Source organism: Bidens hawaiensis, unplaced genomic scaffold (genome assembly GCF_021521415.1).
Source record: "Bidens hawaiensis isolate Kalapana, Puna unplaced genomic scaffold, B.hawaiensis_p1.1 tig00019793_1, whole genome shotgun sequence".
In the NCBI taxonomy this organism is placed as follows: domain Eukaryota; kingdom Viridiplantae; phylum Streptophyta; class Magnoliopsida; order Asterales; family Asteraceae; genus Bidens; species Bidens hawaiensis.
Window position 1 is genome coordinate 241,521 of NW_027493003.1, and position 144,179 is coordinate 385,699.

At 37.4% G+C, this 144,179-nt stretch overlaps 2 protein-coding genes and 1 pseudogene across 2 annotated transcripts; 2 read left to right on the forward strand and 1 right to left on the reverse strand.

The window, feature by feature from the left end:
• The first annotated feature begins 39,302 nt into the window (after positions 1–39,302).
• On the forward strand, positions 39,303–40,859 carry LOC143559233 (disease resistance protein Roq1-like). The gene is made up of 3 exons (XM_077047878.1): positions 39,303–39,556; positions 39,670–39,750; positions 40,178–40,859. The coding sequence occupies exons 1-3, from the start codon at positions 39,303–39,305 to the stop codon at positions 40,857–40,859; spliced, it is 1,017 nt and encodes a 338-aa protein (XP_076903993.1).
• Positions 40,205–42,931, forward strand: LOC143559229 (TMV resistance protein N-like). Its single transcript, XM_077047876.1, has 3 exons — positions 40,205–41,278; positions 41,372–41,662; positions 41,752–42,931. Exons 1-2 carry the CDS (start codon positions 40,937–40,939, stop codon positions 41,642–41,644), a joined length of 615 nt encoding a protein of 204 aa, XP_076903991.1. The 5' UTR covers positions 40,205–40,936; the 3' UTR covers positions 41,645–41,662; positions 41,752–42,931.
• Positions 42,932–46,989: 4,058 nt separating this feature from the next.
• LOC143559234 (zinc finger BED domain-containing protein RICESLEEPER 3-like) lies at positions 46,990–91,359 on the reverse strand (annotated as a pseudogene).
• Between the last annotated feature and the right edge of the window lie 52,820 nt (positions 91,360–144,179).

A 144,179-nucleotide genomic window follows, 5' to 3' on the forward strand; every position in this document is an offset into this window, starting at 1 on the left:
TAGAGAAGACGATGGTTAGGGTTTAGGAGAATAGAGAAGACGATGGAGATGGCGGGTTTTGAAAGATTTGGACGATGGATAATAGTTTCACCGATGGCAGTTGGAGAATAGAGATGGTTAGGGTTTTGAAAGATTTGGGAATAAATCGCGGGTTACAAAGATATGGTAGGGAATGAAATTAGAAGATAATGAATTTTTTTTATTTTTATGTTATGTAATGAAATTCGATAATAAAATTATATCATATATATTTTTTATTTTATGTTATGTAACGAAATTATATAATAAAATTAGATAAAACTCATATCGTTTAGTGTTTCTTGATCCAAGCTTATAATAAAAAACGATCACATCGGTAACTGAAAAAAATAAAGTGCATGGATTAATAAAAGAGAAGTACAATCATATCGCTAACCAACTGAAAATGGTGGTAGTTCATCAAACTGTGTCAACATGTATGTCGTCATGGTGGTCTAATCTTAGGTATGTAGTAGTGTCATCAGTTACATGATTTACCGATTCAATACCGACTGAAAATGGTGGCAGTTCATCAAAGTTGTTGTATTCTTCCTCGTCTATAGCGTTATCAACCCCAACAATACGTCGTTTGCCTTGCAATACGATGTGGTATCTTGGTTTGCTCATGTCATTGACAAAGAACACTTGCAAGACTTGTTTTGTAAGAATGAATGGTTTGGATACATAGTCATTTGATTTAAGGTTGACTTGTGTAAAACCATATTTGTCAACTTTAACACCTATCTGTTATTCACCCACTTACATTTGAAAACATGTATTATGAACGAACAATATTTCAATTCCTAAATTTCTTGTATAACACTGTAATAAGAATTCTTGGCGATTCTTAACCTTGTATCATGATCAGTCCTGTCGAATTCGGTCGTTGAAGCTATCTGTCACACTAAAACCTAAGGCGGAAATGCCGGGATGTGAGCTGATTGCTCACATTTAGAAGATACTATCATAAGTAAAATGTGAGAATATCTATTAAGTTAATTATTTCCAATTACAGTGCACAAATATTAAAATTACAAAACCAATAATATAATACATGTAATCCAATCAAAATTTGATTAATATTTGTCTCCATCAAAATCCAAAGGTCTTTCTAAGTGTTCATACTTCAACTTCAATTCAATGATAACCTGCATATGTGTAACCACTCGGATTTTTCACATACAAATTTAAATCCGTAACCGGACTCGTTTTATATTAGGGAAATTTTGTCACTAAAAATGGCACGTTTATCGAGGAAATTCTAAACAATTTATATTTATTTATTATATTTATTTAATATATATATAACTTTGGAAAATATTCATTTTTAACCCAAAACATAAACTTTAACCCCCTTTTGTATCCACATCAAAGCTTCAGGGACTAAACTGCAATTATCCTTATAATCCTTTTACCTGACCCGAATCCATATCCATATGACCCGAATACCAGTATCCATGACCTGTTTAATTACTTGGTGCACAATTTTCATTCTAAACATGGAATTGAATCGTGATTTTGATTCCCCATATCAATATCGGCCTAAACTAACTTGTTAATTAAGAAACAAGATCCATTGAGATACGAATTTGATTATAAACCCAAACCGCCGTGACCTAAAATTGAATATATAACCTAGACTTAACCATAATTCAATTAATTGCGTCTGCATGGCTCTAAGATCAACTCCAACATAACCCCTATGGTTAATTAGATTATCGAAGGCTGCATATACCCCGTTCATCATAGTTCGTCGTCAGATCTGTTTGATTCAAACTGGATTGTGTTCAAACATCTATCAGGTAATCAATAGTACGGTTGAGTTCGTTTTTATCTGCTCTGCAATAGCCCTAACAATAATTAAACAAACGGTTAACGGATTGATCGATTTCAGGATTTAGGGTTCTTATATCACAATTTGGTTTTATTACTTTCTTTATATAAATATCAGTTTCCAGATATTAACCAACTGACACCCTAGCCCAACTGGTTAGGGTGTGTGTGTTCATCCATGGATCCGGTCAGGTCACGGGTTCGAGTCCCAGAAGGCCCCTGTTTTTGTTATTATTATTTTTTACCTATTTAAATGATTTACTCCTCATTGCCCCAATCTTCCCTGTAGGCTCCCTGCTCCGCCAGCGCGACAACTGTCCGAATCATTTGACGCGTCTTCTTACTTAGAAATTAATATAAAATATACCATAAACAATATTTTCTTTAAAACTGAAAATTATAAAAGTTAAACTTTTCGTGTCAAATAAGCTCATTACTAGAGTTTTCGTATATGTATATGTATATATATGTGTGTGTGTGTGTATGTATGTATCTTATTATTAATAATGAACCAATATCATTTTATTAAAACCCGACATTAAAGATTAATGTTTCTCGTTGCAAAAGACGTTTTTATAGATTTGCTCATATTTACTAGATATGTATTATTTGTTTTAAACAAAGTTATAATAAACATATTAAATACGTTACTATATTTTTTACCATTAAGTTTCGTTAACGATTTTAGGATATAAATTTTATTATAATTATATATTTAAAACGATTATTATTATAATAGCTCTCAACTTATATTTATTCAAATTAATTATTTGTAAGTTTGATTATACGTTAAACAACGATTTTATAATTAAATGATAAAAAAATTTGTAGAGATCAATCGTTCAATCCATAACATACCAAACAAAATTGTAACTCAAATCACCTCGAAATCTTAAGTTCATTATATGTATTATATCATTTATAATTCACTTATATCATTATTTAATTAGGATTCTTGTCGATAATTCTCAAAAAGCGTGATTATTGTTCTTGTCGTGTTCATTTCCGTTTGGCTTAATCGATCAGGTGAGTTTGATCATTCTCCTTTTTATACACTGTTTTCTAACATTTTGGGGACATATGCGTACTTACTCATATTTTCTATTCTATATATATACTCAAAGTCACAAACATAATTATTGTGTGAATATCAGTTGAATGCTATTTGCTAATTGCTACATGTTTAATTGTTTACTTGCTAACGTTTCGGAGAGGTCCAGCATATCCCCTTGTATAGGGTTCTCATTAGTATGATCATACGGCCGTCTTAGTAACCGGAGCCCGATTCGCTTGGCGAAGGTAAACCGACAATTTAGTCATTGTAATCAATGCCCGATTTACTTGACAAAGATTCATTGGCACATGAGTACAACTTGATTTTGGTTTGTTAAGGTTTGATTGATTATTACCACATAGATTGGTTTGCGTATTTATCATTTATCATTTCTTAATTATTTATATATATATATATATTATTTGTTGTTTCAAAATTGGTGATCATCTCACTCAACATATGTTGTTGATTAAACTCCATTTTTTACGCATATGCAGGTTGCTTAAATTGAAGTATGGATATTTAGTCAAGACCATAGGTTATATTGAAGACAAACTTAAATTTAATTGATTGTATTTATTTATTTGAATTGTTTAGTTGTATTTGATTATTGTGTGTACATTTGAATTAAAATAATTAATTAGATATTGTCATTTATAATTATGATAGTATCTTCGAGTTGTGAGTCATCGAATCACGCCCCGGTATTTCCGCCTTAGGTTAGGTATGACAGATTGGTATCAGAGCCGAAGGTTATAAGATAGGTCGTTAGAGATGGTCCTAGACATATCTTAGGAACCCTATATGTACTTATCTAAACTGCCTTATGTGCTATTTAAATTGTTTACAGCTTAATTAGATTAATTATTTTATTATGCTTTGTCTTATCTACTTGTTGCACACATACACAAATTCTGAGGTCATGCCTCAACTTTCAAAATATTTTTAAATCCTCTTAATTTTTGGTAGATTATATTTTATTGTGGGAAATTCCTTAGGAATTCTCATGTTTTTCTCTTTCACCTTGAAGCGTGGGGGTATGACAAATCTCGTACAACCAGATAACTTTAAGTGGTACCCGTAATCGGCTAAACGGTTACGTGGTAAACATAACCGGCTAAACGGTTATACTTCCAAAATTGTGTTTTCAAATTATTTTAGATGCTTAGTTAGGTGAAAAATCCATGGAAATCCATGGGCACTCCAACTATTCATTTCTTAAACCATTTTCGATTTGATTTTTGGGTTGGAACATATCATCCGAGGTGGTTACCGAGATACACCAACTACTTATATTTGATTCGTTGATTCGATATTTAGATGAGTCGGTTAAATGCCATGTAACGCTCATGGTCCGAACAACTCCGTTGATTTTCGGTAATTCATTAATTAGTTGTGTCAGTTAAATGCCATGTACACGCTCATGGGCTGAACAAATCAATTGTTTATTACACGTTATTTGAATTGGGCCAACAAATTGCCATGGAACGCTCATGGGAGGCCAATTCACAAACTTTATGTTGTTTTATTTAGTTGGGCCATTCAAATTGCCATAGAAAGCTTATGGGAGGTCAACTCATTGAACATGTTTTGGTATTTTATTTGGGATCTCGAGCTACCATGGGAAGCCCATGGAAAGCCCAGCCTAATAATATTTTGCTTTTGATTTTTTGTAAACATTAGTTATTAAATTAGATATCTAAAGAAAATTATTCACATTATTTTAAATCCCGACTCGACCTCGAGTCTTCACTAGTACTATATACATACGCATCCCCATTATTTCATATCAACTCATTCCTACAACTCACCTGTCGTCTTACACATTTTCATCTTTGGTCCTCGTAGAATGTCTTCCTTAGGAAATCATAGTCGTAATCAACGTCGTCCGTCGGCTGCCCGTGATCACCGTTTGACTACTAGGATCACTAAGTAAATTACTACTGCCATGCTTGGGATTGCTACGAGTATGCCATGGGAGGAATTCAAGGAAGCTATTGCTCTTGCTGCCTCATGTCCCGATGATCCTGTTGAAGATGGAACCCTACCTCGCGTGAACTCTAACACTACCTCTGAAAACTCCAAAACCAAATCTTCAACTGATGCTAAGGCTGAACCCAAACCCACTTCGCGCAATGACAGCTCTTCTCGTCACAAACGTAAGTTCAACTCTGCTAACCACACCAACCCTTCAACCTCCAACCAAAATGCTCCTAACAAGTAAACCTATACCGGACTTTTCCCGTTATGCTCTACTTGTAACTATCACAATCCGACTCAATCCATGTGCCGTCTATGCACCCAATGCAACCGTTATGGCCACCTTGCAAATACTTGTCGTGCACCGTCTACTTCTAAACCCTCTGCTACCCGTGCTTGCTATAATTGTGGAGATCCTAGTCATCTTCGCAATGCGTGCCCCTCAACTTATCCATGCACGTCAAGCTCAAGCTATGCCTGCCCCTTGCAACATCCCTATTGCTTCTCAAGTCCCGACCCATCAACCATATCCACTAAAAACTCCTAACACCAATATGACCCACCCTTATCCAACTCCATACCCGCAAGTTCAAGTTTACCAAGTCTACACCACCTAAACCTCACTAGTGTCGTCTTTCCAAGTTCAACCTACTCCATATCCACCTGCATCGACTGCTCAAGTTATTATGGATTCAACAACCTCAAGTGCTCAAAGTCAAGTGAATCACATCTACCGTAAATGAAGATGCTTGAAGACTTGAAGATTTTTGTCATTTTCCTATCTTAAGTTATCTTATCTTTTCATTATTGCATTATATCGACTCTTTAATTATTCACGACATTTGATGATTTCAATTTGAACTATTTAAGTATTTCATTACATGAATAAAGTTTCCTTTATCAAAAATTAAACAATTAGGATCTTGTATTTCTACCTCATTACTTTATTCTCGATTATCTTAATAACACCTAAATCACCAAATCTATTTTCTTCAATTTACAAAAATTATACTTTTAAAAGCAAAAGAGTTTTTCGAAATCTCACGGTTTTACTAATTCCACTAAATATTTATTAATTATGATTTGAAATTATATTTAGAATTGTCAAAAAAATTGTTTTAATTTCAAAATTTTATTTTAAATGTGTTACAACCCACATGATGGAACGGATTATGCGGACCATCCGACGATAAGAGTAATTATGGATGCATACGTAATTATTCAAGTCCTCTCATGGAAATCATAATACGTACAATTATGTGTCAAGATTTGGAACCTAAGGTAGTTTGGGTAACGGTACGAATGATGAGATGGTAAGGACATGGTGGATACGCTGCGGTACATCCTATATATAAGGTCATTTGAAGCGTTGCTTAGGTTATTATAAGTTCTATGTCATGATATTTTCTTTAAAAGTTTAAATTTTTTTCAAAACGATGATGTTGTGGTTTTCCTTAATTTCGGGACGAAATTCCCTAAAGTTGGGGAGACTGTAACCACTCGGATTTTTCACATACAAATTTAAATCCGTAACCCGACTCGTTTTATATTCGGGAAATTTTGTCACTAAAAATGGCATGTTTATCGAAGAAATTCTATACAGTTTATATTTATTTATAATATTTATTTAATATATATAAAACTTTGGAAAATATTCATTTTTAACCCTAAACATAAACTTTAACCCCCTTCTGTATCCACATCAAAGCTTCAGGGACTAAACTGCAATTATCCTTATAACCCTTTTTCCCAGACCCTAATCCATATCCATATAACCCGAATACCCGTCCATGACCTGTTTAATTACTTGGTGTAACGTTCGTTAATTTCCAATAAAATGTTTAACCTTTTAGTGTTGTGTACACCTTTCGGGCTTGACCAGGCATTCTCCCGAGAGCTCCTTGCCACCCTCGTAAACTTATCATACATAAATTTTCTTACAAGTTCAACCATTAGTAAAGTGGAGGGTCCAGAATGGTATATTATTTATAAAAAAAATATATAACCTAAACCCTACACCCAAATCCCGATCGGCGCCCTAGACCCCCCCCCTCTCTCGTTTTTTGTGTAATCAGCCACCGTCCAGCCATCCAAAATTCAATTCCAGGTCGGTATTAGGTGTCTACAACTCTTTTTCACCTTAATTCATCCTTATGACTCGTTTATTCGTCGTTAAACCGCTTGTTTAGGCTTACCGGGTGGCTGTCCAATTGGGCAGTTTCGGGGCTGTTTCTGCTGAAGTTTTTGCACCACAATCTTCCTAGGTATGTCTAGTATACCATACCTAAAAACCATGTTCATTGGTGTTCGTTAGATTGGCCAACTAGTTGTAGTTTGAATGTTGGTGTTCGGTTGACTAGAATTGTAGTTTGATGCGTTTAACGCGAGGGTTGAAGTGATTAACGACCAATTCAGCTCGGGGGAACTTGGTTTGATGTACGGGCTGTTGAAAAATCATTTTTAAAAGTTATGGGGCTGAATTGGTTGTCGGTTACTCAAACGGGTCGGTACAACGCGCAATTACGTTTATTGAATAGTTGGTGCGTTGTACTTGTGATTTACCGACCCATTGGACTCGTGTAGCGTCGTGTGGACATGTTGGTTGTGAAATTATCATATTGGGTCCACACGAGGCTGAGTTGGATGTTAATTGCCTAAACGACCCTTAAATGCGCGTGTTAGTGTCACCTAGTGCTTCCGGGGGTAAATTGGGAATTCTTTATTCCCGGGAGTATCTAAGGGTCGTTTTGGTGAATGTAAGGCCTCGGGGGCTGTTGTGATTGAGTTTGATGAGGTCGAGGCTTTAGGTAACTCGAACCATGTTTGAACGTCTCGTAGGATAAACGAGTCATCTCGATGTCAATAGTATTGATTGTATGTAAACCGACAGGAGTTTGAGTTGTGAGGCTACGTAGGGATCCTCTATCTTGTGGTGAAATCATACCTTGTGTCAGGTGAGTTCATGATTCCCCTTTTTAACTCTTTTTATGTTTTGGGCTGGCATACACACTCAATTACAGTTTTACCCGATTTTACTCGTTAAAACAATTTGAAGATAATTGTATTGTTTTGATAATTTTGTGCAATTATGAAAACCCAGTATGAGTTAAATTCTGTGCCTTAGGATATTTTAGACTCGTTTGGTCATAAACTCCTTAAGGTTATATACCTGGTTATGGTCTAGACTCGAGGATGTTAATAGGCTGGGTAGTAATTGAAATACGAGTAGACCTATTTTAGTTCATGTATTGAACTGATTATTATATATTACCTTATGGCCTAGAGGCTTACTTGTAATATGGTATACTTTGGGATTATATATATATATATATATATATATATATATATATATGTATGTATGTATGTGCATGTGTTACCCTATGGCTTACTTACGATGTGGTATATTTTGGGATCATATATATTTATGAGTATGTGTTACCTTATAGCCTACGGTTGTGTAATGACATTTAGTTCCTTGTGACTAAGAATGGTGTGAGTAGGCTTATTGATGTGTGTATGCATGGTGATTACGGCCGGGTCAAATATATTACTCTGGTTTTCAAATCTCGTGGTGGAGAGGCCCGTGTGGCGTGATCATCATTTTGGCAGGTCAAATATATTACTCGGGTTATAAAATCCCGTGGTGAAGAGGCCCGTTATATGTTAAACCGTGATCGGGTTAAATATATCACTCGGGTTGTACTCGTGGTGGAGAGGCCCGTATCACGTGTTTGGATGTGTAAGTTGTGACCGAGTCAAATATATTACTCGGGTTTGACTCGTGGTGGAGAGGCTTGGGTCACGTGCTTAGGTCTTACCGCGTCCGGGTCAAATATATTACTCGAGTCTTGACTCGTGGTGGAGAGGCCCGTGTACGTGTGTTCGACGATGAATGTATTATTTGGTGAACTATATTTATTTATTTTATTATTATCCTCTCTGCTGTTTAGAACTATAACTTTGAAATAAAGTATGAATTATTGTTTATGAAAAACTTGAACTCACTCATCTCTAGCTGACTTTGTGTGTATGTTAGATTGACTTTCAGGTTAAGGAGTGGATGTTACCGCTTGGACGTGCTGGATGCTACTCGGAGTTGAAGGCATTTCTGGATGAGGAGTTTAAAATAAAACAAACACTTCACTTTATATTCAGTTTTGGGATTTTAGATACTTAACTTTTTCACACTGTTTATCATTTGGTATTTTTCCGGTTTTGGGAATTTTTGATGCTTATGAATTTCCGCTGTTAAATTACTCTGAACTGGTTTTAAATAAAATGAAACGTTTGGTTTTAAATTTTGGTAAAATTGTGGATGTGATTACCAACTGTACGATTCCCGGGATTCGGGGTCTTACAAGTTGGTATAAGAGCCATGGTTCGAGGGATCCGAGCATTCTCGAATGCTTGGACTCGAACTGTAAAAGAAGAAACTAGAAATGCCAACCGTGAGTAGCTGCACGCCAAGAGGTAAATTTTTAATTATTTAGTCATTCTTACAAGTTTAAGATTTCATTTCGTGAATAACTGCTTAAGTGTTGGATGGAATACTAATATGGTTAGGGGCAGGGGGTGCTTAGGATGGGCGGGTAAAGTAAACAATTAATAACACTTGATCAACGTTATTAGCAGTTTACCGGTACCTACCATGTTCTAAATACTACTTGTGTCTGACCGTGTCAGGGTTCTGTCCTTGTAGGAATAGGATATGGCCAATACCCGTACGACGAAGAGTGGTCGTCCTAGTGGTCGTGGTCGGAGGCCACGTGCCGAGACTGAGAGAGAGAGAGCCCGACTACGCAGCAAGAAGGGACCCCGATTCAGGGAGAGGGGGATAACCCCGCCTTAGGCCCCGCTATACACGCGGACATCGCATATGAGGTTTATCAGGTTCTTCAGAGCGTTATTCCTGAGATTGTTGCTAAAGCGGTTAGGGTTGCAAAAGAGTCAATGGTTGGTAAGAGTGCGGATAAGCATGGAAAGGGTTAAGAGACTCAGGTTGAAGACTAGGTGGTGGTGTCAAGTGAGAAGGAGAAAGAAGTTCGTGCGTTTAGTGTATCTTCTAGAGGTTGTTCGTATGGGGATTTCAAGAAGTGCGACCCTCCCGCTTTCGATGGTACTAAAGATGCGTTGGCAGCTCATCAGTGGGTTAGAGAGATGGAAGCCGTATTGAAGGTTAGTAAGTGCAAAGAGGAGGACATGGTGACTTATGCTACTGCCTCGTTTCGTTCCGAGGCGCTGTGTTGGTGGGATAATCTAGCTCAGGCTATGGGTAATCGTTCTATTAGGAGGATGGCATGGGAAGAGTTGAAGCAGTTGGTTATCGATCATTTTTGCCCTCCGCATGAATTAGATAAGATGGAGCAGGAGTTCTTAGTTTTAGAAGCGGGTGATATGTCACATCAAGAATATACTACAAAATTCAACCAAATGGCTCGCTTATGTCCCGATCTACTTACACCTGAAGATAAAAGAATCAAAAAGTACGTGAAGGGTCTTCCGGTAGATGTTCGTAGGGGTGTGGTGACCACCGGCATGAGCTCTTTCCATTCGTTGATTACCCTAGCAGGTACGTTGTATGAACAGAGAGAGATGGTGAGCCCGACTGAATTTGGAAAGATTTGGAACCCGAGCTCTAACTCCAATGGCAAACATTATGGGGGCAATGTTTCTGTGTCAATTGGGAAGAAAGCGAGGACGGAGACGTCGGATCATAAGAGTAAGGGGTATAGCGATGGATGCAGGAAGTGCGAGAAGCCGCATAGGGGGGAATGCAGGCCTGGGGCTATGCCCTGTTTTAGTTGTGGGAAGACTGGACACTCCAGCTATGAGTGCCCGACTTTGATTTGTTTCTGATGTAGGGGGTCTGGACATTTAGCGTCAAATTGCCATACCAATAGGGCGGGGGAATCCGAGTAGGGGACTTCCTCGAGGGGGAAAATGGAAGAAAGACCGAAGGTTAAGACGAGTGCCTTCAATATCACTGCGAAGGAGGCAAAGGAGGATGCGGACACCATTTCAGGTAACCCCTTGTAATCGTTTGTAAGGCCCCGAACCCCGGGAACCCCACAGTTGGTATTCATACAAAACACTTACAAAAATATTTAAACTTGAAAATAGTTCATTCCATTAAAACATCCAATTCAGAGTATAATTCAGCAGAAAACATAAATAATAAAATAAGTTCCCAAAACCCGGGAATTATGCCCAAAATCAATTTAAATGTATTTAAATAAATGTTAAAAAGGAAAACGTTTATTATTATTGAAACATCCAACTAAGCATGCTCTCCACCGTCCAAGTAGCTTCGTGCACGTCGAAGCGGTAATGCATCCACCTCCTATCCTGAAACTCACACTAACATGCACACAAAGTCAGCTTGAGCTGAATGAGTTCAAGTTTTAATAAATAACATCAATAATAATAATCATAATAGTCATTCCTAAAGGTTTTAAAACTATAAAAGGGATACATCAGTTAGGCCATCATCTTCGATAAATAATCATCCTTATGTATATATACATATACAAACCTACATATAAACATCTTTATAAGTGCATCCCTATATATACAAATATATATATATATATATGTATATGTATATAACATCCAAGTAATAACATCAGGGTCGAGCAAACGTACAACCCAAACACGTAACATCTCATCAACGTATGCAAACACAAAGTAGGCATACGTAACATCCGTAGTCGATAACGACTACTAACATCGCCAAATATTGGCCATACAATAATATATATACATACATACTATAACATCCCAAGGCCTTCCATATACGAGCAAGCCTATATAAAATAGTTTAAATGTTTCATCAAGAAAAATCGTTTAGGTGTGCATGCTAGCCCAAAACTTAAAAGAGTTGACAGGGGCATCATGAACTCACCTGACACGAGACACGGATTCACCACGAGCTAGAGAATCCCTAAGTAATCCCAAGACTCAAACACCTGCCAATTTACATTCAATCAATAATAATGACATCAAGATTACTCATTTATCCTACGGGACGTTCTAACGGGGTTCAGGCCACCTAAATCCTCGACCTCATCAAACTAAATCACAACAGCCCTCGAGGCCTCACATTCACCAAACAACCCTTAGACACTCCCGGCAATAAAGAATTCTCAAATTACCCCCGGAAGCACTAGGTGATACCAATACGCGCGTTTAAGAGTCCTTTAGGCCATTAACATCCAACTCAGCCCCGTGTGGACCAAAAATGATAAATCACAGCCAACAAGTCCACACGACGCTACACGAGTCAAATGGGTCAGTAACTCGCAAGTACAATGCACCAACTATTCAATAAACATAATTGCGCGTTGTACCGACCCGTTGGAGTAACCGACAACCAATTCAGCCCCATAACTTATAAAAATGATTTTTCAACAGCCCGTACATCAAACCAAGTGTCCCCGAGCTGAATTGGTCAATAATCACTTCAACACTCGCGTTAAACGCATCAAACTATAATTCTAGTCAACCGAACACTAACAATCTAACTACAACTTGTTGACCGATCTAACGAACACCAATGAACATGATTTTTAAGTATGTTATACTAGACATACCTAGGAGGATTTTGGTGCAAAAACCCCACTCAAAACAGTCCCGGAAATGCTTGTTTGGACAGCCACCCAGTTATCCTACAACACGCAATTTAACGACTAATGCGCGTGATATAACGAACAATTATGGTGTAAAAGACTTGGGGAATCATAGTACTAACCTTTAATTGATGTTTTACGCTCACAACTTGGCCGGAAAAATGAAAAATCGCAAGGGGGGGGGGGGCTGGAGCTGCCGATCAGGATTTAGGAATGGGTTAGGGTTAGGTTTGTTTATGTAATAAACATTTTTCACATCTAGTCCCTCCAATTATAAAGAGTTAACATTTTGGTTGAAAAGTTAAATGTTATAACGTACCGGGATGGCGAGAGGGCTTCTGAGAACGGTCAGTTAAACTCCAAGAATTATACATACTTTACAGGCTTTAATTCTTTTAAGCCGGAAATTAATGGGTGTTACAAGTCAACCTCCCTTACAATGGGATTCGTCCCCGAATCCCGATGCGATAAGAACAACTGCGGATAGAGTTTCATCATCTCGTCTTCGGACTCCCAAGTAGCCTCGGAACCCCTACGGTGCCTCCACTGCACCTTCACCTTCCTAACCACTTTATTTCTCAGACGCCTTTCCTGACGGTCAAATATCGCAATAGGTTCCTCAATGTAGTTCAACTTGCTATCGAGCTCAATATCATCAAGAGGCACATGGGCCTCCTTGTCAGCTAAACATTTCCTCAAATGGGACACGTGGAAAGTAGGATGAATCCTCGCGAGTTCATCGGGCAACTCTAGTCTATACGCTACCTCACCAACACAGGACAATATACGGAACGGACCAATGAACCTCGGGCTAAGCTTCCTCCTCTTACGAAAACGAATAATACCCTTCCAAGGGGAAACTTTCAACATAACCCGGTCCCCAGCCTCAAACACAATAGGTCTTCGCCTTTTATCCGCATAGGACTTTTGACGATCCTGAGCGACCTTCATAAAAGCCTTTATCTTATCAAGCTTCTCAGTCGTAGCCTCAACCACCTCCAAACTACCCAAGTGCTTCTGACCAATGGAACCCCAACAGACTGGAGTCCTACACCTCCTACCATACAACATCTCAAACGGTGGCATCCCAATCATGGCGTGATAACTGTTATTATAAGAGAACTCGACTAACGGTAAATGACGATCCCAACTACCACCAAAATTGATAACACAAGCCCGCAACATATCCTCAAGAGTTTGAATGGTCCTCTCGGACTGACCATCCGTCTGCAGGTTATAAGCGGTACTGATGAGAAGTTTGGTACCCATCTCCTCATGAAACTTCTTCCAAAACCTAGAGGTAAATCGCGTGTCCCTATCCGAAACAATAGATATCGGCACCCCATGCCTAGAAACGATCTCACGAATAAACACATCGGCCAGCTGCTCAGAATTAAATGTGTCTCGAATCGGCAAGAAATGAGCGCTCTTCGTCAATCTATCAATGATTACCCAAATGATGTCATAACTACCCCTATGAGTACGAGGCAGTTTAGTCACAAAATCCATCTTAAGATGCTCCCATTTCCACTCAGGTATTTCCAATGGTTGAAGTTTCCTGAACGGCTTCTGGTGCTCGGCCTTAACTTGTAGACATGTCAAACACTTACTCACATACTGAGCCACCTCAAACTTCATCGCAGGCCACCAATAATTCTTTTTCAGGTCTTGGTACATCTTGGTCACGCCCGGATGAATGGAATAGCGCGACTTGTGTGCTTCATCCTAAATTTTACCTCTGAATCCCCCATACCTCGGTGCCCATAAACGCCCATCCTTATACTTCACCCCATCACCGACATCTTCCAACAACTTTTCCTGACCCCAAATACGTTCTGACATAATCCATTCCACCTAAAAGGCTTCATTCTGGACGTTGGCTATTTGTTTCAAATTATCAGGTTTAAGAATAAGCTGATAAGATTTCACACGAATAGGTTTCGGTCTCTCCTTCCAACGATACGCTTCGGCTACCACGTTAGCCTTACCGGGATGGTACATAATCTCCAGATCATAATCCTTAATCAACTCCAACCATCGACGCTGACGCATATTCAGTTCCTTTTGTTCGAAGAAATACTTTAAGCTCTTATGATCGTTATAGATAACGCAAGGAACACCGTACAAATAATTCCGCCACAACTTAAGCGCAAACACAATCGCCGCCAGCTCCAAATCGTGAGTAGGATAATTCACCTCATGGGGCTTCAACTGCCGTGAGGCTTAAGCGATGACTCGACCTCGCTGCATCAGAACACACCCAAGCCCCTGGTAAAAGGCATCAGAATAAACCGCTGAATCATCGGTGCCATCGGGTAAAGCTAGAATCACGGCATACGTCAACCTGTTCTTCAACTCGAGGAAAGCCTCCTCCTGCTTAGAACCCGAAACAAACTTAACACTCTTCTTGGTCAACCTGGTCAATGATGAAGCGATTTTCGAAAAATCGGGAATGAAGCGGTGGTAACACCCCGCTAAGCCCAGAAAACTATGAATTTCGGACGGGGACTTAGGAGATTCCCATTCGTTTACGGCTTCTACCTTTACAGGGTCAACCAAAATACCACTCGGGTTAATAGCATGACCCAAGAACGGAACCTCACGTAACCAAAAGGAACACTTCAAAAATTTCGCATACAACTTGTTCTTTCGCAGAGCTTCCAAAACTTCCGAGATATGACCGGCGTGTTTGGATTCGGTTTTGGAATATACAAGAATGTCGTTGATGAACACAATAACCAAACGATCGAGCATTGGTCTACACACTCGGTTCATAAGATCCATGAACGCAGCCGGTGTGTTGGTCAAACCGAAAGACATCACGAGGAATTCATAATGCCCATAACGAGTGTGGAAGGCAGTCTTAGGAATATCTTCCTCCTGAATCTTCAACTGATGATACCCGGACCTAAGGTCAATCTTCAAGAACCAACTAGCTCCTTGAAGCTAATCAAATAAGTCGTCGATCCTTGGGAGAGGGTACCGATTTTTAACAGTGAGTTTATTCAATTCACGGTAGTCAATGCACATCCACATGCTACCATCCTTCTTCTTAACGAACAGGACCGGGGCACCCCAAGGTGAGATGCTCGGTCGAATGAAGCCCTTGTCGAGCAAGTCTTCCAACTGAGCCATAAGTTCTTTCACCTCATTCGGTGCTAGACGGTAAGGGGCTCGAGCAACGGGTTTTGCGCCCAGCACAAGGTCTATCTTGAACTCGACCTCGCGGTCCGGCGGCACATCAGACAAATCATCAGGAAATACATCCGGGAAATCCCGAACAATAGGAACATCACCGACGGTAGACACCTCGGTTTTCATATTTATAGCATACGCCAGATACGCCCTGCAACCCCGCTGCATCAACCTTCCCGCCTTAAGCATAGATATGATATGTCGTCGCACCATTCCGATCACCGAAGACCGTAATCTGGGTCCCATCCGGGGCCCTCAGACGAACAAGTTTCTGACCACAAATGATCTGAGCATCAACACTTGCGAGCCAATCCATCCCGAGCACCACATCAAAACAACCAAGCGGCATCAAATACAATCGCACCGGAAATTTATACCCAAACAACTCGATGGAACAACCCTGAATAGCCCTAGACACGGGAACGGATTTTCCTACGGCTACCTCAACCTCAAACACATCGACTACGAGCTCGGGTGATTTATTCAACGAGGAACAGAAAGCGGTAGACACAAAACTTCTACTTGCGCCCGAATCAAATAAGACTGATGCCTGTAATTCAAGTAAATAGGTACCTGGGATAATATTATACTAATGCTTAGCTACATGATCATCACATACGATTCCAAAGGAATAAGAAATTATAACGATGGAATAAAAGGTAAATAAGGAAAAGTACCTGAAACAACATCCGCATCATCCTTCGCCTCCCTCTTGGAGATGTTGAAGGCCCTCGCCCTGGCCTTCGGCTTCTCTTCCATCTTCCCCCTCGAGGAAGTCCCCTGACCGGACCTCCCTCCCCCCCCCCCCCCGCCTTACTGGTAGGACAGTTTGATGCCAAGTGACCGGAACCCTTACAGCGGAAATAAGTCAACGTCGGACATTCGAAATGGGGGTGTCCCACCTTATCACAATGAAAACAAGAGCCAGACCCACTCTTACATTCCCCCTTGTGCGGTTTCCCGCACTTCTTGCAATTACCAAACGCCGCATCCCTCTTAAACTCAGAAGTCTTAGTCTTCACCCTTTTCTCAGACGAATTAAAATTGCTTCCCCCGGGCCACTTACCATACGAATTAGTGTTCCAAGTCTTCCTATTCTCGGTCGGCGGTAACTTCTCCCTCTGATCATACAATGTACCTGCTGGGGTAACCACTGAGTGAAAAGATTTCATGTCGGTGGTCACCACACCCCTACGAATATCTGCCGGAAGCCCCTTCACATACTTTTTAATTCTCTTGGCTTCGGGAGTAACCAAATCATTACATAAGCGAGCCATCTGGTTAAACTTTGTGGTATACTCCCGATTCGTCAAACTACCCGCCTCCAAGGTCAAGAATTCCTGTTCCATCTTATCCAATTCATGCGGAGGACAAAACGGATCGAGAACCAACTTCTTCAGCTCATCCCATGTCATCCTCTTGATCAAACAATCACCCATAGCCTGTGCCAAGTTGTCCCACCAACACAGAGCCTCAAAACGAAAAGAGGCAGTAGCATAAGTCACCATGTCATCCCCCTTACATTTACTGAGTCTCAGAACGGCCTCCATCTCCCTCACCCACTGATGTGCTGCCAACGCATCCTTAGTGCTCACCATATGAGCAACCCCGAGTAGACACACTAACAGTCCGCATTTCGTCTTCATCCCCACTCTGCATATATACCTCTTCCTCCTTATCAACCTGCATCTCCCTACCCTTCCTTTCTTTACCCGAACTCTTACCAACTATAGACTCCTCCATGGCCCTAACGGCCTCAGCAACAATCTCGGGAATGGCGCTATGGAGCACCTAGTAAACCTCGTCCGCGATAGCCGCGCGCATAGCAGGATCTAAGGCGGGGTTATCCCCCTCCTCATGAATCGGGGCTTCCTGCTGGGAAGTAGGAATCTCATTCTCGGTTTGGGCACGTGGCTTACGACCACGACCACGACCACGTACATCGGGACGGCCTCTCTTAGCTACTCGAGTATTAACCATGACTTATCCCTACAAAAACATAATTATAACACGGTCAAGTACAAGTGGCATTTAGAACATGTAAGGTAAGGGTAAACTGCTAATGACGTTGATCAAGTGTAATTAGTTGTTTACTTTACCCGCCCGTCCTAATCACCCCCTGCCCCTGACCACATTAGCCTTCTATCCAACACTTAAACAGTTAATCACATACTGGAAACTTTTAAATTCGAAGGAATGACTAAATAATTTAAAGTTACCTCTTGACGTGCAGCTACTCGCGGTGGGCATACTAGTCTCTTTTCTTACAGTTCGAGTCCAAGCATTCGGGGATGCTCGGATCCCTCGAACCATGGCTCTGATACCAACTTGTAAGGCCCCGAACCCCGGGAACCCCACAGTTGGTATTCATACAAAACACTTATAAAAATATTTAAACTTGAAAATAGTTCATTCCATTAAAACATCCAATTCAGAGTATAATTCAGCAGAAAACATAAATAACAAAATAAGTTCCCAAAACCCGGGAATTATGCCCAAAATCAATTTAAATGTATTTAAATAAATGTTAAAAAGTAAAACGTTTATTATTATTGAAACATCCAACTAAGCATGCTCTCCACCGTCCAAGTAGCTTCGTGCACGTCGAAGCGGTAATGCATCCACCTCCTATCCTGAAACTCACACTAACATGCACACAAAGTCAGCTTGAGCTGAGTGAGTTCAAGTTTTAATAAATAACATCAATAATAATAATCATAATAGTCATTCCCAAAGGTTTTAAAACTATAAAAGGGATACATCAGTTAGGCCATCATCTTCGATAAATAATCATCCTTATGTATATATACATATACAAACCTACATATAAACATCTTTATAAGTGCATCCCTATATATACAAATATATATATATATATAAGTGTGTATATAACATCCAAGTAATAACATCAGGGTCGAGCAAACGTACAACCCAAACACGTAACATCTCATCAACGTATGCAAACACAAAGTAGGCATACGTAACATCCGTAGTCGATAACGACTATTAACATCGCCGATCGGGCTTTAGGAATGGGTTAGGGTTAGGTTTGTTTATGTTATAAACATTTTTCACATCTAGTCCCTCCAATTATAAAGAATTAACATTTTTGTTGAAAAGTTAAATGTTATAACATACCGGGATGGCGAGAGGGCTTCTAAGAACGGTTGGTTAAACCCCAAGAATTATACATACTTTACAGGCTTTAATTCTTTTAAACAAGAAATTAACAGGTGTTACATCGTTTTATTTGTTAAAATTGCGCTGTCTATTTATCTCCCTTTCGAAAGCTTTCGTGTGTAATTGTTTGGCTAGGATTCAGGGACGAATCCCATTTCCGATAAAATGTTTAACCTTGTAGTGTTGTGTACATCTTTCGAGCTTGACCCGGAATTCTCCCGAGAGCTCCTTGCCACCCTCGTAAGCTTATCATACATAACTTTTCTTTAGATGTGCTATTTATACCCGTTATGTGTATGATGTGATGTTTTGAATTGTCTCAACCCCCGCTTGTTCCTGTGTAGCAGGATTCGGGGACGAATCCCATTCTTAGGGGAGTAGCCTTGTAACGTCCGTTAATTTCCGATAAAATGTTTAACCTTGTAGTGTTGTGTACACCTTTCGGGCTTGACCCGGCATTCTCCCGAGAGGTCCTTGCCACCCTCATAAGCTTATCATACATAACTTTTCTTACAAGTTCAACCATTAGTAAAGTGGAGGGGCCAGAATGTATATTGTTGATATATTATTTATAAAAAAAATATAACCTAAACCCTACACCCAAATCCCGATCGACTCCCTAGACCCCCCCCCCTCTCATTTTTCGTGCAATTAGCCACAGTCCAGCCATCCAACGTTCAATTCCAGGTCGGTATTAGGTGTCTACAACTCTTTTTCACCTTAATTAATCCTTATGACTCGTTTATTCGTTATTAAACCGCTTGTTTAGGCTTACCGGGTGGCTGTCCAATTGGGCAGTTTTGGGGCTGTTTCGGCTAAAGGTTTTGCACCACAATCTTTCTAGGTATGTTTAGCATATCATACTTAAAAACCATGCTCATTGGTGTTCGTTAGATTGGCCAACTAGTTGTAGTTTGAATGTTGGTGTTCGGTTGACTAGAATTGTAGTTTGATGCGTTTAACGCGAGGGTTGAAGTGATTAACGACCAATTCAGCTCAGGGTAACTTGGTTTGATGTACGGGCTGTTGAAAAATCATTTTTATAAGTTATGGGGCTGAATTGGTTGTCGGTTACTCAAACGGGTCGGTACAATGCGCAATTGCGTTTATTGAATAGTTGGTGCATTGTACTTGCGATTTACCTAGTGCTTCCGGGGGTAAATTGGGAATTCTTTATTCCCGGGAGTATCTAAGGGTCGTTTTGGTGAATATAAGGCCTAGGGGGCTGTTGTGATTGAGTTTGATGAGGTCGAGGCTTTAGGTAACTCGAACCATGTTAGAACGTCTCGTAGGATAAACGAGTCATCTCGATGTCAATAGTATTGATTGTATGTAAACCGACAGGAGTTTGAGTTGTGGGGCTACGTAGAGATCCTCTATCTTGTGGTGAAATCATACCTTGTGTCAGGTGAGTTCATGATTCCCCTTTTTAACTCTTTTTATGTTTTGGGCTGGCATACACACTCAATTACAGTTTTACCCGATTTTACTCGTTAAAACAATTTGAAGATCATTATATTGTTTTGATAATGTTTGTGCAATTATGAAAACCCAGTGTGAGTTACATTCTGTGCCTTAGGATATTTTAGACTCGTTTGGTTATACGCTCCTTAAGGTTATATACCTGGTTATGGTCTAGACTCGAGGATGTTAATAGGCTGGGTAGTAATTGAAATACAAGTAGACCTATTTTAGTTCATGTACTGAACTGATTATTATATATTACCTTATGGCCCATAGGCTTACTTGTAATATGGTATATTTTGGGATGATATATATACATATATATATATATATATGAATGTATGTATGTGCATTTGTTACCCTATGGCTTACTTCCGATGTGGTATATTTTGGGATCATATATATGTATGAGTATGTGTTACCTTATAGCCTACGGTTGTGTAATGACATTTAGTTCCTTGTGACTAAGAATGATGTGAGTTGGCTTATTGATGTGTGTGTGCATGGTGATTACAGCCGGTTCAAATATATTACTCGGGTTTTCAAATCCCGTGGTGGAGAGGCCCGTGTGGCGTGATCATCATTTTGACGGGTCAAATATATTATTCAGGTTTTAAAATCCCGTGGTGAAGAGGCCCGTTGTATGTTAACCCGTGATCGGGTCAAATATATTACTCGAGTTGTACTCGTGGTGGAGAGGCCCGTATCTCGTGTTTGGATGTGTAAGCTGTGACCGAGTCAAATATATTACTCGGGTTTGACTCGTGGTGGAGAGGCTAGTGTCACGTGCTTAGGTCTTACCGTGTCCGGGTCAAATATATTACTCGAGTCTTGACTCGTGGTGGAGAGGCCCGTGTACGTGTGTTCGACGATAAATGTATTATTTGGTGAACTATATTTATTTATTTTATTATTATCCTCTCTGCTGTTTAGAACTATAACTTTGAAATAAAGTATGAATTATTGTTTATGAAAAACTTGAACTCACTCAGCTCTAGCTGACTTTGTGTGTATGTTAGATTGACTTTCAGGTTAAGGAGTGGATGTTACCGCTTGGATGTGCTGGATGCTACTCGGAGTTGAAGGCATTTCTAGATGAGGACTTTAAAATAAAACAAACACTTCACTTTATATTCAGTTTTGGGATTTTAGATACTTAACTTTTTCCCAATGTTTATCATTTGGTATTTTTCCGGTTTTGGGAATTTTTGATGCTTATGAATTTCCGATGTTAAATTACTCTGAACTGGTTTTAAATAAAATGAAACGTTTGGTTTTAAATTTTGGTGAAATCGTGGATGTGATTACCAACTGTAGGATTCCCGGGATCCAGGGTCTTACACTTGGTGCACAATTTTCGTTCTAAACATGGAATTGAATTGTGATTTTGATTCCCCGTATCAATATCGGCCTAAACTAACTGGTTAATTAAGAAACACGATCTATTGAGAAACGAATTTGATTATAAACCCAAACCGCCGTGACCTAAAATTGAATATATAACCTAGACTTAACCATAATTCAATTAATCGCGTCTGCACGGCTCTAAGATCAACGCCAACGTAACCCCTTTGGTTAATTAGATTATAAAAGGCCGCAATAACCCCGTTCATCATAGTTCATCGTCGGATCTGTTTGATTCAAATTGGATTGTGTTCAAACATCTAATCAGGTAATCAATAATACCATTGAGTTCTTTTTATCTACTCTGCAATAGCCCTAACAATAATTAAACAAATGGTTAACGGATTGATCGATTTCAGGATTTAGGGTTCTTATATCACAATTCGGTTTTATTACTTTCTTTATATAAATATCAGTTTCCAGATATTAACCAACTGACACCCTAGCCCAACTGGTTAGGGTGTGTGTGTTCATCCATGGATCCGGTCAGGTCACAGGTTCGAGTCCCAGAAGGCCCCTGTTTTTGTTATTATTATTATTAACCTATTTTAATGATTTATACATTATAATTAATATAAAATATTCCATAAATAATATTTTCTTTAAAACCGACAATTATAAAAGTTAAACTTTTCGTGTCAAACAATCTCGTTACTAGTTTTCGTATATGTGTGTGTATATATATATATATATATATATCTTACTATTAATAATCAACCAATATCATTTTATTAAAACCCGACATTAAAGATTGATATTTCTCGTTGCAAAAGACGTTTTTATAGATTTGCTCATATTTACTAGATATGTAGTATTTGTTTTAAACAAAGTTATAATAAGCATATTAAATACGTTAATATATTTTTTACCATCAAGTTTCGTTAACGATTTTAGGATATCAATTTTATTATAATTATATATTTAAAACGATTATTATTACAATAGCTCTCAACTTATATTTATTCAAATTAATTATTTGTAAGTTCGATTATACGTTAAACAATGATTTTATAATTAAATGATAACAATAATCCGTAGAGATCAGTCGTTCAATCCATAACATACCAAACAAAATTGTAACTCAAATCACCTCGAAATCTTAAGTTCGTTATATGTATTATATCATTTATAATTCACTTATATCATTATTTAATTAGGATTCTTGTCGATAATTCTCGAAGAGCGTGATTATCGTTCTTGTCGTGTTCATTCTCGTTTGGCTTAATCGATCAGGTGAGTTTGATCATTCTCGTTTTTACACATTGTTTTCTAACGTTTTGGAGACATATGCGTACTTACTCATATTTTCTATTATATATATATATACTCAAAATCGTAAACATAATTATTGTGTGAATATCAGTTGAATGCTATTTGCTAATTGCTACATGTTTAATTGTTTACTTGATAACGTTCAGAGAGATCCAGCATATCCCCTTATATAGGGTTCTCATTAGTATGATCATACGACCGTCTTAGTAACCGGAGACCGATTCGCTTGGCGAAGGTAAACCGACAATTTAGTTATTGTAATCAATGCCCGATTCACTTGGCAACGATTCCTTGGCACACGAGTACAACTTGATTTTGGTTTGTTAAGGTTTGATTGATTATTACCACATAGATTGGTTTGTGCATTTATCATTTATCATTTCTCAATTATTTATATATATATATGTGTATATATATGTATATATATATGTGTATATATATATATTATTTGTTGTTTCAAAATTGATGATCATCTCACTCAACATGTGTTGTTGATCAAACTCCATTTTCTACGCATATGCAGGTTACTTAGATTAAAGTATGGATATTTAGTCAAGACCATAAGTTATATTGAAGACAAACTTAAATTTAATTGATTGTATTTATTTATTTGAATTGTTTTGTTGTATTTGATTATTGTGTGTACATTTGAATTAAAATAATTAATTAGATATTGTCATTTATAATTATGATAGTATCTTCGAGTTGTGAGAAACCGGATCACGCCCCGGTATTTCCGCCTTAGGTTGGGGTGTGACAATATGCGTAGAAAACAGAGTTTGTCAACAACACATGTTGAGTGAGTTTATCACTAGTTTATAACACTAAAAATAATGTTAATATAATAAATAAAACAAATAAGCAAAACGTAATAAATGCGGTAAGTAAATCAAACCTTGAACAAGTAAGATGTCAATTAACCATTCCCAAGCGAATCGGCCCTTGGTAATCAACCATGAGCAAGTAATAATAAGACCGTTGCTAAGGGAATCGGGTGAGGGTAAATAGTAATGAGAACCCTATACAAGGGGATATTCTGGACCTCTCACAAGCAAACACATAACAAGTATATTTGATCAATCACACACAATTATACGTTTGCTATTGTGGGAGATATATATATATATATACACACATATATATATATAATATGAAATACGCATATGTCCCCAAAACGTTTAGAAAAACTAGTAAAATATGGGAATGATAAAACTTACTTTAGATGGAAGGCAAGTGATTAATAAATATGTTAAACGAACTACGTTTTAAACGAGTCATCCACTAACGCGTCGAACGAGATAACAATCAGAACCTAAAACTTTGGGATATGATAAAATAAGTAAAAACGAACATAATTCCGCTGAAATCGATCAAAACGGATGTTTAGAACTCCGGTTATGTTAAATTTAATATTTAAGTGAGGCGGTATTGACCAGAATACGAACAACGAGTAGGAAGTCGGATTTTGGTCAGTAGCCTTAGAATCTCGTTATGAAAATAAAAGTCTTTTGGACCGAACGTTGGTTCTGACCAGAAGCATGAGAAATTGATTGGTCAAAGTTGTTGACTATTATGCCCTTAAACGGGTTTGAGTCCAATTGACCACCGAGACTCCCTGAATCGGAAAAATTAATTTAGGGCTTTTTTTCTATAGATAATAATCTACAATATTGAATAAGACAACTTACCCAAAATATGAATGAAACAAGAGATAATCGAGGTCAAAGTTTATTGAAGCGTGAAAGTCAACGAAGTAATACGAACTTGATAAATTCATGAAGGAACCGACAATGGGGAAAGGAATTTCATGGATTATAGATATGGGGGATGGTATTGAAGTAATAATTTAAGGTTTTATGATATGCCCTGTTTAAATAATAAGGGTTAAGACTTGTTTGTTAGGAAATAGCTATTTAGGAAACCGAATAATCAATTAATGACAAAATCAGGTATAATAACTTAAAGATTTTGATTTGGACAGCAATAAAACGAAATTGGAATATTTTATAAAATTAGTTGACATATCTTGAAGCTTAGTTTCGTTAATTTAATCGGAAATAGAAAATAATTGGCAAAGCTAGTCCCTGTAGTTCCCGAAAATGCGATTTTTAGTTATTTGAAGCGATTTTAAAGGTTTCTAAGAGCTATTTGGCATAATTGAAAGTAATGAAATTATAAAATAGATTTAAATACCAATAAATACAAGTTTTAAATAGTTCGAAAGATCCGAATTACGTTCCCGAATTGGTTTAAACAAATACGAAAAATCCGAGATGTTACACTATCACTGTGACTCCACTATTCTGCATTGTACTTTTTGCATCCTGATCTTCGGTGTAGAAAATGTAACCATTAATTTCGCCCTTGGTAAGATTTTACTTTAAGGTCTGGACCTCGCCCCAAGTCTTCCACAACCTTATCAACAGAAGTTGTCGCTACCTTAGTTTTCATCCAACTAGCAAACTCTTCATTATGCTTCTTTTCAAACCACATTTCGGTCTTCTTTTCACCTTGGTGTGTTGACCGTAGTGTAGCCTTTTGTTCTTTAATGTATGGAGCAATACTTGCCATGTGATTTAAGACCTCAAAATGTGCAAGTTGTAAAAGATCATAACTTGGTTTGATTATCTTCATACCAACACCTCCAACCCTTCAAGTTTACCTGAGTGACAAGATTGAGGAACACCTATGCTTTTGACGCCGTCCAAATAACTTGTGCAAAACTCAGTCGCCTCTTCAGACGTATATCCTTAAACAATACAAGCATCAGGTCGATAACGGTTTCTAACATAACATTTTAAGATACTCATATATCTTTCAAAAGTACATGTAGCGTAGAAATACAAGACCACAAGCTTTAATTTCTCCTATGAATCTATGATATGGATTAATAGGTGAACCATCACATCAAAAAAAGACGGCGGAAAGTACATCTCAAGATCACATATGGTGACGGTAATTTCTTCTTGCAATGCATCCAGTGACTCGGGGTCAATCATTTTCGAGTGAATCTTGTTAAAAAACATACAAAGTTTTGTGATGGTATGTGGGATGTTATATGGTAAAAATCCACAGATTGCAATAGTAATCATACGTGTCATTAAAACATAACAATCGTGAGACTTCATACCAAGCAACTTGCAGTCTTTCATCGACACCAGCCTTTTAATGTTTGCAGATGAACTAGATGGAAATTTAATGTCATGTAAACATCGACAAAACTTTTTTTTTATCTTTCGACATAGTATAGCATGCGGGAGGGAGATAAAAACCATTGCCCGTCTCAACAAGAGCAAGATCTTTACGTATTCCCATTTGTACCATGTCTTGATGAACTTTAAACTCGTCTTTAGTTTTCCCTGGAAGGTTTAACAATAAGCCAAGCAGGCTGTCACATACATTTTTCTCATTATGCATAACATCTAGGCAATGTCTAACTTATAATTCCTTCCAATATGGTAAATCCCAAAATACTAACTTTTTTTCCAACTTCCTTCGGTGGAAATGGTTGTTTTTTCACCGCCAGTTCTTTTCCCCAGCACGGTATTTATATTTTTAAGTCGGTCAAATGCATCAAAATGTTGCCTTATTTTTTCATGTTCTGAATTTCCGTCAAACTCCTTCTTATCTCAATAAATGTGATCACAAGGAAGGAATCTTTGATGTCGCATGTAGATGATTTTTTTCAATTTTTCAAATGCTTTGAACTTGTCTCATTTTCACAAACAGGACATGCAAGGTAACCTTTAGTACTGTATCCTGACAAATTACCGTATACTGGAAAATCACTTATGGTGCAAAAAATCATGGCTCTCAAATTAAATCTCTACTTTTTATAAGCATATATCATACACTTCCACACCAGTACCCCATAGAGTTTTTAAGTCATCAATCAACGGAGACAAGTAAACGTCAATGTCATTACCAGGTTTTTTCGGCCCCTGAATCAACAACGACATCATTATGTATTTTTGTTTCATGCATAACCACGGTGGAAGATTGTAGATGCATAGAAGAACCGGCCACGTACTATGAAGACTACTCATGGTTCCGAAAGGGTTGATTCCATCTGAACTAAGTCCAAACCGTATGTTTCTAACCTCGTTGCCAATTTCAGGATACATACTATCAATATTTTTCCATTGAGGTGAATCTGCCACATGTCTTAATTTTCCATCATTTATACAGTCATCTAAATTCCAACGCAATAAATTTTTCTTCGTTTTCGTTTGAAAATAATTGTTTTAGTCTGGATATAATTGGTAAAACTCCACAACAGTTTAGCCGGTAGTACATTTTTCTTCACATCATTGCCAACTTCACCCATTTTGATTTTATGCTTATACCTCGACACACCACAGTTAAAACACTTGTGATGATTTTTGAACTTTTTCTGTACGGCAGACAATCATTTGGACATGCATGTATTCTTTTAACTTTCAATCCCATCGGACACATAATAATTTTTTTTTTTTTGCATTGTATATCGAAACTGGTAACTCGTTATCTTCCGGAAGCATTTCATGCACAGCCTCTAATAGATCTGTGAAATTTGTCACTCCATCCGTGCATAGTCTTTACGTTAAAAAATCTCAACACAGCACTAAGTTTGGAAATTTTCAAACAACCGGTATATAATGGTTTTTCTAAATCATCAACAAGATGCTTTAATTTGCCTAGTTCATCATCACCAACATCAGTCTCTAAATTGTTAAGCATGTCGATAAATGTCGTTGGTGTCATTTAAATCCCCATCATCATCATTTATTGAATTACGTTTATTGTCATTCCCTAAATTATTTGACGGCGTGCCACGATCACCAAGTTACTCACCATGCATTGACCAACAAGTGTATCTACGCTTAAAACCATGAGTCATCAAATGAAACTCTATTTCATTGATATTATCAAATCTTTTATAGTTTTAACAATCCCTACAAGGGCACCAAATCATTTCCTCTCTAACTTTCACTTGATTATTTTGGGCAGCCTTAAGAAAACCTTGAACGCCATTTATATATGTTTTGCTAATACTTGGAATACCATACATCCGGTCTTTACTATCTATCTGAAAATAAAATAACAAATAAATATATGTATATTGTGTAAATTGGTGCTCTAAGGCGGTGGATCCTAACCCACTTTTTGAAAATTATATCTCGTATGTAAACATTTTAACAAGTTGATTATTTAAGAAAAAATTGGCAGCATTTCCCCTCAACTTCCTAAGTATGCGTATAAAACGCAAATTCGAAAGAGTATAAGGAAATAACTCTGATTTTTTTCTTAAATAGTCAACCTATAAAAATGTATACATATCCTAAACGAGATATAATATCCAAAAAGCATTCCCAAAAGGAAACAATCCAAAATTTATCTCTATTAGGTAAATTTTGGATGGGTACATACTCTAAAGGGTTATCTATCCTATACGAATGCATACAATATATATAACTAATACATATAAAACACATACATAGGTACATATGTGTATATATATATATATATATATATATATATATTTGTGTGTGTGTCTGTGTGTTATATAGATATATTTTAAGGGTGTGTACAAAATCAAAAAAATCAAACCGGAATTAAAAAAAACCAAAAATACTAAATCGAACCTAACTGTTTTAAAAAAATATCCCGAGAAAACCGCCTCAACGTTAACCATAATAACCGAACGGTTTTGAAAAAAATTTTAAAAAAAAACCGCATGTGCACTTAATATATATGTATATATATACACATACATAATATACATAGATATATAAAAACACTTAAAATAACTAAAAAAGAAACAAAAACACCATTTTTAGACAAGATAAACAATTTTAAATAAAAATAATGAGTAAAAGCTATGGATATTAAGACAAATTCAAAATTTTTGGTACCTCATAAATATGCTTTGAGAGCTTTTGAAAGAGTTGGATGAGAGTAATAATGGAAAACTAGGTTAGATCTCGTGATACACACTGAAATAACCGTAACTTTATAAATGAATACATGCTTAATTATGCGGAAAAAAAAACAACAATGATCAATAATAATAAAAAGAACAAGAAACACAAAATTCTTATAATAAACAAATTAATACGTAACAAAAAAAAAAAGAGAAAAGGACATGAATAATCAGTGGATAATAATAATAATAAAATATATAAGTTTTAACATATAAATAATAAAAGAAATAGTCTAATAATAATAATAATAATACAAGACACCACATGTAATTGGACAATACACCTTTTTTATAAAACCTACTCATATCTTCTTTACTTTTCTTCTAAGACTAAAATGGCAGCACCTCTGCAACTCGTTTTCTTTCATTAAACATGATAATCATTCATTTCTTACATCTTTCCTCCATGTTTCTATTCTTCAACAGTTTCAATTTTCTTTCCCATTCCCTTAAGTAAACAATGATAACTAGTCCAACCATACTATTAATAATTATACATGCCTTACTCTCTTTAGATATTTAGGTGTCCTACAACACCAACTATAAAAGGGGATCTTACCCCACTCTAAACCTCTGAAAAACCAACCAAATTCGATTGTTATAAACCCCGTTGATATTATATACCTTTGGAACTCCTAACGTCTTTGACACCTCGATTCATTTGGCCGTCCGTTCGATTCATGTTCAGATTATGATTTGTTATTTGACTTGTTAGCTTGCGATATATTTATTATTAAATTGTACTCATTATTGCATGTTCCGTAATGTGTTAAGATATGAACTGCTATTGTATAACTCAGATTATTTGTACTCTGTTACCCTGAGCACTCGCTTCCCGTGGAGTGTCCCACGGGCATAACATTGTGGCATCGATGTTATGTGCTCCTTCGGTGACGGAGAGATTAGTTCACAGCGTCTCTTAAGTACAGGTGTGGTACATAGCTATTAGGAGGCGTATGGATATATCCTAGTTCAGTTTCAGTTTTCAGTCTCAGGAAATGGTTGTGGGTATTCCAGCTTACGCCATTTCGAGTGATTGGTATACAGGAGTGGCCCCCTGTATGTCGTCACATATTATAAGACTCAGTTATGTTTATGGGCACATCTGTATAATATGTTTCAGTTTAGTTATTTTAGTTATATAATTTTAAATCAGTTATGTGTTAACATATATTGTGATATTGTATTCAGTTCATTATTAATTTTTTTAGATGCCGCCTCGTCGACAAACCCGCAAGACCACTCGCGCAACCAATGACTCGTCTCGAATGAAACTCCAGTTGATCAAACCATCGTTTCTGCTATCAATCAAGCTTTTGTTGGATTACTTCCTAACCTTGTTGCACAAACCGTAGAGGCAGTTTTGCAAGAAACTCGTTCTGAAGGACGCGCTAATGCTCCTCCTAATTATGGAGTTGTGATTGACGAGAATGCCACTGCTGAAGGCATCCATGTGTGGATTAAGAGATTCCAAAAATAGAAGCCCAGATCCTTTAGTCACGCTGCTACTCCTCTGGAAGCACGAAACTGGATAGCACACATTGAGAAGATCTTTGAAGTTTTAGGAGTTGCAGATCAGTATAAAGTTAGATTAGCCACTTACAAACTAGAAGATGATGCACAAACTAGGTGGGAAGGATATAAGCAAGTCAAAGGAGGAGATGCCTATGCTGCTACTCTTTCATGGGCTGACTTTTGCACCCTCTTTTATGAGAAGTATTTCTCTACCACTGATAGAGAAGCCTACGTAAGGGAATATGCTGCTATACGACAGAGGGACAATGAACCAGCTTCGGAGTTTATGACTCGATTCTCAAGATTGGCTGGTATTATTGGGAGAGCAGCAGGCTCAGCTCAAGAGCAGGCAGAAAAGTGTAAGTGGGCAGTTTGTGATCGAATTCGAAAGTCAATTATGTTTATGAAGTTTAAAGACCTTACTGAAGTAGGTGATGCCATCAAGACCTTTGAGGAAAGAATTCCTATCTCTAATTGGTGAAAATAAGAAAAGAGACCGAGACGGGCTGCCCAAGCAGGCTTTGGTTCAATCATCCTCAGCCACTACACAACATCAGGAACGTAGGGTTTAAGCAAATCGAAACCTTAGCAATCAAGCACGTCCATGGCAGGCTAAAATCTTAAATCAGAAACCCGCTCAGAATCAGATTCAGCCATATATGGGACCGATCACAGCTCAACCACTGAATCAATATGGAAACCCGAACCAGACCGCAAGCTCTCCATGTAACGTTTGTTGCAAGAAACAAGGGGGCGTCTGTCATAGAGCTATGGGAGCATGTTTCAGGTGTGGCCAAACAGGGCATATATTTTAAAGATTATCCTAAACTAGATACTAAGAAGATTGCTGGAGGAAAACTTGCACCACCAAACACTGGGGGAAGAGTGTTCGCACTTTCTGCTACTGATGCTGCTAACGCTCAAGGTACTGTATCGGCACCCTTCAACTCGGTGAACGTAGTATCTATGTGTTATTTGACATGGGCGCAACACATTCTATAGTTTCTCAGTATTTTACCAAGTACCTTCCAATTAGGCCAACTCTGTTAGATCCCACTCTGACTATTTCCACTCCGATAGAGAATTCGATCGTAATCACTCACGTATATAGAGATTGTCTGATACATATTGAATCCATTGTGTGTAAAGCGGATCTATTTTCGATGCCTATGTCTGACTTTGATGCAATCCTTGGAATGGATTGGTTAACCCGTCACCATGTGACTATTGATTGTTTTTCTAAACGTGTCATATTTTGTGATCTTAGTCGTCCCAAGCTTGTGTATCAGGGTATTGTACCCCATAAGAATCTTAAGATTATTTCTGCGCTCAAGGCTCGTAAGCTTTTATCGCATGGTTATGCTGGATTCTTAGCCTCGATTAAGGATACCTCTGTTATTCAAAAAGGCATTGATAACCATCCTGTTGTTCGCGAGTACCATGATGTATTTCCAGAAGAATTACCAGGACTACCACGTGACCGTGAAATAGAATTCACTATCGATTTGATTCCTGGTGCCGAGCCGATTTCTAAAGCACCATACCGTATGGCTCTGTTAGAATTAAAGGAACTAAAGGAGCAATTTCAAGAGTTGCTTGAATTGGGATTTATACGACCAAGTGTCTCACCATGGGGTGCACCAGTCTTGTTCGTAAAGAAGAAGGACGGTAGCATGCGTCTATTCATTGACTACCGAGAGTTGAATAAGATTACCATTCGAAATCAGTGTCCTCTGCCTCGTATAGATGACCTCTTCGACCAACTTCAGGGCGCTCAATTCTTCTCAAAAATTGATCTGAGGTCAGGTTATCATCAGCTAAGGATCAAGAACGAGGATGTTCCTAAAACTGCTTTTCGTACTCGCTATGGTCATTATGAGTTTTTGGTTATGCCTTTTGGACTAACCAATGCCCCTACAGTCTTCATGGATTTGATGAACCGAGTATTTCATGGGTTCTTAGATAAATTCGTTATCATTTTCATAGACGATATCCTGGTATATTCTAAAAGCAAGGAAGAACACGAGGAACACCTACATAAAGTGCTTGAGACGTTGCGATAGAAAAATTTGTATGCAAAATTTTCAAAATGCGACTTTTGGCTCAACCAAGTTGCATTCCTTGGTCATATAGTATCGGCAGAAGGAATCAAGATGGACACTGCAAGATTGAGGCAATTACAAATTGTCCTAGACCCACTTCTGCTACAGAAGTTAGAAGTTTCTTAGTCCTAGCTGGCTACTATCGAAGATTTGTGGGAGGATTTTTCGTCATTGCCTCACCACTTACGCAGTTGTTAAGGAAGGGAGTAAATTATTCTTGGAACGAGGAGCGTGAAAAGAGTTTTGAAGAATTGAAGAAACGACTCGTATCTGCTCTGATACTTACTCTTCCTTCTGGATCAGGAGGTTTCCAGATCTATAGTGATGCTTCAAAGAAAGGCCTTGGTTATGTGCTAATGCAACATGGTAAAGTCATTGCTTATGCCTCGCGCCAATTAAAGCCTTATGAAGTTAATTATCCGACGCATGACTTGGAGTTAGCTGTTGTAGTCTTCGCGTTAAAAATTTGTCGTCACTATCTCTACGGCGAGACTTGCGACATATTCACTGACCATAAAAGCCTCAAGTATATATTTACGCAAAAAGAGCTAAATAGGAGGCAAAGAAGGTGGTTAGAACTCTTGAAAGATTATGATGCAAATATTCAGTAGCATCCAGGCAAAGCTAATGTAGTAGCTGACGCGTTGAGTAGAAAGAACTTCGGAACTGTGTCTTGTCTTCAAATTCACCCTCGTATAATCTATGATCTGGATAGGATGGGTATCGGTATTCAGGCTGGTGACTCTGTCGGTTACTTAGCTAGAATGAAAACCTAATCTCACGGATTAAAGAGGCGCGGAGGTATGATGGCGAATTATGGGCAATAGTGCAAAACCTTGAGGTAGGTAAACAGTCAGAATTACAAATGGATGAGCATGGTGTGATTTGGTGTGGCAAAAGATTGTGTGTGCCAGATGACTCCGCTCTCCGAGAGTCGTTACTAGCTGAGGCACATAGCTCACCATTCTCTATTCACCCAAGATCCACAAAGATGTATCGAGACTTACGTCAGAACTTTTGGTGGAGTGGCATGAAGGAAGACGTTGCCAGATACGTAAGTAGATGCCTCACTTGTCAACAAGTAAATATTGACCACCAGCGTTCCAGTGGTTTATTACAGCCGTTGGAAATTCCTGTATGGAAATGGGATGAGATTTCAATGGATTTTGTTACGGGTTTGCCAAAGACCTTTAAGAAATACTAAGAAGGTAATGATGCTCCCACTAGCTTTCTTATACACACAAGCTTCATCACCATTTTTGATGAATCCCGATTTCTTTTCTTCTTCATCAAAACGGTGATTCCAACTTCTAGATGCTTGTTTCAATCCATAGATTGATTTCTTTAACTTGCATACTTTGTTAGGATGTTGTGGATCGACAAAACCTTCGGGTTGAACCATATAGACATCTTCCTCAATATGCCCATTTAGAAAAGCGGTTTTGACATCCATTTTTCATATCTCATAGTCATAATGTGCGGCTATGGCAAACAATATCCTAATAGACTTTAGCATTGCTACGGGAGAAAAAGTTTCATCGTAGTCAACCCCTTGAGTTTGAGTGAAACCTTTTGCTACAAGTCTTGCTTTATAAGTATCCAAGTTTCCATGCATATCGGTTTTCTTCTTAAAAACCCATTTACTTCCAACCGGTTTGGAATTAAGAGGTGGTACAACCAAATCCCATACTTGGTTGTCATGCATGGATTGCATCTCAACGTTCATGGCTTCAAGCCATTTGTCACAATCGGATTGTGACATTGCATCACGGTATGTGGTGGGTTCATCCAAATCTACCACATAGCATCCATCCATGAAAAATCCATATCTTTCGGGTGGATGACTAATTCTACCGGATTTGCGAACGTTTTGTGTGTTTTGATCAACCATTTGATCATTCTCAACAACCTCTTGATGATTGTTAGTATCAACCAAACGTGTATCGGCTTGTGGTTCTCGATCCTCCTCGAGTTCCACCGTTCTACTAGTACCTTCCATAAGGAACTTAGTTTCCAAGAACTCGGCCTTTCGAGCAACGAACACCTTTTGCTCAGTTGGGTTGTAGAAATAATATCCCATAGAATCTTTGGGATATCCTACAAAGATACACTTAGTGGATCGACTTTCAAGTTTGTTTTGGGTGTTGTTCTTGACATAAGCCTCACAACCCCATACCTTTAAATATGATAATGATGGAGCCCTTCCATTCCATATTTCAAAAGGTGTCTTGTCCACTTTCTTGGTTGGGGCCATATTTAGAATACGGGCCGCAGAGAGCAAAGCGAAACCCCAAAATGATAGAGGCAATGTGCTTCTAGCCATCATAGATCGAACCATATCCAATAGAGTTCGATTCCTCCTTTCGGATACACCATTGTGTTGTGGTGTTCCGGGTGGAGTAAGTTGTGAGATGATCCCACAACTCCTAAGATAATCTTGGAAAGCATCACTTAGGTATTCTCCTCCTCTATCCGAACGAAGTAATTTGATGGTTTTATCGAGTTTATTTTGTACTTCATTTTGGAAGATTTTGAACATTTCAAAAGCTTCATCTTTGTGTCTTAACAAGTACACATACCCATAACAACTATAGTCGTCAATAAAGGTAATGAAGTATCTTTCACCATTCCTTGTCATTGCCTTAAAAGGACCACATACATCCGAGTGTATGATACTTAATAAGTCTTTTGCCCCTTCGTTTGTCCCACTAAAGGGGTCCTCGGTCATCTTTCCTAACATACAAGACTCGCATTTATCAAATGAATCACCTTCACTTGATTCCAAAAGACCATTCTTTTGAAGTGTATGTATGCGATCTTTGTTTATATGACCAAGGCGACAATGCCAATGATAAGTTTTACTCAAATCCATTTTGAGTCTTTTGGTGCTTGATTGGTATAACATGTTATCATAAGATGTGTTATTATGAACCAATTCATAAATTCCATTAGATGGCATTGCTTTAAATTAAAATACATCATTCATTAAAACATAAATACAATCATCCATAAACTTAAAATCATAACCATATTGTCTTAACAAGGAAACGAAGATAATATTCCTAGTCAAACTAGGAGCATACAAAATATTATTTAAAATAACTTCCAAACCATTTGGAAGCTTCAAAATGTAGTCCCCTCGGGCTTCGACAACAACCTTTGCTCCGTTGCCCATGAAGACACTAATATCTCCCTTCTTGAATCCTTCATTTCCTTTGAACCCCTGCAACAAATTGCAAATATGAGTTCCACATCCGGTATCCAATACCCATGTGTTAGAGGAAATAATATTAAGATCAACATGAATCATGAAAGTTATACCCGAGGTTTGCCCTCTTAGCTTTCAACTCTTTGAGATAGGTTGGACAATTCCTCATCCAATGCCCTATCTCCCCACATCCTAAACAAGGATCCTCCGCGCAAACCTTTGGCTTCTTTTCCTTCGGTTTGGGTGGTCCCGCTTTCGCCTTTCCCTTGAACTTAACCATGACTTGTCCCTTACCTTTGGCAACCTTTGCCTTAGGTTCCGGGTGATGCCTCTTCCTATTGCCTCCCTCATTGATCGTGAGAACGGGTAAAACCTTTTTACCCGTTCCCGTCTCGGCCGTCATGAGCATTGCATGAAGCCCACCAATGCTCTTGTCCCACCCATTCATGTTATAATTCATAACAAAAGTCTCAAATTTCTTGGTTAGCCCATTTAGGATCAAATCTGTGGCTAACTCGTTTGAGACACGACAATTAAGGCACTCGAGACGATCAATGTGGCTTTTCATCTTAAGCACATAGGAGGAAACAGATTGGGTTTCTTCCATACGACATGCATGAAGCGCTCGAACCGTTTCGAAGCGCTCCACCCTAGCTTGTGTAAGGAACATTTCCTTAAGTTGGGTAATCATGTCATATGCCCCATAAAGTTCAAAATCCTTTTGAATTTCGGGAATCATAGTTCCCAACATGTGGCAAGAAACTTGCACCGAATCCTCATTGTGCTTTACCCAATTGTTATAGTTTTCGGCATCGTCAACACTAGGTTCATCAGGAATAGGTTCATCTATTACGTAGTATTTCTTTTCTTGCTTGAGAACGATTCTCGAGTTACGATACCAATCCATAAAGTTGGTATAGTTTAGACGATCCTTATCGAGAATAGATCTTAGTGATAGGTTATTTACGGGTGGAATAATAACGTTAGGTGGATTGTTGATTACGGCCATCTACAAACATAACAAAGCTCAATTTTAATATTTTCTATATCAATTATTTTAATCTTTAATACCCTTTATGTCTCCAAGACAATTAATGATTAAAATCTAGAACCCAACGTTACATTCAAATAGTATTTAAGTGACCTTTATCCTACTATTTAAATTAACAAGGTAGTCAACGCTTAACGATTGCAACCCTTTGCAACTTCTAGTTTTATGGGATCGGTTAAACATCTTATGTTTAGTTGGAATGTTTAATCCCATCAACACCATTGTACACCATGCTTCGGTGACCCTATTCACATGGTTTCCAATTTAAGTCATCCTACTTATACACACATGTGAGTTTACATATACAAGTGGTTAGGTGACCTTTATCCCACTTATATAGTAAACCCACCTCAAACTCCCAAGTTTCCTCCAACATGGTTAGGTGACCTTTATACCATATCGAGTTCCTAAATGATTCGAGTGTCGTATAAAAGGATGGTGTTAGACTTATTTTATAAAAGGGATTTTCGTTTTCTAAATTCTAGATTGGAAAAAAATTTATGTATCTTTCATTTGCATGCATTCAAATGTATGGTACTTAGTTGAAAACCCATTTACAAAGTTCCTATTAATAAAACCCATTTTATTAAGAAATCAATAGACTTTAATAAAACCAATTTTTATTACCTAACGATTTCTAAGGAACCAATTTTATGCGAGTTGTTGATTTTAAGTAGTTAGCAAACCATATTGCAATAACACAAACAAAAGAAAATCAACCATGCAAGCACAAAACATACAACCACAAGTTCATAGCCATAGCCTCCTAATGTTGACAACAGTTGTTGACCGAAGACAAGTGTGTCAAAAAGGTCTCTCCTAAGGGACCCATAAGAACATGAACTTGTGTCGGTGAACTCCCACTTGATCCCGCATCCAAATGCTCCAAGTGTTCACTCCGTGTTGTGGTCTCCATCTTTTATTTGGGTTTCCTTCCATGCATTTTCTTTTACAAAATATATCCTAATACATTTTTCTAGTAAAAGAAATACATCTAACCTATTTATTATTACAAACCAAATGAATGAATAAATAGATTACATAACCCAAATAATATTACAACCATATCAAATAAATTATCAATCACAACACAATCATACAACCAAACACAAGGCCATGTCTAGGTTATGAACATCTATTACACATCCAAATATGCAATAATCCAAGACCAAAAAATGGTTCCCCTTTCCCTCAAAACTTTCGGCCCAACCTTAACCAAACCGAAAGTTTCGGGTTTTGTCCAAACAAAGTAAACAATCATCCAAATGACCTAGTTTTTCAAGATTACCACATGCATGTAAAGTATAACCTTGAAAAACCATGGGGAAACCAAAACCCCAAAAACTTTCGGCCATATGGTAAACCTACCATAAACCCGAAAATTTTTAGGTCTAATGAAGCATGCATTCGTATAAGCGGCTCTTGATGCCATTGTTGGGTTTTAACAAGATTATCAAAGTGATAAAAACTTACTTTTACCAAAAACGCAGCGGATAAATGTTTTAAATCTTTTTAGTTCATAGTGTATAAAACCAATTTTATACATGCAAAACCCAAACCCAGATCCAAATATGAAATACTATCAAACACATGCATGTCACTATAAGTCCATGCATGTTAAAGACTACCTTTCAAAACCAAGGAAATGTAAAAGGGATGATGAATGGTAGGCTAGAACTTCAAGATAGAAGTTCCTCAAGCTTGTATACCCTTAAAGCCTTCAAGCAAACACCTTGTAGCTAGGATTTGCACTCAAAAATTTTCTTCCTCCCTTGGCTCCTCCTCTTTGCCGAAAATTAGAAAGAAAAGAGAGAGAGTAAAAAACTTTTTTGTTACTTGCAAAAAAATGAGAGTGAAAGAGGAAGTAAGTGTAAACTTTATTTAATTATGTGTACTCTAATTTTATGTTTGGGTTGAAAAAATAAAAGAAAGTATAAATTAGGTAATAAGTAAATATTTTTAAAGTACATCGAATAGATAAATATTTTTTTATCTACATGGTCCAAGTTTTTGTGTGTGTATTGTTTTCTTTTTTTTTTTTTTTTTCTGTAAGATCGGGAGAAATGGGTTAGCTAGCTTTGCTACAATATGGAGGCTGCTCATTGTAATTTATTATTTTTAATAAAATCATTAGACTTACACCCATAAAGTCGACTACAATGCTGAAAGCCGACAAGTCAATAATTTTGAGCCAGCCTCAAACAGCAGTCTTGTCACCGGCCCATTATAAGGGTTTTCCAAACAAGTAATCTCTTATCAGTTCATACAAGATTTCATCTCAATTAATCCTTCAAGCAATGACATCTACTTCAGCTTCATCAGTTCAAAAGAGATTCAAGTACGATGTCTTTTTAAGTTTCCGGGGTGAAGACACCCGTAAGACCTTTGTTGATCATTTCTATCATGCTCTTCAACATAAAGGCATTATAACTTACAAAGATGATGAAAAAATCGAAAAGGATCGGTGAGCAACTCATCAGATCCATTGAAGAGTCAAGATTTTACATAATTGTTTTCTCGAAGAACTATGCATCTTCATCGTGGTGCTTAGAGGAGCTCGTAAAGATGATGGAGCACACTGCTTACCCGGTCTTCTTTGATGTGGAACCCTCCGAAGTCCGCCACGCAGTTGGAGAAGCCATTGCAAAACTTGTTGTAAAGGGAAAGGGGAAGAGGAAGAGGATGTGGATTTGGTAACATCTTTTATCATTGCATTAATATTTGTTCACTGGAAAATGATTTGTGTTTTAAAGTAGAAGTTTCTTGATTTGCTAATGCTAAGAAAGTTTTGCACTTTGGCAAACAGGATAATGGAGATGATGTGGCAAAATGCTCTTAAAGAAGCAGCCGGTCTAGCTGGGTGGGAGTTGAAGAACACCGTTGATGGGTAATTCCGTCATCTCATTTTTTTTGACATATTCTAACTTAAACTTGAACCTAAAACATGAATATATCACTATGCTACTGCTTCGTATATGATTGTACAGGGCAGCAGGGGTGGATACATTACTTTTTATTACGGGGTAAAATATGGGCCTTGTTAAAAGGGGTCGGGTAAAAAATAGGTTGGTTTAAAATAGCAAATTATATAAAACAAGATTAAAATTTCAATATTAACCACAAAAAAGAAAAAATAATGAAAAGATACTTATACTTCTGTAACGATAGTTAATGTATACTAAAATTTTAGTACCTAGGAAATCCCAAGATTGTCAGATTTTGATTTAGCAGCTAATGATTTTATATTACAGATTTGAACTAACTGTTCATGTGAAATTTTTGACTAATCTAATTGAATCTTCTTTAAAACGCAGCCATGAATCAAAATTCATCCAAAATATTGTAAAAGTAATTTCACTAAAGCTACATTCCGTTAGCTTACGCGTTGACCCGAACTTAGTAGGCATGGAGACCCGAGTAAAGAATGTAATTTCGTCCTTAAAAATGGATATTAAAGATGTTCGCGTGATAGGAATCAAGGGAATGGGAGGTGGTGGGAAAACCACTTTGGCAAGAGCTGTTTTTGATGATATATCCGTATCGTTTGATGGTAAAAGCTTTGTTGATAATGTCAGAGAGGTTTCAAAAGGCTCTACAACTGGTCTGGCGAAATTGCAAAAGCAAGTCCTTAAAGATATCCTAAATAATCAAAACATTGATGTCACAAGTATTTATGAAGGGAAATATTTGATGAAAGAGAAGATGTGTGATCAAACGGCTCTTATTGTTCTCGATGATGTGGACGATACAGAGCAACTTGAGGCGTTAGTAGGTGAGCTTAGTTGGTTTAAGAAAGGAAGTAGAATCATCGTCACAACAAGAGATCAACAAGTGCTGGTGGCACAAGGAGTGAACTCTATTCACGATATTAGTTTGTTATCACATGAGGAAGCAATTTGTCTCTTTAGTAGGTACGCATTTAAGAGAGAGATTCCAAATCAACGGATGATGATCTCTCTGAAAAAGTTGTACATTATGCTGCTGGTCTTCCCTTAACAATCAAAGTTTTGGGTTTACATCTTTGTGGTAGAAGTGAGTGTGAATGGGTAGATGCCATTGAAAGAATAAAAATAATGCCATTAGAGAAAACTTTAAGAAGATTGGAACTAAGTTATAATGGTCTAGAGAGTGATCAGAAAGAACTATTTCTAGATGTTGCATGCCTACTAAAAGGTGAAACGAAAGACTACGCAATCAGAGTACTTGAAAGCTGTGGATTTAACGCTCAAATTGGTTTAAGTGTTCTTGAGCAGAAATCTTTGATAAATATTTCTAATGATGGCCGGTTAGGCTTCCATGACCATATAGAAGAAATGGGCAGGAATATTGTTCGACGTTTGCACCTTAATGAGCCTAGAAGGCATAGTCGATTATGGATTAAGGAGGAAATTGAAGATATACTGGTTAATGAATCGGTAAGTTTTAAGTTTATATGCATCGTAGAAACCTAGAACATTTTACTTGTTATGAAAAATTTTCATGTGTTTTTTTTATTTATTTATTTACAGGGCACTAAAGCAACAAGAAGTATAAAACTGATGTTGACGGATGTCGATCCAGGAATTATTATGAAAGGACTTAGAAAGATGAAGGAACTTAAATTTCTTTATGTGGATAACGGATATGGAAAATGGGAAGTTGATGAAGTTAGCCCGTACTTACCGGATGCTTTACGACATCTACGTTGGAATAGATACCCTTTTCACTCTTTACCTAAAACATTTAGAGCAAATAAGCTTGTTAACCTGGAAATGGGTAAGAGCAATATATCTCAGCTTTGAGAAGTGGGAGAAAGAAAGGTAGAATAATGGTTGTTTATTTGTGTTGCATGATGCTTTATTCTTGTGTTTACATTGATATTCATCTTTCTTGTTTCTTCTTATGATAGGTTCTTAATAAGCTTAGATATCTTGATCTCCATATGTCAAAGTTGAAAACCTTTGACCTTGGGATGACCCCACATCTTGAAACATTAGATCTTGGAGAATGTTCTGACTTTGCAGAACTCCACATGCATGTTAAATGTCTAAAGCTCAAATACATCAACCTTAGTGGCTCTAAGGTGAGTAACATTAACCTCGGAATGACTCCACATCTTGAGGAGTTAAATCTTCAAGCATGTAATCACTTAGTAGAAGTCCACATGACTGTTGAATGTCCAAAGCTCAAAGACAACAACCTTAGCCGTTCTAAGGTCAGTAACCTTGACCTCAAGTTGACTCCAAATCTCAATGAGTTAGATCTTAGAGGATGTGCATATCTTCAAGAAATCCGCGCTCCGATGGGATGTTTAAAAAAGCTTGTCAACTTAAACTTAAGTGGTTTCTCGAGGTTTAAGTACGCTTTTGTCGACAAACAGGTTGAATCAGCTGGTCTTATTTCTTTGGCGACATTAAAACTAATAGCAATGTCCACAGATGTATGTCTGTTGCATCCTAATAGTAATTGGCCAAAGTTGAAGTTTGAATGTGAATATGTTGAACATGGATTCTCATGGAGTGGAAATCTTGAAAAGCTTCTTTCTTTTGGTCTATGTGCTTGCACAAACCTTGAGTCTTTTTCGGCAAGCATTTCTGGTCTACATCATTTAAGAGAGTTTACACTTAAAGGAAGTATTCCAGAGGTGCCCAAGGATTTGGGCCGGATACAAAGTCTAGAGAAGCTGTGTTTTTTGTCGATGGAGATTAAGCATCTTCCGGATAGCATCTGTATGTTGCATCATCTTAAATATCTTAAGCTCGAATCTTGTTGGCTTCTCGAGCAATTACCCAATGATTTTGGTAGATTAGAGAGTTTAGAGGAGTTGCACCTAACGGATTGTAGATCCCTACGAGAGATCCCCAACAGTTTATGTGAGATAAAGTGTTTGAAATATTTAGATCTACGCCTTTGTACTCTGGTGGAGAAATTGCCGATGGAGTTTGGGCGTTTAGAATGTTTGGAAGTGTTAGATATAGCAGGTGCAGGCATAAGTTCCTTTCCGCAGAGCATTGATCAATTGGAAGGTCTGGATATTTATGGGTCCATGGGGCAACTTGAGTCGTATGGTTTTACATCCGTGACAGTAATCTTAGGGCGTTTCTACTATGTACGTACACCTGTGAAGAATAAGATAGCCACTTACAACACCAGTATAAGAGATGATTTGGATTCGAAAGGAAGTATTCAAAGCGAAGTCTTTGAATATTTAAGCTTGTGAGTTTTATAATATATAAAATGTAATTATCTTCTGTTATTAATTTTACATTCATTTGAAATTTTTAATTGTTTATTCAACCAAAAATTCTGGACGTTGTGTTCAGCCAAAAATTCAAGTTAAGCCAACTTTGGCTTTGACATTGTGTTCTTCTTAAATAGTTGGGTCTATTTTGGATAAGGTTTTGCCTAATTGGGTTTATCAATGGCCAGTGATATCTAAGAGTTAGATAAGTGGTATGTAAGAGCTAGATAGGTTTTGCTTTGCTAATGGGTGAGGGTTTAAACTTCAAATCCTATTGGAGACAAATAAAAAAAAGCATGGTTCAAAATAGAGGTGTACAAAAAAATCGGTTTGGGACCGGTTTTAGGTAAATCGAACCAAACCGGTTCCCAAACCAACCTAAACCGTCAGTTTCAGCACCTGTTCCCCTTAAGATCTATAAAACCGGTTTTAAAATCGAACCGGTTTGAGGAAAACAGGTTTAAAACCGGCATAAACCGGTTTATAAAACCGAACCGACCGACAGGCCATCCTATCTTGCTTCTAAACCGGTTTAGAAACCGAACTGGTTTAAGTCAAACCGGTTTTGACCAGCCGTTGACCAAACCGGTTCGGTTTGAATTAAAAACCGGTTTTGTACACCTCTAGTTCAAAACCTACCACCCCACCCCGTAAATAGTTATGTTTACTTGTTTTTAGTGTTTGGCTAGGAGTATTGGTTAGCAATATTTTTTGCAACCGGTTGCCTTCTTATGGCTTGGTTTGTAACTTGAGGGGAAAGGATATCATCTCTACTAGTATTACTTTATTATTTTAGTACAAGTGTTTTGGTTTTCTAATATGGATTTCTCAAAGCTTGTTTTGGGTGTCCTTTGGTAGCTTGCTTGGGGGTGTGCTTGTTAAATCGTGCAACATTTTCATTTATAATATTTCGTCATGCAATGCTAATTTACAAAAAACAAAACAAACCTTGTTCAAAACTAGTTTTAGACTTTTAGTCCCCAATTTCAGCTTGGTTCAAAATTGGTCAAAACCAGTTTAAGTTGGAAGTTGGAACCGATTCAGGTTACAGCCAGTTCTAGTTAATATCAAACTTGGTCAAAAAAAAACTATTTTTCCAGGTTACTAGCCATCTTCGGTTCAACTGGATATTTTTGCACCTCTAAACTGAAAACCATTCTAAAGGGGTGTTTGGGATTCCTTATTTTACCTCCTTATAACTTTTCATTAAGTTAATAAGTTACAAAAGTGTAACTTATAGAACTTTTCCTCTCACAATATAAGTAATCCCAAACACCTTATTACTTTTTAAAAAGTTAATAAGTTATAAATTGGTGAAAATAAGCATTCCCAAACACCCCCTAAGCCTATGATTATATCATAAAAAAAACACACACACAAACAAACATAAACCAGTGTTGACGGATACACAAATCGAATTACACAAAGTTACCAATGCCGGAGATGAACACAAGCAAGTAACATTGTAGAGTTGTTGTAGAGAATATTAACAGATATACAACCGGTATTTACCGAAGTTTTGGTACTAATTTCTTGGCAAGTAATAATCACCGAAAAAGTTTTGATACATGGTTCTACCATGTATCACGTGTATCACTTATATGAATTTTCAAGAATAAAATTCGTTACAAAAATGCTCGAAGATGTTGAAGTCAAAAGAAGAAATTAATCAATCGCTAAAGTGTTTGAAGAACAATTAGACATTTTTCAGAACAATGTCTTTTTAAGCTAATTCTGTATCATGCCTCTCTCATAAACCTATTTTTTTTTTCTTTAAAAGCAACCTTCTCTTCTCTTCTCTCAATTTTAGTCGTTCTTTACTAAGAGTTTCTTCAGTAAAGAGTGTTTGGTCAATTTCTTAGTGTTATGAAGGAGATAGAAGATTAGTTCTAAGCTAAGAACATCAAAATCGGCATTGCCAGAGAAGTGAGGAGAGAAACAAAAATTGGGGTTTTTGAAATGTGTGAGTGAGTCAATGAGACAGGTCACAGGATAGATATAGTATTATATTTCGCAAGTGCCACATAGCAAACCCACAAAAACCTACAAACACATATCTATTGGCCATGCTCTCAAGGACGACTTTGAAGGAGGGCAGGGTAGTCGACAGTTCCCAGCCCGATCATCTATGTAGGCTCAAAAAAATAATTATATATATTTTTTGAAAAAAAAATATATGTATTATAATTGTTGAAACCCAATTACTCAATTAATTTATGCACACTTTTATTTTTAAAAAATTATACAACTAAAATCATAACCAAGTATACCCAAATAAAAATCTAGTGTTTAAACCCAATAAAAAAAACTCAGTTACTTAAGGCCCAAAAGTTGTTTTGTCTTTGACTCAAAATTTTTTAACGATTCTCAAATACGACGTTGCAGGCTTAAAAACTTCTACACCCTCAATCTATCTCACCCGCCCTTTACTCACCTCACTTCAAAAGAATACCCAAAATCTAACCACTAAAGATAATCTAAGAGCATTCCCAACATGTCTTCCATATTATCATCAATGAGTTTTCTATATTATATAGAGTAGTTGTAAGTGGTCATGAGTGGAAAAGATAGAGAAACTTTTGTTTAAATAAATTTGGAGAAATACTGTTAACCCTTCACAATTTTTTTAATGTTTTTTAAAAGTTGTGAGTGTAGGAGAAAACAAATATAATGATAAAGTATAAAAAAAATAATATATAATTAAAAAATATAGAGAAAATGTAGTGTTTTTAGTGTAATTATAGAAATAATTATGCCATTAGAAATGCTTTAAGTTAGAGGTGCACACAGAAACCGGTTAACCAGTTCCTAACCGAAAAGCTAACCGGTTACTAACCGGTCGGATCCTAACCGGTTACTAACCGATCCTAACAACCAGTTAGTAACCGGTTTATATTCTTGATTTCAAAACCGGTTATCAATCCTAACCGGTTACTAACCGATCCTAACAACCAGTTAATAGCCGGTTTATATTCTTGATTTCAAAACCGGTTGATAACCGGTTAACCGATTTTTTTTATTGTTTTATTAAAACCGGTTTTTAACCGGTTAACCGATTTTCTTTTTTAATTAATTTTTCAAAACCGGTTAGTACCCGACCCGATTAACCGGTCTAATCGGTTATTCCCGTAAAAAAAAAAAAAAAAAAAAAAAAAAAAACGATTTTCGGTTAACCAGAATGTGCACCTCTACTCTAAGTAAAAGAACCGGCCAAGCTTAAATGGGGTACTCAATCCACCTAAAATTTAACCACTAAAGATGACCTAAGTAATTGGCCATGTCCAAAAGGAGTACTGATTAACTTATTAAGACTTATTTATTCTGGTAATGGAATACATAGCCCATACGCCGCTCGCCCTGCAGCCAATACATAGCCCACACGCCGCTCGCCCTGCAGCCCCATGGATGGGCATGATGTCCCCGCAACCCAAGTAGTGGCCTTGGACAACAAACCAAATATGTTTCGGATCATTTGATTCCGGTCAAGACTTGATGCAGGTCTGTCACTCTCGCGGGCCGGTAAAGTGTGACCATATATATACTCATTCAGTATGATCCAATTAAACGGAAAAAAAAACATAGGTCATACAGAAAAATAACAACCAAAAAAATAATTAAAAATCAGCCGTTAATTAAGTAGAAATCTAACATTACTTGATAGATTTAATACGGTAAACAGAAGAACATGAAAACTACACAGTCCCAATATTCAACCAAGTCGCATGAACAAAACGGAAACAGTTTACGAAATTACATAAAGAAACGGCAATTCAACAAAAAAAACGCATTTCATCACTGTTGAAACCTTGATCCGCATTCAGGTTGCTCAGAAACATCTACAAAAGAAGATACAGATTAAATAAATTAAAACATTTATAAATCACATAACAAAATGAAATTACCTTTTCAAAAATCTGAATCAGAAAAATCATCTTCATCATCAAAATCTTCGATAATGACGTCTTTCCTTGACTTTCGAACCCAATCCCTTGTACAGATTAATGCTTCAATGACAGTAACAGGTAACACACTTCTATACGAATCTAATACTTGTTTTTCTGTATAGAAAGCAGACTCCGTAGCAACGCTTGAAAGCGGAATTGCCAAAAGTTCGAAAACAAAAAATATTAAAAAATTAGTGTCTTATAACTAACTAAAAATAAAATACTTATAATGAAAGTATAATACCTTTTGCCATTTTTGATAAAGTTGGATACTTTGAAGTATTTAGTTTCCACCATTGCAGTATATCAAAGTCCTCTGTATTCTGTATAGTGGCATCTTGAAGGTACTTTTGTAATTCAGTTATATCATCATTTGAATTTGTTGCTTGATACATCAACTCATATTCACTGAACAATAACCCGAAATCACCCGTGACGTCTTTAACCATACTTTCAACAATCTTATCCACGACTTCTTGTTTGGTATTTGGCTCTTTTTTCAAGTTACAAATTGTTGTAAAACCATATTTGATAACCTCAACCTTCATGCATGGATCCAATATAACAGCAAAATACAGCACATATTCTTTTTCTTTCGATCACCCCAATTCTTACCAAACATTTTCGCCATTGTATTCGCCAGAAGCTTAAAGCGTGGGTCGTGCTCACCCTTCAGTTCATGTAAATGAGTATCGATATCCATATCTTCACTGAAAAATTGATTAGCTACCACATACGTCGTACTAGACATTTCCATAGTTTTACCTTTAAAGAATTCTAACAATGACGCCAATTTTCTTGCATAAACCCAATCAGCACGACCCGGAACTTTATTTTCACAAACTCCTTTGAAATCCGGATCTTTAATTTCACATAAATTAAACGCTTCCTCAAATTCGGGCGCCATTTTCAACATATCATATGTAGTGTCCCATCTAAAAGGGAAATCAACAAATACTCTTTTCGGCTCTAACTTTTTCTCAACAACGCAAGATTTGAACCTGTCGGGATAGTATCTGGCATATCTAACTGCACTACGAACACGCTCAATTGAATTATTTAGCGATTTGAATCCCGCTTTCACAACCGAATTTATAGCACTCGTCATACACCTAATATGAAGATATTTACCATTAGATATCAAGTTCGGCAACTTACTCTTCAAATACGAAATTGCATCGTCACTATACGATGCATTATCCATAGTAATCGTCACGACGTTCTCAATTCCCCATTCTTCCAAACATTCAACAATTGTGCTTCCGATATCCTCACCGTCGCCACTAAAAAGAGACCTGAAGTTGATTATTTTATTGTGCAAAGTCCAATCATCGTCAATATACTGCGCGCTTAAACACATGTAATCGACCTCTTCCTCAGAAGTTCATACATTAGTGGTAAGACAAACTCTTTGTTTATTGTTCTTAAACAGCTTTCTTAACTTCATCTTCTTTTTCAAAAAGTAATCACAACAATCCTTTGCTAATGCAGACGGTGAAGGCATGCTAAAATCACGGAATGCAGCTCCCACTAACTCTTTAAATCCCGCGTTTTTAACAAACGAGAAACGAAGCTCGTTGATTATTATCATTTTCACTAAGGCTTTTTTTACTTTTGCTTTATCCGGTTTCAAACTACCATCCCCTGCACCAGTAACAGCTTTCATAAGCTCTTGAAATCCCCCACTTTCAGTAAACGAGAAAGGAAGACCGTCGCATATAATCATTTTCGCTAACGATGTCCTTATAAGTTGAGTAATGTCTTCCTCATCATGATTAACATCTTCTGAATTGTTCGGGTTTTGCATACATGCCGACAAGTGTTGGTTCGTTGATGTTCCACCAACACACGGGTCTGTGGCATGCGCTTGAGAGCAGTGGTTGCACTTGCCTTTTATGTTCCCCTCGTCGTCGTTGGACCGTTCAAAGTAGTCACAAACAGTTTCTGTTTCCTTTTCTTTGTTTCAGTATTTTGTGACTCCATCTGCTATTACAAGAAAAAACAAACACAAATTTAACTTTAATTTGCCTACAGAAAATTGATTAAACTAAACTTAACAAACACAAATTAAACTTTAATTTGCATAATGAGAACTAGCGGTACAGTAACCGAGTTTTTGTGTAAACCGGTTCGGGTTGAAACCTATTTGGATTTGGGTCAAACTTGGCCAAAACAAAGTTTAGGCCAAAACAAATTTTAGTTAGAACCGATTCCGGCTTGGGTTAAACTTGGCCAAAAACAGTTTTAATTGGAAGTCGGAACCGGTTCTGGCTTGGGTCAAACTTGGTCAACAACAGTTTTACTTGGAACCGGTTCCAGCTCGGGTCAAACTTAGTCAAAACCAGTTTTAGTTGGAACCAGTTCCGGCTTGAGTTAAACTCGGTCAAATACACTTACAGTTGAAATCGGTTCCGTTTTTGTTCAAACTCGGTCAAAATTACTTTTAGTTAAAAACTGTTCCGGCTTGAGTCAAACTCTGTTAAAGACACTTTTAGTCAAACTCTGTTAAAGACACTTTTAGTTGAAACCTGTTCCGATTTTGGTCAAAGCTAGGTTTAGTTGGAGCCAGTTCCGGCTTGGGTCAAACTTGGTCAAAACCAAATTAGCTGGAACCAGTTTTGACAAAGAAAGCAACGGTTCAGTTGCGGTTTGGGTTTGAAACCAAGCCTTAACCTGTTCGGTTAGGGTTTAACCGGTTTCAAAGTATAGGTTTACAAACCCGATCCCAAACCGGCACGTAACAGTTTCAGTACCGGTTTCATTTCCGGGTTCTAAGCGATCTCCGGTTCAACTGGTTCTTTGTGCACCTTTAAAATAAAATAAAAACCACTACAAACCTATGAATACTGAAGAAACACTAATTGACCCCGGGCAGATTACGGATAATCTGGGGGTTAAATAGATGTTTCCCACGAGGGGTTAGGTCCGGCAAAGATGGTTCTTCTGATGACCTGCAAAACAGACACCGTGAGCTCGTCACTGAGAAGGGGGGGTACCTCCTTGTGACCACCCTCCGGCGTGAGAATCAGACTAGATTGCTCTTGAATATAAGTGTATATTAAGAGATTGCTAGAGAAGATAAGATAATAAGATATCAGATAATGTAAGATAATGTAATGTCCATACCATTCCAAGGTGTTGGAGTATTTATAGCCGAAGGTAGGTTTCCAAGAAGGTACAGCCGGCTGAATAGTATTCCTGTTCTGCCAACTGTGGGCTACGCACATGCCATGCTGGTAGTTGGTGGGTAGGCAGCGGCTGATAGTGACCAGGCCGGCTGTGTACTATTCCTTTCCACCAACTGCAGGCTATGCACGTGCTACGACAGGTTGGTGAGTAGGCAGCGGCTAATAGTGACAGGGGTTGGTGAGTAGGCAGCGGCTGATAGTGACCAGGCCGGCTGTGTACTATTCCTTTGTCACAGTGAGCTGTCGCTGCTTTGGTCAGACCTTTTGTCCATACCTCGTCAGGTACAGTACAAAAGGTCCTCCAGTAGCGTACGGACTGGCTCATTTGGGCGGGAGTATTCCCGGCTTTGGGCGGGAGTGTTCCCGGCTTGCTCACTCCTTCTTCAGGTGACATTACTGAATTATTTAAGAGTTAAGTGCCTTGTGCGTGTAGCCTTGCTGCGCGGGTAGCCTTCCCTGATGGCTAGTATCCGTTACTGCGGGAACAGGCGGAGTACGTCGACCATTGGGAGGCTTTTCCTGCGGGAACAGCTTGCGTACTGCGCGTAAGGACGTCACGTCTCTGAGCATGGTGGGTCCTGCGGATCCAGTTGGTTTCTGCGCAGACGTCTCTCTTCAAGTTGAGTCTTGCGAGTTTAGCCTTTGCGCAGACGTCCCTGTTGAAGGTGAGTCTTGCGGTTTCAACTGCGCAGACGTCCCTCTTTGAGGTGAGTCTTGCGGGTCCAACTGGGCTCTGCTGGGACCTACCTCTTCAAGTCCCCCCAGTCCAATGTTCTTCTCATGAATTGTTAATAAGTGAGGTGAACTTTTGGACTTAAGCAAAGGGTTTTGAAAAGGGTTTAGTTTTAAGGTTTTCCATGGGGATTCTTCCCGCGGAAGTCCTAATGTCACATGCAGAAATTCCCGACTTTTCTGCTTGATCTTTGGGTATGATGCGGGTAGGTCTGTAACCTCCTCGCAAGTCAGGAGCGTTGAGTTCCACTTGTGTAGATTCTCCATGAGGTTTTGGTAGTTTTGAACATAGTGATCAATTATGTTTAAACAACCAATTCCATCTTAGAGCTTCAAACAATCTAGTTCTCGACGTTCCCGCTATGCAGGGATGTTATTCCCGTTTCCGCAAGCATGGCCCAGAAGATCCTTCTTGGTTTCAATTCCCTGCGGAGTGCTAGGTATGTGAAGGGTTTCGCCTTGACACTGTACCCGCACTCGTCTTATAGTTACTTTACTTCCAAGGTATTCCTGGCTTCAATTCCCTGCGGGTGCTAAGTATGTGAAGGGTTTTGCCTTGACACTGTACCCGCACCCGTCTTATAGTTACTTGGTTGCCGAGGTATTCTTGGCTTCAATTCCCTACATGTGCTAAGTATGTGAAGGGTTTTGCCTTAACACTGTACTCGCACCTGTCTTATAGTTACTTGGTTGCCAAGGTAAGGGGTATAGTCCCGCTTACTTTTGAATCTTTTTTGAATCTTTTTGAATCTTTTTGAAATTTGAAGAGTTGGTGAAAGGATAAGAACAGTCCAGACTGTTGAAACGTCGTCCGACGGTTTCTTCTAACAGTTTCAGGACGTGCAGGAAGTTATGGCGACGTGACAGTATATGGTCATTCCAGACGCTTTTTCAGGCGCGTGGGCGCGAGTTTTCGGGCGCGTGGCCGCGAAGTTTACGGCACGCGTCCTGTCAACAGTTGTTGCCAGCTTGCATATTCCACGTGTCATAGTTTCATTGCACCTGCGTTTTCCTCTCTCTTCCGCATTAAATTCATCGCATTCATTGCGATGAGTATATAAAGGGAGGAGAGGTTGCATCTCAACTCACAGTTTCACCTATCTTCTTCTTCTAAACGATTTCCGGCGAATACTCTAACTTTTCTGTCGAGCATTCTCCTGAAATCGTTCTTCTTTACATTCAAAACATGTCTTCCGTTCATGATCTTGAGGCTACCGCCGAGGAGTCTGACGTGTATGCCGAGAATCCGTCGTCTACTTCTGATAAGGATGATAAGAGTACTGCTGGTGAGTGCCAGTGTGCTCTTACCGTCGACCTGTACCAGTACATTGTTAGGAAGTTCATGCTCGAGCCTTTCGAGCCTGAGTTTCCTAAGCCTCATCAGACGGTGTACGATGCCCCCAAGGGCAAGATAGGGGTGTATGCCGCATTCTTCGTTTATGGGAATCTCAGGTTCTCATTGACGAAGTTTGTGTACCGTGTTTTGGAGAGACACAGTGTACATCTGACGGAGGTACACCCAATGGCAATCACCAAGATTCGCCATTTTGAATGGGTGTGCCTCATTCTGGGCGTGGAGCCCCATGTCGACCGCCTGATGACCTTCTATTCCTGGAGGTGCATCCAGGGGTGGTATACCTTGGTCACTCGGATCAAGGGTTTGAAGATATGCGCTACCGAGCGCAGTCTTCGGTCTTGGAAGCGGGAGTTCTTCTATATCTCCGCTCGCGTCGTCCCCATAGCGATGACGTTCAAGAACGGGAGAGCTCTCCCGAACCTTCACGCCTTCAACTATGAGGAGGCGGAATGGTTCTCCAAGATTTTCCGGGTCCAGTCTCCGGTTTACCGCTTTGCGGAGTCCGGGATGGTGATGCTCGGGATGAGCCGGGTGTTGAAAGATGCTGGGGCGGAGGCGCCACAGGTTCCCATCGTCCTTGAATACGGTTTGAACTCTATTCCTTACGGTATGCTTCATATTCTTTGCTGATTTAAAGTTTTCTTCTAACTGTTTCTTTTGTTTTCAGAGGGAAACGACCTACAATCGCTCCTGCATCCGCGGGAGGCTGGTGGTCCCGCTCGGATGGGTACCCGTGCTCTTGATGAGAATGAGTTGCCCATCTTGGAGCAAACGGCGGATCGGTTTGTGGAGGTCTACCCGCCGGGCCACCCGATTCTGAGCGCCACGCGGCCAGGTAAGGAGTTATTTAACCCTCGCCCTGTCAATGCTCAAACCTCTGCTGGAATTCCTCTAATTTTGTCATCTTCTGATGAGGAATCCGCAGATGGTCCTTTCTTCACGCAGAAAAAGAAGGCTGCTGGCGGGAAGGGTAAGGCGAAGGTTGCCTCTACTGCCGATCAGGGGAATCGGTCAGAGTCAGAGACCGAGAGTGAAGAGGTGGCGGGGAACCCTGGTGGTGATGAGACCACTGTTCCGGAGGTTGCGACAGCTGTCACCTCCGGGCCGCCTAGGATGACGACGGTGAGCGGCGTGAAGAGGCCGGCTCCATCGGGTTCGTCCCCGCCTATCAGAACCTTCAAGCTGAAGAGAACTCGTAAGTGTAAACTTTAACTTTAACTTCATATCTTTCCGCCATTATATTTAAATATGTTTTCATGCAGGCGTGGATGCAACTGCATTCCAGGGTGGAGCGGGGAGGAGCACCTCTGGACCCATGACGGTAGGTTTGGTCAACCTACCCGAGGCGACGACCCAGGCGGCTGCGCCTGTTTGCAGTATTGGTTCAGTTGCTCATCCTGTTGAGGCAACTGTTCCAACTATAACGTCATCTCCGCCGGCTGTCAGTGCCATATTCACGGCGTCCTTCACTGAGCCGGCGGTGAGTTTTTCTGCGGGTTCTTCCGAAGCGGCGGCCACGGTTGTGAGTTCACCTCCAGTGAGTTCACCACCGATGGTCTCTACCGCGGCAGCTTCAACCGTGCCTCCGGCACCGGCGACTACCTTGCCCCCGACCGGTTCAGCAGGTATGTTTAGGGCTTCTAGCCAATCTCTGCCTCCTTCACATCTGCCTGACCTCTTGGATGGATATCCGTTAGGTTCGGGTGATGGGTTCGGCGGCTACCGGCCTGTTGTCGACCCTACAGGTGCGTAGGGTTATTTTGGCCTATTCTTTTTTTTTTATATATCATCTTTTCCTAACTGCTTTTTGTTTTTACAGTGTCGGATTCCAATGAAGTGTATGTTCCACGTTGGAACATCCGCCGAGGAACAACCCTTCGGACGGCTGTGGACTGCGTCGAGTGGACGCGCCACGCCGCTCCAAGTGGGGCGCTGGGGGAAGCTATGTCGAGCTACCAGGAGGGTAGGCTGACAAACGAGCTTCGAATTCTCCTTGCCCGGATGCAGCCGCGCGTCGAGCTGCTTTGTCGTGAAAACGACAAGTTAAAGGCGGCTCGTATCCAAGAAGTAGCTCAGGCGCGGGCTATCCGGGAGGAGAACAGGAGACTCTCCGCCGTCGCTGCGGAGAAGGAGAAGGCCTTCAAGGCCCTTGAGGTTGAAGTTCAGGCCCGTCTCGAGGCCCGTTCCAAGGCTACCCAAGCTGTTAATGAACAGCTTCGGTTGGCTAAGGAAACTGCACGGAACGCAACTGAGAGGGCCACCAAGGCTGAAGCTGTTGCTGAGCCTCTACGCACTGAGAATGAGGAGCTCAAAGCCAAATTAGAGAGGCTCCAGCAGGCTCATGATGCCTTGGCCATGGAAGATGCCAAGAAGCTCCAAGAGATCTTGGACCAGAGGGGGGTGCTTGACCACACTGAGCGTAAGCTAAAGGGCGTCGAAGAGGCTGCAGCCAAAGATGTGTTGCTTGCCAACCTTACAAAGAACGAAGCCGAACGCCCCCGTAATGAAGCTCAAGCTGCCCTCCAGGAGGCTCTGGTTACCAAGGAATGGCTTCTATGAGAAGCGTTGTCGCAGGTACGCATAGCTTCATAATATCTTTACGCTTTTCTTTGTACTTAGAAAAGGTTTTGATACATGTATTTTTGTTTTGTAGGTTGTGCATCGGGTCTTCACGGACACATCATATGACGATGCCATGAGCGCAGCCCTCAACGCTTCTCATGAGGATGGGGAAAAGGCTGGCTTCCTGCTTGGTCTAGGGTTCGTTGAGAAGGGCATCCCGCCTTCCAACTTCCCTTTATATGATGTGGATACTGAAGCTGTATATGACCAAGCAGTGAACCAGTATGCCGCCTTCCCGCACCCGGTGGTGGAGAAGGTGAACGAAGTTGCTGCTGCTGATGATGGGCTAACCATTCTCAAGACCTTCCTTGAACCGCCACAGCCAAATGATGGTGCGGGTACAAGTGGGTTTGGAGGGAGTGGCCCTAAAGCTTGATCTTTTAAATCCTTTCCCACTGTTAGGATAGATTTACGTCTTTGTATAGATTTATATTCTTGTAGGCGGGTAGATACCCGGCCATTCTTGTAACAGTTGAATTTTTATGGAATATAAATCTTTTGTGCGGGTAGGACCGTCACTCTTGCTTTATAAACGTTATACGACTTGCTCATGCATATTATAGTTTAATTTGGCACTTGTTTTGCCGCATAAACAATATATGATTCGCTTGTGCATACTTTAGTTTAACTTAGCAATTTCTTAAGTACTTTGGATAAGTTAACCTTTCAACGTGGCAGATAATAGGTTAAAGTTTTGCTTCCTCTTTCGTGATTGTGCGGGTAAGACCGTCACTTTCACTTAGTAGGATGGCTAAACTTTACCTATATCTGACCTGCGTGGAGGTTTTCCTCATTTTTTCCTTAAGAGATTTTCTAAGTGTTCTGAATAAGTTAACCTTTCGACGCGCGGTTGTCAATAGGTTAATGTTCAGTTTCCTCTATCATGATTGTGCGGGTAAGACCGTCACTTGCATTTAGTAGGATGACCAAACTTTACCTATGACTGACCTGCGTGAAGGTTTTCCTCATCTTTTCCTTAGAAATTCTTGCCGTTTTTTGTGTTTATGCGGGTTTTGCCGCCTTCCACACGCAACGACTTCTTTTCACACTTATTTATGCGGTGAATACCGGCATATCAGTGTTTTGGATAAGTTAACCGTTCGACGCGCGGTTGTCAATAGGTTAACGTTCAGTTTCCTCTATGATGATTGTGCGGGTAGGACCGGCACTTTCATTTAGTGGGATGACCGAACTTCACCTATGACTGACCTGCGTGAAGGTTTGCCGGTTTTTGTGTTTATGCGGGTTTTGCCGCCTTTCACACGCAACGACTTCTTCACACTTATTTATGCGGTGAAGACCGGCATATCAGTGTTTTGAATAAATTAACCTTTCGACGCGCGGTTGTCAATAGGTTAGTTCGGTTTCCTCTATCATGATTTGTGCGGGTAGGACCGGCACTTTCATTTAGTGGGATGACCCAACTTTACCTATAACTGACCTGCGTGAAGGTTGGCCGTTTTTTGTGTTTATGCGGGTTTTGCCGCCTTCCACACGCAACGACTTACTTCCCCACTTATGTATGCGGTGAAGACAGGCATATCAGTGTGGAAAGTTCATAAGTATAAATGTAAGATTATCAGCGTCAATGTGATAAGGAGAATCATTTCCATTAGAAGTGGCTCTGGGCCTTTTCTTTTACAAGTTTGGAATTGATCTACATGCACTGTGTAATTGAGCTCCCTTCCATGTTGTTTGGATGGGAGTGTCATCGAGCCGATATGCGCTTGGTTCGGAATCTCGTTGTTTACGCAGTATGTAGTCTCCAACATTGTAGCTGTAGTTTCGTGTTTTTCCCAACTGGGGTTCTACACGAGTTGGCCTGCTCAGCATCCTTTACGCCACGAGGTGTGCGAGTTCTCCATCTCTGACAAATGTCTCGATGATGTCTTTCAAGTCTATGCATTCGTCGGTGTTGTGGCCTTTTGTCCTGTGGAAGTCACAGAATTTGCTCTGATCAGCGTTGTGACGCTCTCGGATTATTGGAGCCTTTGGCCATGGGAGCCTCTCGGTGTCGAAAATCTCAGTGACGCTTTTGGTGAGCGGCGTCCACCGGGGGTTCCGGTTCGACGACTGCCTGTTGTCCTTTCCGCCTAACCGAGGGTGCGAGCCGGATGAGGTGTCGAAGTTTACCCTTGACTGCCAAATACCTAGCTTCCTCTTTTTGTTTAGTCGGGCGGTAAGGACATTATTTTCTCTTGTTTTCTAGGTGTAGAGGTTTGTGCTTTGGGGAAGATCTCTACCAAGTTGCTTTTCCGTTTTCGCGAAGCGTTTAGCTGCTGTCATGATGGCATCCCATGTGGATGGCATGCCATCTTTACCCGTTAAGGTGCGGATGAGCTCTGGGTCTTTCGCGCCCTGGATGAAAGCAGCGCGAACAAGATCTTCGCTAATACTGCCCAGACTTAGCTTCTTTGAATTGAAGCGCGTGATGAAGTCTAGTAAAGACTCATCTTCCTCTCGGATGCAGTTGAGGATTGTCCATTGCTCTTCAGTGTACTTTCTTTGTTGACTGAAGTGTTGGCTGAACTTCTGTTGGAAGTCTGCCCAATCGTAGATGTGGTGGACCGGTAGACGGTCGAACCACGCTCTGGCTGCTCCGACCAACGTCATCTGGAACATATAACACCACGTGGGTTCCGTCCAGTTGCTGACGGTTGCCCCCGCTATGAATCTGTTCAAATGATCGTCTGGGTCGGATATACCATCATAGGTGCCGATGTTGGACATCTGTTTGGCACTTCTTGGGGCGATTGCTTCCGCAATGTCCCTTGCAAACTTGGAGGTTCCCGCATTTGCAGCGGTTGGTCTGAAGGTTTTAGAGAAGTCACGTGGGTTTCCACCCGCGTTTTTTGGTTTGAAGGTTTCTCCAAAATTCCTTCTTGGTTGGAAGTCCGTTTCCTTACGCTTCCCTTTCGCCTTATGGCGAGGGTTTACGTCGGTGTCGGATTCCTCCGAATCATCGTCCAAGTACTCGCACTCATTGCTCATGTTGAGTTGTTGTCGAGTGCTTCCGAATTCGTCAGCCTGTTGGAGTGAACGTAAGCGTTCATTCAACTCAGCTTGGAATTCCCTTTGACGTTTTTCCGCCCACGCTTTAACTTGTTCAAGTGTTTGGCGGGGGGGCCTCGTCTGTTGTCTTTCCACCTGGGTATCAATGAATCCCAGGGGAGGATTGTTTACTGCACTTGCCCCGGCTCGGGTAACCGGGGTAGTGTTCGTAAAATTTACTGCACTTGCCCCGGCTTGGGTAACCAGGGTAGTGTTCGTAAAATGTGTGTATTCGCCGGTTTTCCCCCCAGTAGCTGGGGTTGTGGTTACCGGGGTTTCTTGGTTACTCCCTGGCCTGGGGACCGGAGTAACGTTAACCATCTTTTCGGAGGTTTTGAAAAAACTGAGAGAATTAGTTCTAGCTTTTATGCACGGATGGCGCCAATGAAGAAACACTAATTGACCCCGGGCAGATTACGGATAATCTGGGGGTTAAATAGATGTTTCCCACGAGGGGTTAGGTCCGGCAAAGATGGTTCTTCTGATGACCTGCAAAACAGACACCGTGAGCTCGTCACTGAGAAGGGGGGGTACCTCCTTGTGACCACCCTCCGGCATGAGAATCGGACTAGATTGCTCTTGAATATAAGTGTATATTAAGAGATTGCTAGAGAAGATAAGATAATGAGATATCAGATAATGTAAGATAATGTAATGTCCATACCATTCCAATGTGTTGGAGTATTTATAGCCGAAGGTAGGTTTCCAAGAAGGTACAGCCGGCTGAATAGTATTCCTGTTCTGCCAACTGTGGGCTACGCACATGCCATGCTGGTAGTTGGTGGGTAGGCAGCGGCTGATAGTGACCAGGCCGGCTGTGTACTATTCCTTTCCACCAACTGCAGGCTATGCACGTGCTACGACAGGTTGGTGAGTAGGCAGCGGCTAATAGTGACAGGGGTTGGTGAGTAGGCAGCGGCTGATAGTGACCAGGCCGGCTGTGTACTATTCCTTTGTCACAGTGAGCTGTCGCTGCTTTGGTCAGACCTTTTGTCCATACCTCGTCAGGTACAGTACAAAAGGTCCTCCAGTAGCGTACGGACTGGCTCATTTGGGCGGGAGTATTCCCGGCTTTGGGCGGGAGTGTTCCCGGCTTGCTCACTCCTTCTTCAGGTGACATTACTGAATTATTTAAGAGTTAAGTGCCTTGTGCGTGTAGCCTTGCTGCGCGGGTAGCCTTCCCTGATGGCTAGTATCCGTTACTGCGGGAACAGGCAGAGTACGTCGACCATTGGGAGGCTTTTCCTGCGGGAACAGCTTGCGTACTGCGCGTAAGGACGTCACGTCTCTGAGCATGGTGGGTCCTGCGGATCCAGTTGGTTTCTGCGCAGACGTCTCTCTTCAAGGTGAGTCTTGCGAGTTTAGCCTTTGCGCAGACGTCCCTCTTTGAGGTGAGTCTTGCGGGTCCAACTGGGCTCTGCTGGAACCTACCTCTTCAAATACGTTAAGATTTCAACAAAGAAATGAAAGGCTTGACCATTAATATTAATATTAATATAAAGAAATGCAGATGAAAAAAGAAGAGAAACAAGCGCAGACCATATTAACACAGATACATCACACCTTAAAGTTAGGGTTCCGGCCGATTAAGTTCACTTGTGTTCTGGTGATACAAAAGCAGCAAATGGGGTATAAATATAAATAGTGTCTATCGAAAGTATAACACCTTTAGGGTTTTAATCTAACTATAACAGTCCTTGGTGTTTCAAAGCATATACGACGTCGTCAATGGTGGTGACGGTTGGTTATCCGGCCAGCATGTATACGTGACACAAGTGAAATCAAGCACGTAAAAAGTAGGTTGGGCTCGACTACAAATTATTAATTGTTTTTTAACACGAGTTTATTTGATATATTTGATACATTAAACTTACTAAAAGACGAGACAATTTAATAGGCCAAAAAACCCAACAAGTTAAAAGGCATCAACGATGCAAAATATGTTAAAACTAGTGTTTTATCTGGCGCGTTGCGTCAGACAGGCCGGTAAAACACAAGCGTTGTCAGTCCTGACTATTGAGGTGTTAACTTTACGTGAATTCGATCAGTTTCAGTCACGTGTGTTATGATAGTAGAACTAAAACCAAAAAAAATATGAAAATTGAGATGAACCAGCAGGGTGGTTTCGGTTGGTAAAACTCAGACGTTGGTAAAACCCGAGCGCTGTCGATCCCGGATGTTGAGGCGGTGAGTCTAGGCAGATCCGGTCGGTTTCCGTCACGTTCGTTATGGTACCGGAACTAAAACAAAAATAAATAAATACAAAACTGGCATTCGGTCGATTTTCGTTATGTTCGTTACGGTACAAAAACTAAAACAAAAGGCGGTGAGTCAACAAGATTTCGATTGGTTTCCGTCACATTGTTACACTACTGGAACTAAAACAAAACAAAATTGACATTCGGTCGAGCTTGTTATGGCACCAAAAAAAACCAAAAAAATACCACTTGACCAATGTGGTGCCGCCAAGTGGCCTAGTGGGCACTTAGCGGCACCAAAGTTTACAATTGTATTATATAAATAAATATAATATCACATCATCTCTTATACCCATTATCTTTCCTTTCACTCATTATCTTTTATCATTTTCTCTCTTATTCCCCTCACAACATCTCAAAATCATACATTTAGTCAAAGATTTTCCTACACTCTTTTTTCTCCAACTCATCATCCATGTCACAAATGCAATATAAATGCATTGTATTGGGTTTGATCTAATAATGGGGTTGTTTGGTAGCCTTTTAACAGTCAATAAGAGGCTACCTCTTAATGGCGCATAACCTCTTAATGGTTAACAAGTACCCTTAAGTCTGAATGGTTAAAAGACTACGGGGCTGTTTGGCAAGTGCTGAACCATTAAGTGTTGAATCAGTAATAGGTCTGAATGATTAAGTGACTCTGATCCAGTAAGTGCTGAACCAGCAAGTGTTGTTTGGTTGGACATCTGAATAACTGTGTAGAATAACAATTTTTTCCTCTGAATTATTTCATGATGAATGAAATACATACGAAAACAAACTTTTATTATAACCAACCAAAATACATCTTAAAACAAACTTTCATTATAACTAACCAAAATTTATCTTAAAAGAAACTTTCATTATAATAAACGAAAAAAAATTACAAATTTTGTCCTTTTGAATTACATAAATTATGGAATGGGTCATTTTTCAAAATGAGTTTCATTCTTAGTCCTTTATTTGCATGTTTGTCATGGTTTTCGTCCTTTACACTAACGGAAATTAAATTTTTCAGTTAAGTAAGCCCATGTGCAATGCACATGAGGGCATTTTCGTCCTTTTACCCATTAAGGACTATTTGTGTAATTAACTAAATTTGTAATTTAGTCAAACCAATTAACATGAGGGTTGTTTATGTAATTTCTTTAAAGAAACTTTACAATTAAATTAACTATATATATATATATATATATATATAATCCCTATTTATCTCTCTCTCTCTCTCTCTCTTTATGTATCTCTCACTCTCCATCACCATCTCCTCTAATCACCCACATCCACCACCACCATCACGTCGCCGCCAACACCACCATACCGGAAACACCATCATCTCCACCTCTCCAGCTAATCCCCATCTTCAGATCTAGGGTTTCCTCTTCTCTCTCAAAACCATTCAACCCTTTTAATATGCCGTCATGAATACCACCATCACCATGGTCTGGGGCGAAGAGTATGAGAGAGAGAGGAAATAGAGAAAGCCGAGCAGACCGGTGGCATGTAGGATCACGTTATAAGGGTCGTGTCGGAGCGGCCTTCATGACCAATAATTACCTGTGTTTCAGATTGGGTGAAAACGATTTCAAATATCAATAATTATAGAGGGAGAAAAAGATAGATCGAGAGTCAGAGGGAGAGGGAGTATAGGGGTTATGGTTGGAAGTCAAAGTCAGAGTCGTCGTCGTAAAAAAAATGATCTAACCCTCTGTGATGCTCTCTCTCTCTCAATCTGCAATTTAGAACACCCCATTCAGATTTGAATTGATGGTGGTCATCGGCCACCGCTGGAAATTCGTAGGGTGGCGGTGGTGATAAATTGTTGCCGGTAGGAGACAATGGTGCATGGGGGAGGAGATTGGCCAGGAAGACGGAGTTTTGGTGGGGAATAAAGTGGTGGGTGGTTCATTGAATTTCGGTTACACGTTATTAATTTAGTATTTATATGTATTTTGTATTTATGTAAATATATTTAGTATTTAGGATATATCATATTTATGTATTTTTTTAATTACAAATTTAGTTTATTGTAATAGTCCTTAATGGGTAAAAGACGAAAATGCTCTCATGTGCACTGCACATGGGCTTACTTAACTGAAAAACTTAACGCCCGTTAGTGTAAAGGACAAAAACCATGACAAACATGCAAATAAAGGACTAAGAGTGAAACTCATTTGAAAAAGGACTCATTCCATAATTTACGTAATTCAAAAGGACAAATTTTGTATTTTTTTCTAAACGAAAATACATCTTAAAATAGTTCACCAAGACATCGACAGAAATAACTTAACAATGCACCCATAAGTAGATGACTCGTATCCATGCAGTCCATCACTCCCTCCATGGCCTGAAAATATAGACAAATTTATAATTTTTGTTAAAGATGAGATTACGTAACAAAGATCAAAACATGCTATAACACCCTAAATTTAGAAACAACTTTTTAACAAATTTTATTACGGAAAAAGACATTCCCAAAAATTTCCTTTTAACATCCACGACATACTTAGGATTTCATTAACTTAATAACAACATTTTCGTTTAAGTAATTAAGTTATTGTAAAAACAACTACATTTGATCAAATGAAATAGACACTTTACATGTGAGGCCAACCCAACTTAAGTATAAATCATCAAACTTGACTTAAACTTGTAGATGTGCGTGCTCATCCTCTGTTCCGAGCACTTTATCTCCTAATATGTGAGTTCACGATTAGGATCTCACTATAATAAGTATGTTAAACTTATCATTTGGGTCTTCAACATCCTATCAGCGTTCCTTTTCGTTTTCCTACATCTCAAACCTACAACCAATCCTTCTTTTATGACTTTACCATTGTCGTGAAAGCTTGCTCTTCAATCCTCAAACCCGTTTCCTGTGGCATATCCAAGTCACACATTATTAGTAGAAGTGTATAATATCATTAGTAATCATCTCATCTGAAATAATTTCATGCTAAATGAAACCAATTTGTCTTTTGACAAAAAGCCAACCCTCAAATAGATAAGCAAAATACATTAAAAACATCAATTATTGTTTTAGTCCGAGCATGTTTAAGCATCCACTTTTAGCTCGTTTTAAGAAGAGTAAATCATGTTAGGCACTTTCTGTGCCGTTGTTTTAACAAGCTTATTTGACCAACTAAATGACCGTATCTTCTTAAAATCTAAATTTCTACAAAAATTAGACTCTACAAGGTTTCCATGCATATAAAGAACACCCAAAACGGACACTTGATAGATTTTTTAAGATTTTTGCAAAACAACCCATAACTAGTGTGAAAGTTATGAAAATCAGCTTTATGCTTCTTCTCCAACTCGACCCAACCCTCCATTTTCAACCCATTTTCACAGCTCTAAACCAAATTCAACCCTTATAATATGTTGGTGTCACACCCCGACTTAGGGCTTGGGTGCGACGCCCGTTAGTTGGTATCTTGTTTGAAAATATATCAGAGTTGCGGGTTATTAGCGGAAGTCTTTGATTATAATAAAATATTAATTTATTTTGAAAATCTCTTGGATATAAATATCCAAGTATTTGGTTTACAAACCTCTGTTTATTCTTGTTTATCATATTTTATTTATTTAAAACTAAGCCATCTCTACCTGCGAACATCTAACTTCAAGAGTGACTCTTATTCCCTTGCTACCTGTGCTATTCTTGCTTTCCTGTAATGAGGGGGAAAAATACGCCAGCGATATCCTGGTGAATCGTTGACTCTGAAAACGTTTGACTGACAAGATAGTTTTGGAACAAACTCAGCAGAAACGTCTCTTATTTCTGGGAAATTATGGTTCTCCAAGAACTTATGCCCATTGGAGAACTTTCGTTATGTCTGTTAGCCTGCGACCACGTAGCCTTGATTGATAGGTTAACAGATATGTTTGGATCCAGACACATGTGTACTCGGTCTTAGTTGCTTTTATTGTCTACCTTGTGACTTAGGGATCACGTAATCCTTTAAAATTTAGAGATCACGTAATCTCATATTTGACTGACTGTTTTAAGATAAACAACCCATTTATCTGACTGACTGAAAAAGGTTTAACGTATTCACCTGTGATTGTGATTGTCTTTTCTGAATGATGTGGTGATCTCGTTTGAAAACCCTTGTGAATGAATGATGATTGATCTATAATAAAATAAGTTTATTTAAATACCCGGATCGTCTCTTGATCCAACTACAGACCTTTAGTTTAGTTTTGATAGCTATAAACCTTGACTGATCATTTGCTTGAATAAAATATTTAGACCCGTAGTCTTTTCATTTGTTTACAAATCATGAGTTAAGTTTCTTCTTCATGAAGAAACATTTATTAATAGGTTTCTTTGTTAAGAAGAAACATTGAATTGACTATAACCTTGGTATGTAAAATCTTACGTTTCTTAATTATGAAGAAACTACTATATCTGCTTGTATGTAAAAGCTTATGTTTCTTAATCATAAAGAAACATTATTTTAACTATAACCTTTGCATGTACAAAGCTATTATAAACATAATCATGATCAAGGTTTTGGGCTATACCCCTGACTATGGTCTAAGCCATATAATATAAAATAATATTTAGGCAGAACCCCTACCTTATGCAGTATTTGGAGTTTGTTGCCTATGATTGGTTGGGCGGCACTTCTATTCTATATAGTGTGACAGGGATTACACTGTCAGAGCTTCAGGGCTTGGCACGTACTACGAGATTGGCACGCTTCTCGAGATTGACACGCAAAACGATGCAAACGTGTGAAAAGTGAAGTGGTTGGTGTGAGTTGGAATGTGCCGAACACCCCTCTATTTATAGCCGTAATTCTGCAACTTCACGTATCGCGAAACTGCTTCGCGTATCACGAAGATGCATTAGCTTTGTTGAGTCAGCAGTAGGGTTGCCACGTGTCACCAGGCGCTGCTGTCTCGTGTCTCCACGTGTCACGCATGCAGAAGTGCAGCTTCGCGTATCGCGAAGATGCTCCAAAGTTGGTTCAAGTCTTTTTTCTTTCGCGTATCGCGAAGATGCTAAAGCCTGATCTTTCGCGATGCGCGAAGATGTAAAATTTCAGATTTTCATTTTAGTCCTTGCACTATCCAAAAGTACTAAAGCGGCCCTTATGCGGCTCGCGGCAATGCGAGCGTGCGAAGTGCCAAGTGCGCCATCAAAACGCCACATTACGCCCATCGCCCGAGTCCGTGTCCGTGCGCGTCGGGTGCTTCGCACCCTCCGCTAGGACTATGGAGAGTGATTAGCCACATTAAAACATTTCTAGGGAAACTTGCTTCCATATAAAGAGTTTCCATTTCTTTGTTTGTTTCCATGTGGGATGGAATTTCCTTATTTTCTTAACATGAGATAACTTGATTTTTTTCTTATCCCATTTATTCCATTACTTGACTTGTGAATATTTTTAATCCTTCAACTTTCAAAGTTGACATTTTAAGTCCAAAATAATTATGGAATTTTCTAGGATGTTACAATTGGAAGCATCAAACCGAGTAATCACGAATCAAAAGGTATATAAAAACCCATTCAGAATTTAAAAAAAAAATAAAAAAAGCTTTCTAGCATGTATAGCAAACGCAACACGACACCCGACAGAAGAAAGGTTCCAAAGGTAATAACTCCCAAATGCAACAGGCAGCCTAAACCACCTTCAATACAATGAGATTTAAGGTAATTCAATAGGTACCAATTAGAATTCACATAACTTATTGGCATGAACAAAAAGCATAAGCTACAAATACAGCAAACAAAGCGAATATATTAGGCATGAGCATATAACACCAGGTATCGGCAACGAACCGGCACAGTACAGATACGTTACAGCTACCAAGTTGATCTGCGCGTTTTAGTAAATTCAATTAAATTCATATCCTAGCGTTTTCATTGGATTAGTTTATAACTCCATCACTTCTTATGCAAATAATAGTCATTTGATCCGAATAAAAATTCTTTTCTGTTTTTCCTGTTTCGATGTAATCGGCTTAACCAATAGCTCGGTTACTATTACAAACACAAAGCGAATAACCTATTAAAAATCAGGATATGTTTTTTTCTCTGTTTTAACATTATCTTCTTATAACCAAATAACAAACACACCCACCTTATACAATCATTTAATCTTAAAATCCAAATCATAATGGCGATGTTTATCGGTTTGGTTATCGGTTTATTCAATTTATACAGTAGGCCTATTCGTTTTTATTTAATTTCAAGTTATTAAACCAAATTAACTGAGTCGAATAACCAAAGCCCAATCTGAATAAACAAATAGCTGACTAACGATTCGGTTCTTTTTTCTCGGCTTCGGTTTAATTGGTTTATAATCGAATAATGATCACTCATACATCATAATGCAAATATTCATTAAATGAAATAAAACCAACACAACTTTATACATTCATAAAAGAATTTCAGGGCAACAGCTGCTATTATTGATTTAGGGCACCAAAAAACTCAAATTTCAATTGGATCAAAACCCTGATGAGATTCCTGTAATCGACAAGAGTAGGAAGATGAAGGACGCCAGAGGACTTTAATCGAAGGAAGACAACGAAGAGTTGTAGAGGCAGTGCCGTTAATGGCAAGTGGTGGTTATGCGCAGTGGTGGTCGACGTTGTGCGACGGTGGTGGATACACTGTGGTGGTTGACGGTGTGGAGGTGAAGAACGGGTGGAAGAAAGGAACTAGATTGAAGAGGAGGATAGGAAGGTTAGGGTACTTTGGTCTCCTTTCTCATTCAGACTTGTTTTATGTCAGAACTAATAAGTGTTAAAAAATTCATTCAGAGTTATTTGCTGGAGGAGCCAAACACACTGAATCACACCTAATCTGACCGATTCAGATATTGGCATCTGAATGGTCCCATTAAGAGGCCAAACAAACACCCCTACCTCTTAATGATTACCTCTTAACCATTCAGATTTTTATGAATCATTAAGTGGTAGCCTCTTAATGTCCATTAAGATGCTACCAAATAGCCCCTAAGCCAAGTAGACTCAAATAACAGTAAATGCAAACCACGGTGTGTTCGTATTGGCTCTACACGTCCTATAAGCCGTATTGGTTCTGTACGTCCTAAAGTCGTATACAGATCCATATTTGAAACAACGGCACCAAATAACCCGTCATCTTACCTAATGAACGCCACAATTACCCTAAAGCATGAACAAGATTAAAAACTTTTATTTTTTGTGTTCATAACTATAATTAGTAATTATCTTGAACTCAACAATACTAATTTAAGACGTGTTTGGAGGACGTTGATTATAACTCATTTGAAACATAAAATACTGATTGAAATTCATGTTTGTACAAGTGGTTGATCATTTAACTCATGACTTCGAGAAGGAAAGCGCATTTGTGTTTGTAATAGATGAGTCGTTTGCCTCATCATCAAGTCTTCAAATCTAGGTTTGGAATAGAAGAACATCAATCAAGTGGTAATTTGAGAGCTTTGTTGTTGGTGAAAAGTCTCTCAAATCCCTTCAAAATCGACTGGGGAGTATCCGTGTGCTAGTAGAAAGGTAGCAGCTCATGGTCTAACTATGGTAACATATATGATTCCATATATCTTAACTAGGCGGGTGCCTACGTGATGCGGGGGGTATTTGAAAACACGTCGTGGTAATCACGTAAAAATTATGGGTGTTCATGGTTTCGTTTAAAATCTTGAAGCCGTGGTCGTATTTTGGTTTCACGGTTGGTTTTTATTATTTACTTTCAGTCGGTTGGTCGATTCCAAAATTTTCAAAATGTAGTGAACTAGCATTGTTACCCGCGCGTTGCGACGGTATATTTTTTTCTTGGTTATAAATATCATTTAGGTTTGGTTTTGCGTAGCTTTTACATTTAAATTTATATAAATCCAATATGAAGATTTAAGTAAATTCGTTATCAAAAAATAAAATAAAAGGTTTCATAATTACATTAAAAGAATGCAAATGCAAAAAATCTAAATATATAATTTATAACATTTAAACTTTTGTTATTAATATTTTACTAACCTACTATACAATTAGGGTTCTATATAAATTTAGTTTGATGCGAAGTGGAAGAAAGCATAAGACGCGAAGTGGAAGATGGTATAAGACGCAGAACATACCAAAACCGTGAAATCAAAGAGGGTGTTAAATAGTTCATGACAAATATATTTTACAATCACCCAGAGTAATTTATTATCTATTTTGATTATCTAATATCTCATCACCCTTTTTAGTAAAAATAATGTGCAATAGATAATTTATCGCAATGTCCCTTCAATTATTATTATTTAATACATATGGTTTTTTTGTTTTAAAAACATTTGCCTTTATAAAGTCCCATAATGCCTCGGGGTGCAAAACTAATTTTGTTGTAACCAATCAATTGCATTCGCAACATGTAGAAAATCACAATTCACATATTATTTACTAAATCAGGTTGCATACGTGTCACTTTTCTAATTAAAACCTTTGTATAATAATATGAACAATAGAAATTGGATTGCCAATACAACACGAAAAATAAAAATAATTGATGTGAAATTCATCTGACCCATATGATAAAAATAAGGGTGAGGGGAGAAATAGTCAAATAAACCATTCACAATGATAGATCAACTACAACAAATACACAAACCATGCAACCGAGATATCGTAAACGCAACGACAAATTCGCAACCCTAGCATCAAACTGAAGCCTGAAAACAGTTAAGAAAGGTGCGCAAGTTGGAGGCAGGGGAAGATTTGTCGACAAACAAATTCTTGTATATGGGATGGCGAAAACAAATTCTTGTATATGTATCCAAATTCGCACGTTCCTGTCAATGAAACGATCAATGGGTGGCCGGAAACCGTTATACCCCTAACACTATTACTCATGTTGTTTTCTAAATGAACAGCGTCAACGTTTGGTTTGCATTTCTAAATGAAGCATTGTTTCTCTTCATGAACACTGATTCAAATTTGCATTTGTTCAAATTTTTATTTAAGAGTAACACACAAATCCACAAACTTTCAACGTAATTGTTCAAATTTAAGAGTAACACACAAATCCACAAACTTTCAACGTAATCTGAACACGGATCAATCATCCATAATCATGCACGTTGATACAGTCCTATTATATGAATAAGTTTATTATTATTGTTTAAGTTTATCTTTTATTTAGTTTCCTTATTATAGTAAAATTATGTTTCCTTAGTGTTTATATATTTTTCTATTTTTATGTCTTTGTTTTCCTATATATTGTAATCTCGTTTAATAAAAAGAATAAGAAAGAATTATTATTTTTGGTCTATTTTCTCTTCTTCTCTTGTGTTCTTGAGAGATTGACGGTTGTCTCGAATAAACCGTAACAATTGATGCTTTCATTGAGCCTTAGCCTAGATGGCTTTGGAAGAACTCTTGTGGGAGCATCCGCAATTACCTCATTTCACTGGATCCAATCCTGCCCTATGGATCTCTTAAGCTGAATGATATTTCCTCTTTTACGCAATCTATGGCGACGAGCGATTTCCCTGTGTCATTGAATCCTTCAATGATGAACCATTCTGGTGGTTTAATGGTTGGCTTCGGAGTTCAGACTTCCTCACTTGGGATGATTTCACTACGACAATGCTTACTCAATTCCACGCTAGTTCCATCAATGCAGTTGCCATGTATGATCATGAAACCATTGTTAATGAGGAAGTTACTCAAGGATTGGGAGATGTGACCTTATATCACACCCCGACCAAAGGCGGCGGAACATGCCGAGGTGTAACGATTGTCCATAAGCACATGACACTAATTAAAGTGACAGTATTTAATAAACTCATTTCATTTCACAACATCGAAAATGTCACATAACAATTATCCATAAAATAACCATAAACAAGATATCACAAAATATGGCAAATTTGATATTGTTCATTTTTACTAATATCCTAAGGTCTTTGATGTCGTTTTCTTCACAATCATAAATCAACCAAGATGCAAATCTGCAACATTTCATAAAATAAAGTTTGTCAACACAAAGGTTGGTGAGCAATTCATAAGTTTAATCATATTAGTATATAATAAAGATAGCCACAAAACTTGCATACGAAACGATAAATAAAAGTGGTAATTTGGATAGATAGATATCGCTAAACACATTAGCGACACCTAGCTATAAGGGGATGCCAAATAGTCTAGGATTTTATAGTTATCGTTAATTGCATTACGTTAACGACACCTTGCTATAAGGGGATGCCAAATAGTCTAGGATTTTAGAGTTCCACCAACCAAAAGCGATAAACACATAGGCATATAAGCATAGAACACCAAATCGAGCAATTATTTAGGTAAAGTATACAACTACGTTTGTGGTTTAAGATTCAAATATAAAGCATTTTGTTGAATAAGTATGAAATGTCACCCCCAAAATAAAAGATGGAAAATGGGGTATGAAGTAATCACCTTCAAGTAGTAAACTTGAAAGATGATAATTTGGAGATTTGTCGGAACGACAAATTTAACGCACAATGCCTAAAAAGAAAATAAGTCTTGAATTTAGAAAGGTTGTCTTGAAGGTCTTTAAACAAAATAAATATTGAGAAATGTAAATAATTAAAGTTCAAGGTTTAAAATGTAACTATTTAAGAATTTATAATAATAACCCTTTAAAAATGTAAGTTTGCTCGAAACCGGGTTAAAGTATCTAACCTTAATATTTACTCAACCTATGTTAAGTAATAAGGTGGGTAAAATGCAAGAATGCAAATCCCTTTGGAATAAAGATACTAAAACGGGTTTTTTTTATCGAGTGTTCGGGTTGTCGGTTCGGGTCTTGATAATTGGTCAAACCCAAAGTTAACTTTCCAAAATATTGAATATTATGAGATAACTCAATAAAATTTAATAAGACTTAACCAAGTATGTAGTTCCATTGTTTTAGAACTAACAACGCACGTTAAGCGAGTGTTCGGTTTTGTCGGTCCAAACTTTGTTATGAGATCAAGTTGGATCCAACATTTCCAAGTACTTAAGAAAATATTTAAAAATCAATTTGTAACTATTTTTAAAGAAATATACAAGTCGTGATGGCTAAAAAAAAACACACTTGTGTGTCTTAAGCGAGTAAGAATCGGTTTGGTTTCCACATGTCTAAACACTAAAGAACTTGTATAATAATGTACAAATAAAAAAAATACTTTAAGTTTTACAACCAAAAGTTAACAATAACGTCTTTAAACAAAAGTTCGGTTTTCGGTTCGGATCGTGTTTCGGGTTAAGACCGAGGTAAGATTCTACAAACCCATAACCATAGAATTTGTAAAAATGATTTTAGAAACTTAGATCTAACAATAAGTATGTTTAAACAATTATTTAACAAAACTAGTAACAAATTTCGGTTTACAGTTTAGAGCTATTTACGGTTAAACCGAAGCATAGACTCTTAAAAACCCATAACCATGGAACTTGTAAACATGACCAACAAACTAAAATAAGCAAGATTAATATGTATGAACAAGTTATATAGATGTATATATATCAAGGATACGAAGTCCTCCATGAAGCCTTGCCTTATGAGGTCTAAAACCTCACCGACCGGAATCGGAGAAGTAACTACCAAAGGTAAACAAGGGGTGTATATTATATATATGTTGCACAACTATAAACAAGTATTAATAAGGCTACATAAACTAATTAAGATGAAAGACTAAAAACCTTCAAGAACACTTAAGAAGATAACCTTGAATCTTTGATGTTTGAGAGAGTTTTTTTTTTTGGAGTTGTAGCAAGGGAAAATGAAGAAGAAAGGTGGTGTATATATAGGGTAATGTTAGTGGTCAAATATGGGTGTGAGACACAAGAGTTTTCATGTAATGGATCAAGACAAAAACACAAAACAACAAAAAAAATAAATAAATAAATAAAAATAAAAATAAAAATAAAGGTAGGATGTTTTCAAGACCCAACAAGTGTGAAACAATATTGTAACATAAATCCATCATTTTGATTATAACATAAGCTTCGGTTTACAAATCGGGTCGGTTTACATAATAAACAAATACAAAATCGAATACAAACAAGACCCGAAATTGACGAATGTCACACCTTAGTTGGGCATGCAACTGGTAAATATAAGCAACAAAACGGTAATTTGATGGTTAATAAAGATGCCTATCAATTTTACAACAATACAATTAGCTCGTGCTCGTTGGCAATGACACCGTTAAAAGGTGCAATAAGGCAACCTGTGTTGCGCCCCTTGTGGTGGTCTGTTGATATTGGCCCGAATAACACCAGAAGACTCGAATGGTGGCCACCGTGGTGCTACGTTGAGACCTCCCCACTTGTCGTTGTACGACTTGAGTGGCGACCGCCATGGCAACGACATTCCGTCCTTGAGGACAAGGACGTTTTCAAGGGATCGGGAATTGATACAATTCTATTATATGAATAAGTTTATTATTGTTGTTTAAGTTTATCTTTTATTTAGTTTCTTTATTATAGTCAAATTATGTTTCCTTATTGTTTATCTTTTTCTATTTTTATGTCTTTGTTTTCCTATACATTGTAATCTCGTTTAAGAAAAAGAATAAAAAAGAATTATTATTTTTGGTCTATTTTCTCTTCTTATCTTGTGTTCTTGGGAGATTGACGGTTGTCTCGAATAAACCGTATCACATGTCGATGATGAAATCAAAGAGACGGTTATATAAATGTGTTTTTAGTGTAACTGTTGAAATCAAAGAGGGTGCTAAATCTTGCAATGGGAAATCGCCATAACTAGAAACCTCCAATGTATCCAGTACGATGCCGTTAATTTGTTCTTCAGTGCGGTTCGAATCCTCACCGCCAATGATTCGACTAATGTGTGAAAATGAAATAGGAAGGTCGTTATTTATAGCCTCCTTTCCGGAAAGTTGTGCCTCTTTTTTAAAAGATGTGTCTGTTCAGAAAAGTGTTGTGTTGTTGAATTATACATGCATAAATTGACTCTCATGGTGTTTCGGTTAAATTAGAATACATAGGGGAAAGAAACTTAAATTTGTGTATGTGGCATATGAATTAATTAAAATTAAAACTTTATAATTAAATATGTTTTGAAGAAAGGTTGGAAAATAGGAGTACGACGAATTCTAAATGTAGTATAGGATAATGGTTTAGTTTGCAGTTTATAACGAAAACCGTTCATATGAAACCAGACCATACTGTAAATGTTTAATGCATTTTAATCTTTTTGATTGTTTAGTATTAGATATGTTTTGTTACACACACACACACATATATATAGGGTGAGAATCCTAAGAGAACTTTTTAAAATTGAGATCTTTGAGAACCATTTATGCCAAAAAAAACCCCCTTAAAAAAATATAAAAAAAATTATAAAACGAAAAAAAAAAGAAAATTTTAAAAAAGTAAAAAAAACAAAAAAAAAATTATTTTTCATCCAGGTTTCATTAAAAATATCCTAACTATACATATATGTATATTTTTTTATTTAATCTCGATTTACATAAAGTACACATATGTCATTAACATTTATTTTAATTGTACATATGTGTATAAAGAATAACATGTTTAAAATTAAAAAATACATATTATACATATATGTATAATTTTGATAAACCGATATTTTTCTTAATTTTTTATGAAACCGGGACGAAAGAAAATTTTTTTTGTTTTTTTACTTATTTTTATTTTTGCGTTTTTTTTTTGTTTTATAATTTTTTTTATTTTTCTTAAAAAGAGTTTTTTTTTGTCTAAAACAGTTCTCAAAGTTATAAATTTCAAAATGGTTCTCGCATGATCCCATATATATATATATAGGGGATGGATCATGAGAGAAGTGATATTATAGCGAGAAGTCGATCTCAACCATTGATTATCTTTGATTTGTTCAATGCATTAATTCCTCTAATTACTTCTAGAATATTTTTCACATTAATTCTTATAGAAGGTTACAAATTTGAATTATCTATTACCTACGTATAAAAAATTGTATATGTAGGTGAATTGTATTAAATTGATCACCTACACAAGTAACATAATAATCTACACATCGCTCATATTCAATTATACAACTTGTAAGTTATTTTTATTTTTATCAAAATGTAACTCGTATTTACCAACACAACTTATTTTCTCCTACACTAATTTTGTTTCTTTTATTTTTCACCAACACATAACTAATATTTACCTACACATATATCGTATTCACCTACACAGCTTGCTAGTTCATTTATTTTCACCTACATATAAATAATATTCATCTACACATAACTCGTATTTGCCTACACATAAAAGACAGATTATAAAACAATTAAAATTATAAAAAAATATATGATGTGTTCCTACATTGCGAATATTTTACAAGTTTAGGTTAACACTATTAATTTTATGTGATATTATGAACAAGGTTTGTTTGTGTAGGTTATTATTGTGATTTGTGTAGGTTAACATGAACTAGTTATGTGCATTCATAAAAATATTGTGATCTGTGTAGGTGATAACATGAACTAGTTTTTGTATGTGTAGATTAATATTATGATTTGTGTAGGTATTTGTTTTTATGATGGTTAATATATTTATATTTTTTATAATATGAGTATGATGGTTTTGTTTTATGAATTATTTAAAGATTAAATCAAATTAAAAAATAAAAATAAATGTATAATCATTTGAACTTAACATTAATTAGTATTAATTACCAAAAGAAACTCCTAAACTTTTTACTAATATACTTCTAAAATTAAATAATCCAAAATTAAAAAGAAATATTATGATTGACCAGAATCTCTTCTCGCACTTCTCACACTAAAAACACTTCTAAAATGAACCCAATCCTATATATATATATATATAATATTAGATATAGTTAAAATAAAACTTGAACAAAGTCTTTTTGTTAATACAAGTAAACTTGACTATTACATCTTTAAATTAACCTAATTCTAATATATATTTTTTTTGTAATATGTATTCTTGTTGCGTCTTCCATTAAAGTTTACCATTTATGTGACAAACGTTTTCAATATTCATATTATGATCCTATTAAGTATCATATTTTGTTGGTGTTTAGTTATAACTGATGGTGCAATTAGATAAAATGTGTAAAACTCTTAAAATCAAGTGAAAATAGAAAGATAAACTGGACGACGAGAAACTTTTTGCATAAAAATTTAAAATCGCGTAATGGCTTTTATAGCTTTACATAAAAAGCAACCACTATTTCATATATCCTAACCACTAATCAGGTGAGATGTGGGCATCCCCACTAGAGGTGGGCAAATAAACCAGTTAACCGAACCGACCCAAAAACTGAACTGAAACCGAACCGGTTTGAAACCGATTATGTAGAAACCGGTTTGGAACCGATTGAAACCGTAGGTTCGGAACCGGTTTGTAATTTTCTCCACCAAAACCGGTTCCAAACCGGTTAACTGAACCAAAACCGGCCAAAACCGGGCAAAAACCGGTCAAAACCCGAACCGAAACCAATCGTATCATGGTAAGAAACCAGTTTCAACCCGAAGCGAAACCAATCATAAACCGGTTTTGACTTTTGTTGACCAAACCGAACCGGTTTTAAATTTTAAACCGGTTTGTGCACCTTTAATCCCCACCATCTTCTTTATTTCTGACACATGCTAATTAAAACAAAACTAACTAGATAAACATGAAATACTAAATATTTAAATAAACATTTATACTATTATATATAATATAGGAGTAAGGGACCTCTTAAATTTTAAGAGGTACCACTCTTATAGCATATTACATAAGTAACAATGAATAGAATTTTCAAAATGTATGGACAATATAGTCTTTACACATCAAAAATAATTTACAATAATGGTCATTCAACTTCACTCAAGTGTTTTTTTAATTTATTAAATAGTTACACATTTTCCTCCCATTCTAAACCAACTACCCTCACGACTTTTTAATAACTATAACTTTTTCGCACGTTAATATTTTTTCTTAAAAAATATACCATAAAAACGAGCATTTTATTCTCTTTAATTTGAGTATGGTGTTGCTATAGTTTATTAATTTTTAAAAATCTAATATGTTTCGTGATTATCAGTTATTACTGGCAATGAGTCGGGCATGTTTGGCTAATGGTGTCGAAGCGAGTTAGGGTTCGAACAGGTTAATACAAAACAGGGTTAATTTAGTTCATGTCGGAGATGGGTTTAGATCGAATGTCAAAACGAGCTTTGGGTTAAAACGTTTTCGGGTCGGAATATGTCCATCAAAACGAATTGGGTTAAAGAGTAGTTTATTTGAAATTACTATACATTTCATCTTTGCTTCTTGGTTGTCGCCACCGGTTGCACGTGCTCAAGCATCATTTACGCGAATGACATTGTTTATACATATCGGATTGCTCGCACATAAGCATTATGTGGTGCGCTTATTGGCACCGGTTACATGCCCGATGTCACATTAAATGCATACCATTGTCGGGTCATACACGTATCGTTGCGAGGTTACAAATGTACTAGCACCGGTTGCGTTTGCTCGTACATCGCTGCATCGTGCAGACAACTAGCTAGTCAAACTAAGAAACATAAAATATGTTTTTGCTAATATCCCGGTCAATAACATATTTCAAGTTTACAAGCAAATGTTGCTTCTAATTTATATGTATGATTTCATAACTAATTAGCAGGCCTGGCTCATGGGTGAGTATAATAAAGCGGTTGCTCTGGGTCACAAATTTTGAAAGGCCTTCAAATTTAATTTATTTTATATACACATATTAATTAGTTTGAGAACCAATTTACCCCAATTTTGTTCTATTAACCATTTTACAATCCCTTTTCTTGCCATTTATTTATTTTTCTTTTTCCTTAAATTTATCGCAATTTTGTTCTATTAGCCTTTTTTACAATCTCTTTTCTTGCCATTTGTTTATTTTTCTTTTGCTAAACTACGATATGTAATACACTTAAATAATTTTGTGCAAGTTTTTAGAAATGCCTTAATATAAATTCTAGCTTGAGACCTCCTATTATGTTAAGACGGCCTTGCCAATTAAAGAATGTTTGAGACTATAAACAAGTTAGTGAAAATGCTGTCAAAAATAGTTGCCAACCAATAAGAAAACCCACTTGTTTATGAATCAGGAAGAGTGGGTTTCGGGTTAGGGAAAATCAGGTAGTGTATCGGGTTAATGTTAATTATAGGTGCGTAAAAGCAAATTCGTTTGTCAATCACTTAATTCCCACTCAATTAAATCGAATTTAATTAGTAGAACAAGGGTGTCACATGTAGTTGTGATTTGTGAACATATGCGTTCCACTGTTCCCTCACATCATGTAGACCCGACCCGAAATTGACCCAACCCAAAAGCCAACTAACCGAAACCAGAATGCCCAAATTACATTTCGATTCACACCATTTCAAAAACAGGATATGATATTAATACACCATTCACCATAATTCATACACCTGTAACGGATATATGATCGTACAGACCTTATACTATCGTACAAGACTTGGAATTTTGTTAGATTTTGTTGGGTATTCAGGAACATGTGATCAGATTTTGTTCCATACTATAGTATAGAGCCCATACGATAATATAGAACCCATACGATCATAAGACTTTGATTTATTATTTTTTTTAACTTTCAACTTTATTTGATGGTTTACCGACTTTTAAATTTCATTTTCTTTGTAACATTTTTTAATAATTTACAATACGAAACAACACTAACATATTTAAACATAATTAAAGATAAACATTACATCATATAATTAATTAAAACATAGAAAGTTGTCATAAATTACAATACATGATTTTAATCTATTCTAACCAAGATAGCATAAATTATATAGCTTTCAACTCTAGTCTGGTTTCTATTTTTTTTACAAGACTAAGTTTTGTGTTAGGTGGGTTTGTGTCCGTTGGATTAGGGGATAGGTGAGGGGTTTGGAACCGTACGATGGCCCGTGTTGTCAGTGAATAGTGTTTGATTGGTGGATAAGTGAAGTGACGGATTAGTGTATTTATGCTAATTATTTGTTTTTAAATTACTAGATATTTAGTATTATATTATCTTTTAAGTATATATATAGTTAGTTTGTCGAAAGTGGCAGTTAATCGAATAAACTGATCGGCTCGTTTATAATGTGGTTAAAGCGGATTTAAGTTCAGGGAAATTTTGGGTGGTTTATGTTTTGGTTATAGGTTTGGAAAATCGAATATGGGTATGCCTAAATTAAAACATACATACGTTTGGTTTTCTCTAGATCGGTTTAACCAATTGTCTTTTTAATATACATGTGTACCAGCCATTATGTGTCTCTATTGGTCAACGTTCGATGTGGCAGTGCAACGTGTACAAAACAAATTCTCGAAACATCCCTAGCTATTACCCAATACCTGTAGCTATTTCACAAGTATGGGAACGAGAATGTCTAATTAGCTCGACCATTCTCTCAACAAAAGGTTTTTGTATTATGGTTTTGATATGGTGATTTACTAGTGGGAGGTTATATTGTGCGAGCGTATGTGTTTATTTACATTGTTTTATCTCGACTCAAAACCCGCTTTAACAAAAAAATATCTTGAATAACATAAACTCGAAAAACCGAACTAATTTCGATTCAATTATCGGATATAATCTCAAACTCAACACCCAATTACCCCGAAACTAAAAAATACATATAATATTCTATCAACCCTCTTGATGTCGAGCATGCAAAATTTTTATATACATACGCATGCTTATCATTTTATTCCCTGATCTTTTTTGAGTGTATTTGTTACAATCATCATAGAAATTATTTAGATAATGCAATTTCAAGATCATTAACTTTTATGAAATTTTTCTTCATTTCATAATAGTCTGTGTGTTAGAGAAAATATAGAAAAATACGCATGGTTACTTTTGTGCTTCAATGTTAAAATCATGTTGATAACTCCTTAAAATATATTTATATATGCATGTTAGTGTATGCATTTTGCTGCTTTGCATTTTATCTGTCTAAAAATTTGTGAGATTCTTTGGTCATAGTCTAGGTACAAATTGTAGCAGTATACTTTTATACGGCATATTGCCAAATCGGTACTCAGTATTAGTGTGTTGTCGGTCTATTGCATGTGATGATGGTTAAGACTTGAGACCTTAAGGTCTTAGATTCGAAACCTGTTCAAGGGGGTTTTCCCAAGTAATGGGGTTCCTCCTTGATGTTGTTTTAGAGTGAGTTAGATCTGGATCGTCAAAATTAATATGGACAGTTAACATCCCGTCTAATAAAAACTCACTCGGATATTGGGGTTAACAAAATAATGGTACAACTTTGGTGTAGTTGTGTGGACCATACGATAGCCAACTATATATATGTCATCCGGCCCAAGTATATGCTCGTTTTTCTTCCAGTTGAGTTTGGTTTTGTCACTTTGTGGGCTATTTTGGTTGTAAATTAGTTTAAAATATAATAATATTATATCAATCCCCCCTCCTCATCTCTCACCTGACCACCATTTTTCCGGCTCCGGCCGCCGCCGGCAACAAGCTTCAGATTCCGGCGACTTTAATTATTAATAAAAAATGCGTTTTTGCCCTATTAAAAGAGCATACACTCTTCTCCATCAACGTAAATTATTAATCAACCATTATAACGGGTATTAACAAACACATAATGCCAATTTAATCCACCCCCAACGGCCGGATTTTATTAAAACATAATAACACGCTTTTATCGTCCAACGGCACAATTAGACCTATAAATAAACCAAGAAACATCATCTAACATGCTCATAACACTCAATTACACCAAAACACCCTCTATATATCGTAATTTTTCCGACCAAGCTCGTTTTCCGGCAAGACATGGTTCGTCGTCAAATCCTAACATTTCCGGGTAATTTTTATACGATTTTGATTCATTTTTCTCCAATTAACAAATCCCCCCAAACTAATTTGAGCAAACATGGAGCCTTTGAATCAAGTTGAAACCTAGGGTTCTAGTGAAAGAGACGAACTTTAATAACTGTTTATATTAAAATGAGTTCTGTATATTACCAAATTAACTATCTGGTCTAGTGGTTGGAAATTGTTTGTGTTCTAGACATACATTTTTTGTTTTGTTTTCTTTTAAACCTTTTGTTTATTATCAACCAAAATAAATTATTGTAAATTACTTTAAAACTAAATAAAATTATTTTTAAAGAAAATCATAAAATTAATTATAAACTAATTTTATCATTGTTTTCATATAAAAATCGACCTTTTGTTTTCATTTCTCAAAACCCATTAATAATATTATATTATTTAATTTTCTTCCGTTCGGTTGATATCTTAAATTACGTTAATATAACTACGTTTTGAGAATAAAAGTATATCGTTAAACCCGGTACTTCGTAAACTCATATTAGTAATAAACTATTAGTTAAATAACATTATATTAGAATTCCTTTCATCAAACCCAATTAGTATTCGCGATTCATTAAACTTCAATTATCTAACTTTAAAACGGTAAAAATAGTTTAACTCGTAAACGTTAACCTGTGCATTGCAAATATCATATTTACATTAAGTTACTAATCAAATAATATCAAAATAATGTTAATCCGTTAAAACATAAAATATTATTAAAATAATTAAATGTCTTAAAATCTTTAAAAACTATAATAAAATAATATATTTCCCCAACAAATTTATTCAAATAATTAACTCTTGTTATCCCGTTAGCTAGATTTTGTTTTGTTTTCAATTATAGTTTGTGAAGTTTGGTTGCTTTGATTTCGTTATTGTGCTTTCGGCTTTTATTACAAGTTTATCTTCGATTTCGAAGTGAATTTCTCACACCCCCTTTTAACGCTTTTATACTTTTGGGGGTAGCATGTATATCGTATTCAAATGCGTACTTATTTATTCATTACAAAACTACAATTCGCATTATGGACTTGTGTGTTTATTTGCTTATGTGCGTTGTGCTGTTATCCGAGTAGGTTGGTTTTTACCATTGGGAAAGGACCTTGCGTGTGTTGTGCTATTATCCGAGTACGTTGGTTGTTAACATCTGGAAAGGACCTTGCGTGCGTTGTGCGATTACCCGAGTACATTGGTTGTTACCAATTGGAAATGACTTTACCTGTGTTGCTATATATGTTCATAGAATTGTATGGATTTTATTTATGTATTAAAACCGTGTGATTCTCACCAACTACTTGTAGTTAACCGTTTATTTTATATGCATGCTACAGGTGTTATTATTAGAAGATGAAGTGACGAAGACGCTAGACATTAAGTTATCAACAATAAACAACCCGTTATCATATATGTATTTCTTTATTTAAATGTATTTCCTTGAATAAACTTGTGTATTTGAGATTTTAAATAAATTAATGATAATATTGTCACATAATAGTGTCACGTGTGTTTGAATAATCTGTACGTCACACTTGGGCGTTTCCGCTTAAGCCGGGGTGTTACAACTAGCGTTAAGCCTAAAACTCATTGGTGATTTAAGATGCGAGACATTTACTAATGAACCAAGAATCTCTCATGTCCACAGCCGATGTGAGATTTTCCTAGGGTGTTACACTTTACTAGAAATGTAGGTATTAGTTCTTGGTTGTGTATTGTTCCCTATAATAGCTTTTATAAGCCAGCCTTCCCTTTAGGCTTGGTTTGTATTTTGGTGATTTACATCACTAGGTTTCTAGGAAGGTGATATGGTTTATTCGAGACAATCGCAAATTTCCCAAGAACACAAGATAAAGAAGAAAGAAAACCAAATAATTATTCTCTGATTATATTTTAAAAGTTCAAAGGTATTTAAAGAAAGCAAGAAAAATAGGAAACATAATTAAACTAGGAAACAAATTCATAATTAAAATAAAATAACTTGCAAATCAAGAAATAAGATTCTTGATAATATTTGAAGAAGACCCGTCCAAATCTTTTTAATCTTCATAATAGATTGGCTTACATGTCTCTCTTTTAGATCGGGCCATTTGTTGTATTTGGATCGTATCAACTCCGACCCCTTGAAAACGTTCTTGTCCTCAAGGAAGAAATGGCGTCGCCATGGCGGCTGCCACTCGAGTCGTACACCGAAATTCGAGGCGACCCAACGTTGCACCACGGTGGCCACCATTCGAGTCTTCCGATGTTTTTCGGGCCAATGTCAACAGACCACCACAAGGAGCGCAACACGGGTTGCCTTGTTGCACCTTTTAACGGTTTTGGCGCCAACGAGCTAATTGTATTGTTGGAAATTTGATCGACATCTTTATTAACCATCAAATTACCATTTTGTTGCTTGTATTTACCAGTTGCATGCCCACGTAAGGTCACTCCCCCAATCCTTGAGTAACTTTCTTTTGCATATCCATAACATTACGTGAAGAGGGTGTCCCATCACGAAACAATGTGGATTCCTGAACATAATATGGATCCAATTGCAAATCGAATCAGAAGGGGAGAGATTGAATACCTCATCAACAATAGTTTCATGATTAGACTTGGCAATTGAAGTGATGGAAATTAAGTAAGCATTACTGTAGTGAAATCATCCTAAGTGAGGAAGTCTAAACTCCGATGCCAATCATTGAACCACCAGAATGGTTCATCATTGAAGGATTCAATGGCACAGGGAAACCGTTCGCCGCCATAGATCGCGTAAAAGAGAAAATATCATTCAGTTTGAAAGATCCATAGGGCATGATTAGATCCAGTAAAAATAGGTAATGTGGTTGCTGCCACAAGTGTTCTTCCAAAGCCATCTAGGCTGAGGCTCAATGAAAGCACCAATTGATACGGTTTATTCGAGACAACCGCAAATCTCCCAAGAACACAAGATAAAGAAGAAAGAAAACCAAATAATGCTTCTCTGATTATTATTTATGATGTGCTAAAAGTAGTTATATAATTTATTAACTTTAATATGCTAATCTAGACACTAAGTAATAATTCTAAACTCCTAACTTAACTAAAACTACTAACCGGCAAATGTACCGGCCGAGTCTAGTACAGCTAAGTAAGTCCAGATATCGAACCCACGAGACTCTTTTAATTATGTAAACTTGCTAAATTAGACTAAGCTACAGACACGACTATTTATTTTATTATTATTTTGAAGGGGGGGGGGTTACTAAAATACTAATTTTAAACTAATTAAAAATAATTAATAAAACTAAAGACGACTCGACTTAGAACTTGGACTTAATTCAGATGATAATGGAAAATCCTCCTAGGCTAAAATCCCCAAAGTTTCAGTTATCCATTAATCAGAAAAATGTTTTGTCTGGAATTGGGATCATAAAACAATCACTTAAAGTAAACTTGAACAGGACGCCTGACCCTTCTCAAGAAGACACCTATGGATTTCTATTAATCCTTACGGTTATCCAAATAAATATGAACGAGTACCTTTAAACGAAATCCTACCTTACAGTGCGGAAATCAAAAGTAGTTTAATAAATTCATTTGACATTAATAGACAAAGCTAAAAATCAAACCTAGACGGACTCTTTACGAAGAACTAAATCTAGTAATCTTAATCAACCAAGACGTAGCAATTAACCTATCACCTTACAGCTTTTTAGGTTAGCAACACACTTTTACTTATTTGATTAATGATATTGTTTCTATGATCTTATTATAAATCAATCACAAACTAGTCAAGAACACACAGTAAATATCCTAACAGAATCCTATTATATGATAGACAATCACCAAAGACTTTGTGAAACAATATAATTCACCAAATAAAACCAAGCACACATATGCATCGAATAAACGAAATCAAACTTTTACTGATTCATAAAACCATAACGAAAAGCAACAATCCAAATAAAATCAAACATCAAAATGGTTCATCACAAAGCCTAGACAGTCTTAAAAGTTTTAGCCAAGCATCTTAAAATTAAATAAAACAAGAACGTTGGAATTCATGATGAAAATAATAAAGAACGAAAAATTAAAGGCGATAAAACCCATAGTCTCCAGTCTTGAATGATAGGCGCTTCATTGTATGATTCTGTGCCTTCCAATGCTTCAAAAACCTTCGATCTTGAGCTTAATTTTCGTCCACAGTGGCTGTCCACCGTCTGATCTCCTCCAGGTTTAGGTTAATGACATGTATATAGGGATTAAGGCCCAAAACCCGGAATATTCTAGAAGTTAGGCCTCGTCACGCCACGTGATGAGGAACAACCCACTTGGTCGCGTAGCGTGGGGATATACCAGGGTTTGGTCGCGCGCGCGGCCAAGCCTTTTCTTTGTGGTCGTGCGGCTTGGGGAGCTTACTTGGCCCGGTTCATTTGCCGTTTGGACCGGTTTTCTTTCTGGTTCGACCGGTTCCTCATTAAAGCTTGTTTCCTTCTCGTTTCTTCTTCTTTTTAACCAGTTTTAATGAACGAAACCTATCAAATATTAAAAGGTTAGTAGTATACAAATTATAAACGAATACTAAATAAAAACTAATAAAAATACAAGGGAAACATATATATTTATAATTATATCGATTTAAAAGTTCAATGTTATTTAAAGAAAACAAGAAAATAGAAACATAATCAAACTAGGAAACAAATTCATAATTAAAATAGGGAAAATCTCATAGAATAGTAACCAACTTTCCAAAGTGTTTCAATTAGGTCACCGATGCATATTTTCCCCAAATCGGGTCACTAAATCTTCAAATCAAGTCTCACCAATTTTTTTGCGTGTCAAGAAAAAAATGGAGGATAAGATGTGGGAGTCGGAATTTGCAATATATGTAGTTAAATTTAAAAAAATTAGAAAAATGTTAAGTATATTAAAATTTAAAAATAAAAAATAAAATTCACGTCGCCACTCAACGTCAACTTTAAAAGAAAGATAAAAAGATTTCGTATGTGAAAAAAAGACTAAAAAAGCATATTAAAACATTTATTTTAATCAAACATGAAAGTTGAGTGACTTAATTGGAACACTTATTAAAGTTTAGTGAAATAATTGGAACACTTGCAGATCAAGAATAAGATTCTTGATAATATTTGAAGGGGATCCTTTCAAATCTTTTTAATCTTCATAACGGGTTGACTTACGGTTCTCTCTTTTAGATCGGGCCATTTGTTGTATTTGGATCGTAGAGGGCCGTCCCTTGGGGGTGGCAGGGTGGTCGACGGCCACAGGCCCGACACCCCGCTAGGTCCAATTTTTTTTTAAATTCTATGTATTTTTATTAAAAACAATATGTATAAAACACAATTACATAACCACTAGCTTGGCCTAGTGGCAAATGAGTATTACTTACAACCAAGAGGTTGTGGGTTCTAGCCTCACTTGAGATATGTTTAATTCTTTTTTTATGCAAAAGTTTTTACACAACCTAAATTATAACCAAGTAAGCCCATATAAAAATTAAACTGTTTAAACCCAACAAAATACTCCTACTTAAGAGTCAAAAAAATTTTTGTCTTCGGCCCAAAATTTTTTTTGCTTTCTCGGAGCCGGCCCTGGGATCGTATCAGAAGGGAAGGGATAACGTGCCTACTAGGATCACTAAGATTGGTAATTTGGCGTAAGTTGTATTGTTTTCTCATTTTGTGTCTTCAGTTCCTGTTTTAGAAGACTTGTTAAATATCGGCGGGGATGATCACTTCTTAGTTTTATAACGTTTTTCTATTTTTTATATAAATATTTTCAGGGCCCATTTACCCAAGACCATGCATGTTTAAATGCTACGCTGTGTATAATGTTGTTTCCTTTTTGGAAAGGCGGCAATCCTAAAAAACCAAAACAAACTAGCGAGATGCTAACCAAAACAAACTAACGAGATGCTAGAAAGTAGAAACGTCCAACAAAACAACAACAAACCAAGCAACAAAACAACTATTGCATATATGGTCTTGATATAGAATCTGTAGGGCCTAGCCCATATAACATGAGTTTAGCTTGCACCCTAGGCCCTAGGGTATGCCCTTAATACTATGAGAGTAGTTATTAAAGATTAATGTGATGCATTCCATTAAAACATAGTATGGAATTGTTTGATTTCTTTGGGTAACCCCGATGGTGTCATTCGAGACACCTTTAGAGCCTTTGTACATGGTACTCAAATTCACTGAAGTTTTGGGTTGAATGTAGATATATTTGATTTTTATACATTAAGGCCCATAAGGCTATACTAATTAGACAAGTATCAAAGTATGAGTAACACTATGTAATTAAGTAAGTTTTTATTGATATTTTCTAATGCTTATTAATTAAAAAAATAAAGAGATATAGAAAATGTATTGTATATTTCTTTTTATTGTTTAATGTAAAGTATGTGTCTATTTCACACTGTATCAACGTATTCATAAAAGTACTAGCTTTTGAACCCGTGTATTACACGGAATTTGTTAAATGATAAAAAATAAGGTTTGATATTTGAAATAAATGAACAAAATTAAAGGTAAACAAGAAATTAAATATATTGTACAAACAATAAGAAGTCTGGAATCTCAAATTTATAAATTTGATCAAATCTCTTTATATATAACATTTGTTGTTTTATCAAAAATATTCAAATCATCATCCAATATACACAAATTTAGACAATGCTTGTTGTTACCCTGAATACTGCAACATATAATATTCATGAGAAAAAACCGGACATCAAATGAACAAAACAACCTTAGAAAAAGATTGTTCTTTGTTTTTTTTTCTAATTGTTTGACCTTCAATCAATATTTTACTTTCAATTTCGTAACTATTTTATAACCCAATTGTAATTGTTTTGGCCCATGACCCGTTGAAAACTAGTATTAATAAAACGAAAAATTAGAATATTAACTATTTTATAAGCCAATTGCCAAAATAATTTCAACCCATTACCCATGGATAGCATGGATTAAGGAGAATGAAAATTAGAATTAGGATTTAATATGGTTATGACACATCATCATAATTAATATAATGTTTATGATATATATATATATATATATGTATATATATATATATATGTATGTATATCTACCTATTAAAATAAAGTAAAATAACTGTGGACAAGTGTCTGTTTGTGGTTAAACCACATAACTTTTTTCCCTCCAAACTAATAATTATGTCATAGATCAATAATTATTCAATTTCCTTTAAAACCCTGTTTTATTATATGCTCTATATATTTTTATAAAAATAAATATTCCTATAAATTATAAATATATGCTTTAAATATATGATGTGTTAAAAGTAGTTATTAATTTATTAACAAAATAAACGCTAATCTAGACACTAAGTAATAATTCTAGACTCTTAACTTAACTAAAACTACTAACCGGCAAATGAACCGGTCGACTCTAGTACAGCTAAGTAAGTCCGGATATCGAACCCACGAGACTCTTTAAATTACGTAAACTAGCTAAATTAGACTCAACTGCATACACGACTATTTATTTATATTTATTGGGGGGTTTTACTAAAAACTAATATTAAATTAATCACTAAGACTTAAAAATGACTTAAACCTAAACTTAATTAAGATGATGATGGATAACCACCTAGGCTAGAATCCCCTAAGTTTCAGTTATCAATTAACTTGGAGACGACTATTTAGTTATGGAACTGGGATCGTAAAATAGACGCTTAAGAGAAAACCTGAACAGGACCCCTGACCCTTCTCAAGAGACACCTATGGGTTTCTAATAAGTTTTAACACACACCAGTATTAAAAATCAAGTTTCTTACGGTCACCTAATTAATTACAAACTAGTTCCTTTATACGAAATCCTACCTTACAGTGCGGAAATCAAAGGCAGTCTAATATATTCAATTGACTCGATAGACAAATTTAATCAATCAAACCTAGACGGACTCCTTACGAAGAACTACATCTAGCAATCTGATCAACAAAGACCTATCAATAACCTAGCACCTTACAGCTATTTAGGTTAGCAGCACACTTAGGTTTATTTAATTAAATAATATTATTCCTATGACCTTATTCGAAATCAATCATAAAATAGTCAAAGACACAAAGTAAATGACCTAATAGTAACATATCTTAATGACAAACAATAATAATCAAGGCAACTGTGGAATTATAAAACTTAATTAAACAACCTCAAGCACACATACGCATCAACTCAATAGTATTAAACATTTTACTAGTTCATAAAACTATAACAATAAATAAAACCCAAGCCAAGATCAAACGTCAACAAAAGTTCATCATAAACCTAGACGGTCTAAGGGTTTAGTCAACAACCATACTCAAGACCAAAAGATAATAAATAGGTTCAAACAATAAATTCATAACGAAAACAATAGATTCAAACCGAATAATAAGGATGTTTGAATGAGTAGGTATTGAACCCAAACGTTCTTTGCTTGAACCGAAGGCTTTTTCTTTACTTCTTCTAACTTGCGGCCTCCTTTAAAAAATTGTCGTCCAAGTCTGACTTCTATGTTTGCCTCTCAAAACTTATAATCCACTGATTGATTGTGACCCAAGATACCTCATGTGCGTCCCACGTTCTTTCCTTTTAATTCTATTCGGTTTCAAAACCCAAAGACAATATATTAACATGGGCCTGGTTTCAAAATATAATTAGAGCATAAGTAGAATATATAATGTTGCTTTTTATTACACCACCAACGGACGAAATTATAATTCTAATTTTTAGCAAATCATGTCTTTGATTCATATTAAGTTTATTATATTAATATTTGATTTAAGAATTTCAATGTATGATTTATTAACTTTGTAGTTTGATTATAAAGTTATATACAATATGTTTGAAATATAGTTTGTCAGTCTTAACTAAGAAAAATTATTCATTTTAGCATATTATCTCTTGAGGCCCCTAGAATCTAAATATGAATCAACTAGGAGTATTATTTAATAAAAACAACCTTAAAGTTACTCAAAAGTGTAAGAAATATTTATTTAGTAATATGTATAATTTGTACAATATCAAATATCTCCGCACTTAAACCTTTTTCGTCCTTGAAAAAATACTTATGCAATGGAATCATAATCGAAAAATATAGTTTTAAAAACATATAGGTTATTCTAAAGCTCAGATAAACGCAAAAACCGCGATTGCCGACATTGTTGTCCACTTAAACCCAGCCACCAGCCTATCAAGCCCCCAAGCACATTTAGCAATTAAGTTTAAGTGATATAAAAAACCTATGGGTCTCACACCTTTTGAGTTAAGATCCACCTACCCCATCTCAAACATAGTAAAGACAATTAAAAATTGAGTTGAAGCAAACTGGTTCAACATATCACCGTAAGATAAGAACCCCTTAATGGTAAGAAGAAAATGCACTTAGATGGAATTATGGATGATAGGTCAAGTGAGGTCGTACGAGCATGTTCTAAATATTATTGGACTTTGTCCTATGTATTCCCTAAAGAATATTTATTGACTAAAACCTCGAGCCCCAATAGTGTATCCTCATAGTCGCCATTCCCTTGGTAACACGTTAACTCTCAGTCTCGTCTAGTATGTGCATTTTGGCCTCCTTTTCTATTTTTGAGAATGCTTCTTTGGCATTTTTCATTACTAACTTTTCTCACTTTTCATTTTTTTCATTGTGCACTTAGGCATCTTTAACCTATAAATATATTACTAATAGACTAAAGCTCGTATAAAATTGGACATGGCGGGGCGCCACCACTCTTTATTTATTTTAATAAAACGGAGTGGCGTGCTAGTTTAAAAGTACATTTAATTCTCACCACCTTAGGGTAATCAGCTTATGGTAATACTCTCTATACCTTATCGAATTTCAGCTTCACTGTCCCCCTTAGGATGAGAACCCATAAAATCTAAGATTAATTAGGTTTATTAAGAATATGCAATGGGAAACCTTTCAAGACTAGTTGGGCTACCAACACATCCCAAGCTTAGTACGCTTTCTTCTTATTTATCTCTTATTATTAGTAGTTTGAAAACCAATTTCCAATTATACTATCATTTTCCATTTTAAATGCAAAAATATTCATTAAATTCTTGGGACATTTTTTTGTTCTTCAAGGTTTTTTTTTATTTTTTTTTTCATATTTTTATTTTTGCCGAAAAACATCAATTTCCCATCCCCACACTTAAATTTCACATTGTCCTTAATGTGAGAAAAAGGAAATTACAATTAAGATTATGTAAAAAAATAAAAAATAAAAATGAATTAATGAATTGGAACAGACTCCCCTGGTAAATTGACGATATGCCTCGTGAGTCAAGTTCCATGCCCTCCAATCAATACGCGATCAGCAAACTATCTTCAAATAACGTCTTCTCTCACAAACAAAAACAACAATCCTGAAGCAAGCGGCATCCCAACACTTGTTTAAAACCATAGCTCATCAATCATCATCTAAAGCAACCTGGAGCAACCTGCAAGTAAGAGAAGAAACACCCGGCATAGCAAAGAAATAAAGCCAAAATAAAAATAAAAATAGAATGAAAACATAGTACCGGGTTGCCTCCCGTGAAGCGCTAAGTTTATAAAAGAGTCTTCGGCCGGACTCGTTCCCGAAACCTCAATCAGGAGGCTTCTCCTTTATCCTCTTCCCATCAGTGCTCTTCAACACTCTCCTTTTACAACTAGTTGGGAAGAAACTAGTTTTCAAATTCATGTGACCACAAAAATAAGCATTCAGCTTGATCTACCAATTATTGAAATTCTAAGGATGTGACAAATTTGGCTCACTTTGATTTCTGACTCCAGATATCCTCCTTCTTGGGCTCTTGATTTACGTGGTGATCCACGAACGAGTATTTCTAAAAACCTGCCATCTTTATCGTGCACACGCGGATGATGTTTCACAATGAGATGTAGTTCTATATTCTTAAACTCTTTGGATATCTCATGTGATTCCTCTTTGACAATTAGCTTCTCAACCGGCTCCCCAAAGAACAATACTTCAAGCTCTTTAATATCTCTTTCGGGGTTAAAATCTCTCTCATCAATATCAGCTAAAACCACTACATCTTCACTAAACTCGTCCCTAAATTCATCCTCCCAAGAAGGAAGACTCTCCTCTGTCTGATTCTGCAAACCAACATCCTCAAACTCATTCATCGGCTCACTAAATTGAATTCGACTCTTTAAGCCTAACTGAAACTCATCCATAAAATTCCAAAGCGGTATACTTGGATTCATGCTATATACAACACGCATGAAATCAATGAATATCTCTTCTGGATGTGGTATGTAATCCATAATTGCACCAGATGAGTCCTTACAACCAACAACATTCCCCATCCTATCGTATATCGGCAAAATTTGGGGACATAGTAGCACTCCATGAAGATCATTGCAAAGATAAACTTAAACAGAAAAGGATCACGGGCACCAGATAATAGTGAAATAAACTATATATTACAGAAAAAAAACTAAACTAATTTAAAGCAATTAAACTAAACTATATTATCCTAAAAAAAATAAAATAAAATAAAAACAACTTAAACTCCTACGACTCAAAAACAAAACAAAATACAAATAGCACGTATGTAGCAAGTAAGTCTAATCAAAGCTAATAATGCAATTACCAAGAGTACCCGGCAACGGCACCAAAAACTTGATGTGCTAAAAGTATTTATTAATTTATTAACAAAATAAACGCTAATCTAGACACAAAATAATAATTCTAAACTCTTAACTTAACTAAAACTACTAACCGGCAAGTGAACCGGTCGACTCTAGTACAGCTAAGTAGGTCCGGATATCGAACCCACGAGACTCTTTAAATTACGTAAACTAGCTAAATTAGACTCAACTGCATACACGACTATTTATTTATATTATTGGGGGGGGGGGGTTTACTAAAAACTAATTAAATTAATCACTAAGACTTAAAAATGACTTAAACCTAAACTTAATTAAGATGATGCTGGATAACCACCTAGGCTAGAATCCCCTAAGTTTCAGTTATCAATTAACCCAGAGACTATTTAGTTATGGAACTGGGATCGTAAAATAGACGCTTAAGAGAAAACCTGAACAGGACCCCTGACCCTTTTCAAGAGACACCTATGGGTTTCTAATAAGTTTTAACACACACCAGTATTAAAAATCAAGTTTCCTTACGGTCACCTAATTAATTACAAACTAGTTCTTTATACAAAATCCTACCTTACAACGCGGAAATCAAAGACAGTCTAATATATTCAATTGACTCGATAGACAAAGTTAATCAATCAAACCTAGACGGACTCCTTACGAAGAACTAAATCTAGCAATCCTGATCAACAAAGACCTCTCAATAACTAAGCACCTTACAGCTATTTAGGTTAGCAGCATACTTAAGTTTATAATTAAATAATATTATTCTATGATCTTATTCGAAATCAATCATAAAATAGTCAAAGACACAAAATAAATGACCTAATAGTAACCTATCTTAATGACAAACAATAATCAAGGCAACTATGGAATAATAAAACTTAATTAAACAACCTCAAGCACACATACGCATCAACTCATTATAATTAAACCTTTTACTAGTTCATAAAACCATAACGATAAATAAAACCCAAGCCAAGATCAAACGTCAACAAAAGTTCATCATAAACCTAGGCGGTCTAAGGGTTTAGCCAACAACCATACTCAAGACCAAAAGATAATAAATAGGTTCAAATAATAAATTCATGACGAAAACAAAAGATTCAAACCGAATAATAAGGATATTTGGATGAGTAGGTGTTGAACCCAAACGTTCTCTGCTCGAACCGAAGGCTTTTAGTAAAACCCCCCAATAATATAAATAAATAGTCGTGTATGCAGTTGAGTCTAATTTAGCTAGTTTATGTAATTTAAAAAGTCTCGTGGGTTCGATATCCGGACTTACTTAGCTGTACTAGAGTCGACCGGTTCATTTGCCGGTTAGTAGTTTTAGTTAAGTTAAGAGTTTAGAATTATTACTTAGTGTCTAGATTAGCGTTTATTTTGTTAATAAATTAATAACTACTTTTAGCACATCAAGTTTTTGATTCATATATTATATATTAAGTTTATTATATTAATATTTGATTTAAGAATTTTGATGTATGATTTATTAACTTTGTAGTTTGATTATAAAATTATATACAATATGTTTGAAATATAGCTCATCAGTCTTAACTTAGAAAAATTATTCATTTTAGCATATTATCTCTTGAGGCCCCTAGAATCTAAATATGAACCAACTAGGAGTATTATTTAATAAAAACAACCTTAAAGTTACTCAAAAGTGTAAGAAATATTTATTTAGTAATATGTATAATTTGTACCATATCAATATATCCATTTATTTTCCAGTAAATTTACTAAACTATATATATATATATGTCAAAACGTAATAATATATACAATTCACTTTCATATATAATAAAAGTTTATCATATTCAGTTTCTCGGTTTTTTTTGTCAGTGATTGTTTCAGGTTTTTTGTGGGATTTAAATTTGATTGTTACGAGTCAAAAGTTGGTCAATAGATTGTATGGTACAAGTTAATTACATTTGGCTCAAAATTTGTTACGGGTCAAATAATGGTAATATGAGTATTTTTAAAAGTTTGAGAATGCAAGTAGATTTATCATCAAATTTATTACGGGTTCAAAGTTTTAACTTGAAAATGTCAAAAAAAAAATGAAAGTTATAATTTTTAACGTGATTTAGGTTTCGAATTTATTTTCAATGACATTTTTAAAAATTATGAAAAGATTCGGGATTTGGCTAATTGACTAATTTTCCCACAACTATTAAAATAAAAAAAAACGGCGAACACTTTCGACATGTTACCTCCAGGCCTATCAATATTTGAAACATTTGTGTCAGGATTGACTTTTTCTTTAATGGTGATTAAAATGTGGTGTGTGAAGCATGTCATACAAAATTATGCTCAAGTGAGACAAAACATTCACAAAATTGAACAGGCTAATGTGCTATTTTTATATGTTGTCATTATGGCAAAGTTAAGAAGCCCCTCAAAATTATAAAATTCATTTTTGTGGTGTAGCTCAGAACTATTATTTTATGAAAAGTTGTTTTTGAAATTGGTTCATAACCAAAATTCTTTCAATATTATATATATATATATATATATATAGGGTAAGGTTAAAATGAAAACCCACTTGAGTTGTGAAAACCCGTGAAAACCCTATGTAACATCGTTTTTTTTGTTACATGTAATATGTGTTGTAACATTTAATATAAAACATCAAAACATCAAAAAGAAAAATGTTTTGCTATTTTTTAACATTTTTTACTATTTTTTATATATGTTTTCAGGAGAGAGAAAATGTTATATTTATATTTACATTTTTTATTCACTTTAATTGTGGACCACAAGATTTAAACATTAATTAAAAACATGTGGTTGAGAATGGGTTTATAGAGTTTTCACAACTCTAGTGGGTTTTCATTTTATACTTGGCCTATATATATATATATAGGGATTTTCCTAGGAAGAGTAGGAATAAATCATAGCCATTGGATAATGCTAAAAATAAGTAGTTTCCTAAAAATAAGTAGTTTCCTAGGAAGAGTAGGAATAAATCATAGCCATTGGATAATGTTTATCAACGGTTGAGATTTAAAATTACCAAAAACTGACATAGTTTAATATAATTATTCTTTTATCATAGGTTTTAATGGCAAATGTCATAAATCTATTGGTTCTTACCATTCCTATGAAACTCTTTATTCTTATTTAAACCTTTTTCTATATATATATACTAGTTTTAAAGCCCGTGTCACACACGGAATGATTCAAATTATAAAATTATAAGTAAAGCAAATAATTACATAACGCATATGAAAAAATGTATTACATCTATGTATGTATCTATAGTATTTGTACATAAATTGATTTTATTTATACCACAAAATGACTTGTTTTAAATGAACTTAATAAAAAAAAGTGCACGTGCAAAAACGTACCCGAGAACACTCTTTCTATTGAAAATTTAATTCTTAGTGTCATATATGTATAATTGAAAGAATTTTGGTTATCAACCAATTTCGGGAATAAGACTTCTCATACAATAGTAATTTTAGCCACTCAGCCTAAATACAGAATTCAAGAGCGTTACCTTTATTGATATATTTATCAATTTACCACCTATCGAAGGAAAGTAGAACATTAAATTATAACGACGGATGTTCTTCAAGAACTATGGGGGTGTTTGGGATTGCTTATTATCACCAACTTATAACTTATTAACTTTTTGAAGAGTAATAAGGTGTTTGGGATTGCTTATATTGTGAGAGGAAAAGTTTCATAAGTTGTAATGTTGTAACTTATTAACTTAATGAAAAGTTATAAGAAGGTAAAATAAGGAATCCCAAACACCCCCTATATTTTTCTGAGTTACACCATGAAAAGGATTTTGATAAGTTTCGGGGGGCTTTTCGACTTTATCATAATGATAACATAAAAAATAACATGTTATCTCCTTCAATTTTGTGACTATTTTGCTTCATTTGAGCATAGTTTTCATAAGATGCTTCTCATACAACGTTCTGATCACCATTGAAGGAAAAGTTAATGTTTACACAAATATTTCAAATTTGATAAAAGTTAGAAGCATTGATAGGTCTGGGGTGGCATGGCGAAAGTGTTTGCAATCTTTTCATAAATTTTAATAGTCGTGAGAAAAATAGTCAATTTGTCAAATCCCGAACCTTTTGATTGTTTCTACAAATGCATTTGAAAATAAATTTGAAACCCGAATCATGTTTAAAATTCAAACTTTCAATCGTTTGACATTTTCAAGTCATTTGAATCTGTAACAAATTTAACGATAAAACTATTTTCATTCTAAAACTTTTAAAAATACTCATATTTCACATTTTGATCTGCAACAAATTTTAATCTAAATATAGTTAACTTGTACCAAACAATCTATTTACCAACTTTTGGACCATAAAAATCAAATTTAAGTTCCACAAAAAACTCAAAACAACCTTTTGATAAAAAAAAACTAAGAGATTAAGTATGATAAACTCTGTTATGTCTGAAAGTGATTGGTATATAGTATTCTTACATTTTAGAATATATATAGTTTACCAAATTTACCGAAAAATTAATTGATCGATTTAAAGCATATATTTATAATTTATAAATTTATATGACAATTTACAATAATAATAATAGATAAATGGATTGATTTTAAAAAAATGGATCGACTTTTAAGCATATATTTATAATTTAATAATTAAAAAATTACGTTGTAAAATGAAAGCATATTCGAGTTTTGTATTTCTTTACAATCTTCTACATGTATAATATGCATAGTATAATATATTAATGATAACATTTGAAATTATATTCTTTTCAATCTTTGACAAACATGATTTGTTGTTGATTTTTGGATTTCATCAAGTATTTTGGAATATATAGAGGGTGTTTGGCATTGCTTATTTTCACCAACTTATAACTTATAAACTTTTTGAAAAGTAATAAGGTGCTTGAAATTGCTTATATTGTGAGAGAAAAAGTTCTATAAGTTACACTTTTGTAACTTATTAACTTAATGAAAAATTATAAGGAGGTAAAATAAGGAATCCCAAACACCCCCATAGTAAAATAATATGTTAATATTTATTTTTATAAAAATTATAAATATAATATAAGTGTAAAAGGAAAGTGAATAATTATTAATCAAGTGTCAATTAAGATTTTAGTTTTGGAGGGAAAAGAATTGTGAGAATTATTAACCAAAATATGACAAGTGTCTACAATTATTTTACTTTATTAGAATAGGTAGATAGGGTGGAGTTAGAATAATAAGTGAGATGTGTCTAAGAAGTGTAGGAAGGGATATGGTGCGTTGGATGGAGTAATCTAGTGGCTAGGAATTGAGGTGTGTTATTTCCTCGGTGTGTTTAATTTTTATTTGGTAATTTAAGTGTGTCAGGGGTAGTATAGTCTTTTCGTATTGGGTAGACATGCAAACCGGCGACTAGTTTAGTTTAGAAACTCCTACTTTTATGCCTATATGATTTGATTCTAGTAGTTCTTTCTCTAACATCTTCTAAAAGTTGAATTATATTCTCTAACGGGATTCTCCACAGTCAATTCTTTCTCGATTTTGCATCTAACACGACGGCAATGGAGCTAAAATCACTAATGAAGGTCGCCGATGGTTCTATTAATCTTCAAGGTGTGTCTTTAACAATGATTATTGAATGTGTTTTCCGTCGTCGGATTATCCCCAATTTCTAGGGTTTGACTGTTCAACTTGAGGGCTGAAGATGAGGTGTTTAAACATGTGATGTGTGTTTTGAGGTGTTTTGTCGATATGGATTGATGTGTTGTGGTTACTCTGTTTTGATTTTGTGTTGTGGTGTGTAGTGTGCCACGGCGTGGTTAGTGTGTTAACTAGTTGGGTTGGTGTGTGATTACTCTATTATGATTGTGTTTTTGGGTCACACATGAGTACAATTATTGTTAATGTAGGTGGTTCTATTTTTTGTTCAGTGTATTATTAAGGGTCAAGACGGTGAAGGAAGATGATTATTGTTTATTATGTTGGGTGTGGAAGCTGTGTTATAGTTAAAAAGACGTTAAGTTTTTTTGTCAAGGCTATTGTTGAGTATCGTGAATTCCAAAAGTGTGTGTTTGGTGGTTGTGTACTCTATTTGGTAGTTATTTGTTAATGCTTTTCAGATTTAATGTGATGTGTCAGTTTTCTGTTTAATTTATAATGTTTAATGCTCTGTTTAGTATATGTTTGTGCGAGGGCTATGTTTGGTAGTTAGTTGTTAATGCACTGTTTAGTGTAGTTTGGATACGGATGTGTTTTTGGGTTAGTTAAAGGCTGATATGTTTGTGGTTATACTATTAGTTCGGAGAAGCCCGAGATTAGAAAAAAACACAAGTGCGGGAATTTTGGGGCCAAACAAAGAAGTTAACAAAGTAAGAAAATAAAAGGTAACACTTTGGAAGTTAACATGGTATATGTGTATTGACTGTTTTGATGTGTTGTTTTAGATAAAGAAGTAGGTTCTAAAATGAAGATAAGTGAATCAGGATGTTCGGTGAAACCGCACGTACCTGTTGTCGTTCCTTTTTATAAAATTAAGTTTTGTTGTTTAGGTAATTGTATTACGATGTTCGAAATGCAAAGTTGATTGAGTTTGTTTTTGATATAAAATAAGCAGGTTCAAGAAGTGATTCGGATGATGATTTTGATAATTCACCTGTGAAGTTGTTTCAAAGAAGTAAAGGAAAGGTTTACTCAAATAGTGTGTTTCACAAGTACAATGGGGAAAAGATGAGACCAAGGGTTAAGGCAAGTTTATTCCATGAATATATTAACAAGTTGTCAAATGAACAAAGGAAAAAGGTAATGCAAATGGGTTTTGGTAGCAATGCTAGATTTAAATGTAGCAAAAATACCAATGGGGTTGGGTTACTGGTTAGTTAATACCTACAACCCCGACAGTAGTGTACTAAACTTGGGAGATAAAGAAGTGACAATAACTCCTCAACTGGTGGAACGGTTGTTAGGAATACCTAGGAGAAAGGTCGAGATAGTTGAGACAAATAACCCAAGGATAGAAGATGAGGTTGTAAATAGGTGGAGGAATCAGTTCCCTGACCCAAAAGCAAAAGTGTGGCCGCTAAAGTTTATGGAGCATGCCAAAAACCAGATTGATAGTGGATGGCATTTCAAAATGAACTTTCTCGTTGTGTTTGGGACATATATGGGAGATATTACAGGTAATAACACGGTGAACCAACGATTCATACCATCTATTAAAGATATTGACGCAGTTAGGGAGATGAATTGGTGTGAATACGTGGTGACGTCATTCAGAAGAACCCGTAAAATATAGAAGGAAAACAGAAAGTCCAACGGATCAATGACAGTGCTTGCGGTACGTTATGTCTTTTATATTGAAATTAGTTTGCATTAGTTAATTTTGGTAATGTAACTGTTGTAACGCAGCTTGCTTAGCAAACGAACACTTTGGAAGTGTGGTGGAAAAGGGAAAAATTTTGTTTCCAGTGATAATCTTTACAGACGATGATCTTTTTAAACTACAAGATATATTGGAAAGCAAACGAGTGGGTAATCGCGCGTCGTTAGGAAAAGTTGAAAACAATGGAAAGAGACAGAAGGTGGAGGTTGTTGGCGTTAACGTGGCGAAAAAGTTTACAAAAAAGGAGCTGAAGAAAATGGTGATTTGGAAAAAAAAATCAGGCATGAAAAGGAAAGCATGTGAGGTTGAAAAGGACAAGGATGATGACGTGGCATACGCGGATGGTGTTGTGGAGTCTTTAGAAATTGAAGAGCCTGTTGCGAATTTTAAAGACCCGTTGTATATGCCAACACAAACCGAGGAGGAGGTACGTACTATTTGCAGGTTTTGTTTTTTAGGTCAGTTAGATGTATGTGTTGTCGACTAATTGTTTGTTTTCACTTTATTGATTATGTTTAAATAATAGGACCGGGCTGAAAGGATAAGTGACTTGATGCAACATTTTGATAACGTGTATGGAGATATATGCCGTGAGTTTGAAGAAGCACACGACATGTGTTCAGATAGTGTGTTGATAAAAGAGCTTGAGGAACAGTGAAAGTCGATTCTTGGTAAATACACCAACAATAAGGAAGAGGATGTGAATAAGAATGAAGGTTTGTCTAACGTTGAAACGTACCACGAAGTGAAATCGAACATTCGAAAAGCTGAATCTACTCAACTTGTGACAACACCAAAAAATGTGAAAGTGGTTTTTAATTTACCGGAAGTGAATGTGTAGTCGGCAGATAGGAAAACGTTTGACGAAACACCAAGATCTATAAGTAAGGGAAAGGAAGTAGTTTTTGAAAGTAATGACACAGCAGGTATCGATTTACCGTTACACGATCAAAGGCCCCGACGACATAGGTTCCTATCAGAAGCGTTTTGCTCGCCTTTTGCTAAACGTTCGGTGAGTTTTGGAGCTGCAATATCTAAGGGGGAAAGTAGCATGGCAGATTATATTTTCGCCGCATATGGGGATCAGGGGCAGATTATATTTTCACCGCATACTTGCCATTATCCGTTAAAATCAACCTTATTTGCGCTTCACAATTTGTTCTTTGAGATGGCTTCCTACATTATTTTTTCCCTTTGAAATCTTCACTTAATGTGTCCACTTCCTTGACAGTTCTTGAGCCTTCCTTAGTGCAAACAAAATACTTCAAACGAAAAACATTATTGTCCACCCACTGTGTTCCTTTCTTGATAGAAAAACCGCCAGCTAAAGCGTATCTTCTATAAAAAGACTCTGCGGCTTGAAGATTTTCAAAGATCATTCCTTCATTAGGTTTGATTGAGGCGGACACTAGTGGAGTGTGCGTCTTCCTACCAGAATTTGGAGATACATGCTGAATTTCAACTTCCTTGTACGCGGGTGGATCTATAATCAGATATAACAAACCATTTTTAATCGGATATAACAAACCACATATAAGAAACCATATTTAAAAATTAAGTTACACAACACAGAGCCACACAACACATTGACATTTTAAAACACACATTTAACACAAGAAAATAAGAACTGAAGTGTTATAACATCTTAGGATTACTTAAATTTGTAAAACACATTAACTGAAACACAAACTTTGCATTAGTTACAATCACACAAAAAAAAAAACCATAAACTTCATGACAACATATGAATACTAAAAACACACAGATTACGAAAATGACAACATATGAATAATAAAAAAACACAAAGATGACGAGCATGTATTTAATTTGATAATTCATACATCCAAAGAAAAACACAGTTACAAGCAGATAAAAATGAACATGGATTGTTATTTGACAAAAATAGATGTAAAAAATCCAATGAGAGTGAAAAATACATCATGCTATAATAACCTGTAACAGTTGAACATCGTGGGAAAGGATGATACACATCGTAAATAATTTAAAAAGCTCATTCTTTACACCATTAATGGATATTGAAACAGGGTTTAAAAGAAGAACAAATATGATGATTATATAACAACATGAAAAAAAAATTATATGCGGTTAACGTATTCAAGTTTACCTAATTTATCAACATTCTTGAAATTACTCATGTTTGAGTGTTGAAGATAACCAATGATGGTAAGATCGGCGATTGAATGATAAGAAAAATAAGGATCACATACGTATGGTGGTTGAATATGATCGGCTTTTTTTGTTAATGATTTTATAAAATATTATGCATACTATAATTAAGAAATTGTAACTGATTGTGATTAATAAATTAGAAATTAACATAATTAAAAATAGTTGGTTGATTACAATCTTGCTCTTGACTGGATATTTTGATCTAATAGTTCAAAACGCTTCTTATACTTCCTAGGATAATTTTACTTCTTATTTTAACCCTGCTCTCTCTCTCTCTCTCTCTCTATATATATATATATATATATATATAGGATCAAGATTATGAACGAACTTTTTGAGAATTGAGAACTATGAGAACCATTTTGGACCACAAAAAACCCCCAAAATAAAAAAAATCAAAAAAAAGACACAAAAATAAAAAAAGTAAAAAAACTAAAATTCTTATATTTCATTTCGGTTTCATAAAAAAACACAAAAAAAAATTCTCGATGTTAGCAAAATTATACATATATGTATAATATGCACATATACGTACACACATATTTTCTTTTACATATATGTATAATTTAAGGTAAATGATAATGTACATATGCGTACATTATGTAACTAGAGGTTAAATGAAATTATACACATGTGTATACGTATAATACGAATTAATTAATTTATTTTTTGTTTTTTTATGAAACCGGAATGAAATATAAGAATTTTGGTTTTTTTACTTTTTTAAAATTCTCATTTTTTTGTTTTATAAATTTTTAAATATATTTTTAGAGGTTTTTTTTAGTGGTCCAAAATAGTTATCAAATTTCCCAATTTGCAAAGGGTTCTCTTAGGATTCTTACGCTATAAATATATAGGATGGGAATCATAACAGAACTATGTACTAGATTTATTATGATTTTATATAAACCATGAACTTATCATGTTTAATTACATAGATTTACAGGAGACCCAACATCATCATCTTATGATATAGAAAAGAAAAGGTTTTGGGTTTAGTGGTTCGATTTACATTTGAAACAAGCCAAGATATTAAAAAAAAAAACATGTGTGTATCTTCGTCTCACCAAAGTATATAACATAGCATACATACAAATAACCTTCATAAGACATAAAAACTTGTAGTTTGGATTAAAAATTCATCACGCTACAAATTCGAAGTCAATGTCACTTAGGGCTTAAATTTAGGTTGCATGCATGCATAGATACATACATGCATGCACGTATACCGTAACACCCTGACTTTGGACGGAATATGTCGGGTCGGGACGGTACATACAGATTGTTTACAAGCTCATGACACTATTAATATGACAAATATAATTATTCCATTTCCTTAAATCATAAATACACAATTTGGCATTAATCAAATAACAATACAAGAACTTTGAATTACGTTATGATATATTTCTATTAACTTAATGGTCTAACTATCTAGTCTTCAATTCTCAAATTAAATTTCAACTGCAACACATGTAAAATAATATAATTTGTCAACACCTATATATATGATAAAATAAAAACTCATTTAAGTTGAGAAAACTCTAGAAACACATTATCAAATACATGCTTTTAATTAAAGTTTAAATCTTGCGATCCATAATTAAAGTTAATAAAAAATGTAAAGGTAAAAATAACTTTTTCATTCTCCTGAAAATATATGTAAAAGTTAGTAAAAAAAATAGCAAAACAATTTTTTTTTGTTTTGATTTTTTGTATTAAATGTAACAACATATATTATATATGTAAAAAAGACGATGATACATAGGGTTTTCTCAACTCAAATGAGTTTTCATTATATATATATATATGTATGTATATTGTAAACCGTGTAATTCACTAATCATCATGCAATATATATTCTGACATAAACTAAATGAAAGCAAATAATTTGTCATCCTGTTCCTTTGGTCGAAGCCAAAGTAATGGGGGAAATAAGAACCATCAAGCATAACAACCGAAGTTGAAGCGTTAGGTGGCAGATGTATGTTCCATCGGACCCCCCCCCCACTGCATGTGTGCATTTGCGTATGCGTTTCTTCCACCATAAAAATAGTAAACATGTTTCCCATAGTTCACGCATGTATCATAAACAATATGAGAGAATAATATTAACACGAACGATATAATGTGAATCGTTTGTAAACAAGTGCGTAACTAACGAGACAAAAATTGTAACGTGCTACACCCCAAAATATTAAAAGGCATTAAAAAGAGGTTATGAAAAACTCACATGATAAAGTTAAGCGGGCAAAAGACGAAATTAAGCGTTTAACCGAGCAGAACCGGACGAGTCCAGTTCGACGAGCGGCCCTATAATTGTTTCTAGGTTCAATATAGAATTCAAGAAAATAAACGACAATGAAAGACTTAGAAGTTTATACATTTTTAAACATTTTTAGACTTTCCATCGTAAAGTTTATACGTTGATTAATTTTAATTGTTTTTTTAAAAAGTTGGGTCACCTTAATTCTTAGTTATTTATAAAGACGCACTCGTTTCGAGAAAAAAAAATCCGAATTGGCCCAAGAGTGAGTTTATGCAAGTGGTTCGTTACCAACATGGTAAACATATTATATTTGTTGGATGAAAATAATTGGTTTTTAGATGTTAGATAAGAAATTAACTAAACCAAACAGAATATGTGCACAAATGAGTCATGCTTGTTTTTGATGAACTAACACCATTGTCAAATTATTTTCAACCCGGCATTAAGTCCTAAACAAAATAAACATGCAGAAAATTACACATACTAACTTCAGGATTGATCACAAGAGAATAACAAATAATTTTGCTAGATTTCCCGGCATTACGTCCTAAACGAAATAAACATGCAGAAAATTACACGTACTAACTCGAGGATTGATCACAAGAGAATAAAAAATATTTTTTGGTAGATTGAGTGGTGGCAAGTTGGATGAGAAGAAAATAAGCTAAATTTATAGTAAAATTGTAGAAAATGTGTTTCATTTAGTACAAATTAGTCAAAAGAGTTTAATTGAGTTGAATGGCATTCAAAATGAGAAATTAACTCAAATTCATGAAGTTGTAACATAAAAAATGTGATCAATATTGTTTATGATCAACATATAATACTAGGATATAGCCCGTGTGATACACGGGTGGTTAAAAAAATACAACAAAAAAGTTAAACTAAATAGTATGTATAATAACATATCTTATGAATTTATAAGATATAAATAATTTTCTAAAACACATAGATTAGTAAGAATAATTTGTATCTGTATTAGAAAATTAGAATGGAAGTTTGTGAATCTTTACCAATTAAGAAAAAGAGAAGGTTACCATCAATTCATTTTAGTTAAGTTAGTAAGCCACAAACATTTTAAAAGCAAGGTAATGAGTTTAATTCCCACCAACAACATATTTTTCATTTTATCATTCATAAAGTGATAATTGTAAAAATTGAAACTTGTACATTTGACCGTTTATGTGGAGAGTTTAGTTGAATGGTACGTGAAAGGATTATGTTGGTTTAATAAGATAGGTAGATGCTCATATGAAACATAAATCTATTAAAATGGCCATGATTTGAGAGTAATTGCATGATTTGAATCAATACACAAAATAGACATGCACGTCGCACATCGCAAAGGGAAATGGAAAATTATGACACGGCTCGCGACGTATCGGAAAATAATGAAACTTTTGGCTTTGGCATATTTTACCCATGGACTCGAATTAAGCAATAAAGGTATAAAAATACATAACAATAGAATTTGTGATCGAATTGTAATAATGAAATTTAACATCATAAATATAATCATCGTTATGAATCAATCATGAAGAATAACATAATTAACATAAACAAATCCAATTTTTATTAATAGAGCGCATCCAAATTATAACGAAATTTTAAAACGGGTCGGGTTTTTGGGTTTGAAAATTAACGAATGTTACATATACGTACGTTTGCCTTTGAAACGTACTCATATATGCTTGAATATATTGAATTTGAAGGTTGGGTTATTTTACTAACTTTGAGTGTCATGTTTTGATTTTAGTTTTCACCAAAAGTTTTGTGATTACCGTAACAATAACGGGAGGTGATGGTGATGACAGTGGATGCCTACGTGATGGCAAATGGTTTAAAGTCGAATATGAGCTTTGTTATAAACAATCCGAACATGAAGGTTTAATAACTTTTATCTAATACTTTTAGTAAGTTTATAACAAATTTAAGTTTGAAAGAATTTAGAGAGAGAAAAAAAATGTTTCAGCGACTCTTACGATAACGTAAATTTCAAAACTATATATATATATATATATAGGCTAAGTATAAAATGAAAACTCACTTAAGTTGTGAAAACTGTAGAAACTCATTCTCAATCACATGTTTTTAATTAATGTTTAAATCTTGTGGTCCATAATTATAGTAAATAAAAAATATAAATATAACATTTTCTCTATCCTGAAAACATATATAAAAATTAGTTAAAAAATGTTAAAAAATAGTAAAACATTTTTTTTTGATGTTTCGATGTGTGGTATTAAATGTTACAACATATATTACGTGTGCAAAAAGAAAAAAAAACGATGTTACATAGGGTTTTCACGGGTTTTCGCAACTCAAATGGGTTTTCATTATATACTTCCCATATATATATATATATATATATATATATATATATATATATATATATATATATATATATATAGGGATGGGATCCCGTGAAAACTCCTCTTAAAGATAAAACTTAAAAACTCCTAAAAACACCAAAAAACTATTTTTAATTTTTTTTGAAGTTTCTATTTTTTTCATTATTCTTATATTTTGTTAATGGTTCCAAAAAAAAAAAAAAAACCTTGTCGGTAACCTCGTTGGTGTAGTGCACATGTGTAATGGTGTACATTGCATGTATGCAAAAGTGTTTGTATTGCATAGTATACAACACTATTGCACATATTTGATACACACTATTCTATATATGCAATATAAGACTAATACGCACATCGATTACACATTAGTACGTATGTGTAATACAACATTAACGCACATGTGTACTACATCGACTTTTATTTTATTATTATTTTTTTCCATATAATACAACACCACTACACATATACAATAAACAAATATTGAATATATACAACTAAACACTATTGAACTTAAAAATACATAGTAATACACATGTGTAATACAACGGTTTCACACAGTAATACGTATGTGCATTACAACGGTTTTTTTTTATTTTTTTATTTTTTTCTAGTGAAGGGGACAAAAATATAAGAATAATGGCAAAAACGGAAATTTGAAAATATTTTTTTTTATATTTAATTAAAAATAATTATTTAGGAGTTTTTAAGTTTTCTCCCTAAAGATAAGTTTTCTCTTGATCCTCTCCATATATATATATATATATATATATATATTAAACATTCACATCATTTTGATATAATTATGATTTGCGTCCCGAAATTAATGGGCGAGTGCATGCTGCGACCCCATTATGCTAGTTGTATTGTATGCCTGAACTTCTTGGGCAGGCTAGTATAATAATAATAATAATAATAATAATAATTATTATTATTATTATTATTATTATTATTATTATTATTATTATTATTATTATTTATCTAATTATCAAATTGCCCTTGCTATGGATGAGATAACTGACGGAGGGGGTCACATTAGCCCGCCCAAGAAGTTCAGGGACTCAACTAGCTCGATTTGAGAATTGGGTTGCAACGTGCGCTTACCCTATTAGTTCAGGGATGCAAACCGCAATTGCCTCTTATTTTTATAATTAATATAAACATTAAAAGTTAAAAAGGAAAATTATTTGACACGTCATTTAACATGATAACAAATAACATAAAGTTAAAGTTGATTGATTTAAAAAAAAGTTTAAATAAATTTATTATAATTAATTTGGTTACTATTTCTTAAGTTACCCCTGGATTCCATATACAAAAGAAGTTACGTCTAACTTAGGAGATAATATTTTAGTGTCGAACCTTAATAGATAATGTCCAAATACAAGCAAACCATAATTAAAAACCACAAAGTTAACTTTTTCCAATCTTTTTAACAATGTTAATAATTTAATCTTGACTATTGAAAAATCAAATTATGCATTCATACATCGTACAACGATACAAAAGATACTTCTTTTTTCACACCTTTAGATAGATGTTTCATACGAAGATTCCACTAAACGATTACTTAAATATCATCCTTGTTTGTATTCGGAGCACGCGTAGGTTTAAATCTTTTAACCATAGTATGCAATTATTATACTAAAACTTTTATTTATAAAAAATAAACAATGGAAACTATTATTGTAAACGATGATTAAATTTATGGAAACACTGGTTAGATTTCCTTTTTCTTTTGACACGAGAATTCAATCCGGATTTTTATATTTTTACCACAAAGTAATTTCTAAGTTGAAACCCTGAAGAGGTAGGTCCCAGCAGAGCCCAGTTGGTCCCGCAGGACTCACCTTGAACAGGGACGTCTGCGCAAAGGCCATCTGCTCCCGCAGGACCCACCATGCTCAGAGAACCTTACGCGCAGTACGCAAGCTGTACACGCAGGGAAAGCCTCCCAATGGTGAAGTACCCCGCCTGTTCCCGCAGTTGCGGATACAAGCCATCAGGGAAGGCTACCCGCAGACAGCAGGGCTACACGCACAAGACACTAGATACTTCAGTAGTCACATGAAGGAATGAGCAAGGAGGGAACAATCCCGCCTAAATGAGCCAGTCTGTATGATTCTGAAAGATCTTTTGTACTATACCTACCAAGGTATGGATAGGACAGACGATCTGACCAGAACAGCCCATGAGCCAATCACAGGGTGACAGCTCACCGACAACAGTGCGAGGAGGAGCACCCTCTAGTACTGTTTGTCACTATTAGCCGCTGCCTACTCACCAACCCTTACTGTGGGGAATGCGCAGCCTACAGTTGGTGGAATAGTGTTACTGTTGGCCGTAACCTATTCACCAACCAGCATGGCCTGCGTACAATCCACAGTAGGTGGGACGCGCATAATCTACAGTTGGTGGAATAGTGCAGCCGACTTTGTTACTGTTGGCCGTAACCTACCCACCAACCAGTATGGCCTGTGCATAGTCCACTGTTGGTAGAACAGGAATACTATTCAGCCGGCTGTACCTTCTAGGAAACCTACCTTCGGCTATAAATACTCCAACATCTTGGAATGGTAAGATCATCTGCTATCCTGTTATCTAGCAATCTCTTAATATACACTTATATTCAGAGCAATCTAGTCTGATTCTCACGCCGGAGGGTGGTCACAAGGAGGAACCCCCCCCTTCTCAGTGACGAGCTTACGGTGTTTGTTTTGCAGGTCCCCTGAAGAACAACTGTCTCTGTTGGACCTCATTCTCGTGGGAAACATTACTTAACCCCCAGATTATCTATAATCTGTACCGGGTCACTTAGTGTTTCTTCATTGGCGCCATCCGTGCATAAAAGCTAGAACTAATTTAGTTTTTCAAATTTTCTGAAGAAATGGTTAACGTTACTCCGGTCCAAAGGCCAGTAACCGACCAAGAAACCCCGGTAACAACCCCAGTAACTGGGGGGAACACCGGCGGTTATACAGTCCTTACGAACACTACCCCGACTACCCAAGCCGGGGCAAGTGCAGTAAATATTCCACTGGGGTTCACCGATACCCAGCTGGAAAAACGAACGAGGGTCCCTCGCCAAACACTAGATCAAGTGAAGGCGTGGGCCGAAGCACGTCAGAAAGAGTTCCAAGCTGAATTGGACGAACGCTTGCGTTCGGTTCAACAGGCTGACGAATTCGGCAGTACTCGCAAACACCTCATTATGAACAGCGAGGGCGAGTACTCAGATGACGAGAGGGAGGAGTCCGATACCGACGCAAACCCTCGCCATAAGGCGAAAGGGAAGCGTAAGGAAACGGACTCCCAGCCAAAAAGGAATTTTGGGGAAGCCTTTAAACCGACAAATGCGGAGAGAAACCCGCGTGACTTCTCCAAAACCTTTAGACCAACTGCTACGAATGCAGGAAAGTCAAAATTTGCAAGGGATATTGCGGAAGCAATCGCCCCGAGAAGTGCCAAACAAATGTCCAACATTGGCACTTATGATGGTCTATCCGACCCAGACGACCATTTGAACAGGTTCATTGCGGGGGCTACCGGCAGTAACTGGACGGAACCCACGTGGTGTTACATGTTCCAGATGACTCTGGTCGGAGCAGCCAGGGCATGGTTCGATCGTTTACCGGTCCACCACATATATGACTGGGCGGACTTTCAGAACAAGTTCAGCCAGCACTTCAGCCAGCAGAGGAAGTATACGGAAGAGCAGTGGATGATCCTAAACTGCGTTAGAGAGGAGGATGAATCTTTACTAGACTTCATCACCCGCTTCAACTCCAAGAAGCTGAGTCTGGGCAACGTAAGTGAAGATCTTGTTCGCGCCGCTTTCATCCAGGGCGCCGAGTACCCAGAGCTTATCCGCACATTGACGGGTAAGGACGGCATGCCATCCACATGGGATGCCATCATGACGGCAGCCAAGCGCTTTGCCGAGACGGAGAAGCAGCTGGGAAGAGATCTTCCTCAGAGCACACACCTCTACACGCAGAGGACAAGGGAGAACAACGTAAGGATCGCCCGGCAGAACAAAAAGAGGCGGCTAGGTATTTGGCAGTCAAGGGTAAACTTTGACACCTCATCCAGCTCCCGCCCTCTTGTTGGCGGAAGGGACAACACACACCCTTCAAACCGAAAACACCGGTGGACGCCACTCACCAAGAGCGTCACGGAGATATTTGCCACGGAAAAATTGCCATGGCCAAAAGCCCCATTGATCCGGCAGAAACCTAATGCGAATCAAAGCAAATCCTGTGATTTCCACGGGACAAAGGGTCATGGTACTGAAGAGTGCACAACCCTGAAGGATATTGTTGAGACATTTGTCAAGGATGGGAGACTTGCACATCTCGTGGCATCAATCAAGAAGGGAGGAAGGAATGACAACCGGTACAGAGGTAACGGACGAAAGCCCGTCGACATCAGCATCAACATGGTTCATGGCAAGGTCAGAGGAAGAAAAAGACGAGTGACAGAACCATGCGCGTGGAAGGAAGCTGAGGTGCGCTTCCCGCGAGTGCCAGGAGGCCCCAGCAAAGAAGGCCCCATCGTCATCAAAAGCCAGCTGGGGCATTACATCACTTCCCGCACTCTTGATGACAACGGCGCTTCGTCGACAGTGATGTACAGGCAGTTCTTTGACAAGCTGGACGATGAAGACAAAGAACGCTTGGAAACGGTCTACGCTTCAATGGAAGGGTTTGATGGCAGTACAGAAACCCCCCTGGGTATCCTATCTTTCCCCGTTACTCTTACCGATGGGAATCACTCACGCACAGAAGATGTGGATTTTGTCGTTATGAGAAAGCCACACCACACGTACGACATCCTATTCGGAAGAGACGGGATGGCAAGATTCAACGCCGTGGTATCTTCAGTCCACGGCATGATGGGATGGCCAACAGCTGAGGGTGTAGCGATGATCACTGGCATTCCCCAGGTATGCATCGCATCTGTCTCATCTAAACCCAAACCGAAAATGGCTAAACCAACCATCACCGAACCGGAAAAATGGGCCTTCAATGGCAAATACCCCGACCAGGCCGTTACCATTGGACCAACAATCGTTGATCCCACCCGCACCTTACTCAAACGCTTACTGCAGAAAAACGCTGACATCTTTGTGTGGACACCAGCTGACATGACTGGTGTACCCCGAAGTAAGGCGGAGCATAAGCTCAAGTGCGATCCGGCTGTTACGCCAGTCGTACAAAAGCGCAGAGTAATGGGGCCTGAACAAACTAACGCGTGTAGAACCCAAGTCAAGGAACTCCTTGACGCAGGCATCGTACGCGTTAGTAGATATCAAACATGGGTTGCAAATCCCGTAATGGTACCGAAGAATGACAAACAATGGCGCATGTGCATAGATTTCAAAGATTTGAACAAAGCATGCCCCAAAGATTGTTATCCGTTACCAGAAATTGATCTTAAGGTGGATTCGTTGGCACCATTTCGCCTTAAATGCTTCTTGGATGCGTATAAGGGGTACCACCAAATCCACATGGCCATAGATGACCAGGACAAAACCGCATTTCGGACGCCCGATGGTACATTTTGTTATAAAATGATGCCATTCAGACTTCAGAATGCAGGGTCCACGTACCAACGACTGATGGACAAAGAGTTTCATGCCCAAATCGGGAGAAACTTGGAAGTCTATATGGATGATTTGGTCATCAAAAGCCTCGAGCCAGAAGCGATGTTGAAAGACATTGAAGAAACTTTCAACACGCTCCGAAAGATAAACATGAAGCTCAACCCGAGAAAGTGTTCATTTGGGATGGAAGAAGGGAAGTTCTTGGGAGTCATTGTTACTAAAGATGGCTTCAGAGCGAACCCTGAAAAGGTCGAAGCCATTGTTAAAATGGAATCACCTACCACCATCAAACAGGCTCAGACACTGAATGGACGACTAGTGGCCCTGTACACGGCTGTAAACGACACAATGGCCCTGTACCTCGCCCAGGCAAAAACCCTTATGCGTGATTTTAATGATTGTAAAGTCATACACGTCAAGCGCAGCGAAAACAAATCTGCGGATGCGTTAAGCAAACTTGCATCACTAGCCTTCACCCACTTGGGAAAGGACATCCGCATTGAACTCCTCGAAGCACCATCAGTCCCGCACAAGGAAATTTGTGTCATCCAAACCGGTACAGAAACGTGGATGACACCAATAATAAATTACCTTGCAGCAGGAACACTCCCAGAGTCAAAAACACAGGCAAGAAAACTACGCTGTAAAGCACTGAATTATCAACTCATCGATGACACCCTTTACAGACGTAACTTTCTTGGCCCACTCTTAAGATGCGTAGACAACCAGGATGCTGACTACCTCCTAAGGGAGGTACACGAAGGCATCTGTGGAGTACACGCAGGTCCACGCGCTGTTGTAGCTAAGCTAAACAACGCGGGATACTTTTGGCCGGGGATGCATACGGATGCGCTGGCATACATCAGAAAATGCAGGTCTTGCCAGCTCTACGCACCCAACACGCATCGCCCGAAGAACGAACTGGTTCCAGTCACTTCTTCGTGGCCATTTAAGAAGTGGGCCATCGATGTGACAGGCCCATTTCCCACAGCAGCAGGAAATGTTCAGTTCCTAGTGGTAGCCATCGACTACTTCACCAAGTGGATAGAAGCAAAACCTTTAGCCCAAACAACCGCAAAACATATCAAAAAATTTATTTGGGAATTTATTATTTGTCGTTTTGGACTTCCACAGAATTTGGTGAGCGATAATGGCACCAACTTTGCTGACAAGAAGCTACAGCAGTGGCTGAAAGAACTTCAAATCACCCACACCTTTACCTCAGTGGCACACCCGCAAGGTAATGGTGAGGTGGAAAGAGCAAATAAAAGCATCGTCGAAGGCATAAAGAAAAGACTCTTGAAACACAGATCCGGCTGGGTGGATGAGCTTCCGCACGTCCTTTGGGCAAACAGAACGCTGAAGAAGGCCAGTACGGGAGAAACCCCGTTCAGTCTCACTTATGGCACTGAAGCCATGGTCCCAGTCGAAATTGGTTTACCCTCACCAAGGGTCTTGATCCAGCCAGAAGACAATGATGCGGAAAGACGGTTAGACCTTATGCTAACCGAGGAACGCAGAGACTTAGCCGCAGTGCGTGAAGAGAATTACAAACGACAAATGCAAAAGTACTACAACACGCGGGTAAAACTCTGCAACTTCAAGGAAGGAGACTACATACTGCGTAACAACGAGGCTTCGAACCAAGAACGCCCAGGAAAGCTGGCCCCGGTCTGGGAAGGGCCATACGTTATCAAACAAGTTCTGGGAAAGGGCGCATACCGGCTCGAAAGGCTCGATGGCACTCCCATCCAAAGAACATGGAATGGAGCTCAATTACGCAAATGTTATATGTAGATCAATTCCAAACTTGTAAAGAAAAGGCCTAAGAGCCACTTCTAATGGAAATGATTCTCCTTTCACAATGTGTTGATAGCCTTACCTTTAACTTATGAACTTCCCATGTGCCGGTATTCACCGCATCAATGTGTGAAGAAGTAAGTAGTTGCGTGTGGAAGGCGGCAAAACCCGCATAAACACTAACGCTAAAAATGTTTAAAAAGTTAAGGAAAACCTACACGCAGGTCAGATGTAAGTAAAGTTTAGCCATCCTTGTAAGTGCAAATGACGGTCTTACCCGCACAATCACGAACAAGGAAGCAAAACTTCAACCTATCATCTACCACGTTCAAAGGTTAACTTATTCTGAACACTTAGAAAATTTCAAAGGAAAAGATGAGGAAAACTTCCACGCAGGTTAAATGTAAGTTTAGCCATCCTACTAAGTGCAAGTGACGGTCCTACCCGCACAATCATGAAAGAGGAAGCAAAATAAACTTATAATTTACCACGTCAAAAAGTTAACTTATCTAAGAAATTGCTAAGTGTAAACATGCGTAAAATAAACAAAGAAAAGGACAAACACATTCTTTATTTCATCAAGACTCGAATATTACAAACATTGCTGGGTGTATACCCGCATACAAAAGAAATACAGAAGCAAATATCTACGCTAGTGGTGGAAAGGGATCTTCTGGATCATGCTTCAGGACCACTTCCACTTGGACCCGCACCATCAGCAGAGTGTGACGGTTCAAGGAAAGCTCTAAGGACAGCAAGCCCATCATCAGCAACAGCAATTTCATTCACCTTCTCCACCACCGGATGCGGGAAGGCAGCATACTGGTTCACTGCTTGGTCGTAAATAGTTTCAGTATCCGCATTATACAAAGGGAAGTTGGAAGGCGGGACGCCTTTCTCAGCAAACCCTAGACCAAGCAGGAAGCCGGTCCGCTCCCCATCCTCATGAGAAGCGTTGAGGGCTGCGCTCATAGCATCGTCGTAAGATGTCTCTGAAAAGACCGATGCACAACCTACAAAGAAAATGTACAAGTGTAAGAAACTTCTGTCGCAAAGGAAAGCGTGAAGACAAAGCTAAAATACCTAAGGCAACGCTTCTCGAAGAAGCCATTCCTTGGCAACCAGAGCTTCTTGAAGGGCGGCTTGAGCTTGGGTGCAGGCGCGTTCGGCTTCGCTCTTATTAAGATTGGCAAGAAGCACATCCTTTGCAGCGGCCTCATCAACGCCCTTAAGCTTCCACTCGGTGTGCGCAAGCACGCCCCTCTGGTCCAAGATCTCTTGAAGCTTCTTTGCATCCTCCATAGCCAAGGCATCATGAGCCTGTTGAAGAGCCTCTAATTTGGCTTTAAGTTCTTCATTCTCCAGGCGGAGAGGCTCAGCAACAGCTTCAGCCTTGGTGGCCCTCTCGGTCGCGTTCCTCGCAGTCTCTTTAGCTAGCCGAAGCTGTTCGTTAACAGCTTGGGCAGCCTTGGAGCGGGCCTCGAGTCGCGCTTGAACCTCAACCTCAAGGACCTTAAAGGCCTTATCCTTCTCCGCAGCCACTGCGGTTAGTTTTTGGTTCTCCTCCCGGAGAGCACGCGCCTGAGATACTTCTTTAACGCGAGCTGCTTTCAACTTGTCGTTTTCACGACAAAGCAGCTCGACGCGTGGCTGCATCCGGGCCAGGAGAACCCGAAGGTCGTTGGTTAGCCTACCCTCCTGGTAGCTAACCATGGCTTCCCCCAACGCACCATGGGGAGAAGCGTGGCGAGCCCAGTCCACGCACTCCACAGGTGTGCGAAGGGTTGTTCCTCGGCGAATGTTCCATCTTGGAACATACACTTCATTGGAATCCGACACTGCAAAAGAAACAAAGCAGTTAGGAAAAGATGATATAAAAAAAAAAAAAAAATGTATGAAGGCCAAAAGAACCCTACGCACCTGTAGGGTCGATCACAGGCCGATAGCCACCGAACCCATCACCTGAACCTAAGGGAAATCCATCCAAAAGGTCAGGCAGATGGGAAGGTAACAAAGATTGGCGAGAAGCCTCGCGCGTACCTGAAGGTTCGGCCGTCGAGGCCGATGGCGGAGGCGGCACGGTTTCCGCCGCAGTAGATGGCGGAGGCATGGTATCCGCCGCGGTCGCCGCCGTGGAAGCAGCAGCAACAGTAACCGCCGGCTCCGTGAAGGATGCTGTAAAAATCGCACTCACGGCCGGCGGTGACGTCATCTCGGCTGGAACAGTCGACTCAAAGGAGTGAGCGACTGGACCAGCGGATGCAGGTGCAGGCGCCTGGGTCGACGCCTCAGGTAGGCTGACCGAGCCTACCGTCATTGGCGGAGAGGTACCCCCCTGCGCTCCACCCTGGAATGCGTCAACATCCACGCCTGCACAAGAAGATAAGTTTCAATAAATTTATAGTGATAAATCTACAAAGGACGTTTGTACTTACGGGTTTTCTTGAGCCTGAACGTACGGACGGGCGGGGACGAGCCCGATGGAGCCGGTCTCTTGATGCCGGTCGCCGTCGTCGTCGTTGGTTCTCCGGAGACAACAGTCGTAGCCTCCGGAGCAGTGGTCTTCTCACCACCGGGGTTCCCCGCCACCTCTTCACTATCTGACTCAGTGTCAGATAGGAGCACTGGATCGGCTGTGGAGGCCACCTTTTCCTTCCCCTTTCCGCCGGCAGCTTTCCTCTTCCGCACCAGCGAAGGACCATCTGCGGATTCCTCAGAAGAAGGGATGTCATGAATTCCGGCAGCGGGTACAGCATTGAGGGATTGAGGGTAGAATATCGCCTTACCTGGCCGCCGGTGGCTCAGGATCTCGTGGCACAGCGGATAGACCTCCACAAACCGATCCGCCGTTTGTTCCAGGATGGGCAACTCGCCCTCGTCTAGAGCACGAGTACCCATCCGCGCGGGACCGTCAGCTTCCCGCGGGTACAGGAGCGACTCCAAATCGTTCCCCTCTGAAAGAAAAGAAACAGTTAGAAGACAAACTCGTATCAGTAAAAAAGACAAGACATACCATAAGGAATAGAGTTCAAACCGTATTCGAGAAGGATGGGAACCTGAGACGCCTCCTTCCACACCCGGCTCATCCCCAACATCACCATCCCGGACTCCGCAAACCGGTAAACCGGAGATTGGACCAGGGATATCTTCGAGAACCATTCCGCCTCCTGGTAGTTGGGGGCGTGAAGGCTCGGAATTGCTTGGCCATTTTTAAACTTCATGGCAAGGGGGACGGCGCGGGCGGATATGTAGAAGAACTCCCGCTTCCACGATCGGAGACTGCGCTCGGTCGTGCAAATCTTTAAACCCTTAATACGGGTTGTCAGGGTGTACCACCCCTGGATGCACCTCCAAGTATAGAAGGTCATCAGGCGGTCCACATGGGGCTCGATGCCCAAAATCCGGCACACCCACTCGAAGTGGCGAATCTTGGCGACCGCCATAGGGTGCTGCTCGGTCAAATGAACACCGTGCCTCTCAATGACACGGTAAACAAACTTTGTCAATGGGAACCTAAGATTCCCATAGACAAAGAATGCTGCATAAACCCCGATCTTGCCTCTGGGGGCATCGTACACGGTCTGATGGGGTTCAGGAAACTCAGGCTCGAGAGGATCGAGCATGAACTTCCTAACAACATACCGGTACTGATCGCCGGGCAGAGCACACTGGCACTCGCCAGCAGTACTCCTATCATCGGTCGTAGACTCGAAATCATGTGAAGACATCTTGCAGAAGGAAGAAGAAAACGATTTCAAGGGAATGCTCGACTAAATAGAGTATTCACCGGAAATCGCTGTAAAGATGAAGAGAATATGTGAAAGTGTGAATTAGAAAGGATCCTCCACCCCCTTTATATACTAATCGCAATTAATGCGGAGGAGAGAGAAATCGAAGGTGCAATGAAACTATGACGCGTGGCAAAAAGCAAGCTGGCAACAGCTGTCAAAAGGACGCGTGCCAGTAATTTTGCGGCCACACGCTCGAAAAATCGCGCCCACGCGCCTGAAAAAGCGTCTGGAATGATCATGTACTGTCACGTCACCATAACTTCCTGCACGTCCTGACACAGTCAGAAGAAACCGTCGCACGACGTTTCAGAGGTTTGGACTGTTCTTATCTTTCCACCAACCTTTCGAATTTCAAAAAATTCAAAAAGATTCAAAAAAGTAAGCGGGAAAATACCCCTTACCTTGGCAAACAAGTAACCATAAGCCGGATGCGGGTACAGTGTTAAGGTAAAACCCTTCACATACCTAGCACCCGCAGGGAATTGAAGTCAAGAATACCTGGGCAACCAAGTAACTATAAGACAGGTGCGGGTACAGTGTTAAGGCAAAAGCCTTCACATACCTAGCACCCGCAGGGAATGGACCCCAGTACCTTGGAAGTAAAGTAACCGTAAGACGAGCGCGGGTAGTGTTAAGGCAAAACCCTTCACATACCTTGCGCCCCGCAGAGAATTGAAACCAAGAAGGATCTTCTGAGCAATGTTTGCGGATAGAGGAATAACATCCCCGCATAACGGGAACGTTGAGAATTATATTGTTTGAAACTCCGTGATGGAATTGGTGGTCTTAACATAATTGATCACTATGTTGAAAACCACCAGAACCCCATGGGGAATATATACAAGTGAAACTCAACGCTCCTGACTTGCGAGAAGGTTACATACCTACCCGCATCATACCCAAAGATCAAGCAAAAAAATCGGGAATTTTTGCAAGTGACATTAGGAAACCCGCGGGAAGAATCCCCACGGAGAACCTTAAAACTAAAAACCCCTTTTCAAAACCCCTTACTTAAAGTCCAAATGTTCACCTCACTTTATTAAACATTCATGAGAAGAACATTGGACTGGGGGGACTTGAAGAGGTAGGTCCCAGCAGAGCCCAGTTGGTCCCGCAGGACTCACCTTGAACAGGGACGTCTGCGCAAAGGCCATCTGCTCCCGCAGGACCCACCATGCTCAGAGAACCTTACGCGCAGTACGCAAGCTGTACACGCAGGGAAAGCCTCCCAATGGTGAAGTACCCCGCCTGTTCCCGCAGTTGCGGATACAAGCCATCAGGGAAGGCTACCCGCAGACAGCAGGGCTACACGCACAAGACACTAGATACTTCAGTAGTCACATGAAGGAATGAGTAAGGCGGGAACAATCCCGCCTAAATGAGCCAGTCTGTATGATTCTGAAAGATCTTTTGTACTATACCTACCAAGGTATGGATAGGACAGACGATCTGACCAGAACAGCCCATGAGCCAATCACAGGGTGACAGCTCACCGACAACAGTGCGAGGAGGAGCACCCTCTAGTACTGTTTGTCACTATTAGCCGCTGCCTACTCACCAACCCTTACTGTGGGGCATGCGCAGCCTACAGTTGGTGGAATAGTGTTACTGTTGGCCGTAACCTATTCACCAACCAGCATGGCCTGCGTACAATCCACAGTAGGTGGGACGCGCATAATCTACAGTTGGTGGAATAGTGCAGCCGACTTTGTTACTGTTGGCCGTAACCTACCCACCAACCAGTATGGCCTGTGCATAGTCCACTGTTGGTAGAACAGGAATACTATTCAGCCGGCTGTACCTTCTAGGAAACCTACCTTCGGCTATAAATACTCCAACATCTTGGAATGGTAAGATCATCTGCTATCCTGTTATCTAGCAATCTCTTAATATACACTTATATTCAGAGCAATCTAGTCTGATTCTCACGCCGGAGGGTGGTCACAAGGAGGAACCCCCCCCCTTCTCAGTGACGAGCTTACGGTGTTTGTTTTGCAGGTCCCCTGAAGAACAACTGTCTCTGTTGGACCTCATTCTCGTGGGAAACATTACTTAACCCCCAGATTATCTATAATCTGTACCGGGTCACTTAGTGTTTCTTCAAACCCATTCTAAATTTAATAATTAATTATGAATCATGTTTAGTATTTACGAACGCGTTTTGATAAAAAGCTAAAAATAGCTTACTGATTAGGTCTACAAGATTATCTATACAGAGACACACTTATGAATGTGTTCTAGGTTAAACACAACTTAAAAAAAAAAAATAAATCTCATTTGTTTTTTAAAAAAAATATATATAAGAAAACAGTTAAAATACAACGCTTATTAATTACTCCATCAATTAAAAAAAGATGAACATATTCTTTTATTAATAAAACATACAAATTTATGGAGAATCTGGTGGGAAGGAGCGGAGGATAATTACATGAACATAATGACATGCTACAAGCGTGGCAAGGTGTATGAAGTTATCACTACGGGATGTATGAAGTTGTCACTCGTCTGGTCAATGTTCATGCTCTGCCAATTTATGTTATCACTCCTACAAACCCACACATATGAAGAATGAATGCTCGGGACTGATGAGGAACAATCACGGTAGGGTTAAATTCCCGACCAAAAGATGGTGAACATAATAGGGCTGCACAACCCCGGGTGGCCTATCAGATTACCAAAGAAGAGGCTAAGGACACACTGGACATGACAAGTATTCTCAGACAACTCTCCTCATGCACATATATTGTTTGATTTCGCTACCAGCAGATCATTCATATTGTAAAGTTCGTGTGTCATCTTGCATACGGCTGTCTAAGCTGCTCACAACTCGCTCAAAAATTGTTCAGAATATGCTCATTTTTCGCTCGATTGTAAACGAGTTATTCTATTCGGTTCAGTTTGGCTCAAATATTTTTAATTCATTATATAATTATTTTTATAATTATCTTAAACATTGAAAATTGAACTTCAAATGACAATAATCTTTTTTTTGAATGACCAACAAATTCAAACTTTATTAACAAATAAACATTGTGTTACTAGCAAGTTGCTAGCAACACATGATACACCCAACACCAAGATAACATACAAACCCACATGATTATCCCTATCCTACCCAATTACGTACATATTAAAGTTATCCCCGCACCATTTTTACATGCTAGACACACACATATCCTTGAACCTGTTACGCACCCATAGGAAAAGTTAGCGTCTTTATTTATCCAATTATCCCACTTAAGTTAACCGGTTTTCTCTCGAACACCAATGCATTTCTCACCTTTCATAAGCGCTATATCGTTGTGAGATCGACAAACCGCATGAAATATATTTGCTTTCCGGGTAGGCAATAAGGAGTACTAATACAACTCCAACAAATCCTTAATCGAGAAGGCATATATTGGAGGAATGTTAAACCAATTAGCAATAAATTTAAATAAATTAAAAAAAAAGTATTATTTTTGTTATCTATACGTGTTGTTATCTTCTTGTGCTGCCATTTTTTTTTATATTTTCTATTTGTTTTAACTTTCAACCTAAATTTATGTATTATTTTTGTAGAATGGCTTCCCAGAAAGAATCAAATCGTGTCGATTTAAGTGATAGAGAAAGCAATAACATCGAGTCAGAGTCAGATGATGACTTTATGGACATGGATGATAGAGCGTCCATAAATGTATGTACAAAGCAAAAGCGAAAGAATTCAAGTGTCGTGCATCAAAATTTTGTAGAGGTTGATGGTATATACAAAGGAAAAAATGTTTAAAAAAATGCATTACTGGTTTCAATAAACTTGCACCACCCCATAATGGTGAGGCAATATCCGGTGCTATCTTAGAATGCCTTTTAAAGTGGGGTATTCAAGACATGATAGATAACATTACTTTAGAGAGTGCATCTAACAATGATAGAGCAACAATTATTTTGATGCACAATTTTCAAGTGAAAGGAAAATTACATTTTGTATTTTAGATTTTGTGCACACCTTCTTAATTTAGTAGTACCACATTGTTTGACTATTATTGACTAGCGTATTTCAAATATTAGAGAAGGTGTGAAGTACTTGAAAAAATCTCCTAGTCATTTATTAAGTTTGGTGAAATAGCTATATCTCTTGGTATCAACACTCGGCGTTTTCTTAGTATTGATGTAAAAACTAGGTGGCATTCAACGCATTGGATGCTTGATTTGGATGTTCACTTCAAACGAGCTATTGAAGGTTATGCATTGAGATATTCCAACGATATATGATGCCCCACAAATGATGATTGGATTCGGGTCGAAAAAGTTTGCAAGCTATTAGCAGTTTTTCTAAAAGCTATTAATTTGTTTTCGGTACATTATATTAAGCTTTAAACTTGTCTCTTATAGAAAAAATTAAAGTTACTAGATATTTGTATAAAAACTACTAAATTGTTTTATAGGTTCTACATATCCAACTTTAAACCCGTTTCTCACATAAACTTAAAAAGTGAAAAAATGAGACATGTAATGCTTTTCTACCAAATGCTTCTATTGGAGAACATTAGTATACTCATGCATGAAAAGTTTGAGAAGTATTAGGGAGAAATTGGGGGTGCTTGTGTCCATTGCTTCTATTTTAGATTATCGTTATAAGATGTTGTAAGTCGACTGAACTTTTAAAAGTGCGTCTATTTTAGATTCTCGTTATAAGATGTTGTTAGTCGATTGAACTTTTAAAAGGTTGTATCTAGAAGATAATTGTAAGAATCAGGTTCAAGATGTGATGCCCAAGTTAAATTCTACTCTTGAAAAGTATTTTAATGTATTTATGACATCCAAGGCTGCCACCGGTTGCTCAAAAATCTCAATATCTAACGAACAGATTCTAGATGAAGCCGATTTTCATGTTTTCCTCAAATTAAGACCTGTTGAAACCGGATAAAAAACTGAACTTGAGGTGTATTTGGAAAAGCCAAACTAAAAATGTATCTAGTCACAGTTCAATATGCTGAAATGGAAGAGTCGACATTGTAGCAAGTTTCATGTTTTAAGAAATATGGCTAAAGAGATTTATTGCATTCCAATCACAACCGTTGCTTCGAAATCAACCTTTAGTGCTGGGGGACTTATATTGGATGACTGTCGGAGCTCTCTCTCAAGGAATATGGTGGAACTTCTTATGTTGTGGAAGTGCTTGGTAAAATGCCGAGTCAAAAGCAACTAAAAAACATTGGAATTAAGCATTTATTACATTATTTGTCTATTTTTATGATTAAACATTATGCACTAACATTATTAATTACTTTTAATGTGTACCAATCTGTAAAGAAAAAAGAAAATTGGATACTGATGTGTTTATTTGAGACGAGTGAGGTAAAACCAACTAAAGAGAAAGGTTTTATTTTGTTTTTTTACGTGTTTTGTCAAGTATATTTGCCATGTTTTTTAATTGATTACACTGATACAAGCCATTATTATAATATATAGTTATTAATTTTTCATTATTTGACTTGTTTTAACATATTATAATTAGTTTTGTTTAATTGGTGAATTGGGATAACATCTTAGACAAAGTGTTATGGATGGATGTTGATTAACAAAAAGTAGCATCATGTCATTGCCATGTAGGCGGATAAGCATTAACCAACCAACTCAATGAACAAGTGTTATGGATGCTGAGGTTAATTAACCAATTTATTAAAAATAATAATAATAAAAAGGTTCATTGGTTAAAATGAGGATGCAACCCAAATATTTATGCCATTCAGGACGTTATTTCTATGGCGAGCAAATAGGGGAAATAAATGAATTAGGGTGCTTGGTATGTTTTTTTTGCCTAGTTGGATTGCTTAGTAGGCCATGGTGGTGCTCTATCTTGGGGGCATATCAGTTAGGGATTTTGTTGATGAAGACACCGATAGACCGCTTGAACTTTAAGTTTTTTTTATCTTTTTTGTGAACGAAACAATTTTACGTATTCGTTGAACTTTTTATGTATGTTGAGTGAATGATAATTGACAATCGTAACATTTAAATTTGAAAATTAAAACTGAGCGAAAGATGAGCAAAACCAAGCCGCTCGGTAGTAAACCAAGTGAGTCCGATCAACTTTTATCTTCTTGTTTCCTTACATTCAAATCTATTTGAGCCACTCGGTTTCAATTCAAGCCGAGTTTGAGCAAATGCTCGCTCGGCTAGCTCGTGAACAGCCTAATACAACGTTTGTTCATAAAATGTGTGCACCACTAGAATATATGATATTTTAAGAATCTCATAGTATACGAGATATGTCTTGTTAGGATTTTGTATATTGTTTGAAAATATTTATAAAGCCGAAGCAAGAAGGTATAACACTTTATAAATTTTTCATAAAGTTCTACTAATGTTCCATATGAAGAAACTTAAAATTGTAAAAACCAACCATTTACGAGATGTTGAAACTCCACCAAGCAGTTAGTTCAATCAAGCTACCTTATAAACCAAATCTTGTCAAGATGAAGCAATTGAAGAACAACTTATCATAATTATATATGATGTTTTATGATTGAAAATAAATCACATAAGAACACTTGGAACCTTTGTCAAAATCCATATCAAATTAGGGTTCTACTAAATGCTTTTATATGTGTGTTATTTCTTCATTTTTCTCACCAAATGAATATATGTGGTTATCTCAACCAAAGAGCATGCGTGTGTGTGGGTTAGGTGTGACATTCGTGACAAAACCGGATACACCTCAGTATTTACATGCCGAATAAGCGATTAACCGCTTATTGCATATCGAACAACCGATTAACCAAACGAGTCTGGTTATGACCCGGATATCCCGGGGGTCAATCTATAAGTGATATATGTTTATTATAAGCCAACATATTGATATTATGGCCTTAGCACGATAGCAAACTAGTTAAACGAAAACATGCTCGTTTAACTACCCGCTATGAATTTAAACATGAAAGATAGTTACGAAACAAGCATTTTATAATCCGTTAAGCCGAAAAAGACTTACAAAACATTTATTTGGGATGCTTTAAGAGATCCATGAAAATATTTTCGACTTTTACAAACAAATGGTATGTTTTTCTAAATTTACAAGAAATTGGCCAAAAAGCACTCATTTTCGCGCTATTTGTCATACTCGATGTATTTTTCTTGCTAAAAACCGAACCCGAAATAAATTTAGACTCAGGATTTCACGTTTGGGCACGTAAAATGAGATAAGTGGACCAAAATGAGGCCCTAGGGGGCCCATCTTAGTCCGGCCGCTAACAAAAGGTTAGCCCCCTTAAGTTTTATCTATATATATTACCTCAAGATATTTCTGGACTTTCTTCAATGCATATCAACTGCTCTACTTCTTGTCTTTCATAACAAGCTCAAACCCTAAGGTAATTCAATTATTTTGAGCATTAAACCATAGTTTAAACATAGTTTTGTTACATAAAAATGAATTTTGATTATCAAAAGCCAACCCTAGCCATGCAAAAACCCTAAAAATGGTCAAAAATATATTTTGATAATACACATGGTTAGAAATCTGATTGGAAACTTTTTTGGCCATAAACACGGACTAGGGGATTTAAATCGCGTTTATATGGTTCAAAAGTTCGGTTTAAAGCCCTAACCGAAAGTTTCAAGGTTGGTCTTGTGATGATACATGCTTGGTTTTGTGATATAGGACTTATAGTTACATTACTTAGAAGACCAAGGACATGGAAAGTTGAGTAAAAGAGCAGAAACGAACGAAAACCACAAAGGTAATGCCGAAACACTCGTTTAGGGACTGTTTAGGATTCGACTGTGACATGCTTGATCTTAGCCTATGAAATTTATTAAGGGCCACAGGGAACATATGAATGAGACCTTGTCCAAATTTCATAATTTTTTGACAATCCGAGAATATTTGTCGAATTTATTACCGTTTGGGGACGTTTAATTGTGAAAAATACTTAAACTACTTGAAAAATTATAAAATTTTGTGGAGAACTCAGGTATAGAATAATATGATCAGTTGTCAAATTTGGGGTTATTTGAAGAATCCTAGCTATGTTTTCTGGATTCGTGTTTATTCGAGTTTTTACAGTCATTTTTGGCTCAAAAAGCTAATTTGGCAAGATTCTTAGGTTCTGGAAATTTTACAAGCTATTTTGGGAAGTATTTGGATCACTCAGAAAATTTGTTGGATTTTTCGGAAGTCGTTTGTTATGAACGGACGATTTACGAGTTGAAAATAGTATATTAAATGATTTTTTATAAATTAATAAATCAGGAAATAATTTCAGAAATATTTTTATAAAACTCTACATATTTTACTTGATAAGTGTATAAATTTTATAATTTAATGATAACCGGAAAATTAATTGTGCTAAATTGAAGATTAAACGAATTCAATTCTGATAAAAACCGACGAGTTTATGATTAACGAACCGGTTGGAATATCAGGACATCAAAAGTTATCAAAAATCATATATTATTGGGTTAATTAAGTAAAATCGAAGTTTTTGTGAGAAATCAGGACAATTCGGATGAATTGTGCCCATTTTTCTTCAAACCAGATTGAATAAACGGAAATGAGCCCCGTAGCGAATCTAGACCTCTAGTTTGTGATCTTTTTGTATAACTTAACCATATTATCAACCAACACGTTTACCCAGGTTTACATACTCATACCTATTTTCTAAACACGTTAATGAACAACTTGGCCTAGCTGGTGAAACAGAGAAACTGAACCAAGTTCGGTTTTAAATAATAGACATTGAACAACATCACAATTTAAGCATATTGACACTTTCTGGGCATGCCAGCCACACCCAGATTAGCTATACAGCCCAGTTTAGTATGGAGATTATAATAATATTAAAATATTAATATTATTATAATATTGATTATAGGGTCTGAGTGTTAGCAGGCATAACGAACCACTATCTGATACTTTGTTGTGAATACCTGCTAAATAGTGAGTTTCTTGACCTCACTTTTAAACTGTTTTTATGAACTTTGGGGGTGAAAAACATGTTCATACATATCTATATACTCGGAATTTTTTGATGATGGGAATTATCTAAGTGCTAACACACAAAAATCCCCACGAACACAGTGATTAACTTCGAGCCGGTGGCTTGTGAATATTACTATTGGTTTGACAAACCCAAACAGATCCGGCACGGTTTGTTGAGACTTATTGTCACATCCAGTCAAGCGATTTGCGGAAGCATAAAACGGAAATGTAACAGATACAACTGGTATCAAATATATTGTTCATAAAAAAACATTACTAACTAATTTACTATATATTACATCGTTCTAACATCTTTTACAAACTAGATGATACAATCAAAACTAGTTCGTTAACTACTTCACTTCATACTCGAATGCTCACAGCATGGATCACAATCCAAACATGAAACACATAAGCAATCTACTCCACTTTTCTGATTACCTGAAAAGCACGTTAAAACAGGTCAACTACGAATAGTTGGTGAGTTTCATAAGTTTGTATGTACGCACGTATGTAAAAAATGTATTTATGTTTATATATGTACATCTGTGTCTTTGTATACACATATGTATGTGTATAACTTTATGATAAAGTTTGAAATTACGATAAAATAGTGACTGTTCGTTTGTACTACGTGCCTTCATTTTCCACATAAAATCAACCACTGTGGCTCCTCTTCCACCCACAACGGTTCCACATAAAATCAACCACTATGGCCCCCCTTCCGCACACAATGGTTCCACGTAAACTTAAACATTACACGGTGTATACACAAATAATTAGTGTTTTCTACACATAGTATTATTTCCTACGCGTATCCACATAGTATGTATACACACACACAAACACACACACACACATATATAGTATTTATCGCGTATCACCAATGACAGTGGCCCCCCTTGTCACACCCCAACCTACGGCAGAATATGCCGGGGCGCGACATAATTGTATCATAGCTCAAAAGACACTAAATTAAATCCACGTGTCAATATCTAAATTATTAAATTCATATTATTCAAGTACACAAAAGCACCAACATTGTCTTATAAAAATAAACATAACAATTAAATAAAAAAGAAATAAATAGTCTTTAATTATTCATCATGCATCCTAAGGTCCAACTACTCTTTAATCCCTTGCTTCTTCATTCAATATAGCTACCTGTGCCATGCAGGAAAATACATAGTTTGTCAACATAAAGTTGAGCAAGTAATCACGGTTTTTGAATACATATAATATAAAAATGACAATTCCTTGCGATAGTATGAAATACTACAACTAGCATAACAATAATATAACAATAATATAAAAGTTGTCTTTTCACTCGAATCCCATGGATAACGAGCTACTCCGACGGCATATGATCATACTAATGAGGATGAGGATAAGATACCAACCACCAAAACATAAAATAAACACGTAGTCACATTTGCACGTATAACTAATTGAGCAGTATCATAATACGCAAATAGTGGAATTGTAGTGAAAATGGTTAACACATAACGCCCCCGAAATGTAAAACGGTAAAAAGGGGGATGTGAATTACTTACCTTTAATGAGTGGATTAGAAAGGACGAGATAATAATAATAAAAGAAAATGAGGATGAACACGTTCAAGCCTTCGAGGTACGTCAACAAATATGCCCTATTTGTTTAACGATAGCATTAATAAATGAGGAAAAGAAATAATAACGATTTGAGATTCTATGAGATATTATTAGTCATTATTGCAATTTAATCGTTTTGATAAATGGAAGACGTTTAGGGTTTAAATGCCTTATTTATTGTTATTATACTTAAGGTTATCATTATTATGAATATACTATTATTATCATTGTTATTATTATTATTAGTAATATTATTATTATTATCATATTTATTATTATTAATACTTATTATTATAAATTTTTTGGTGGAATATTAAATAAAGATGAGACAATCCCTTAACTTACTAACTGAATTATCCTTTATATTTTAGTAAAAATAACATTTGTATTATTTGTTGGGTCAAAAAGTTTGACTAAGAAGATTAGAATCTTCTCAACCTCCTCAGAAATAGCTAAGTATGGAATTCTAGCAAACTCAGGATCTCCGAGCAAGGTATTTACTATCTCGAATATGATATCTTATGTGAGTAAGGTTATCTTTAACAATTATTCTAAGCGTTCAAGCTTCGAGCAAGTTACACTTCGTCGAGCAAATGTGTTCTTTCTATTAAGCACAATTTTCATATGAGCAAACACTTGATACATATGAGCTTAAACCAAGATTACAACTATTTTGGTGGGTCGAGCAAGGATATAATAAAGGACGATCTCAAGTATGCTTGTAGGGAGTTAATGAATTTGTTCTAAGTAAAACTTTGAGCATAGTTCAATCTCGAGCAAAGCAACAGTATCTGAGTATACCATGTTTGCTCAGAATAATCCTTATTGAAGATTGAAGAGATCATTGAAGAACTTGTTTGCTCGTGGGATTTGTTCGGGCAAAGTTTGGATCAATCATGAAGATTGAGGTCTGCTTGAGAAGAATATTTTCTTAAGAAAATATTCTAACTAAATTCTGCTTGAAGGAATGCTAGAAGCACACTCGAGGATTACCATGTCTGCTCGACAAGGATTGAGCTTACGCGAATACCTGATTTAACACTTGTGTTTATTTTGAATGTTTCGTAATCATTAAGGTTTATAGAAGGAATGTTAGGGTGCCTATAAAAGAAATACCAGGTTACATTACTAAGGACGCCCCTTTAGCACACCTTTCAAGAACATATTGATTATTCTCTCATAGGGCGTCGCACCTGATATTCTCACCTAAAACCCTAAACGTTTTCCATTGTACATTTATGACTAATTAATGTGATGGAAATCTTTTGAGTTGATCGTGTGTCTGTCTTTTAGTATACTTACTATTTTTAGCAACATCCTGATTCTAACTGATTCCGCCAGCTATTATCAAGGGGTCTTTACATATTTGTGTTTCGTGCGTGTTCTTGTCGATTAATTTGTTTGTGTCACGAAATCACGGTCCTGACATTATACTTAAAATATCAATTAAGATTAGTTAAGTCGTATAGGATAAACTTTGAATTACCAAGTATTAACGTGCACAACTCTTGGACAATTATAGAACTCATGTAGTAACCAAACAAGAGTTGTTTAAAATAGGTTATGCCGTTTACTCACTTGACAAGTAGTTAACCAATTTTAGTGGATTAACGACAATAATCCGTTTTCATAACATTGTCAACATTCCCATTTTAAAATGATCAATTACTACTAATACTTCATTTGTTCCATGTTCATATTAAGATTTATGTTTTTATCAACTAAGCCCTTACAAAAATGGTAATTCCTCGGCTTATCATCAAGCTCCGTACTTGGTTTCTCTTTTAAGATTTTTAGTTTATCAACCAAGGCTTCACAAGAGTGGTAATTCCTCGGCTTATCGTTAAGCTCAACACTTGGTGTCTCTTAAAGGTTCATAGCTTTATTAACCAAGGCCTCACAAGAGTGGCAGTTTCCCGGCTTCTCGTCAAGCTCGGCACTTGGTGTATATTTAAAGAGTGTTTTAGTATTCCTTATCAAGTGCTAATTATAACATAACCTTTACTTTTTGTAAACCAACAACATGCTTAACCAATATTGCTAAACTTCAATTAAGATTTATTACAAACCAAGATGATACAACGAAAGTCTAGCCAATTCTAAGCATCGTGTTATTCATCAAATTAATAGATACAAACATGATCAAATTAGAACAATCTAACAAATTTTGATGACTAATGAAGATGAGATAGATATGGAGAGGTGGTTATGAAAGAAGCTTATCTGTGATGGGGGAGGGTTGCTCCGGCCGGTGATGTCGGGGTTACCGTTGATATAGTTGTGTGCTCAGTCTAACTTAACTTAATTCAATTTTAATTCAATTCCGTACGAAAGTTGCGTGCTCAGTCTAACGAAAAGTTGCGTGCTCAATCTAACCTAACTTTAATCCATATAGTATGTTATTAAAATAATATTAAATTTATTATTTTTGTTGTATATTTTTAACCACCCGTATATTACACGGTTCTAACCTAATTTCTCATCAAATGAACGAAATCTTCTGAAAGCCATAGCTATACTTATGATATTGAAACATTACATTACTGTTACTCAACAAGCATGAAACATATTCTTGTTTCTTCATAAGAGATTATTAGCATCCATAGTACGTGATACAAGATACACCATGTTAGTGCGAATATTCTATGTTATCTATTATTTTTTGTCAGCATTGTTAATGGTATTTGCTTCTATCAGTCTGGAGATCCCATAAGAAACTGATATTCGCATAAACTATATAAAATAAAAACTTTGACACAAGTTGTGAATAAATCTAGGTTATTCATTACTTTTGGAACAGTCTTGGTTACCTATTAGTTTTACTTTTTAGCAACCATGCTAAACAAATTACGTTTTACAATTATTAAAAACCTATGATATATTTCCTGGTTCACTAAAATAAGAATATGGAATGAAAATCAATTCCAACCAAATCCTTCAACTAATGTATTTCAAAATCCTTCAATATTTCAATAGAAAGTTTAGAAATCCTTGGAATCTTTACAACATTACCAAAATAGCCTTGCTTCTCCACCATCACCAACAATTTTCTCCTGTCACCATCCCCAACGTCATTCTGGTCACCATCACCAACTTAACTCCGGCAAGGTATGAATCACGTTTTTCCGGCAATAACATTAACAACCATCAACGAAATTCCGGCCACCACAACCACCAACGTAATTTCTATGAGATCTATCACGTCATTCTAGATCTGTCTTGTCTTTCATATCAAATATTCAGGCGACAATCGATTTTAGAATAAGAGAAGATAAGAATTGAGAGAAGAGAAATAGATAGGTTGAAGTGAGAGAGAAGTAGGTGGCGGTGGTGGAGACGGGGGCCGTTGTTACCGGAGACGGCGGCTGGTGAGTGGTGACTTCAGAGATGAAGATGATGAGTTTTGTAACTTTGATATATATTTTTTAACCTAAGGGCAGTTTTTTCTTTTAGTTGCTCTTGTAATTCAATTCCATTAACAAAAGTTATAACCAAACATCTTAAGGATTTTAAAGGAATTTCTTAAATTCCAATTCCAGAACAATCCGTGAACCAAACGGCCCTTAAGTTTAAGAAAAGGTGCTTCCAGACGTAAGTGTCCCATCTTCCGTAACATATTGGGGTTTCAAACTAAAACAGTTTGATCTTGGCTGATTTAATAAGTTGATTTTGAACCTCTCTCACACAACAACAAAAATAATAATAAAAAAACAAATGTGTGTGTGAGAGAGAGAGAAAGGAGCACACCAAATGAAAGGGTTATTATTGGCCCGCTTGCCTCTCTTCTTTCCCTTTTTTCATCATGGAAAAACACATTTTCTTTGTATTATATCTTTATCCTATCTTTACAGTCTTGCAACGACAGGGTTGTTTTTAAGATTTCGTGTGTGGGCAGACGAGTATAAAAATAAAGACCATTATATATAAACTTTTTTTTTTTTTTGAAAATTTGTTGATAACCATGCTAACAATAAACAAAATTAAAGTTATTTTAGCGATAAACAAATACAAAATAAAGTATGAGAAATAAAAAAAAAGTTAAACGAATCAAGAGACTCTCCTAGCATTCGTTTTATATGCAGCAGTTAAGGAAAAATAAAGATTTTTTAGATATATATATGGTTCAAGTAAACGGGTATGTGCTTCAGGCATCACCTAATCACAAATCAATCCCATACGTGCGAGAAACTTTAAAACTAATTTCCATACCCATATCATACTCACACAAATTTTAAAAACTAATCCCATACCCATGCATCAGGTACATGGCATACTCGTCTTGGATTGTATACCCGAAAAGCTTGGGGCTTTTTTTTGTCATCCCTAGTTATAGAAATTATGGATGGTTGTAGCCACTAAGGCCCACCCCTCACTCCAGTGAGGGGTCCGACATGGAAGCCCCGTCAGTGCACGAGACTCTTCAAACACTGTCCCGGCCTTCCTCACGTCATGTGTGACGGGGTTTACGTGAGGGTGCTCAAGTGCATCACGCGAGCTTCTCTTCGAATTTCACTTTTTTTTTTAGCTAGAAGAAATGGGCAGATGATGGCTGGGTTTGATTTTAAGAGGAAGAAGGAAGTAGGCGGGCGTGGTGGATTATTTCGACGAGTTTTCCGGTGGTGAAGAAGGACTAGAGTGTATGTTGAAAGGGTAAGTTGAAGAAGATGGGGGATGGGTTCGTATAATTTATGTTTTTAGTTTTGTTTTGTATTTTTTAATTAGATATAATTTATATTAGAAAATATGTAATTAAAAGTAAAAAATAGAAATATAAATAGTATAAGTTTTAAATTCATGTGTTTTTTTTTATTTTATAAACTAGTTTTAGAGCTCGTATCACACACGGAATAATTCAAATTATAAAATTATAAGTAAAACAAATAATTACATAGCGTATATGAAAAAAAATGTATCACATCTATGCTTGTATCTATACAATGTGTACATAAATTGATTTTATTTATATCACAAAATGATTTTTTTAAATTAACTTAATAAAAAAAATGCTCGTGGAAAAACGTACCCGGGAATGCTTCTTTCTATTGAAAAATTCATTCTCGGTGTCATATATTTATAATTAAAAGAATTTTGGTTATGAACAAATTTCGGAAATAAGACTTCTCATACGATAGCAGATCTAACCACTCAACCTAAATACAAAAGAAACGTTACCTTTATTGATATATTTATCAATTTACCACCCATCAAAGGAAAATATAACATTAAATTGTAACAATGGATGTTCTTCAAAAACTATGTTTTTTTGAGCTACACCATGAAAAAGATTTTGATAAGTTTCAGAGGGCTTCTTGACTTTATTATAATAACAACATAAAAAATAACATGTTAGCCCATTAAATTTTTGTGAATATTTTTGTTTTATTTGAGCATAGTTTTACATGGCATGCTTCCCATACAATGTTCTGATCACTATTGAAGGAAAAATTAATGTTGCATAAATATTTCAAATTTGATAAAAGTTAAGCATTGATAGGCATGGGGTTGGCAATCTTTTCTTAAATTTTAATAGTTGGGGAAAAAATAGTCAGTTTGCTAAATCCTGAACCTTTTGATTATTTTAAAAAATGCCTATAAAAATAAAATTGAAACTTGAATCATTTTTAAAATTCTAACTTTCATCATTTTGACAGTTTAAAGTCAATACTTAGAACCCATAACAATTTAACGATAAATCTATTTTGCATTCTCAAACTTTTAAAAATCTTAAATTTTTTATTTTTGACCCGTAACAAATTTTGACCCAAAAGTAGTTAACTTGTACCAAACAATCTATTTACCAATTTTTGGCCCATAAAATCAAATTTAAGTTTCACAAAAAAAAAGCCGAAAAAGAAATCATGTAACGAAGTGGATTCTTATTTGTACAATTGGCATTTCGAACTTGGAATGAGCATGAAGAAATTGACGATACTTCTTTATCTTTTGAGTTGTTATGCTAGATCGGTCACTCAATACCTTTAGTAGTTTAATTTTTTTTATAAAAATTATAAATGTAAGTTGTATTAAATAAAAAAGAAAAATAGAAAATGGAGAATGATAATAGGGCGAATGATGTATCCCCTTGGTTGAATGGTGATGTTGAATGATGGGGAAAAAGTTGACGTGGTTCAGACGTGACGAATGAGGAGAATGGTGTATACCTTTTCATGAAACATTGTCGATCAATGGCTCGACGGCTTGATAGGCATGGGGTTGGCAATCTTTTCTTAAATTTTAATAGTTGGGGAAAAAATAGTCAGTTTGCTAAATCCTGAACCTTTTGATTATTTTAAAAAATGCCTATAAAAATAAAATTGAAACTTGAATCATTTTTAAAATTCTAACTTTCATCATTTTGACAGTTTAAAGTCAATACTTAGAACCCATAACAATTTAACGATAAATCTATTTTGCATTCTCAAACTTTTAAAAATCTCAAATTTTTTATTTTTGACCCGTAACAAATTTTGACCCAAAAGTAGTTAACTTGTACCAAACAATCTATTTACCAATTTTTGGCCTATAAAATCAAATTTAAGTTTCACAAAAAAAAGCCGAAAAAGAAATCATGTAACGAAGTGGATTCTTATTTGTACAATTGGCACTTTGAACTTGGAATGAGCATGAAGAAATTGACGATACTTCTTTATCTTTTGAGTTGTTATGCCAGATCGGTCACTCAATACCTTTAGTAGTTTAATTTTTTTTATAAAAATTATAAATGTAAGTTGTATTAAATAAAAAAGAAAAATAGAAAATGGAGAATGATAATAGGGCGAATGATGTATCCCCTTGGTTGAATGGTGATGTTGAATGATGGGGAAAAGGTTGACGTGGTTCAGACGTGACGAATGAGGAGAATGGTGTATACCTTTTCATGAAACATTGCGATAGCTCATGGTGACGAAACAATCCTTACATAATGGAATTTATATCGTCTATTTTCGACATCGAATTTAAAACTTCATGTTGCTAATAAATCATATATATTAAGAAAATATTTTATGTTTAATCAAATTTGATTAGAGATTTCGTAAAAACAAAATATTTGAATATGAATGTGATTACACGATTTAACCGATTAGATTAGAGATTTCGTACAAACAAAGTATTTGAATATGAATGTGATTACACGATTTAAAAGGCTATCCGTTGAATACGAAAACATACGCTTACATGGACTATCGCCCCACACTCGTCGATAACAACTTACATAGTTGGAAACATCCATAGGTGATAGTCATTTACTATGTAATCAATTTAGAAGAAAATATTTTAAATCGGGTCAACGTAATCTCTTGAATAGAGACAACAAGCAGTTTAACCATAGAAACATAATGAACTAGAAAAACTTGAGAAATCAGGCTATCTCACGAAATTTTGAATTGTTTTCTTTCAAAATCTTTTATCCTGGTAGAATGTCTCTTAAAGTATTCAAAGCTTAACATTTTATTAATGTTTATAATCTAATTTCCTTTATGTCTACCCCATCAAAGACCTAGCAAGAGAGCCCACACTAGATGTCATAGTTCGACTGTGGATAGACCGTCAATGCACTTGGTTAAAGTTTTACTCCTCAAGAACCATTGTCGATCAATGGCTCGACGGCTTGATGTGTTGATCAATTGCAACAAGCCAACAAGTGAAGTTTCAAACACAAGACCAAAGTTAAAAGAAAAGTAGCACAATCAATTACACTGATCGACCGTGTAATGGGCGTCCTACTACTACATATGCTTGTACAAAAACGAAAACAAGTTACATAATAACTCAAGTCAACACCTCAGTTAGGCTATCAACTATCACAAAAGGCCTTAGAGTAAATTTTTATGATCAATTGCATATTTCTCCCTTAAAATCATGTTTAATTACATATTTACCCAACCAAAACATTCAATTGCGTATTTCCCTATCCTTCAATGAACTTTTATATTGATAAAATTGCTCTTTCCTAACTTTTCTAATTTTGAACCACTCCAAAAACCCCTTCAAATTTTTTTTAAACATAAAGAATCATAAAACTTTTGAAATCTGATGGTGTTTTTCGTAGCAGTCCAAGAGGTTGGTTTATTTTTGGACATGCTTCATTTTCTTTGCTCTTCTTCTTAGAAAAATAAATGCAAAATTAAAAAAAGTAAAAAACACAAAATGTTTATCTAACATCCCCTGTCCCCCACCCCCCCCCCCCCTCCAAAAAAAAAACCCTTGGTATAGCCTTCGGGTTTAGCTTTTAGGGTTAGGTTTTTTAGCCGGGGGGGGGGGGGGTGTTAGTCGGGAGTGGGGGTTAGGTTTTGTGCATATTTTTTGGTTTAAAGCACTCCAAAGTAAGGATAAAGTAGTCATTAAATAAACTATTTTTAATTAAAATAAGTCAAATGGGTAAATTTGCCAATTTAGTAATTAAGAACGAGAGAAAATGCAATTAAATATTTGGATTGGGTATATATGCATTTAAAAAGTTTTAAAGGGGGGAATTATACAATGACATGCTCTCAAGTCTACTCAAACTCGAAAAATGATGTTTAAACTCGCACTCATTTATTAGGCAAGCTTATCTTTAGGATCATACTCAACTTGAGCTCGTTAAACTCAACTTGGTTCAACTTCTAACAAGTCAATTGTGAATAGCTAACGAGTGGTTATCATCCCTAATTTCGCAATCTCACTACTACGAAGTTAATCTTTTCTAAAAATAATGGGTATTCATAAACATAATTTATATTATATTAAAAACTCACTTTATGCTAATGTAATTGAATTTCATAAGTAACTTCCACGTGCATCACCAGTTGCTTCTTTGATTCTGAAATCTGATACGCCTAGCAAGTTCTAAATATTCGTTACATATTAATATTTGTAACTATTAAATTTTGGAATAGAATATTGTAAATTACCTTACCTCATATAGCCGGCATAATCGAGAATATGACCGAGAACTTTGCTTGTGTTACTATCTTACGTAGTACTGTAATAAGACATTAGTTATTTAGGATGTAAACCGTGTCAAATATGTTATTCAACCCAAATATAACCTATATTTTCTTTATAAGAAGCATCACGTTAACCCCTATATGGCTATAAATTTAAAATAGTGTAACTCAAACATATTATTTAATATGTTTATTAAATGTATCAAACAAGTTGGTGGGTAGTAATTAAGTTAATATGTTTATTAAATGTATCAAACAAGTTGGTGGGTAGTAATTAAGTTATAAACGTGTTAATCACGCTGATGGTTTGTAAAAAAAATAATAAACAAATTATAAACGGGTAGGTGGGCTGTTAACGAGCTGAGCTAGTGTTAGCTCATGCTTAGATTGGTTTGTAAATAAGCCAAACTAGACGAGCCAGCTCAAATTATATACAGACCAATTTTTAGCGAGTTTTCTCAAACAACTTTCGAGTCATGAACTGAAGAAACACTAACCGGACCCCGGGCAGATTACTGGTAACCTGGGGGGTTAGATAGATGTTTCCCACGAGGGGTTAGACCCTGAGAAGATGGTTCTTCTGATAACCTGCAAAACAGACACCGTGAGCTCGTCACTGAGAAGGGGGGGTTCCTCCTTGTGACCACCCTCCGGCGTGAGAATCAGACTAGATTGCTCTTTAAATATAAAAGTATATTAAGAGAATGCTAGAGCAGATATCAGGTATAATATGATGATATAAGATATGATAAGATGAGATGGTCATACCATTTGTGGTATTTATAGCCGAAGGTAGGTTTCCAAGGAGGTGTGGCCGGCTGCAACAGTGTTCCTGTTCCACCAACAGTAGCCTACGCACGTGCCCTGCTGGTAGTTGGTGGGTAGGTAACGGCTGATAGTGACCAGGCCTGCTGTATACTATTCCTTTTCCACCAACTGCCGGCTACGCACGTGGTATGACAAGAGTTGGTGAGTAGGCAGCGGCTAATAGTGTCATACAGTGTAGGAGCATGCTGCTCGCCATACTGTTGTCCATAAGCTGTCGTATCTTTAGTCAGATCTTTTTCCCATACCTCGTCAGGTACAGTACAGAAGATCTTCCCGTATCGTACGGACTGGCTTATTTGGGCGGGAGTATTCCCCCTCCCGCCCTTGTGCGGGATTGTTCCCGGCTTCGCTCATTCCTTCAGGTGACACTGAATGAGAGCTAAGTGCCTTGTGCGTGTAGCCTTGCTGCGCGGGTGGCCTTCCCTGATGGCTTGTATCCGAGGCTGCGGGGACAGGCGGAGTCCTTCACCATTGGGAGGCATTTCCTGCGGGAACAGCTTGCGTACTGCGCGTAAGGACGTCACGTCTCTGAGCATGGTTGGTCCTGCGGATCCAGTTGGTTTCTGCGCAGACGTCCCTGTTTAAGGTGAGTCTTGCGGGTCCAACTGGGCTCTGCTGGGACCTACCTCTTCAAGTCCCCCCAGTCCAATGTTCTTCTCATGCGTGTTTAATAAAGTGAGGTGAACTTTTGGACTTAAGCAAAGGGTTTTGAAAAGGGTTTTTTAAGGTTTTCCATGGGGATTCTTCCCGCGGAAGTCCTTGTCACTTGCAGAAATTCCCGAGTTTCCTGCTTGGTCTTTGGGTATGATGCGGGTAGGTCTGTAACCTCCTCGCAAGTCAGGAGCGTTGAGTCCCACTTGTGTGGATTCTCCATGAGGTTTTGGTAGTTTTGAACATAGTGATCAATTATGTTAAAACCACCAATTCCATCCTGGAGCTTCAAACAACGTAGTTCTCGACGTTCCCGCTAGGCGGAGATGTTATTTCCGTTTCCGCAAGCATTGCTCAGAAGATCCTTCTTGGTTTCAATTCCCAGCGGAGCGCTAGGTATGTGAAGGGTTTTGCCTTAACACTGTACCAGCGCTCGTCTTACGGTTACTTTACTTCCAAGGTATTCCTGGCGTCAATTCCTTGCGGGTGCTAGGTATGTGAAGGGTTTTGCCTTTACACTGTACCCGCACCCGTCTTATAGTTACTTGGTTGCCGAGGAATATTTGGCTTCAATTACCTGCGGGTGCTAGGTATGTGAAGGGTTTTGCCTTTACACTGTACCCGCATCCGTCTTACGGTTACTTGTTCGCCAAGGTTTACTTGGCTTCAATTCCCTGCGGGTGCTAGGTATGTGAAGGGTTTTGCCTTTACACTGTACCCGCATCCGTCTTATGGTTACTTGTTTGCCAAGGTAAGGGGTATTTTCCCGCTTACTTTTTATAATTTTCAAATTTTGAATTTTGAAATTCGAAAGGTTGGTGGAAAGGTAGGAACAGTCCAAACCTCTGAAACGTCGTGCGACGGTTTCTTTTGACTGTGTCAGGACGTGCAGGAAGTTATGGTGACGTGACATTATATGGTCATTCCAGACGCTTTTTACGGCGCGTGGGGGCGATTTTTCGGGCGCGTGGCCGCGAAATTACTGGCACACGTCCTGTCAACAGCTGTTGCCAGCCTGCTTTTTGCCACGTGTCATAGTTTCATTGCACCTTCGATTTCTCTCTCCTCCGCATTAAATTCACCGCATTAATTGCGATTAGTATATAAAGGGGGAGAGGCCTCTTTGTAATCCACACTTTAACCTTTCTCTTCTTCTTCTTAGTGATTTCCGGCAAATACTCCCCTTTTCAGGCAAGCATTTTCCCGAAATCACTTTCTTCTTTCTGCAAAATGTCTTCCCATGATGCTGAAGCTGTAGCCGACGATAGGAGTACTGCTGGCGAGTGCCAGTGTGCTCTACCTGTCGATCAGTACCAGTACATCGTCAGGAAATTCATGCTTGAGTCTCTTGAGCCTGAGTTTCCTGAACCCCACCAGACTGTGTACGATGCCCCCAGTGGCAAGATCGGGGTATATGCTGCATTCTTTGTTTATGGGAACCTTAGGTTCCCATTGACAAAGTTTGTGTACCGTGTCCTGGAGAGGCACGGTGTGCACCTGACCGAGGTGCATCCGATGGCGATTACCAAGATCTGGCACTTCGAGTGGGTGTGCCGGATTCTGGGTATTGAGCCCTACGTGGACCGCCTGATGACCTTCTATACTTGGAGGTGCGTCCAGGGGTGGTACACCCTGACAACCCGTATTAAGGGTTTGAAGATTTGCGTGACCGAGCGCAGTCTCCGATCGTGGAAGCGGGAGTTCTTCTACATTTCTGCCCGCGCCATTCCCATTGCCATGAAGTTTAAGAAGGGGCAAGCGCTTCCGAGCCTTCACGCTTCCAGCTACCAGGAGGCGGAATGGTTCGCGAAGATATCCCGGGTCCAATCTCCAACATCACCATCCCGGACTCCGCAAACCGGTAAACCGGAGATTATCACCCATGGTGCGTTGGGGGAAGCCATGGCTAGCTACCAGGAGGGTAGGCTACCCAATGAGCTTCGGGTTCTCCAGGCCCGGATGCAGCCGCGCGTCGAGCTGCTTTGTCGTGAAAACGACAAGTTGAAAGCAGCTCGCGCCAAGGACGTATCTCAAGCGCGGGCTCTTCGGGAGGAGAACCAACAGTTGGCCGCAGCTGCTGCGGAAAAGGAGAAGGCCTTCAAGGCCCTCGAGGTTGAGGTTCAAGCGCGACTCGAGGCCCGCTCCAAGGCTGCCCAAGCTGTTAACGAACAGCTTCGGCTGGCTAAGGAGACCGCGAGGAACGCAACCGAGAGGGCCACCAAGGCTGAAGCCGTTGCTGAGCCTTTACGCGTGGAGAACGAGGAGCTCAAGGCCAAATTAGAGGCTCTCCAACGTGCTCATGATGCCTTGGCGATGGAAGATGCCAAGAAGCTCCAAGAGATCTTGGACCAGAGGGGCGTGCTTGACCATACCGAGCGGAAGCTTAAGGGCGTTGAAGAGGCTGCTGCAAAGGAAGTGCTTCTTGCCAATCTTAGTAAGAGCGAAGCCGAACGCGCCTGCACCCAAGCTCTGGTTGCCAAGGAATGGCTTCTTCGAGAAGCGTTGCCTCAGGTATTTTAGCTTTACGTCTTCACGCTTTCCTTTGTACATAGAAAAGGTGTGACTTGTATTTTCTTTGTAGGTTGTGCATCGGGTCTTCTCAGAGACATCCTACGACGATGCTATGAGCGCAGCCCTCAACGCTTCTCACGAGGATGGGGAACGGGCCGGCTTCCTGCTTGGTCTAGGGTTCGTTGAGAAAGGCTTCCCGCCTTCCAACTTCCCTTTGTACAATGTTGATACTGAAGCCATATATGACCAAGCAGTAAATCAATACGCCGCCTTCCCGCATCCAGTGGTGGAGAAGGTGAACCAAGTAGCTGCTGCTGATGATGGGTTAGCTGTCCTTAAAGCTTTCCTCGAACCGCCCCGTTCTTCTGATGGAGCGGGTCCAAGTGGAAGCGGCCCTGAAGCTTGATCCCGAAGATCCCTTCCCATTGCTAGGATAGTCTTGTACGGATGTATTTATTTTTCTTTTCGTAGGCGGGTAGTTACCCGGCCATTCTTGTAATAATTCATTTGTGAAATATAAATATTTTTGCGTATAAGATTGTTATTTCCTTCTTTGGGTTCCTTGCTTTATAAACTTATGACTTGCATACTTAGTTTAAATTAGCAATTTTCCAAGTGTTTAGAATAAGTTAACCTGTTGAACGTGGTTGATAATGGGTTAAAGTTTTGCTTCCTCTTTCGTGATTGTGCGGGTAGAACCGCCACTTGCACTTAGTAGGATGGCAAAACTTTACCCTTATCTGACCTGCGTGTAGGTTTTCCTCATCCTTTTGAGGATAAGTTAACCTTTGAACGTGGTTGATAATAGGTGTGAAGTTTTGCTTCCTCTTTTGTGATTGTGCGGGTAGAACCGTCACTTGCACTTAGTAGGATGGCAAAACTTTACCCTTATCTGACCTGCGTGTATGTTTTCCTCATCCTTTTGAGGATAAGTTAACCTTTGAACGTGGTTGATAATAGGTGTGAAGTTTTGCTTCATCTTTTGTGATTGTGCGGGTAGAACCGTCACTTGCACTTAGTAGGATGGCAAAACTTTACCCTTATCTGACCTGCGTGTAGGTTTTCCTCATCCTTTTGAGGATAAGTTAACCTTTGAACGTGGTTGATAATAGGTGTGAAGTTTTGCTTCCTCTTTTGTGATTGTGCGGGTAGAACCGTCACTTGCACTTAGTAGGATGGCAAAACTTTACCCTTATCTGACCTGCGTGTAGGTTTTCCTCATCCTTTTGAGTTTTGTTTTGAACCGTTCGACGCGCGGTTGTCAATAGGTTAGTGTTCAGTTTCCTTTCATGATTCATGCGGATAGACCGGCACTTTCATTTAATGGGATAATTGAACTCTTCCCCTTCAACTGACCTGCGTGAAGGTTTGTCACGTTATTGGGTTCGTGCGGGTAGGACCGCCTTCCCACGCAACGACTTCACGTAATGTGAATGCCGTCACCAGTGTTGCATAGTTTAACCGTTCGACGCGCGGTTGTTGATAGGTTATTATTCAGTTTCCTCGTTATGATTGGTGCGGATAGACCGGCACTTTCATTTTTGGGTGCTGAACTTTTCCCCTTCAACTGACCTGCGTGAAGGTTTGTCACGTTATTGGGTTCGTGCGGGTAAGACCGCCTTCCCACGCAACGACTTCACGTAATTATGCGGTGAAAGCCGGCATATTAGTGTTCAGAAAAGTATAAATGTAAAATCATCAGCTTCGATGTTCTAAAGAGAATCATTTCCATTAGAAGTGGCTCTTGGCCTTTTCTTTACAAATTGGAATTGATTTACATGCAAACTGTGTAAATGAGCTCCCTTCCATGTTGTTGGGATGGGAGTGCCATCGAGCCGATACGCACCTGGTTCGGGATCTCGTTCTTTACGCAGCATGTAGTCTCCACATTGAAGCTGGAATTTTTATTCGTGTTTTCCCCAGCTGGGGTTCTACACGCACCCGCCTGCTCAGCCTTTATTGCGCCACGAGGTGCGCGAGCGTCCTATCTCTGACAGATGCTTCGACCATGTCTTTTACGTCTATGCATTCTTCAGTGTTGTGGCCTTTTGTCTTGTGAAAGTCACAGTATTTGCTCCGATCAGCATCGTGACGATGTCGGATTATTGGAGGCTTTGGCCACGGGAGCTCTTCAGTGGCGAATATCTCAGTGACGCTTTTGGTGAGTGGCGTCCATCTGGAGTTCCGGTGCGGCTGTGCATTATCCCTTCCGCCCACTCGATGTTGCAAGCCGGATGAGGTGTCAAAGTTTACCCTTGACTGCCAAATGCCTTGCTTCCGCTTTTTATTTAGTCGGGCGGTGAGGACGTTGTCTTCTCTCGTCTTCTGAGTGTAGAGGTTTGTGCTCTGTGGGAGATCTCTACCCAGTTACTTCTCCGTTTCCGCATAGCGTTTTGCTGCTGTCATGATGGCATCCCATGTGGATGGCATGCCATCTTTACCCGTTAGGGTGCGGATGAGCTCTGGGTCATGCGCGCCCTGGATGAAGGCAGCGCGAACAAGATCTTCGCTGATATTGCCCAAACTTAGCTTCTTTGAGTTGAAGCGAGTGATGAAGTTTGGCAGAGATTCATCTTCTTCTCGTATGCATTTGAGGATTGTCCATTGCTCCTCGGTATACTTCCGTTGCTGGCTGAAGTGTTGGCTAAACTTCTGTTGGAAGTCTGCCCAGTCGTAGATGTGGTTGACCGGTAGACGATCAAACCAAGCTCTAGCAGCCCCAACAAGCGTCATTTGGAACATGTAACACCACGTGGGTTCCGTCCAATTGCTGACGGTTGCCCCCGCTATGAATCTGTTCAAATGATCGTCTGGATCAGATATACCGTCATATGTGCCTATGTTAGGCATTTGTTTGGCACTCTTTGGGGCGATTGCTTCCGCAATGTCCCTTGCAAATTTGGACGTTCCCGTATTTGCAACGTTTGGTCTGAACGTTTTGGAGAAGTCTCGTGGACTTCCACCTGTGCTTTTTGGTTTGAAGGCTTGTCCAAAATGCCTTTTCGGTTGGGATTCCATTTCCTTACGCTTCCCTTTTGCCCTATGGCGAGGGTTCGCGTCGGAGTCGGATTCCTCCGAGTCATCCTCCCAGTATTCGAATTCGTCGGCCTGTTGTACGGAACGCAAGCGTTCGTCCAACTCAGCCTGGAATTCCTTTTGTCGTGCCTCCGCCCATGCCTTAACTTCATCGAGAGTTTGGCGGGGGAGTCTTCGTTTCTCAACCTGGGTATCAGTGGATCCCAGTAGGCGATCATTTACTGCACTTGCCCCAGCATGAGTAACTGGGGTAGTGTTCGTAAAATTTACTTCACTTGCCCCGGCTTGGGTAACCGGGGTAGTGTTTGTAAAAACTGTGTTATCGGTATTCCCCCCAGTAGCTGGGGTTGTGGTTACCGGAATTTCTCTAACCATCTTTTGTAGAAGTTTGAAAAAACTGGAGAAAAATAAAGTTCTAGCTTTATGCACGGATGGCGCCAATGAAGAAACACTAACCGGACCCCGGGCAGATTACTGGTAACCTGGGGGTTAGATAGATGTTTCCCACGAGGGGTTAGACCCTGAGAAGATGGTTCTCCTGATAACCTGCAAAACAGACACCGTGAGCTCGTCACTGAGAAGGGGGGGGGGGGGGGTTCCTCCTTGTGACCACCCTCCGGCTTGAGAATCAGACTAGATTGCT

Coding starts and splice junctions, on each gene's coding strand:
- LOC143559233 (XM_077047878.1), top strand. CDS start 39,303: ATGATGAAAAAATCGAAAAGGATCGGTGAGCAACTCATCAGATCCATT. Junction 39,557..39,669: donor AGGAAGAGGATGTGGATTTG/GTAACATCTTTT, acceptor TTTGGCAAACAG/GATAATGGAGATGATGTGGC. Junction 39,751..40,177: donor TTGAAGAACACCGTTGATGG/GTAATTCCGTCA, acceptor TTTAAAACGCAG/CCATGAATCAAAATTCATCC.
- LOC143559229 (XM_077047876.1), top strand. CDS start 40,937: ATGCCATTAGAGAAAACTTTAAGAAGATTGGAACTAAGTTATAATGGT. Junction 41,279..41,371: donor ATATACTGGTTAATGAATCG/GTAAGTTTTAAG, acceptor ATTTATTTACAG/GGCACTAAAGCAACAAGAAG.